Raw genomic sequence first — 136,398 nt, forward strand, 5'->3', positions numbered from 1 at the left:
CACTCACCATCTACCTGTCTTACCCCTTCGATTCACCCTTAATTACACACTTTGCCATTCCCACCAAATTTTGTTCGTTACAACGATAAATTAATCAATTATCACCATAACCCCTTTTATCATCATCAGATTCCCTTAAACCCCTTTTAAATGAAACGTCTGTGAATCCACGTTATACACAAAAACAAGAAAACCATAGTGCTTTCCGGGGCATATAAAAACCACCTTTTTTTTTTTTCTCTTTCTCTTTCTATTGCTTCGGCTTTATATATATTTATCTTCTCCAATTTCTGGTTTGTATGAGTTTACATGTTGGTTTGGATTACCAACCATAACCAACGTGCCTAAGGCTCTCAGATACTCTTCACTCACCATCTTCGAACAACCCATTGCAAACAACCATTGCCCTTTTTCTTGTTCTTGCCTCTAACTTTTTTATTTTGTAAAAGAAGTAGGGTTTTTGCCTTTGGATAATCTTGCTCTTGGGTTTTTTTTTTTTGGTTATTGTTGGAGAAATGGGTAGTGCAGAGAAAAGTTTGAGGAATTTTCATTTACACCTACCACACCTTCATCATCATCATCATGGGAAGAAACATGCAAGGGATGTACCAAAAGGGTGTTTGGCCATCAAGGTTGGATCACTAGGGGAGGAGCAACAGAGATTTGTGGTGCCTGTTATGTACTTTAATCACCCGTTGTTCATGCAGCTGTTGAAAGAAGCTGAGGAAGAGTACGGGTTCGATCAGAAGGGTACGATCACCATCCCTTGTCATGTAGAGGAGTTTAGGAATGTCCGGGGCTTGATTGATAGGGAAAAGTCGCTTCATCATCACCATCATATCGGATGTTTTAGGGTTTGAATTCTTGTTATTAACCAATCAAAAGACCAAAAAAGAAAAAAATGAGTTATGGTTTTGTAAGTGCCAAACAAGGGCGGCCTAAAACCATGAAGAACAAGATTTGATTGTTAATTAGTAGTATAATCTTTTTTCTTGAATTTGTAAATTCGGGTGTGCTTTGCTTTTTCCTGTTTGTTGGTAGACCTTAGACGGTTGGTTGAAGAGGATGATGATAAAAGATGATGCGATAATGACGACAATTGTTGCTTGCAATTGTAGTGACTTGGTTATTTTGTTAGGAATCGTAACGGGAAAGAAGTAAATGCCTTTTTTCCTTAATTTCCTTTCTTTTCAATCTTAAAGAGGAATATATTGAAGAATTGAATGGCGTTTGGCATCTTTAGAATAGACAAGGGCTCTTGGTAGGGTCATTGCTCTTGCTTTAAGTCTGAAATATTGGGCACGATAACTGTGGAAATCAATCTCATTAATCTCGAAATTAATTTAATCTTGGAATTAATTTCTAAATATTTACATTTAGATTGTGAATCATGAAATATTTAGAATTTCTTTTTTCTTCTATACCAACTCTTTGAAATTTTTTTTCTAGGCCAAAATCATTTTATTAATAGGATGATAGTCAAGAGACTCAAGTAAAACATCAAATATGCCATACAAAGTATATGATCCAAAAGCAGCAAAACACAAATTAACATTTGACAGTAAGAATGAAACCACTATTAACCACTGCACACACAAAAAAGATTTACCCCTTGAAACTCCAGATTCTATCACAAATCAACCATTTCATATACTTCCAACAAGTAAAGGAGAGCCAAGATGAGTCTGATCCATCCTCCACAGCAAGATAAAACCATAAACACTACTCAATTAAGAAACATACGCCAAGAGATATCAAGCCCAATAAACAGAGCTATACTATAGCAGAATAGCCACAAAAACATCTATACTATAGAAGAATAGTCACCAAAACATTAGAGTGGGCTAGATAACACCAATCCATCCATGAAAAGCACTTCTTTGTTCACACCACCCTTAGTGAAAGCATCACCAAACGAAGCAAATTCTGTACAATTATCCACACCTGCCTTAACAAATCTTCAAATAGGTTCCTTGAAAGGAAAGACTAGTCATAAATCCTTTCATCCTAGGTACACTAACTGCACTGACAAATTTATGAGTGTTTCGGATCTCTAGTCATCATATCTATCATTGAAAATTGATAGTATTGATATCTATGATGATTTACATTTCAAAAATTGATACAAGCAACTAAAAATAAAAAAAAAATATTAATCAAGATCTAGCAATTTGACCCTTTTTTTTTTTTAGAAAAACACTATATATGTAGTCTAGGATTAAACATCTGTTTAATAATGTTAATATGTTGCTGTTGTTTGTGTGCAAATTGCAACAATGGATATGAGTATATCGGAAATTATTTTATCTTTATCTAAACAGGTTTTGTGTTAAGCTCTGATTATCCTATCCCTTAGTCAAAGGGATAAATGTAAGTCAACAAAATTTGACTGCTTTTTTTTTTTTTCTACCGATGAAAAATCAGTTTTCATAGTTGTCAAGAACTGATCATTAGCTACGATGAAAGCTGTAGAAATTAGAGTACGGACCACAGCTCCTAGATTCACGAAATCTGAAGTCACTGAGAATTCTTCGAAATGGGTGAAAGACTGTATCCTACATGCAAACATATGAGACTTGAGATATTGAACTTAACTGAGTTTTTAAAAGTGAAAAACTGATTGAAACATGAACATGTGTGTGTTTAACTATTCTTTTGTTGTCTGAACCGCAATGGAGTGAGAGAGGTGACGGGAGAGAAGAGGAGAGGCAAGGGGGAATTGAGAAAGGTGTTGAGAGGGTCAAGCAAGTCAGTAGTGGAGGGTTGGGTTCAATTCAATACCCTGTTTGGTTAAGTAAGACCAAGGTTTTGATGTTTTTGTAGGGCACGTATCTTCTGCCCTTAACTCCAGATACAAACAAAGGGCAGTTTGTACCTTTTTTTCACACTGTATTTATTGAGGTTTATATGGGTCAGGAATAAAGAGCTTCTCTGGCATCCTTTGGAGCCATTTATGTTACGGAAATTGAGAGTTTAAAGCCAAACAAACGGCAGATAAGAAAACATTGTGGCCTTCGAGTTGGTGGTGGGGTTTCAATGTTGTACACTAAATTTTTAATGACTTGTAAATGAAAAAGAGTTGATGACAATGGCACTATCCATTTAAATAGCTTTTCTTTGTTTCAAGTGATTAATTTTTCTGTTCATGTTAAGCTTTTGGGGTTTTAAAAAAGCATTTTTAAAATTTTAATATTGTTAAAAAAAAAAAAAAAAAAAACTCTTGGTTTCATTGATTGTGACAGTGGAATAAATAAATATCACTTGGAACTATTTTATTTCATAAAAAAAAATTAGTTAGGAATTTCCAAGGAAAAAAATCCAAGACATTATTCTAGCTATATAGTTGACCAAATGTATCAAGTAACACCAAAATTAACCTAGGTTCTTAATTAAATTAATTTTTAAAAAATCGTTAAAATTAATAAAAATTATTATGAGGTATGAACTCAATTCAAAAGTCAATGTGAGTAAATTTAGGTAAACAAACCATTCTTGAGAAGCTATGTCATTTGGGAGTACTAAATGGTGCATATATATGGAATGCTTTATATATTTTTTTTAATTATAAGTTACAATAATTATCAAATTTTTTTAGAACAAATTTTTGTATGAAGCATGCATTCACTCTAGGTCAGACAATATTCTAGATAGGCTTCACATAATAAATATGAATATGATGCATTCAGAGATAAACTTTGATTTGACATTTGGTTTTCTTTTTTTCGTTGGTTAAACACTGAGCCTATAGTCATTGTATTCAAAGTATGGATGATGAGTTCATAAATTCATGCCATTGGATGTTGAAGTTAATAGAACAGTACTACTGACTTTGTCCAACTTGTTAGACAAAAAATAAAAGGATTGGAACAAATCCAAATCTTATCTCAAAGATCTCCAATGATTTCTTCTTTTGATGCACAAAAGTAACTATAGATATGATTTTTTTTACATACCATAGATTAATTTTTTATACAAATAAATTTGTTGAATGTTAACTCTTAAAAATAACTGCAATTAAATTATGTATCACATTTATTATAACTATAAATTTAATTATGTAGAATTGAAAATTCCATTTGCATGCTCCTAATGAAACACGCCTAGTGGCTACATCTTAAGCAAGTTGGGTTTAACGATTGATAGGATACCTCCGCCGGTCTTGACAATGTGAATAAATCATGTATCTCTGCCTAAAACACTTTCGTTATTCCCAAAATGATTGGTTTGGACAAGCCACTCTTGCCCTGAGAGCATTTCCTAGTCAAGTTCGTCGTGGTTGGCTTTGAAGACATCAGCATTAGAAGTATAAAACCCGACAACAAATCCTGCAGAATTATTAGTAGGAGGTTTAATGGAAGCACTGAATAAGGCATTCGATGATCTGAATCCACAGCCTGAAATGATATTTGGACAGACGTCCCTTTTGCATCAAAGAAATGAAGATTTTGATCTCCAAAAGGGTAGAAAATGACTCATTGAATGATAAAAATTTTACATTGCGGGGTACCACAGATGCAGAAATGAAGGGCAGCATGCATACAAAGAAAAATCCTAGTAAATTTTGAAATTCATTAATTCATGAAATTGAGCATTCAAGATTCCCTGATTTTTCTCTTTACTCTTTCTAAAATCTTGGAATGACTGAAGATGAGTATCAAGAATTTTGCTTTTCTTTTTTTTTTTTTTTGGGGGGGGGGGGGTGCTGTGGACGGTTGTGTTTAAAATTGTTAATTACCTAATTCAATACAAAATATTTTTGGAGCTTTCTACGCTATAGTTGACCAAATCAAGAACAATAATAAAAAAGGAAATAAGTAGTTTAATTAATTTGATTAGAAAGAAGGGTTTTTTTTTTTTTTTGGCCAATAGGAAGAAGTTTCAGACTTGAGGAAAATGCATATACATATAAAAATTTAAGACAGGCCTTGCAATCTCACAATACTTGGGTGGAATTATATTACTCTTTCTGACATTAAAATATTGAAGTTATATTATAATCTTGTGACATATCCCATTCTATTCAGACGTTTAATGTATCATCATCATCATTCATCATGTATTTGTTTCTTGGTTTTTTTTTTTTTTTAATGGTTAATCAGTCGAAAATTTCCTATTTTATTTATTGATTAATGAATTATTAAATAGATTAAATAAAATTTCTACATATATGTCGTTTCCCTTATTCACATCACACGATTGAGTATCCAATGATCGCGATACGGGCACGGAAAAGCTACTCGAAGGTGCTGTACCGCGTCTATTCACGCTTCACATTTTTTATTAATCCAATTTTATAATGATATATATATATATATAGTTTACTGCATTTCCTGCAGTTTTTTTTTTTTTAATGAAAGTCTCCTCTCCTCCGCTTATTTTTTAACCACTATATTGGATAATCTATAACATCTATAATAATAATAATAATAATAATAATAATAATAATAATAACTATATTGGATAACCTACAACATCTATAATAATATATATATATATATATATAAAAGTAATGCTTTAAGAGGATTATTCTTCGGCCCTGGATCAGGGTGTTCAAGAACAACATGTGTTAACAGCTTAATTGGTTGTCATTTGTCAGGAAATAATCCCACCAAAATCTTCAACAGGGAAATGAATTTTGTTGTTTGATAGCTGGCCTCGCCTGGATGCAAGTATTTTTACAAGGGTAATATAGACTAATTATTAAGGTAGCATGTGGTGCAAGAAAAATTAGAAGAAGCCCATTGACTTATGCAAACCATTTAAAAAAGAAAAAATCATTCCAATTTGTGGTGGTGGAACCTTTCAGCATCAATGAATTTAGCTAGCGTCTTCGACTCAAACGCACATACACGCACCATGAAGCAAAGGTGGGACATAAGCGAGAACAAATTCTCACTGTAAATTTTCCTCATCAATCTCACTAACATATTCACTTATGCACATTTTTCTGTAACCAACCTTCAAGGATAAATAATTTTTGATAAAAAAAAAATCACAAGTCTTTCAAAATGCCATGAATTTTAACAACTATATAATATCAATGGCTAAAAACTAATGATGTCTTGTATTGGAGCTACGAAGCGTCACACCATGTAAAAATTTTGTATATCCAAGTAAACTAAGCTTTCCATCCAATATTCTGATCCAGTCTTTGAGGAATGCACAAGCTGAAGGCCCAACATTCAACTCCTGTACATCAAATCAAAAGGAATCATATAAAAATTAGCTCAAGATGAGGTTGTGAGATGTTTGTAAGCAACAATTCAACATACCCGTGCCAATTCTTCAATTGAAATTACTCGATTGCCCTCTCGCTCGAAATGCTCAAAAGCAGTGGAGGCAATCTGCTCCCAGCCTTCAACTGCTTCCAATTGATGTGTGCTAATTGCAGCTGCACAGAACTCTTCAAAGTACATCTTCCTATATGCAAGGGATCCCATCTGAGCAAACAATAATGCAATGGTGAATAAGGAACTGAAATTCAAATGACAAATCAAAATGAGAACAGGAAGGGGGGAGATGTCTTGTGGTATTTCCAAGAAAACAGAAACCTACACAACACAGAATAAGGCGATAGAGGCAGGTAAAAATCATGAATGCTGATTAAGATGCCTAAACATCTTGGAAAGTAAAAGCATAGACAGGCACCAAACTCCACAGATCTTTTGATAATAATACGCAATTTTAAATCAAAACCAATTTCTTCTTGGCATGAAGACTCTTATATGCTAAAAATGTCTTAAGCATGACTAAATTGTGAGAAGAAAGCTTAATAAAAATTGCTACCAAGGAGAACTTCTAGTTAAGAGCCTTACAGAATTAAGAATGTCAGGTACCCTTGATTCACCCATTGCTTCAGTAGCATTTCGAGCAAGTGCCTGCAAAATTGATACGCCAATATAAGGTAAATAAAATACTTTAAGAGAGAGAGAGAGAAAGACAAAGATCAAAGATAAGGTCCACAAAATGGAGGAAGGACAGATTATTGAGATACATTATTAAAGACTAATTAAGTCAACATGGCATGCCAACAAACAGAATAGAAATCAACTTCAACTTATTAACCATTTTAGTCTAAAAACTTGAATTGATAGCGATTATAAAGATAGTCAATAACCATTTTAAAATTTTCAAGAGAGACACTCCCATCTCTATTCGGTTCCAACAGCCTGAACTGTGCCCTGAGATAAACCAGCTCATCTTCAGTCAATGCTTTAGAAAGAGCCTACAGTTGTAACAATTACGAAACACAAGTTAAAGCATGACAGAAAGCAAAACACATGTTCATGCAACTGCACACTCACATATTTCTACATGCTCTAGCCAGTCAAAATAATATGTTTATATGGATATCATGGTTAATTGCTACAAAGAACAGTTCTCTAAATTCCTTTAGCAGTCACACATGCAGCAAAATTAATGAAAGAAAGACTTGTAAACTAAAAGAAATGCATGAGGAATTTAAATTTTACATAAAAATGCCAAAAAAGAATAAAGCTTATGAGTCATACTACGCAACATTGAGAGAGAGTAATTGAATGTAGGTTGCGTTATGAAGTCACTATTTTCAAAAACCAATTTTGGTTTGTGCCAGAACACTTGACAACAGAGGTAATTCACCTATTAAGGCTTTCGTCGTAGAGTTTTCGAGCGAGAAACAAGTTTTAACATATAATATTTATGGACTTGGAGAAAACATATGATAGAATTCCCGAAAGGGGCTTCGGTGAGCCATAATGAAGAAAGAAGTTCTTTTAAAGTACATTAACATAGTTAAAGATATATATGGAGTTGTAACGAATGTGAGGATGTTTGGAGCTTGACAGATAACTTTCTCATTACCTCAGATTTGCATCAAGGCAACTTTCTCGTTACCTTAGATTTGCATCAAGGCTCAGTACTAAGTCCATTTCTTTTTGCATTAGTTATGGACGAGCTCACTAGATATATCTAAATTAAGGTGCCATGGTGTGTTATTTGCCGATGATACAGTCTTAATTGCTAAAATTAGTGATGATCTTAATGCAAAATTAGAATTATGAAGACATAAACTGAAGTCTCGAGACTTTAAATTGAATGGACTAAAACTGAATATACAGAATGTAAGTTTAATAGTAATAGGGAAATGAGTGCTAATATGATTAAGTTGAATTAAGTTGGATGGTGAGATAATACCAAAGAGTAATCATTTTCGATATTTGGGATCAATTATTCTAAACGATGCTAAGATAGGAAGGAATGTAAATCATAGGATTCAAGTAAGATGGGTGAGGTGACAAAGTGAGTTAAAGTGTGTTGTGTGATCAACATGCCTTCAATGTTAAAGGTGAAGTTGTATAAAACAATTGTAAGGCCTGCATTATTATATGAGACTGAGTGTTGGGCTTTTAAGAAACAATGAGAAAAAAATGAGCATAACTGAGATGATGATGCTTAGATGGATGTGTAATAAGACTAGAAGAGACAAAATCATAAATGAAAAGATTCAAGGAAAATTAGAGGTAATCCAAATTGAGGAAAAGATAAAAAGATTATTTGAGATGGTTTTGATACATGAAACGTAGGTCTATCTATGCACCAATTAGGAGAAATGAGTTTCAAGATTTCAGAAAAACCAAAACTTTTAGTGGTAGACCACGAATAACGTGGATGCAAATAATAAGAAAAGAGATAAGGGTTAAAAAAGTAGATGAAAAAGTTGGTTCTGATAGAAATGAGTGACACAAGAAAATTCAAAATTACGACCTAAAATGATTTTTTTTTTTTGGCCTTTTATATAGCCAACCCCAGAGTTATGAGATATAAGATTTAATTTGTTGTCGCTGTTGTATAAAAATGCCAAAAACTTAACTTCAATTGAAAACGATACCAATACGATATAACATGAATCTTAAATAAGCTAACATGCACACCTGAAAATACCAATCAGAATTTAGAATTATCATTACCATGTCACTACTTTTCACAAAAATTTGCAGATGCAAAGGATGTTACACAGTTTTAACTTATTTGGATGGTTGAAAATCAAAATATAAATTCAAGTGTTCTATTTTCTGTAACAATTTTAACTTTTCACTTGGATTTTTGCAATTTGTCACAAAGCATTTTGGCAAATTAGCGCAAGAAATACACTTAAGGACATCTTCAGAGGGACAGGAGAGGGGAGGAGGAAAAAGAGAGAAAAGGTTCACAAAGTTTCTGCACACATTTCTGTAATGAAAGAAGAGAAAAATCGTACCTTTAGTGCAGCACGTTTCAATGGTGTAGCATGAAGGTATAACTTGACTAACTTATATATCAATCTATCAAGAGGGATTGGACGACTGTCATCCCGCAACCAAGGGTGAGCTGAAATGACATAAAAGTGTATTATAATTCATCTGATCTGTGCCAATCCTACCATCACAAGTGACTGGCTTGTCAGACAAATGCAATTAATCATGTTCACAATGGGGTAAAATTCATGTGTTCACCAGTTTAGCCCAAAGTCCCAACTTACTTAGAGCTTGAACAGAAGTCATTCTTTTTCTGTAATCCTTGTTTAGGAGTCTTTTAACAAAGTCTTTGGCCTCTGGAGTGACAGATGGCCAGGGCAAATCATCAAAGTTGGGATCGGATCTTAGCACAGAACGAAAAATTCCAGATTCTGTACGTGCCCAGAATGGCCGGCTTCCACATAACAAGATGTAGGTGATTACTCCAATGCTCCATATATCTGCTTCCAGACTATAAGATCTATGCAGAACTTCAGGTGCAACATAATAAGCACTTCCAACAATATCATTGAGTCTTTCATCTGTTGCAAACATACATGGCACAAAAGTTTATAAAAAATGAAACAGTCTATCAGCTGTGACTTGACATCCAGCCTCCTGATATAGTGACCATCATATAATGTAGCAAATGGAAATTGATAAACATCCAATATAAATTTATCCATTTCATATTACATTATTTGCTTAATTAGTAACCCATTCAAACATGTGCAGACCTATTTAATTACCAATGTTAATACCCTGCAACATTTTGCTTCACAGGGTTTTAGGGTTTATACATATGAAAGCAACTTAATTTCCTCTCCAACTTACAGTAGAGGAGAGGTGCTAGAACATTTCTGCAAATTTGTATGTTATACTCAATTATCCTGTAAAAATATAAGAAATTTACTAGTCTAGAAAGGAACCAAACAAAAAAATAGCTGGTAGATTATCATCACTGATTACAGTCTTTTATTTGATAGCTTTACAAAAGCTATGAAGGGAGGTATGTTCATTGGCAAACCAAGCTAAAGTTGATGGGTTACAATCAGTCATTACCTGGTCTAATAAAGTCAGAAAGACCAAAATCAATTAGTTTCATGTCAGCATCGTCACCACCAGAAGTGAAAAGAAAGTTCTGTATCTCAAGCAATAAAAAGTAGCATCAGAGATATGTTAATATGCCAGAACATACACTTTTCAGTTTCACAATCCATTTAAATCAAATACAAAAGTATAAACACCTCTGGCTTTAAGTCACGGTGCACAACTCCCTGAAGATGACAAAATGAAACCACACTTAAAATTTGTACAACTATAGCTTTTGCATCTTCCTCAGTGTACCTTCCTCCCCTGGAATAGAGAAATTCTCATCTTAGTGTCACCATATAACAAACTAATCACATTTAGAGACCATTTAACCTTCTGTATAATCACGTCAAATCTACGGGCAAAAAAGGTTGCGAATAAAAATGGGGTATAAAACCCAAGTAACAGCCATTAACATGACAAATCTGAGGGTATAACAAAAGATGACATCTATCTAACCCTCTGGTTTCTATAAAGATAATGATATTCAAACACTGCTGAATAACTAGGCCTAGAAACAAAGACATTAAAAAAACAAGTTACCTCGCCAAAATTCTGTCTAATAGCTCTCCACCTTCGCACAATCTGATAAGCAACAGATTTCCACAAATGTCAGACCCAACATTTTAGAAATGCAATACAAAATTTTATGAAGCTACAGTTGGAATATTACCTGAATTTCCACAGAGAAAATCAGGCCGATTATTATTATTATTTTAAAACCAGAATCAAGAAAGGTTCAAAAAGTTACAAAAGAAACATACTAAAATAAAGGAATTGAATCTACTTTAAAACCAAAAATAAAATGATCTGCAAGTAGAAAGGATAATGCAAGGACATAGCTTTAACAAAGATAAACCATTTTTCCAAACTAAATTTTAACAGAAACAAGAAAAGACATACTCCATGACTATGTACACGTTGTTGGCGTCCTCGCATGCATCATAAAATTTGACCAAATGCTTATGTCCTGATAGTGCTTTTAATATTTTCACCTCCCTTCGAACATCCTCAATTGATATTGCTGTTGTCATCTGTCAAATAAATCTGGTTAAAAAATTCAGCAGGTGGAATCAACACTTCATTCTTCTATATTTTTTCCCCATGGGGCTTAAGAGCCTAACCCCTTAGAGATACAGGACCTGGGATTGATCCTAGTCCTGGGGAAGACCACACCCCACTAAAGGGAGGGGGCAACCACCAGGTCAAGCCCTGTGGCCAATCAACAAATTTAGTAACAAAATTTGAGAACTTGGCAGTGAAAAGGATACCAGAAAGGGAAAATTAAAAAGATTAAATTGGAAAAATTAACTGCAAGCATAATGCAGACAAGATAGCAGCTCTCTGCTTAAATTATGAGGGAAAAAAAAAACCCTAGAATGATCCTAAGTCCAAAATTTAGATAAAATCGCTTTGACAGAAAATAAGGTAGAACATAGTTGTCAAACGCAAGCTCATTCACCCACAATGCCATTTAAGTCGGCAGAGAGATGGCCTAAGGGATGTATCTTTCTTGCTTAGATAAGAAAAGCAGACACACATGCTCACATAGGGGCAACTCATTAAAAGAAATGACAACTATGTAACAAATCTCTAACAATTAGATGATTGTAAATTTAACATGACCTCACGGTCTGAATTGCAACTGAATGAAGCTTCAAATTCCTCCCTATAGATTCCTTGGAAAATGTAAATAGCCAGCTGCATATTTTCCTACGTGGCTGGCCATAACTGGTAGAAACGATTTGTAAATCTCATATTGTAATCAATTGGAGGATAATTAATCTTTTAAGTTTTTTTATGTGAAGTCCTACACCACCTTCACAGCAATTTATACATCTTTTGTGCTACCCTTATCATCACATTTGATCATAATCAAGAAAAATCCAAAGAAAACAGAACCACCCTTTTTGTGCGGTAATATACATCAGAAAGTATCTCACTATCTCCAATGAAGCAACAAAATAATGACCCAGAAAATATTACTGCATGATTTTGGCTTGTCTCATCCCTAAACCAATACCACACCGGGGAAACCTTCTAATTTCAAGCAGTAGAGACAGCTAAATATCATTTTGGCTGAGCTCACTTCATTAGGGAAACTCATTATGGCATTACCAAAGAGTTTTGTTTATTATGGGTCTTTTAATACTTTCTGTTGCATAGATCCATCCATATTGCATGCATGTTTCCCATACAACAACATAATTAAAGACTTTACCACTGCATATCTTGGTTATTCAAGGTTTTTCAGTTAAATACCTCACATTTCCATCATATAACAAAATTGTAGTAGCATTAAACAATTAAAAGTTTTCTAATTAAATACTTGACCATTCTAATGCGATACTAAACCACATGCAGGGATCTCTTTCTTTTTTTCTACAATAATCCCTCGATTCTTAGTAAAGTTTTTTTCCTTATCAGCAATTCAAATTAAAAAATAACATATCAAACAAGGTAGCAGAGACTGGTAGTGTTAATAAGGTAATCACACAACCCTGTCTTGTCTTATCGTATACCTATCTCCTTTAAAAACCATGACAGCCACAATGCCACGGCAAAGTCCCCACAATATACAGCATCAAAATTTGTCCATTTCGTAGGTCTGGACACTAAAGTCATACTTGGTAACACGTGGATAAGACACCAAAAACCTCTCATTGTATAAACAAGGTTACCATTCCAACCTAATTCTATTGTACTTTGTAGCTACGGTTACATTTCCATTTATGCAAAAGATCTCAACTCAAATACCCTGTATTATTGCTAGATACCCTACATGATCATCAAATAAAGACAAATACACCTTCATATTCTTTCTTTTTTCTAGAATTACAATCACAATCACGCTTCCCCCTAACCGACAAAAAAGATACGGCTAATCAAAGCAAGAGGTATCCCTGTAACTCACATATGTCCCAAATAGCTCATGTAATTGCCAAACATCAATGACCATGAGAGGTTGGCGGTGCCAAAGTCGTTAACATGATTGTTCTATAATTAGTCTAGCTTATGTAACTTATCTTCTTCAACTAAGAAATATGCCTGCCGAGTTTACTTGAATTAAAAAAAAAAAAATCTATCTATTGTTTGGAATATATAACATTACCATCGATAACTAAAAGGACCTTCCCTAAAGAACATTCTGATGAAATCCAATTTTGAGACTAATACCTCAAAAAAAAAAAAAAAACCCACAAATTAATCCATTTTGGCCAAAAAAAGAAAGAAATCAATCCATAAATCTCAATAATTTCTTAAATTAACTAAAATTACTAAGCACAAATAATGTACGAATGGGGGAAAATGATTAGAGAGAGCATTGTACCTTAGCTTTTGAGATGATCTTAACAGCGACGGGTTGATCCTTGAGCTCACCCTTTTTAACTCTAGCAGAGCAAGTGTGACCAAAATGTCCTCGTCCTACTTCTTTCCCAAGCTCATACTTAGCTCCAAAATTCTTGCCATAACCAAAGCTCTTATCTAGCGCTTGCTCCGGCTCAGTTCCGCGATCCTCGGGGATCGGTCCTTCCTTTGGTTTCCCGCCAAGGCGCTTCACCAGCGACGCTTTTATGTGTTTCGCAGGCGAAGGCGGCGGAAACGGCCGCCTGAAGAACCTCCTCGGGGTCGAACCCCTTGAAGCCCTTGCCGGAGAAGGCGATACTCCCGGAGGAAGCGGACTGGCAGACACCCCGTGCGGGTATGGGCTGGGCCATGGACTGTGGTTTGAAGATCTAGCTGGAGTATTCTTCACTGACGGAACATTAACAGCGCCGTTACCCGACTGTACCGGCGTTTGTTCCGGATCGGCTGAAACCACCACTGTCCTAGTGGTAGCATTTGACGTCGTCGTTTCATTTACTCCCGTTTGATTAACTTTGCCGTAACACTGCCCCATCCTAAATTCCCCCCGATGACAACAAAGTCAAAAGTCTACACATCGGAGGGTTCCAGCTATCTTCCTCCCCTCCCCACCTGATCTGATAATAAAAGAGATCTGCGGCTAGAAAACGATAAAAGAAAAGAATGAAATAGAATTTCGAGTCAGAGAAGAAAAAAAAAACAAAGCAGAGATTCAGACAGAGACAGAGACACGGAGAGAGAGAAGGGTTGAGGAAGCAAATTATAAAGAGTTTTTATTATTTAATGTTATACCGAAGAAAAAAAAAAAAGGAAATCTTCAGCATTAAATTGGAGACGTTGGATTTGTACAATCTTGTTTATATAAGGAAAATAAAAATCACGATGTCTTGTATTTTTATTTTTTTTTCACAATGGCTCCAAAATTGGGAAGAAAATTTGTTTTCTTCCCCTTCTGTCTTTTTTCTACTTTTCTTTGCCTTATTTTATCTTTTTTTTTTAATCAATACTGGGATTTTTGGAAAACAGTGACAGTTTGGATTCAGTGCTTCTCAAAGGGTGTTTTCGACTTTTAGTGAAAATGAGTTTAGGTTATTTAAAATCCTTTTGACGGTGAAATTAAAAATAACAGTGACGATTAAATTAATTATTATAATAAAAAATTAATTATTAAATATATATTTGAATTTAAATATAATGATGATAATGAGATGAAAATAAAAATAATCATTAGAGATATTAATCAAAAAATAAATTAAGATTTCATTTTAATATATATTTTAATTTTATTTAATATTTAAAATATTAAAAAATTAATTATTTGAGGATATAAATATATTAAAAAATAATGAATGGAAATAAAATATTACTTTTAAATTCACTCATAATTATTTTAATCTTAATAAAATTATATATATGAATAAAATTGAATTAAAAAATATTAATAAAGGCAAAAATGTCCAAAGTGAGCTGCGTTAGCTTACTGCCACTTTCCCCGCCAGTAAAAATTTTTCACCTCACTGGTGGTACATAAGCACGATTACAATTCAGTTATATTATAATCCAAACAATCAATTAAGGTGCAATTGAACTAAAAAGTTACTCCATCGCACTGTAATGCGGGTGTAATTGAATTCAAGTGAGCCATTAGATGAATACCTCTACTTGAATCCCAAAAATTACTCAATGTATCTCAAATTTTTTATTACAAAATAATCTTTAATGAAATTATTTAAATATTTATTAATCAATTATTTTTTATTTTTTATATTATTTTTTCTTAATATATTTCAAATTTTTATTTTCAAAAAAGCTTTTTTTCATTGAAAATTTATTTTCTAAATTAAACAAAAATTATCAAAAATTATTTTCGAAAACTTTTTAATGTACCGAAAAATATTTTCTTAAAGTAATAAAATTATTCAAAACTATTTTTACGAAAGTAATTTTTTATTTCAATTTTTTTGTTGCATTAAGTACAAATAATTAAATTTCATTATCTCAATCAGTGTGTGACGCATAATATTATATATCACTTATTAAAATCTCTAAATGAGTCTCCAATAATTTTTTTGATATATATATTGTTAAAATTTAGTAACAAAGACATTTAATCTTTCGAATAGACATTATCCGTTTAATAAGATAGCTAAAAGATTAATAGTCCTTATCCGTTTAATAAGATGGCTAAAAGATTAATAGTCCCTACTATTGAATTTACCGATTTGTTTCTAATATTGTTGGCACAATGCTTGTTCTAGTACCAAGTTATTGTGCTAGGAGTAATGACTTTCATAAACATTTTTAATATGTCGTAAATCAATTTTCAAAAGTTTTTTAAGGTTTTTAAAAATAAATATCTAAAATTCATTAAAATTTTTTGAAAATTCTCTTATAAAAGCTCTTAAAAATGTTCAAAAATAAATATCCAAAAGCTTATAGGGGATTTTGAAAATAAAATTTTGAAAACTTTTAAATGATTTTGAATATTTATTTTTGAAAATTTATTTTTAAAATTATTTGAATTATACCTCAAAATTTCAATCTTACTAAATCAAATGAAAAAATTAAAAAAAAAGTTATCTAACTTTAAATAGGTGATTGAGGTTTAATATTTTAAGGTTTTTAAGATTTGAGATCGGAAGAGATAAAGATAGAAGATGAGATGTGAGAAGATGAATGTTTGAGTTTTTAATAAATTAATATTTTGAGTTTAAAGTGCATCTAGTAAAAAATTAAATATTAATAATAAAAGAGTAAATTGAAAAGAAGTTGAGATGCAAACAACAAACATTTACGTAGATTACTAAAACACCCTCAAATGGACAGATGGCATGACAGGCATGTATCGGATGATAGGGGAGTCGTTAATAAAAGTGGCGGGATTTGATGAATCAGAGCTGACAAAACAGGCACTGGTCCGAAAGTTCCAAATACGCGAGATTTCAGTGAGTAGTCAGATGAAAATTTTATTCCGACGTAATACTAATCTAAACCCTTGAAACCAAACTAATATTTTTTAAAGAAGTACTTACCATTCAATTAGAAACTAATAGGGTAACATAATTTCTAGCAATTTGGTAGGTCGCTGCCTTTATGGGCTAGGGCATCGGCACACTCGTTCACTTGTATAATGACCAATGATTATGTGGGAGGCTATAACCCACCTTTGTGATCTCCGATGGTTGCACCACCACCTGCTCTAACGGGATTGAGCTTTTCGCTAAGACTTACAGTTCAAGTATGCAAACGTTGTTTAGTTTAAACATCGACAAAAATGTAATTAATAAATATTAATATTAAATGAATTCAAAATTTTAATTTAATTAATTTACATTGTTATTATTAAAAATTAATATTTAATAATTTTAAATTTTAATAACCTACGGTCCCTTTTTTTTTTGAATCAAATCAATCACTAAATTCATTAATATGTGTTTTAACGAAGGTTGGATACATGTGACAATTCGATTTTAAGTTGTTAATTATTGTTGTTTTTATTATACTTTGGCTAAATCAACCAATGATAATAACATTAGGTACGCTCCTGCTATTTGATGGTTACTAATGAATATGTGCTTAGCTTGGATATATATATACACATATATACTCCAAAGGTCAATGCCTGTTTTGATTTGATTAAAAGGTTAATGATTTTGTTTTTAAAATAATGACTACTTTTGCTTAAAAAAATAATAATGACTACTATCAATTCAACTTCAGTCACTATCATTACACATTTTATTTCATAGTAAATGTTAATAAAAATCACGAGGTTTTAATAATTCTTATTATATTTGTTAGAAGGGATTGTTCATAGCATATTTTATTAATTTTTTTTATAAAAAAAAAAAAAAGAAAGTTGCTTAATCTAAACACTATTCTCGGAACAACAAATAATTTGGAAACCATTGATGCTTTTTTTGTTTTCTCGAGCTAATTTTGCTTAATCTTATTTTTCTTTTTTCTATGTTAACGATGCAACACCAGGGGAAAAAAAGGTAAGGGGAGCTGCTGAATTAGAATTAATCAAATAAAACTTAATTATCTTTTAATTTTGAATGATGATTAAGGTGAAATGAGATTAAATTAGTCCAAAACAAATACTCTATATATATATATATATATATATATATTTTCATGGTAGCAGATAAGCTGACTTTTTCCTCAAATTTATTTTATATTTCACCATGTTTATACTCTATTGTTTTTATCTTAAATTAAATGCTCTACTTAAACCCATAAGGGAAAGAACAAAGTAGGACAGCGTAATTGAAGCAACTGCTCTCCCTGGCCGTATTATATGGTAAAATCATTACTACTATAAACTATAAATATTTAGTTATTTACTCCAACATAATTATATCACCTGTAATCCAGCCTGGAATTTTGGAACCTTTTTGCCTTTGAGGATGAATTTTTTTTTTTTTTGTTTTTTATTTGAGAATAGAGATTCGAAACCTAATCTTTTGAATATAAATATGTATGTATCTGTAGTTGAATGAGTATTCATACAAAGTAAAAAAAAAAAAAAATAGAGATTAGATAAACAGTTACAACTCGATGATTCTCATCCTCCTTTTAATTTTTTCAATTATTATTTATTTAATTATTAAAAAGAATATTACATAATCAAATCTTTTCGAATTTGTAATGTTTAAAATTTTATCTAATTTGAATGACATTTGAATTAATGCTCAATTAATCTCATTGTTTATATGATCTATTGAGTGGATTAGGTAAGAAGTTATCACCCACTCCACTCATAGATTTCAAGCTTTTTAATGTATTACATAACCAGGGTCGGATACTCCCTTTAAAGCCAGAAGCTATAATAAAGTATGGTCTTTGTAACCCAAAAAACTTGCCAATTCAAAAACTGCATGAAAAGGCCATAACTTAGCCGCTTATGTCTTATGTAGATGTTTGGACGATAGTAACAAAATTGTAGTATATTTATTTTTCGAACAATAATTACTCCATTTTAGGTAATTTGGGAAACTAAGTTAAACAGAGAAGGGAAAAAAAATGCAAAATCTATAAATTAAGATCAAAAGTCAAAACAAACAATGGTTAACGGTAATGGCTTTAAAGTGTATTTAATCACTTGATTTAGGAACAATCATTCAGGCATGCTTATATCCAAAACAAGTTTCTTGTTTCTTGAAACTCAATCAAACAGGAAATGGATGTTTATCTAATGGCCCTATAGGCTTTTAAAGCAGTAGTATCATTCCTCAGCTAACAGTCTGCCCCTCATTTTGCAATGTGAAACAGGCTGGCCTTTTCATTGTACTAATTCCTAACAGGTAAAGCTGCTACATTAAGATTTCTATAATGAACTGAGCCCCCCCCCACAATGGCTTTAAGATTTTCTTGAACTTCTAGAAATAGATGGTTTATTGCCAATGAAGGAGATGGGGGTTGTCCTGGCATGAGTAAATTTCTTGAAAACTAGCAGTGAGGGAGAACTCAGATGACCCACTATGAAATTTATACCATCGTTTAGGTACATTACTAAAGTTGTTGAATTGGGCCAAGCTTGTATTTATAATTAGCACGTCGAGTCTAGAAGAGACCCATAAGCTTTAAAGTTGGCAGAGTGTATAAGAAAAGTCAATTAACAAGGGCTAGGATCAATGCCAGGGCTTGATTTTTCTTAAACCAAACTGACTGGTTGGAACCCATTTTCCATTTTCCTGGTCACAGAAAATTTGATGAATGTTGAAAATGTTAACAAGCACCCATTGATGGGAAAACTACTTGACTGCAGCGGCAGATAGGTAAATCATTTAAACAGAACCAGCCACTGAACTAGTTGGGCCTCAAGACAGAACCCTTTACCAAAGGGTCACCAAACCGACAATTTACTAGCTGGATTTTCCCAATACTTCACGTATTAACTTCTTTTTCTTAACATTAAAGTCTATGAATATGCAAGTATGCACTAATGTACATCCACATATTGCTTTTCATTTCTACACGATCGATAAGAAAAAAAAAAAAAGAAACTGTTTATTGTGGTGGAACTTATAACTGGTCATAACTTCAAGGGTCCCAAATCAGAATAAGTAATGCATTAAGTTGAATAATTCCAGGAAGATAAGGTCGGGACACCTTTTTTTTCCTCGGGTGAATAGAGGTGTGGCTGGCCCTGGGACACCTCTGTTCTGTAAAAATTTTATCACATTTTGTCAAACCTAAATGACAATCCACCTTGGGCCATGGAATACTGTATTCTTCAAAGTAATGATACGGCCCGGTGTAATCGGCTCCTTAAGGCTACACACTCTCAAGGATGAACTCTCGAGGCACACAATTGGGCCTCTTAAGTGAGTTCTCTTTCTCGGTCTGATAGACATGTCAAGAATTATTTCATTGGAATTAAAGATTTAGTATTTTATTAATTTCTAACAGATCACACGATTAAAGTTGATTAAAGTTTAATGTTAACGTTATGAGATTATGAGTGCAGGCGTACTGCTATTAAGAGAGGTTGGTCTCATCTCATATTCTAGTTAGACCACAATCATGTTTCTGCCAAGTAGCTTATTCTAGTTGGTGGTTTAGTTAAGCCGCCGACTACAAGATTTCACCTAATATCGTATATATAATATTATTGTCCACCTCCTTGGGTGTGCTTGACCAATTCTCTGGAGTAGCTTGAAAGATACTCGTAGCAAATCGTGCATACATAAAATCTTCTTTGATCTTCCGTATCCTATCCTTCCTGATATTTCTAACTATAACCATTTTTGCATGAAATTACGGTGCATGAACTGTAACGTTTCCACCACAACTATTGAGTCATTGAGACGTTAAGATCATTACCAAAAATAAATGGCAAGCGACAACCCCCATGCAGATAACAGAATATAACGTCGAACAGTTTTCTGTATCCATCGCAGTAGGTCTAGAACCGCAGTATTCTACATGTCTTATTCATGTTTTTAGAGTTCTGGACTCCTTTTTCCGTCAAAGTTTGAATTATTACAGCTATGGTAAATACACACAGTAAAACAAACAAATTTTTTTCTTAGATCCATCAAGATAACAGTTATTCCAATATTTAATATAAGGAAGCGGATAATCTTGTTTATAAAGTAAAGTTGCTTTATCGATAGTAGGAACAAGTCATAATTATTAAGTTAATTAATTGTTATATAATAATACTAATATAATACAATATGCTTTTATGATGTATAATTGGTCACCAAAATTGTTGTACCGTTGTTCTCAGCTGCTGCTAATTTGATCACTAAAATCGAAATGATCAAAGTTAGAACTTAGAACCCAGAAAATCTGACTGAACCGCGCCAGTGCATGCGACAGTACACATGTGAAACTTTCTGCTTATAAGGTAGCAGTGCGACCAGAATAGCTGCATTTTGCATGATTTGCATGGTAGATGTTAACTGTTCACGTGCCTCGTCCTGTTTACAAGTCTCCTGGTACCCCATCTCAATATCCGATCGATGCCTTTCAATTTCCGCCATTGCCCTCGCTTTCAAAAAATTTAAGTATTAATATTTAAGATTATATAAGATGCTTTTGCATGCCCTTTAAATTAAAGGAATTTGGGATATATATAAACTAAATGATGTTTCTGAAATTAATTGTACCATACATAGATTAAATTAAAGGTTCTTTTTTCGGTTTTTTGTAAAATAATTTGTTTCTGATACTCTCTAAACTCTGTCTTCCGCAATGACAGCTAAATTAGTAGGTTAGAAAGAACCCACAAAAGTTTAAGATTGGGGACAAGAAAGCAACAATTGGCATGTTCCCATGTGAATATATATATTTGTGGGGATTATTGGCATGCAAGCTTACAAAAAACATCGAACACACAAGAAAATTTCAGATCCTAATTTACATCCAATATTTCTCTCATTTCCGAAGCCAGTTATACTGTCCCTACAGGATAAGAAAAAGAATGGATTAACTTTCTTTGTCTTCAAATTGTTGAGACATAAATTAAGATCTTTATCTCAATGTCATAAAATTAATATATTTTTTTATATTAAATTATATTTGATACACTGTTAATGTATACTTCCTATATACTATCAATCAACCGCAAATTGATATCTCATTAACAAATAAGTTGAAAATTTAAAAATTTTAAAAAATAAATGTCAACAAACTAGCATTTAATTACTTAAAGATTTTTGAAAATTTTTTTAACTCTCTCTCTTGAATCTTTTAACAAACAAAGAAAAGAAACAAAATCAATTGAATTTTCTAATGAAATAAGGATTTATATGTTAGGCTTCGTGGATAGTTAAGAAACTCTATTATTAGATGCAAGCAATTTCGGGAGTATTTTAAATTAAGTGATCATTCATTTCCTTTTTGGTTTTGACATTTTGGGGTTTGAGTTTTTCTGGCAAAACTTTTACACATTTGAACCATTGATTTCTAATTTTTTTTTTTTAACTACTGAGTCATGAATTTCTAAAATTGCTTAGTCAGATTAATGTTTTGCTCTCTTCATTGGCCAAAAAATATCAAAATATAAATTTGAAACTTTGTGAAGTTAATGGTGATATATATTTCAACAAAAAAATTACTGGTATTAGAAGATTTTTGTTAAAGCATGAAAGACATGTAACGTTTTTCAATCATATTTTAAGTTTTTTGAAAATTCTTACGAAATCCCACAATATTTAACGTAAAAATCTCATTGATATTAATATATTTTATTCTTCAATTTTCTCTGTAGTTGAAAGATTAAAAAAAAAAAAGTTCAACCTAAAAATTCCTTAATTCCTCATATAATTTTTTGTCTAACTAAATACATAATTTTATTGATATTTATTTTTAAAGATTTTTAAATTTTAATTTTTACTTGTTAATGAAATGTTAATTTATAATTGATTGATAATATATAAAATATATATACTCTCAATGTATCAAATATAAATGCTTTTATATATTAAGTATAACCATGCATATTAGTAGGACATCGATAGGGTTCCAAAAAAAAAAAATGTTTTGCAGATTTGCTAATACTCATAATTCTTTTGTGCAATTAAAGTATTAAAGAGAGATAATTAATCCAATTACCAAATGAAGAAATAAGTTGATCTTAAAATAAATTTCTTTATTTCAAGACAATTGTTAAACGATTTATAAATTTAAAAAATTTTAAAATATTCAAAATATTTTTATAAATTGACGATCTGTTCTAATTTTGAAGATGAGGTATCATTCCCTACACCAAAAATTTTATAAATAAAAAAAATCTTTATAAAAATCATATATAAAATGTATATAATACTATTAATTAGAAAGAGAAAATGCATTAGTATTACTATAGTACACAAAAAAAAAAAAAGAGAAAAGGGAAACCTTCGTTCCTATTATTTGCCACTTTCTCTTCGATCACATTGGAATTAAGTGCGTGCAAAAAAAAAAAGGTAATTTATCCGACCGTAAAAGATATTAAGCCCCGCAAACATTCAAAACAAGACCCCCGCAGGCCTTGGCCTTGGCCCGTGGCCCTTGGTTGTCGACTAACGCTTCACGCTCACGAGCCGTCCAGCACATCCAAGTCAACCTTTTCTGTTTTCGTTTTCCCGTTGTTCTCCTCCCTCCCATCAACCAAATAAAACACAAACAACAAAAAGGAAACCGAATGTCCTTATCAACTCCCTTACCATTTTATCCACAATCTCCATTCCCAAGCAACCTATGCACCCCCCCCCCCCCTCTCATTTTCTTTTCAACCTAACTAACTCTTTTATTTCTTAATTTCTTGATAATTATATGTTATTTTCTTCTCTTTGTGACTTTGTCTCCTAAGTCCCTTCCCCCTTTTAAATTAGAAAGAGAAAGAGAGAGAGAGAGAGAGATGACTGGGTTGTTTCGATCCAAATCTCGCGGACTCGTCGGAATCACTGAGTTCAACCATGCTCCTCCGAGTCCTTTCTTTCACCAAACCAAAGCCAACAACATTGAAGCCAATGACGAAGAAGAGCAAGAGTTTGAAGAAGACGAAGATGAAGATGAAGAAAATGGCTCTGATGGAAACCCCATTGCTACGACGCCATTCACGTCGAGATTTGGTCGTTGTCACGGGCAAAACAGTTATTCGATGTCGAAAGATAATAGCCAGTTCCCGTTTCTGGATATTTTGGCGGCGTTGTTAAGGAAGTCTCTGGTCACGTGCAGCGTGGATACTGACGACGTGTCTTCCATGGATATTAGCTTACCAACTGAAGTCAGGCACGTCTCTCACGTGACTTTCGACCGCTTTAATGGTTTCCTCGGCTTACCTACCGACCTCCAGCTTGATCTTCCCATAAGGGTTCCCAGTGCCAGGTTTGGTTCTTCAACTCTGTTCAATTTGGGGAGAGTTTTATTCATTTTTTGGGTTTATTATGCATTGCTAATTTTGGAATTTATTTTAATGTTGCATTTATTAAGCAAGATAAATCTTCTGAATTTATTGATATTGGAATTTTCCAATGTTATCTTTAAAATTATAGTTTTTATTTTTATGAACAAATTTAACGTCTTGAATGGGCGGATATGTATTCTTCTATAACATTAAATTAATAATCTTTTTACTATTGCTTATACTAATGGTATTAATTGGCAAAAAAATTATTAATTTTTCTTTAATTTCAACTATTCTTGAATGTGTATTTGTATGTTTGATTATTATGTCTGACTTAATTGAGTCCATCAATTGTTTGTCAAAAGTGAGATTTTGGTTATGGACGTCTTTGATTAAAGCTGTACAAGAAAGGGACATGCCAACTACTTTTGCTATGTTTGATGAGGAAGTTATTGTTCTGCAATAAAAGTTTCTATGGTTACTTTTACAGAAAAGTTGAGGGGTTGATTAAGTTGGAAATCCGAGGATAGTGCTTTCGCCCATTAGGATGTGTCTTGTAGTCTGCATGCTTCGTTGTTATTCGTCACAGTCAAATGGTAAACAATTTTTATTAAAATGATCCTTCAAATATGGATTCTGGGTTTGTATCCTTCTGACATGCACATGCCTTGGGTCCAAAGGATTATTTGCTGGAGTAGTGGTTGGCATGGATCCACCGCTAAAGATCTTGTTATGGGTCCTAAAGGAATCAATTGATCATTTGCTATGGATAAAGTTGCATGGTATAGCATGGATATTGGCCATTGTTTTCTTTTGATTTTAGCATGTTATTCATGATTTTGCTTTTTATCATGCAAGCAACTTGTTGAGCAGAGTTGATTGCTAGTGGCTTTCCCTTTGTTTAAAGTATGGAAAACCAAAAGCACTCTGTTGTGAAAGGAATCTGCTGGAAACTGTTTTCCAGAATTTTTGTAATATTTTTCTTCCAAGATTTTGTATCCTTGTTTGATATTTCTTTTCATTATATTAAACATACAAGATGAATCTTTTGCATTGTATAGTGCAAGCGTTTTTGGAGTTTCTGCCAAGTCAATGCAGTGTTCTTATGATGACAGAGGGAACAGTGTGCCAACGATTCTTCTTATGATGCAGAAGCGTTTGTATGCAGAAGGAGGCCTTAAGGTAAGTCTAAGCCTATGCTGGATTAATGACTAAATAGTATTCTGAATGCTTAAGGTTTTGACCAAGCTTGATTGTGTTGGTTGAAGGCTGAAGGAATATTCCGGATTAATGCTGAGAATAGTCAGGAAGAGCATGTCCGAGACAAGTTAAACAAAGGTGTAGTACCACGTGGAATTGATGTCCATTGTTTGGCAGGTCTGATTAAGGTATTCAAACTATATATTATCTGGGTTTTGTTTCCAATACTGATTTTGGAGTTTGTCCTATGTATATGTGATTTTCTCTTATTTATGGTTTACTTTTTAGTGGTTCCTCCCTGTGATTTTGACTAGACTTGATACTAAATAGTTTTATTGGAACTTTTTTTTTTGCATTCACCTGAGTACACCCACTGGCATATCGTTTCAATTTTGAATTTGGAGGATTCGTGAATAAATCACGAGTTCTGATTTTTTCTTTTTCTAAATTGAGATGACACTTCAAAATTTTTTGTTGTTCATTTTATATTTAACAGAAAAACAGGATTATAAAAGTGGTTTTGGACCTTGCAGATAGTTGAATTTGTGCCTTGCAAATCCATTCAACCCATATCCCTTGATAGTAGTGTCTAGTAACTCATCGTTGTCATGAGCTTTTTAAATTTATTTCCTACATTTTGTTTTCATGCATGAGAGCTTTACTAGTATCTCTCAATTGGTGGCTGTACTCGAATTGCTTTTGTAGGCATGGCTTAGAGAACTTCCTAGTGGAGTACTTGATTCCCTCACACCAGAGCAGTTGATGCACTGCAATACGGAAGATGACTGCACTGAACTTGTGAAGTTACTACCTTCAACAGAAGCTGCTCTACTTGGCTGGGCAATCAATTTGATGGCAGATGTTGTGCGGCATGAACAATATAACAAAATGAATGCACGCAACATTGCGATGGTTTTTGCACCAAACATGACTCAGGTTTTTTACTTTTCTTTCTTGCATTTTTTTAGTCTCACCAATCTGATAAAAGTTAGGGGTCTTACTGGTTAATTATGCACCCTGCCTAAGGTTTGAAGATATCATGGTTTTGGGGGAGAGAGGCCCGGTGAGGTGAGTTAACTTCTGGGTTTCACAACAGCCCAATCTGGGATAATAGTAATGGAGGAGATAAACATGTGGATGTGGGAGTACACACAACTGTACCCTTCCCTAGTGTAATAAGTGATAGCTGCAAGTTTCTTTTAAAGAAATTATGGCTCAAATATGTTTGGCCTTTAATGCAATCAGGGCTGAGCACCACTCAGATCACTCTGAATGATTGTTAGGACTGTTAGGACGGTTAGGACTGGAAAGGATCCATCTTAAGCGATTTAACCTTTTTCTTTTCCAATTTTTTTTTTGCTGGATTTTCGAACCATCAACTTTGCAACATTAGCTATTTTTGTAACAATTCACTTGGGAGTTCTCTTTTTAAACACTAGTTATACTCAAAATCTAAATGAGAGGCTATCTCTATCTTTTTCAGATGGCTGATCCTTTGACAGCATTGATTCATGCTGTGCAAGTGATGAACTTCCTCAGAACATTGATCTTAAAGACATTTCGTGAAAGGGAGGAGTCAGCTGCCAAGGACAGGTTGCTGCGATCATGCTCAGTTTCTCCTACCGGTATAACTGACATTCATTCTGCAACCATAAACAGTGGGGTATCCTATGAGCAAGCTCTGGATGCATGTGCATCTAAGGAACCTGCCACTGCTAAGTTCTTGAGGGCTGCCACACTGATTAGACTGGAATGTGGCCCTGAAAAGAAACTATGGAGCTTTCGAAAGAATGATGTAGAAGAGGAATTTGAATCCATTTCAGTTAACTGCACGCCAAATGCGTGTGAAATGGATACTGCTGAAAATGAATGTAAAGGTGGATATGATAACGGGGACCGGCTAAGTTTAAGAAAAGGTGTAAGGCGGTTATGCAGGCACCCCGTATTTCAGTTGAATAAGTCGACTAAGAAGACACGGAATCTTGGAATTGTAAATACTAGAGGAAGTGGAGAAGCTTGGGCGTGATACATCATTGTCACATCCTGAAATGATTATATGTTCCTTGTTGATCATGTGGTGATTGCTGGTTGTGTATGCCGTTATAATGGCGTAGTTCTTAGTGTTTGAGCGAAATTTATAGTTTGTAGGATCTGTTTCGAGGCACTAACTGAAGCTATAGATTATTGATTTCTGAGACAAACAGTTTGTCTACTTGAACTAGCTTTGTGATGTGCAATAAAGCGTTGAAAATTTGATAAAAAATCAGGTTTGAAAGAATGATAAATGTTGAGTATGTAATGCCTGTCTGAATCGAAGTCTTCTTCCACAATGGAAGTAAATAAAAAAGGATAGGGCAAATTTTCTTTTTCTTTTCATTACTGGGAAAGAAAAGAAACGGAGACATGAAATCGTCTCTTTTGTTGATTTATGGCATAACACTCTTATCTTCTTCCACAGCAAAACCTCCGGAGGTTATGGTTTTGTTTCTGGATTATTTTAATAGAAGGCAAACCAGCCAATGCCTTAAGCTCAGGACATTTTTGTAACTTGGCCCAAAAACAAAGTGCACCCACTTCATCTAAGTGGGCCAAAATTTTGAAAGGAAGTTTTTGCAACGGTTCAATTTTGGGCCTTTTTATCTTCTCTGGATAAATGGGCCAGTGGATTTTTATAGCTATGGAAGACAGCAAGAAATCAGCTTCCTCCCAAAATGCAGAAGGAAACCAAAAAAAAAAAGAAAAAAAAAGAAATGTAGGTTTCTTGAAAGCTAAAATCGGTTCATATTAAATGGGAAAAGTGGCTATCACCAACAGTTGGGACGTTATGTTAGTTGAATTTGTTAGATTATTTTATTAAAAAAGAGATATGTGCAGCAGCAACTGAAAATGTAAATTGGTGGAGGGATTACGAGGATTCAACTAATATTAAAATAATTAACAAGTAAATCTTTGTCATCAATTATTATTTTTATTTTTTATGAATTATTAATTTGAAAAAGAAAGGGTCGATCTAATTGGATGGACCGACTCTAAGCAATTATTAGTGATAATAACATATTTTAAATCATGCTTTAAGTTTTATGTATCACTTATAATTAAAAGACATAATACTATGGCAACATACCTTATCTTTAGTTATTAATTATGGCCATACAATTTATCATAAACATATTTAGAACATTTCACATCCCGGGCTACATTAATATATATATATATAGATATATTTATATATATAATTGTTATTTTTTTCCATAAAAAGCTACAATATGAGAATAAAATAAAAAAAGAGGTTACAAGTATTAAAATTCAAAACTTATATTTATTAAATGTCACATCTTAAAAATTATTGTATAAACTAACTGAATTAAAATTAAAATTTATATATATAATTATTTTTTTACATAGAAAGTCACAATATAAGAATAAAATAAAGAAAGAGGTTACAAATATTAAAATTTAAAACTTAGACTTGTTGGATATTATCTTTTAAAAATGATTATAAAAATCAATTGAATTAAAGTTTGAATTTATATATATGTATATATATTTATATAGTTGTTCATTAGTCCTTAGGGAGAATTATATAATTTTGACTTTCTTCAAAGAAGAATTATATATTAGTACTTTTTTTGGATGGAATTAGGCATAAGAAGAAAAGTTAAGCAAAAGCAATGTTGTTGAACTTAAACCAATATCATGATCAATGTTGAAAATGCTTCCTTTTAATTATTTATAAATAAATGAATGAATATTTTAATCATTATTGTACGGTTAGCTCCGTTCATTTTCCAGCTCTAATAAAAAACTATATATGATGCATAAGAAAACCAGATTTAATCATTTTGAAGTTGAAAGGGATAAAGAACAAGTTTCTAATTTTCTAAATTAACTAATTAAGCATTAAAGAGAGGTTTCGCTGCAGATTGTAGGTCATGGTCCTTTTAAAAAAAAAAAAATTTTAATGTGTCATTAATCTTTAAATTCATTGGCAAAAAAATTTTCTTTCCTTAAATTCATCCTATTTGCTTAACTCATCTTAAGGAAAAAAAAAAAAAAAAAACCCATTAAGTGTTTTCATCTTTGAATGCGTAACTTTCAAGAACTGCTTCAGCACTCATACCATCTGAACTAATTCTCGGTTGGCAAATCCACTCATTTTTTGGTTAACATGAAATTGCAATATAAAATGTGCAACTGTTAAATTTTTTAAACTTTGTGTCATATAAACATCAAAGTATATAGTTGATTAAGTGAATGATGTACAATTTTTTTTTTTCAAAACACAAAATTTGAAATTTTTCAATAAAAAAGTAATTATATCATATTCAAAACCTAAATCGAATCTAACTTAAAACTAATTTAAAATAAGCTTAAAAGACTGTATCATATTTTCATATTTAAAATATTCCAAATTTAACCAACACTTTAACAACGACAACACAAATGAAGAGAACAGAAACATTTAAAAAATATATATATTTAAGACCTTTTTGGGTCTGTCTTGCGCGGATAAAATTGGACTATAATAATGAACGGTTAAAAAAGCCAAAAAAAAAAAAAAAAAAAACAAAAGAGTTTTTAACATGTGGACTAGGTGTAGGTCACAAAAATGGAGAAACAGATTTGAGATTTCCTTTATCATAAAGCACATGGTGAAGCTGCAAGAATCATTTAGATCTCAATCATGCGTTTCTCTGTTCATTGTTGCGTTCCCCGACATGGGTCAAATCTTCATTTTTTCGTGTCAAACAAACGTTGAGAGGCATAAATTTTGAAATCCAAACTCTGTACGATTGAAATATTGTCTATCTTGTACTATTTCCTATTATTACAAAGTTGATCGATGAAATGTTTGGCTTCTAACTTTAAACCAAAAAAAAGACTACAATTAAATTCAATCATTAAAGTTTTCTTACCAAGTGGGAGGTGTCTTTATTCGGATTAAAAATTAAGTCAGACTAATGAGAGATCAGCTTATGTCTTTATTCAATAATTTTATGAGCCTACCATAGTGTTTATGTCGTGGTACATGCAAAAAAAAAAAAACGGAAAAACCCTAATTTTTCACCGTCCATGAGATATTCTAAGCATAGACAACGACAACTTTACCCAAATTAATATTAAAAATAATGATTAAATAATTAAGAAGATAAACCAAAATTAAGGGGTCCATTGGAATGGGACGAGTTATTTAATAGTTACAGTAAATGAATATGGTGGCGATTTTTGTCTGCATTGTTACAACTCAAGAGAGACAATGAAGACAATGATGGTATGTATAAGGATCTTACAATTTGCAAAATGATTGTGAAAGATAGCCTCGAGAAAACGAATTGATGTTGAGCTGACGAATTGCAATTAAAACGATGCATTTCCGTTGAGATTTATAATTTATTGCAATTGAACACACCCTGAGGAAGAGAGTGAAAGGGGATGGCCAGTGCGGAATTGTCCTTTTTCCGTGGTTACATGTTTCGTGAATGTTTTGTACATTTTGGTTTGGTGAAGCTTTTGTAAGTTAAATTGAAGAGCATGTTATATTTGTTATTAAATAAATAAAAAAATCAATAGCAGTTAAATATATTATTTTAGTACATATTTTGATGCTTAAGTGCTTATTTAGATTTTGAATTTTTAGAATGATGTGATTAAATTTATTGTATTATCAATTAAATTTAAATATTAATTTTAATAAAATTTATTAAATATAATTTATTATTAAATTTTTTAAAATAATAATTATAATAATTTTTTAATCATAATTATAATAATAATTATTTTATTTTTATTCTCATCATAATTAATCTTATTACACGTATAAATAGAACGTAAGTCAATAACTGATAAATATTGTATGTCGGATTTGATTTTTTTTTTTATAATATTTAATGAGTAATAACATGGTTAAACGGACAAATAATTACCTATCTTATAATTATGTGTGATGTGACCATCGGAATGTTGCTGATGTGGCCAGTACGATAATGAACATGGGGTGTCCACTTTTGTTTGTTTATTTTTCACCTTGCTCCCATAGACACTTGAAGCAAAACTGGACGATAGAAAACAATGTAATAAATACAAATTCTAGTAATCATTTTCATAATTTGTAACAATTATGACTCCTGTTCAATCACGGTTAGAATTAAAATTATGTTAAGATAAAAATCTAGAGGTTTGATGTTGGAATATCTTTGCATGTGTAAGTGGGTGTTTAGTTTGTGAAATTCTTAACTTTGACAAAAAATATAATTTAATAAAAACGTGATATTGAAAAAAAAATGTAATTATTGAATTTTATTGACTTAAGAAATTAAGAATTTTGTATTTGATTTAAGAGAATATAAGATTATTTAATAAAATCTTTTATTATATTATTTTTTATAATATGTGAATAATACGTGAATAATATATTATTTTTATTGAAATTAAGTAACTAGGAAAATTAATTTTTTTATATTTTTAATAAATATAATTTTACAATTATAATTACTACCATAACATCAATTGTTTATAAGCAGAGAAAGCACACAAATTAACCTTCCTGATAAGGTCGATGTGGAGGTTAGAAAGAAGTAGTATTTTAGATTTTATATATAATAATTTTAAGTAAAGATATTTTATATTTTAATTTTTCATATTTTTAACAAATATAGCATCTCAAAAAAGTCATTTTTTTAAAAAATTTATAATTTTATTTTAGAAACATTGTTTTTATTAAATTTTAAAAAATATTTATCATAACATATATATATGAAACTCTATAATTAGACTTAACAAATAAAGTCACCATCAAACTTTTTAAATTAGGTGTGATTAGTCACCTAACGAATCTATCATTTTAAGGAGCTTCTGAGCTTGACTAAAGGTCTCTAAAAGAATAAGTTCTGGTCTATTCATCAAAACAAAGTTTGGGAGTTTGATTACATATGAAAAAAGTTATAGTACCTCCCAGATGCTCATCCAAATGATAATATCATTTTATTTTAAATTATCATAAGGTCATGATTCTAATAGTCTTAAATTTTAATGTTTAAATATTGACAATAATTTTTAAGATTCTTCATCAATCTTATAGAATTCTTAAAAATATTTTCTCACCCCAAGAGTATTCAAGAATCTCATTTGTTCTCTTGAATAGGCTTTGTCGTCAGAAAAAAGTTTAATTACTTTTTCATTTTTGGTTTATTTTTGTTGAAAATATATATAATACATCCACCATTTTGGCCAAAATTAGAAATATCTTCTCACCTAAAAATATCTTAGATAATCAACCATTTACAATTACTAAAAATTTCATCATCAGAATTTAATTTTTATTTAGTATTTTACAAGTTTTTATTTTAAAATTTTTCACAATCTGAAACTATTTAGAAATTCTTTTTTATTTTTTTAAATTTTAAAATTTTCACCATTTGAGTCTATTTAATTTTTTTTTATCTTTGAAAAGAAAATAATATGACAATTATTTTTTTGAAGTTTCATTTAAATTCTTTCACTATTTGAGATAAATTTAAAAAACTTTCTCACCTAGAGATTTTTTAAGAAATTTACAATTTGAAATTTCTAAGAATCTCATCATTGGATAATTATAAAATATTTTTAACCAAAAGTTTTATTTTTTATTTTTCTCTTTTTTTGTTTGAAAATAAATATTAATTATTATTATTGAAATTTTATCTAAATTATTCCACCACTTGGGATAAATTTAGAACAAAATTTTTTACCTAAGAATTTTATAGAAATTTACCATTTAAAATTCTTAAAAATTTCATCATTGGATAATTATTATTTATTCTAAAAAAATTTTAGTTTTGCTTTTATATTTTATATTTTTCTTAAAATTTAATCATGCAAAAATATCTAAAAATATAAATAATAAAAAAACTAAAACAAAAAAACGACTTGGCTCGGCTAAAGAACTCGGTTCGACTGCAAGTAGGGGAAACGGCTGGAATGGTGTAACTTGTGGCTTGGCTCGGCTAGATCCAAGGATAGGGAATCGAGTCGAAAATGGCTCAAGCACGACGGGTCGGGTCAGCTGCTAGAAAACACGCGGATCCTAGGTTTCATAAACGCCTAAAAAGATGTCAGTTAACAGTAGTATAAAAAGTCGAATTCTTTTTTTTTCCTCCCAGATGTTTTTCCTTCTTTCTCTCTCTACCACCCGAAGAACTCCAGTTGAATCTTCATTGGATTTGAAAAACTTATCAAAATCTGGGTTGGTTCGTTGAAAGTTTATCAAAAAATTTAACCTTTGTCAAAATCTTCTTCCGAATTCTGAAAAATCTATCGAAAAATTCAACCATCATAAAAATATTCACCAAAATCTGAAAATTTTGATCGTAATCTGGTAATTTTTCAAAATTTTCAAAAAAAATCTTTTTTTTTCAAACCAAAAATCTCTAAAAAATCTTATATTCTTTGACCTTTTTTGCATGCTTTCTTTTTTGCCTTTTCATGTATCTCTTTGATCTCTCCCTTTTTCTTTTTCTCTTTTGATCTCTCAATTAGGGTTTGTATTTATAGGGTTCTAATCCAAAGAACCTTAATCCAAATAGAAATCCCAATTTCTTTTAAACTTTAACTTCAAACCCCAAATTCAATTTAGACTGACAAATAACTTCAATCAAACTCAACCACCTATTTTCTTAATTTTTTATTTTTTTGTTTTTTATTAACAAATTAAACTGAAGTAGAACCTTAGACAGATTGGGATGTTTATAGCTACCCATTTTATACATTTTCTATGAAATAAGAATTATGCAAAGATATAGATAACCCAAGCAAGAATCAACCTATATTTTTCTTTCTTTTTATTTTTAAGCATACTTAAACTTCTTGAATAACGTAAAAACTTCTCTAAACAGAGGCTCCACATCTTTTGAAAAATAAATACAGCTCCTCTAAGTAGAAGCTTAACAATTTTTTTAAAAAAATAAAGCTCTTCTAAACAGAGGCTCGACGACTTTTGAAAAATAAATAAAGCTCATTTAAACAGAAGCTCAATAACTTTAAAAAATAAATAAAGCTCCTCAAAGCAGAGATTCAATGACTTTTGAAGAATAAATAAGGCTTCTTTACACAAAGACTCAACGATTTTAAAAAATAAATAAAGTTCATTTAAGTAGATGCTCAATAACTTTAAAAAATAAATAAAGCTCCTTTAAGCAGAGGCTTAACAACTTTGAAAAATAAATAAAGCTCCTCTAAACAGAGACTCAACGACTTCAAAAAATAAATAAGGTTCATCTAAGCAGAAACTCAACAGCTTTGAAAAATAAATAAAATTACTCTAAATAGAAGCTCAACGACTTTAAAAAATAAATAAGGCTCCTCTAAATAGAGGTTTAACGATTTTCAAAAAATAAATAAGGCTCTTCTAAACAGAGGCTCAACGACTTTGAAAAATAAAGTTCCTCGATAATTATGTCCAGAAGAGTCATAGATCTTGTTTGAAGAAATTTTAAAAGATTATGCTTAGAGGTCTTACAAATCATTCCTAATATTGAGAAATATCCTTTTCTAATGATCAAAATCTTACCTTAAAGGTTTTTTTTCAAATGAGAAGTTGAAATTCTTTCATTGGAAAACTTTCATATCTATCCTCTCAATATGGGATATTGAAATATCCTTGCTTCCTAAATTCATGCACTAGACATTCTCAAGTGCAATGCATGCTATGCACTAAACATTCATAAATACAATGCATGCAAATGTCAATTTTTCCTCCAAAAGTTCAAAATTTCTTATCATGAAAATTTTCAATCTTTTATCAAAGTCAAAACTTCTTAAAGAATATCATGCAAATGCTTTCTTAATGATGCAAATACAATAGTCTAGATTCTCACAGTATTATAGATGCTATATTCTAAATCATGATTTAAATGTTCACTGCATGATGTAGGTGCATAGCCAAACCAAATTACATATATGTAATGCAGATGTCACCATTATCAATGTCATGAAATTTAATTAATTGTGGTAATATGGTTCTCAAGTCTCCACCATCTTTTTTTTATCTCATTAACACTAGCCATTTCAGAATAAATTCTGTCAACTGATCTACATTATTTTCATTATTTGATTACAACTCACAGGTTCCTTAGCACTAGCAATTTTAGCATAAATTTTATTCATTGATCCACATTATTTCCATTATCTGATCACAACTCATAGCTTCTTACCACTAGCAATTTCAAGATCAATTTCGTTCACTGATCCACATTATTTTTATCATTTGATTATAACTCATAGGCTTCTTAGCACTATCAATTTCAAAAAAAAATTTATCTGTTGATCCATATTATTTTCATCATTTGATCATAGCCCACAAGTTATATCGATCAATCTATTGCCATATTCATCACTTGATCATACCATGTGTCCTTTTAAATTATATTTTCAGGTTTCTACCATCTTTTCATTTTTTTGCCCCCTATCATCTTGGATTTCTTTTCAAAAGAATACAAGAATTTTTTATGAACATTATCATTCATTCATTATCATTTCAAATCACGACAAATATAATGCAATCATACTTTTTTTTCAATTTATTTTGGGGATGTAAGAATAAGAGAGTATAAGGTGAATTGAAAGAAAGGTAATCAATGAGTCTAGTACAAAAATAAATGAACTAAAGAAAAAGTTCCAAGGATGTCACTAATGATGGTATTGAAAGGTACTAATATCCAAATAATGAATACTTAGACAATTCTTAACATTAATCCAAAATTTTTTTTAACACTCATTCCATTGACTTTTGAAATTATTTTGAGCTCATTCAACTTTTTCTCAGCTTTGAGAGATCTTCAGATGTCTTTGATCTTTTATATATTAGCACTGTCCATCTAACTTGTAGCTCAGATATTTTTTCTACTCAAATCGCTTTTTCAGATTTTCAATTTGAGTCTTTATTTTCTTTTTTTTTACCTTTTTATATTTTTTTCATTTCTTATTTTTATATTTTTTTCATTTTTCATTTTTTTTATCCATTATTGATATCTCTCATTCATCAATCTTTAAAATAATATAGCATGATTTTATTGTTTCATCATAAGCATGCTTTAACCTAACATATGATCATTTAATTCGAGCATTCATACTTAATCAAAATAAACTTTTAAAGGTTGTAATGTAAGCTATGGTGAGGAGTCAAGAAAGAAATAGATAAAATAAGCTCAAAATACATGTTCAAAGGGTTCAAAACTAAAGGATCATTTCTCATCATTTGATACAACTTGGTGTTTTACCCCATTTCACATCATTTCACTACTTTTTGTTCTTTCATTCATCTTATTTCTCATAAAAAGATCCCATTACTTTGCCCTAACTCATTTGTGGCATTCATTTTTTTAATTTTTTTTGTAAATGGGTTTTTTTTACTCTATTTTTGAGATATTTGGTGATCTTTTACCTTTTTTTCTTTTTCAAGTATGTTTTCTTCAAAATTTACCCTATAGTATAGAGGGTGATCCTTGGTTAAGGTTCTTTTAGAAAAAAAATCATAATAGGCTCAACAGGGGTAGTAATGGATGGTTTTATGAATGGTAAAAGAAAGATGATAATTTTTCATCTCAAATATGAATGCTTTTTTTGAAAAATCACATATTAAACAAAAACAAGCTTATGGATCTTTATAAAAGATTACATATCTTCAAGACATATCTGTTTCACATCTGTCAGCAGCTTATTTTTTTTTACTCAAATGATCTTCACAAATTACATTTTATCAATGTGAATGAGTTTCCAAAATTAAGTCTCAAAATTATTGTTATTATTGTCTAAACATTCATCATTTGAAATTTGAGAATAGAAATAACAAAGCATGAAATAATGGTTTGGATGAAAGAGAAAATGTAATGAAATGCATTAACTTACCTTTTATTAAAATGATAAAAAAAAATAAAATCTTATTGCATAAAAGAAATTTCAACATTACTCTAGAAGAAATCTCAACATAACAAACAACACCTTTATCATTTTCAAAATTTTACCCTCATATGATCAGGTGGAGGCTTTTATTGACATATGACCTCTTAATTTGTTGAAGCTCACAAAACCTTTTCGAATCAAACTCGTTCTTGACTATTACTTAAAGATTGACATTGTAATTAGGTAATGAATTGACACTAACATTAGGTGTTGTTATCCCTCCTATTTCAAAGTTTATCATTTCATCTTTGATCAATCATTGTATTTTATGTTTTATGACCTTATAATTTTTAGTAGAATGGCCAGTAATTTCATAGTGGTAATCACAGTAAACTATAAGATCATACCATTTAGGATAGAGTGGTTTCAAATGGCTTGAGGTAATCAAATAGTTGTTGTAAAACTCTCGATATAATTTCATATAAGTCATAAAAACTAGATCAAATACAAGTTTTTCTTAGATAGTTCGTAGCTATCGTGAACCACTTGTTGGATTAGCAAGACGAGTCTAACTGTTAGGGCTATACATGACAGCTTAGGGTTTGAAAGTAAGCTGATATGTTAGTGCGTAAGATGATTATAGCGTTGGCTAATATAAGTAGGGTAAGGTATTATTCATTGTAAGGTAGTATGAAGAATAACCTTATAGTGGATAAGATTGATAACCCCTAAACTATTATCTCTAAAAACTCACAACTTGAGTTTCGATATCTTTTTTCTTTACAGTTTTCTTAGTTTTTTCTTCTTTCAACTTGTCATTCTTAATAGCATTCTTAATGATTTTGCCTAAGATCACTATATTGACGAAATTTTTTGTTATATTTCTTATTATCTTTTCATAATAAAAAAATTTTAAAGTGCTGATAAACAGCACTGCAGTTTTTTTCTCAGTTAAAGGAGATTGCATTTGAATAGTTATGTTTTTCCACCTTTGGACACACTCTTTGAGTGATTTGGTTGTCTTTTTCTCTATATTTTGTAAAGATAAACTATCATGAGATAAATCTATGATATGTTGATATTAACTAATGAAGTCACGAGTCATATCACTCTAAGATTGAATGTGAGTCATATCTAACTGAATATACCATCTAGCAGCAGAACTAGTAAGGCTATCTTAGAACATATGCATTAACAGCTTCTTATTATTAGCATGGATAGTCATCTTCTAATAGTACATGGTAACGTGGGTCTTTGGGCACTTTATATCATCATATTTTTTTAACTTCAAAACTTTGAACTTCAAAGGAATAATGACATTTTGGACTAAACAAAGTCTAGCAGCATCTATGAAACCATAAAAACTAATGCCCTTTATTACTCGTAACCTTTTCTCAAGCAGATGCATTTTTCTATCAATTATTGAGTCCCCTAGTGACTCACCCACTTTTGGTTTTAATTTTTTTTCTTTTGAATCATTAGATCAAAAACTTGGATTGGTTTCACTGCTTTTTCAATAAAGATAGGATTTATATATCTCTGGTAATACCCTAGACTTAAAGTAGATGCCATTTTAGGGTATGTATACCTTACAAGATATATGAATTGCTGTGGTGGTGCATCCTGAGCTTGCTGCAAACTAAAACCAGAAGGGTCTAGAGGGTTGACCACTTTTTATGATGAATGATCCTGTTGGCTAGTATTTTTTTTATACCTTTTCTCTTGTTTAACTTTTTCAAGCATCCAAAATCTTACTTAACTCCTCTTTAAGCTTCTCTTAAGCTCTTTCTATCTTTTTGAGATGATAAAAAGTTTCTTATTCCATTTGTCAATCTCAAGTTCTTGTGTAGGGTTAATGAGTTAATTGTGTAGGGTTTTTACTTGGTTGAGCTATCCTTGAACTTTGAGTACCATAATTACACTATTAGAAATGCTACGCTTTATGTTTGGTATGTTAATGCATGAATGAAATGTACTAATTTTGCCACACAACTATTATTGATAAAATAAATCTCAATTTGAAACTTTATTTAATAAAATTTCAAAACTACATCTAACAAAGCCAAAATAATACTATAAAGTCCTAAACATTAACATTACTCTAATGCCTTCTTATAAATTTTTTAGCTTGCAGGTAATGATTTTGTACCTCATCTAAAATGTCAAGTGATCATTACACATGAGCTTTTACTGGTTGCACCATAATGTTTAAATCTTTCACTTTTTTTTCCATCTTTGATGCCTTGTTTGCAACAGTGCATATCTGATCAAATAGGTACCTTAGATGTTTTTATTTTTTCATGCACTTGACTATCCATAGCTCACTCTGTTTAGCATGTTTCTTGCATTCATTAATCAAAGCTTCTACTTGTGTTGTGCGTTGATCCACTATCTTTATAGCATCTGGGTATGTATATGCACCCTAGCAATTGCCTCTTGTCTTTCTTTCACCCTTATTTTTAATAATTCATTTTTTTTAAAAGTCAATCAAGCTCAAAGTGACTAATGAATATGTTTTGTCTAAATCTTTGAATAAGGCTTTCCACTGATCTTTTTACTCGATGAGGCTTTAGATTTTTTATTCTTGGTGCATTAAATTTTCTTCCATTTCTACTTTTAGTCACTTATTTTCTTGTTCTAGCTCATCTTTCTCAATTTGGAGTTTTTTTTTTTTTTTTGCCATTTCCACTTTGAGCAAAAGATCTTAAAGAATCAACTTTGAGAAATGGTCCACTATTTATTTTCTAGGAAGCATAATATTCTTGCCTCTTTTTACATGCCACACAATATATTTTGAAGTCACATCATAAGTCCTCCCTTGATTAACTCTAATGGTTTTGTTTTCATGTCTTTTTTATCTTTACAATCATTTTGTATGTCTCTTTTTCAGTAAAAAAAATTTCATTAGTTAAGTCCATAGATTTCTAAATTAAATTGCTCGCTTCTAAATTATCTTTTTACCAAAATTGAGATATAAGTAATAGCATCCTATAGGCCTAACAAGAACACTCAAGATTTATTTTCACAACTATATAACACTGTATTATGTCATATCTAAGGTGCTCTCTAGATTATCTTTTGGTTATTAAGCGCACAAAAATATGAAAACCCTTCTTCTTTCGACTTTGCTTTAGGCCATGTGTTGTAATAAAACTCCTTGATTGAAACACTGAAATGAAAGTATGGTTTACGAAACTGACTTTTTTCACACTCAATACGACTTTTCATCCATACATAAAGTAGTTGTAAGCACTCATTAAATTGACTTTTACCATTTTTATGATAAAAATTCAAGAAACGAATGGTTTCTGCTAAAATGGTTGGTGCTGCATTGACATTGTATGTTAATTAATTAACAAAGTCTATTACTATGCATCAATATGTCCAATGACTTTTGAAAAGATCACCAATCCATATAGAGCTATAACCATTACCACTAACCCTTGATCATCATCCAAATGCCCCTAGATGAAGTCTCGCAAATAACTTTATGGGATAGCCTTACTTTCACCTTTGGTCTTAACACATGTATCAACTTGAGGTAAGCTAAGTCTAAGCATTTGCACAAGCTTCTTACGATAACCCACTTTATTTGACCAATAAATCTTGTTTGGGTTTGACAAATCAAAGCAAAGTAAGAATATGTCCTCCTTAATTATAGGTACCATATTTGTTTCATTGAAGATGAAACACCTATAAAAATGATCCCAAAACTTAAAGATGGCTCTGATCATATTATTATCCATATATATTTAAAGCATTAAAGCTATGTCTCTATATTTGTTCTCAAATACCTCTTGCCTTGTTCATTCATGCATCATCAATATTACCTAGGTCAGTCAAGTCATTTTTTTTAGATTAAGATGAACTCTCTCAGGCAATGATGAGATAAAACCTTCGAGCAAGCAATTATCCTATTTTCTTTGACCTTTTTCTGACTTAATTTTCAATTGATAAGTAAATCATAATGAACTGATGTAGACTTTGATTGCATTTGACTTTTCATGGATGTAAGTATGAGATCTGATTTATCAATGACTGATATGTGGTAAATATTCCTATATGAGAATAATACAAATGCACAATGTTCAATATGACAATGAAAATGATGCACAAAGTTAAACAAACAAAACGGTTAGATCATAAACTATTCCTTATTGTGTTCTATCTTTGGGTTAGATCTATTAATGGATAGGAATGGTTCTATTTTAAGATTAACCTTTTAAGTGTAAATTATATGCAAAGTTAGGTGACTTTGACTACTAAAGGTTCTTAAATTATTCCTTACATCCTTGTCTATATACTAGTAAGGCATTCTCATCCTTACCCATCATAGGCTACCAATGAAAAAGATTTAATTTGAGTGTGAGTATTTCATTAGTCATTGCAGAGACTATCATCTCACGAGAGTGTAATTACTTTACTCTCTCTTATGAAAGATAGAGCCTAGATGTAGAGCTCATGTAATGCAAATGCATGTGATAATGTGTGTTAAGGAACATATAATTGTTAACCCCAACAAATCAAATGAGAGACAAAAAAAGAAAAACATTAGTAAAAAAATAATTATAATTTAAAACCATTAGATCAAAGGATAGGATAAATTTAAAATGTTATGAGCTAACTCTCTATAGCATCTCTAGTGAAGTCACCAAACTATCATAACATATAGATATGAAAATCTATAACTAAACTTAACAAATGGAATTGTCACTAATCTTTTTTAACTAGGTGTGATTGGCCACCTAATGAATCTATCTTTTTAGGGAGATCCTAAACTTGACTAAGGTTCCCTAAAAGAATAGGTTTCGGTATACTAATTAGAATATGATTCGAGAGTTCGAGTACATATGGGGAAGGTTATAGCACCCCTAACATGCCAATCCAAAGGATGGTACCACTTTATTTTAAATTATCCTAAGATCATGATTCTAGTGGTCTTAAATTTTAATGTTTAAATTTTGAAAATAATTCTTAAAATTCTTTGTCAATTTGGTACAATTCTTAAAAATATTTTTTCATCTCAAGAGTATTTAAAAATCTTATTTGTTTTTTAGAAGAGGTTTCGTCGTTGAAAAAATGTTTAATCATTTTTCCATTTTTTGGTTTGTTTCTAATGAAAATATATCTAATTCATCCACCATTTGGGTCAAATTAGAAATATCTTTTCATCTATAAATATCTTAGATAATTAAACATTTGCGATTACTAAGAATTTCATTATCAAAATTTATTTTTTATTTTTTATTTTACATGTTTTATTTCTAAATTTTTCACAATTTAAGATTATTTTTAAAAAATTTTATTTTTTAAAATTTTTAAAATTTTCACCATTTGGATCTATTTAAATTTTTTGTTTCATCTTTGAAAAGAAAATAATATGACAATTATTTTCTTGAAGTTTCATTTAAATTTTTCTACCATTTAGAATAAATTTAAAGAAAATTTTCACTTAGAGATTTTTTTAAAAAATTTTTATTTAAAATTTTTAAGAATCTCATAATTGGATAATTAGAGTTGGCAATGGGTTGGGTCGGGATAGGGTTTTATTCACCCCTAACCCAACCCGATTTTATATTCATCAAACCTGAACTCAACCTGACCCGAAATTAATAAAATATTTTTTTAAATAAAAAATATTATTTTTTAAATATAAATATTTAACTGTATAATTATATAAATATATAAATAATTAATTAATTAATTTTTTATATAGTATCTGGTCGGGTTGGGTTTGCATAAAACTCGAACCCTACCCAAAATTTGATTTAAAAAAAAATCAACCCTATAAGATCAGGTCAGGTCGGAACCTGTCGAGGGTGGGTTGAGTTGTCGACCCTATGGATAATTGTCAAGTATTTTTTACGAAAAAGTTTTATTTTTTATTTTTTTGTTTGAAAATAAATATTAATTATTGTTATTGAATTTTTATCTAAATTATTTCACAATTTGAGATAAATATAGAAAAAAATTTCTCACATAAAAATTTTATAAAAATTTTTCATTTAAAATTTTTAAAAAGTCTATCATTGGATAATTATTATTTATTCTCAAAAAAATATTTTATTTTTTTATATTTTTTACTTTTTTTTTAAATTTAATCATAAAAAATACTTTAAAATATAAATAAAAAAAATAAAAAATACCAAAATAGAAAAATGGCTTGGCTCGGCTAAAAAACTTGGCTCAGTTACAGGTAAGGGAAGTGATTGGAACGACGCAGCTTGATGCTCGGCTTGGTTGGAGCTAAGGATAGGGAATTGGGTCAAAAATAGGTCAAATGCTATGAGTCAGGTTACCCACTAGAAAACACGTGGATCCTGAATTTCTTAAATATCTAAAACTATGTCATTTAACAGCAGTATAAAAAGTCGAATTCTTTTTTTTTCTTTAGATTTTTCTTTCTTTCTCTCTCTCTCTCTCTTCTCTTTTCTGTTTTTTTCTCTACTCTTCTTTTTTCTCCCTCCCTGCCACCCAAAGAACTCCAATTAAATCTTTATTGGATTTTCAAAAACTCGTTAAAATCTGGGTTAGTTTAGCCGAAATTCACTGAAAAATTTAACATTCGTCAGAATCTTCTAGCAAATTCTGAAAAACCTATTAAAAAATTTAACCGTCGCCAAAAAATTCACCGAAATTTGAAAATTTTTGACAAAATCTAAGAATTTTTTAGATTTTTCTAGAAAAAAATCTTCTTTTTTCAAACCAAAAATCTCTAAAAAATCTTTTATTCTCTGACTTCTTTTACGTGCTTTCTTCTCTACCTTTTTTTGTATCTCTTTGATCTCTCCCTTTTTTTTTCCTTCTGATCTCTTGATTAGGGTATGTTTTTATAGGGTTTTAATCCAAAAAACCATAATCCGAATAGAAATCTCAATTTCTTTTAAACTTTAACTTCAAACCCCAAATTCAACTCAAACTTACACAAACAACTCAATCAAACTCAACCACCTATTTTCTGATTTTTTATTTTTTTATTAACAAAATTAAACTTAAGTAGAACCTAATACAGATTGGGGTGTCTACAATCTTTTTTCATATTTTTAATAAAAATTATATTTTTATTTTGAAAACGTTGTATTTTCAACAAATATTACGTTTTTATTTTAGAAATGCCATATTTATTGAATTATGAAAAATATATTTTTTTATGTTTCCAATAAATATTACTTTTTTATCCCAAAATATAATCTTTGCAACAAAGATTGTGTTTTTTTTTTTAATTTTAGAAATGTTATCTTTGTTAAATCTGAAAAATATATTTTTTCATGTTTTGAACAAATACTGTATTTTTATCTTAGAAATATCATTTTCAATAAAAATTATGTTTTTTATCTTAAAAATATAATCTTTGTTAAATTTTGAAATTTTTTATTTTTATAAAAAAATTACATTTTTATTTCAAAAATATTACCGTTTTAACAAAAACTGCATTTTTTATCTTAAAAACTTTATTTTTATGAAATTTTAAAAAATATTTTTTTCATATTTTTAACAAATATTATGTTTTTTATCTTTAAAATATCATTCTTATTGAATTATGAAAAATAATTTTTTATTTCAACAAAAATCATATTTTTAATTATAAATTTTGTGAGAATTTCAATAGTATTGTATTAAAAAAATGACATTTGTTTAAAATATATTAAGAAAAAATTATTTTTATAATATTTTATAAAAAATTACAATGTTTTTAAGGTAAATAATATTATTTATATAATCTAAAAATTCAATTAAGTGAGTGCAAATAGAAAACAATTTCTTTTTTCCTCTAAAATCTTAAAAAATCTCATAAAAACAAGAGTTTTTATTTTCTTATTTTCTCAAATACTGTTAAAGTCTTAAAAAATCTTAATAATCATATTTTCATGAACTAAATAAAAAAAATCAAATTATCAAAAATAAAATTCCGAAGAAAATATTATTTTCTCGTAAACCAAAAAAGGGTTTTCGTTGGATATTTATTACAACTCGTGTTTTGGTTCACATATACTAAACCTGCCACACTATCTATTTAAGAGTTCGCCACCCTCCTTGTATACTAAAAGCACCAGAGCAAAAAGAAGCTTTGATCGTTATTTCTTTTCATGCTTCGTAATCATCGATTCATCTTTGCGCCTGCTGCTCTTTCTCTTACAACATTATATTAAAACTGTTGGGGACAGCACAGCCAGAAAAGTACGTCCACCCTTCTGCCCAGCACAGGTTTAAGGACGGGACCTACTACCTTGTCGCATTTGTAATATCGTGACAAAAAATAGTACTATGAGTTTTTACGATGATAATTACTTTTTTGTTGGTATGTTGAAATTTTTTGCGGAATCTGCGTCGCGATTTATTTTTTTCGTACAGATGTTTATTAATTGATTTTACGTAAATATGACAACGAATCCGGTTGGAGTAAATTTTTATTTGTTTTAAATTTATTTAATTTTATATTTATAATATTTAAAAATGATTTGATTTTATATTACATAAATTATATTTAATTTAATTTAAAGTTAATAAAATATTATTTTAAAAATAAAATATTATTTTTTAAATATAAATATAAAATTAAATAATTAATTAAAAATAATTTTTTTATAATATCAAATGTAATCGGATTAAATTTATTTAAAATTTAGTTTTAATCTCGATTTTTTTTTGTTATCCAACCCAAAATTTAATTTAAAAAAAAAAAAAACTCAACCCTTGGAGGCCAAGTTGAGTTGATACCTACCGAGAATGGATTGTACTATCATCTCTAATTGTACGTAGATAGTAATGGCAAGGTTCTTAAATGATTCAAGCAGCATCTTAATTGATCAAATTAAACAAAAAGTACCTTGAAAGGAACAGTTTTGTGTTAAATAGATAAATATGGACATTTCGTATTAATTTGTTGAAAATAGAGAAGGAAAATGTAGGTAACATCGCACGAGGTTGTCTTATTTATAGACCGTTTTAAGAGCCGACAAGTGGATCTTATTTGATTCGAGTTATGGATACAAGTTTAAATTTTTTTATTTTATTTGATTTTGAAAATTTATTTTAGTTAATTTTAATTATAAATATTTTTAAAAATATTAATATATAATTTAATAAAGTTAAAATTTTGATGAATTAAGTTGAATTTTGAATAAATTTTTGAAAAATCAAATAAATCTGATCTAATCAGGTCCTATGAATATACTTACTCATCTATTAAATGCAAACAATTGTTCAAATGCAAAGTTGCCATGTTAAGAGTCAAATCAATTTGCAAATGCCAATTGAATATATACAGTGATCATGAAGCATCGAACGTATTAAACTTTTCATTGTACATGTTTATTGTATGATAAATGATGAGATGGGGCAATGAAATCAATGATATACATTATCATAATGAAGATGATCATGAATTTTGGAATTACATATGAATTTGGATTGGATTAATTACATATATTAAAAGAGGAAATGAGGGTAACAGTTAATATTTAGTGAGAAATGCCTCATCTTCTTAGACGCAAAATTACTGACATGTCTTGCTGTTGAATCAAATCGACAAGCAGAACTTTAGATATTTTGCTGTTTTATTGTCCATATAATAATGTGGTTGATTTTATTGAGCCATCTATGGACAAACAATATGGAACCTTGCTCAGAAAAATTCGTTTGAAAGAAACTCTTCTTACATATATATAAACCCAGAAAAGCAAGCATATTTCCAGGAATCATATTTTCAGGAACTGTGTGTACCTTCTTAAATGTTGGTAGGGTCGTGAGTCGTGACATTATCTGCTTTGGAGGACAGCTCACAGGAAAAAACACCATTTTTAAATTAGTGCAAACTCAATTGATTTACTTTATGCTATAAGAGAACGAACAAATAAGAAAACAGATAGGTATTATGAATTGTTGGGGATGGACCCGTTAAGCTGTGATCACGAATAAAAAGAAGAGAATACTTATATCGGTGCAAAAATTTTCAATTTATCCGTTGGAAAAAAGACAAATCTATTTCGAGGAGGTTTCCAAGCAGCTTCCTCTTTAAGCAGTGATCTCTTTCATTCCACATCAAACAAAAACTTAGGATATATATATATATATATCGCATGCATGGGGGATAATTTATTTATTTTTTTATGAAGAGGCTGTGAGCTCATAATTTTAGAATATAAATAATTATAAGCATTAAAATTAAAATTTTAAATTTATTAAATATTATTTTTTAAAAATAATTACATAAAATAATTTAATTAAGTATCAAATTCGCATGAACGATAATTTAATATAATATTATTACCTCCTAACCCATCTAGTTTAGATGTTGCAAAATTAATAACTTAAAAATCAAGCGAGCGCCATCGATAATGCTAAGCATTATTTGGAAGATTTTCTCGATTTCCTTGAATAGGACTGCAATATTTCCTGCTGTGTCCACAATTCCCACATGATAGAAATTTCTGGAGGTTGGTTTTGTTTTGATACTGAACCGAGGAGAAACAATTATAGCTTTAGCAACAGCAGCTGCCCCCTTAACCAACTTGATGAAAGGATGTGATGTATGGTAATGGACATTACCGACATTTAGCCATCTGTCACAATCAAAATATGCGTGAAATATTATGTCCTTGTACATTAAAATCATGCCCAGCTGGGAGAGATTGAACGAAGAGAATGATTTACAGATAAATTATTAGTTTTATTACAAATGTTTATTTTATTTATATTTAATGAAATTTAAAATTTTATTCGAATAAAAATAAAAGTAAATATTAAATTTGATAATAAAATGTTATATGCTTTTAAAATTTTTTTTATACGAAAATAAAGACGAATAATATAATATTCATTTCGTATTTATATTTTATATATAATTATATATATTTTATATATAATTGTATATATTTAATAAATAAAATTTTTATTAAATAATATAAGTTATTATTTAGAATTAGTTATAACTAATATATTGTTATTTAAAAAATATATATTAATATATTTTAAAAATTTTCATAAATATAAAAAACTAAAATAAAAAAACTAAAAAATAAATCTTTATTTTTATTTTTTTAAAACTACATGGAGATTATTTATATATATATATATATGAATGAAAATGAAAATAAATTTAAAATACTTATTAAATATAAATATAAAAATTCAAAAAAAAAATTTTATTTATCACATATCATATCCATTAATATCTCTAAATTTTATCCGTTATTCCATGGTACTTTGACGAGTAAAAGAACTAAAAAAAAAAAAAATGCCAGAACAATAAGTCCGTCTTCGGCTGGTTCAATGCTTCTCCTTACGTCTAAATTAAGTAATCTTTGATTAATTCACCAATAACTCTGGTTCGTACGTGGCTCTAGCTAATTAAATGTTCTGAAACGCATCATCAAGTGTAATCAAAAACCATTGCTTTAATTGCCTTTGGATCGGCAAGTTTTTCTTTTATTCGTTGCTCCATCGAATCTGACTTTTTTTTTCTTTTTATAATATTTTTGAGATATTAAAAAATTCATAGCGTCATAAAATCCTTGCTAATTTTTTAGATATAATAAATATATATATATTCTTTTAACATGAAAGCAACATTAATGCATGCTATGCTATCACATGGCAAATGGATCGTTGAAATTGGTTTATCTCTGAGTAATGCTATGGTGATCCATTCATATTTGATCCTTTTTTATGTGATGCATGTAACATCATCACTATAATTCATTGCACGCAAAAATGCAACTGGGCCCAACTATTGCACGGAGCCGTTTTGTCATGATAAATACAAATTATAGAGTATGACGTTTATATTTTAATTCTGCCTTAAAAAATAAAATCAACAGGGATCTAATCGACTAGAATGTTTGTGGAATAATTTTATGAAGATATTTGATTTTTATTTATTTATTAATTTAATAAATGATTATGAATAATATTTTAAATTTATTAATTAAATAAATAAAATATAAATATAAAAAATTTAATAAAATATTTAATTAAAGTTGACAACGAATCGAATTGAGACAGATTTTTATACGTTTCAAACTCGACTCGACTTTATATTCATCAAATCTAAATCCGACTTGATCTAAATTTTTTTTTTATTTTTTATATTTGAACCCGACCTGATCAAATATTATATAAATCGTACCCGATTCGACTTAACTCGAAATTAATAAAATATTATTTTAATATGAAATATTATTTTTTAAAATATTAATATTTAAATATATATATATAAATAATTAATTAAAAAATAATTTTTATATAATATAGAGTCGGATTGGATAAGATTTACCTAAAATTCGAACTCGACCATCCCCGAAATACAATTTTTTTTAAAAAAAAAAATCGACCTTATAATGTTAGATCAAATCGGAACCCGTCGGGAATGAATTGGGTTACCAACCCTATGTTTAATCAACAATTTGTAAATATACTTAATTTTTATTCATTTATAAAACATAATAAATAATCACAAATAATATTTTATAACTTATTAAATAAATAAATAAATCATAGATATAACTATATTCGTTCATATTTAGTTTATTTACACCCTTATATTTCAACAAAATGACTTAATAGTAGTATAAATATATTCCATATATTATAACAAGTACAATATTATTAGCTGTGACACCTACACCAATTTATGTTTTGTTGTAAAATATCTTTTTGCAACATAATTGGTGTTATAAAATGTATGCACTGCAAGTAAATATTTTTACAACATAATTATTTATAGTATTTTTCAACATTACACAAAATTTTCCTCGTCAAGCGATCACATTTCTTGTACTAACATAAAAAAAAAAATTTTTTGGAACTTTTCAATGACCCTAAGCCCTTCTAAAATAAATTTTTCACTGTTACTAAATGAAAAAAGCATCGTGCCAAAGTTGGATTCTCCATTTTATTTTTTTAATCTTCACAACAGTTCGATTCTTATTGAACCGACTACATATATCCTTTGACATGAAACCCATCTCCCCTTCTTTCAGAAAAAGGTTTAGTCACTTTGATAAGATCATTTGAAAAAAAAAAAAAAAAACTTGCTGTTTGTCATTTCACTAACAAATGAAAACTTGGAGAATCTATTAATTCCAACAAAGTAGGGTTTAGAATTTCGATAATCATTATGCAAAGAATAATTAGATACATATATATATATATGTATGTATATACAGGATGTTTCTATTTGTTTCCCATCATCATTTGGAAATTATATGGATGTCGATGATTAATTTTGGCATGGCCGCAAGCAATGAGCTGAGAGGATAACTATATATACTGCTACCTCAATATTGCAGCAGTGGCAGAAAAAAATTATCATGGTGAGTCGGTATATATGTCGTGATTGGCCTTTTTCCATTTAGGCAAAAAAGGACGGGCATGTGAGTAGTCTGAAACAAAATAATGTATAGGAGAAGCTGCGAAGTTAAAAAAATGTTTAGGGCTATTTTCTATAACGATAATTATTAAAGATTCAACACATTTTTTTTTCAATCAACATGTATGAGAAAATGTAAATTTTTATCATTTAAAAAAATATATCTTCATCAGTCCCATTTGTAGACATCAAATTTGTCAGAATTTCGATTTAAAATTTTTAATTCTAATAAGTTCGTGGGCTGAAACTCTATTTCCTATGTGAGCCTGATCTCACTGTTTTTATTTCATTTTATACTTTTATTTTAATATTAAGATAATATTAATAATGATGATAATATTAATTAATTAATAAAAAAAGAGAAAAAGACAGAGGTGGTAGTAGTGCCTTACACGGTATCACTGACCACCCACCCTATTAGCCACCCATACCCTGTTTCACCTGCTACCTTATCCTGTGCACCTATCACTGCATCATAATTACTCCAACACATTCCTCTGTGCACTAATCTCCCTTTTATCAATACCAATAGAGCCTTGGCAACGGGAGGCAAAAAAAAAAAAAGGATCTTGCAGCCAGAATTCTTGACCCCCTTCTGTCTCCACACACACCTGTCTTTTCCCTAAACATCGAAACACTTTAAACCCTAAAATCTAAACGTTAAACCCTTTAAACTTTAAAATTTAAAATCCAAAATCCCTCAAACCATAAAACCTTCAAACTTTAAAACTGTCAAAAACCTTAAAACCTTAAAACTCAAAACTCTAAAGTCTAAATTCAAAGACAAAACCCTAAATCAAAATTCATCAAAATCCTAAATTTTAACCTAAACCCCAAAATTGACACTCAATCCTGAATCATCATTCAAAAGTCATTCAAATTTTAAAACCTTAGCCCATACTTATGTTCAAAACTATTCAAAAACTTTAAGGATATGTACGAAAATTCAAGTAGAGTAATTTATTCTCGAATGATGCCTAAACGATGAGATATTAAGAAAATTTTATTCCATTAAGTTTTTTATGCGAGTCCTAAATTCGATTTAACAATGGGATTAAAAATAATAAAAAATATGTATAAAATGAGATCTTAAATATAAATAGTCACACATAAACTTTGCGTAGATGTTAAAGAGTCAGGGTGATCTTGTTATATTTAAGAACCTAATTTCAAAATTACATTTCATCATCACACATAATATCTATTATTGCATATATTTATTATTGATTACACCCAATTGGCATGTTTATATCTTTAATTATTGTTTGTTGTTTTATAATACCATTGTTGACAGTTTTCGCATAAAAAAATGCGTTTAATTTAAAAATGTGGAATAAAACAAAAATAGCATTTCAAGGGGAATAATTTTTTGTACTCTACCTAAATGTTAGAGAGTCACCAATAATTATTTTTTTCAAATAATGTTATTTTCATTTTCGAGGAATATTGTAATAAATATCAGTTAAAAGATTTAACTTTAAAGTTCTGTCTAGATGTTAGAGAATTTTAAAATAATTTTTTAACTTAAAGATTTTTTCGATACTCCTAAATAAAAAATTTTGATAAAATTAATTTTTTTAAATAATAAAAAAGAATTATTGTTAAGTTTTAAATCGAAACCATTTTATCCAATGTAAAAAATAATACATAATTAATTGGTACTAATTTATGGACGTTATGAGGTACTAATTTTTTTCTATATGTAATCGATTCTTGAATCTAATTTGATTTTCGTAGATTAAAATTTATCTTTTTTATGAACTTTAAACTCATTTTTATAGTTTTATTAAAAAAATAAACTTTTGAATAATCAATCACACCTTAAAAAATATTGATAATGATTTCTCTTATTTTTTTATTTTAAAATTTATTCCATCTAACGGTTTCAAAACTTTTATAACACCATTTTATGTGTGTTTTATTTTATTTTTTAATAAAAAAATATAATTTAACATTTATTTATTAAAATATATAATATATTAAATTAAAATTTCAAAAAATATGTTTTAAAAAATTTTATTTCTCTTTCATTAAAACAATAACATTTTAATAAATTTATTAATTTAGCCTAAAATTAAATTAATTTAATCAAAAAATTAATAAGAGACAGTTGTTTTAAGATTGAGGGAGTACGTAATTCTTCTAATAAAAATGTTTTTGTGCAATATTGTCCCTTTTCACATGAGATTCACCTTTCTCGTAAAAAATAATTGTTTTTCGTATCTCATACATTATTAGATTCCGAGCGATATGTAGTACAATATATTATTAGATTTGAAGGCGTACTTTTTTATGTCTAGTCATTTGAAGTAAGATATGATCATTAATAATATATAATAAATTTTTTTAAAAATTGATTAGTGATTAGACACTCTCTTTCGGGGGATGCACACGTAATATAAGCTGAACAATACTTTTTTTTTTATTGGAAACATATATATTGGATTATAATAAATCTTTTATTTACTAAAAAAAAAAAAGCTTAGAGTGCGGGCAACTAGAATTATGAAATTGGGACTAAATTTATAAAGCACAAAACTGCAGATCTCCACATTCTGAGTTTACCTGAAAAACATGTTTCTAAATGTGTTAGAACCATCATCCACGAATGTTAGCCTATAGTTTAAGAGGTTGATTACAAGCGTTTTCAATGATGAAATTTTTAAATTTTTAAATAATTTATAAATTTACACAAAAATTTTTAAAATGCTTTATATATAATAATTAAGAAATAAAAGAACTTTAAAAACAAAAAAAGTAGAGTAGTGTTATAGTAAAATATATGGAGTAGTAGTGATTTATTTTGTATTTGATGTTTAAGAGAAAAGGAACAGGAATTTTATTCACGGGGGACCCCCGCACCCATCAGTTGTCACTGCGACTGGGCCTCTCGCTATCAATTCACGTGGTAGAGGTGCCCGATAGTGACACGTCTAATAGGCCAATTTGGACAGATTGGCCTGGCCCCGCCTACGCCAAACTAAGTAACCGGATTTTGCTCTTGTAAACCCCCACCGCCTCCCTGTATTTGTCTTCTATTCCTTCGTACTCTCTTTCCTTATGAGAAAAAACTTTCAATCCCTTTTCTTTCTTTTTCATTTTAAATTTCCTTTGTTTGCTCATTGTCGAAAACCTTCTCTCATATTTATGTGCTCTCACTCTCTCTCTCTCTCTCTCTATATATATATATATATTACAGAAGCCTAAATAGCAAATATATAACTCAACTTCTTCCATCCATTTATTGTAAAATTTAATCTTTTTTACAAGCTCTCCTGGTAAAAAACCGGTAATAAAAAGAAGGAAAAAAAAAAAAAACTCTGCCGGGCTCTCAACTTTTTAGATTCCCTCGTATTATTTTCTTTGTCCTCGTTTCTCTCCCTTTTCTTACATCAATCTCTTGCCAATCCAGCCCACAAGTTTTTCTTCTTCATTCTGTTAGCCATGGAAGAGCTAATAATCTCTCCATCTTCATCTTCTTCACTGGTCCCTTTTTCCCAGGAAACTCCACCAACAACTCTCCAGCAGAGGCTCCAATTTGTAATCCAAAGCCAGCAAGACTGGTGGGCATATGCTATATTTTGGCAGACATCAAACGATGACCACGGTCGTCTGCTCTTGGCTTGGGGAGATGGTCATTTTCAAGGCGCCAATGATACGTCTCCAAAATCATTAAGTGCCAATATTTACAACATGCAGTGCTTACATAATGAACGAAGAAAGGTGATGAAAGGAATCCAAGCCCTCATTGGAGACAACCATAGCTTCGACATGTCGATGATCGACGGCACTGATATCACCGATGCTGAATGGTTCTACGTGATGTCATTGACTCGATCTTTCTCTGCTGGAGATGGGATTCTAGGCAAGGCTCTTAGTACTGGCTCTTTGGTTTGGTTAACTGGTGCTCATGAGTTGCAATTTTACAATTGTGAAAGAGCAAGAGAAGCACAAATGCATGGCATTGAAACGCTGGTTTGTATTCCAACTTCTTGTGGTGTTCTTGAACTAGGATCCTCAGAAATGATCAGGGAAAATTGGGGTTTAGTCCAACAAGTGAAGTCCCTATTCGAGTCCGAACTCATTGGCCTGGTACCAAAACAATCAAATCCAAATCCAAATCTTACCCCAGGTCCAATCCAGTTCCTTGATAGAAACATCTCTTTTGCAGACATTGGCATAATCGCCGGTGTTCAAGAGGAAGATGCAACCCTTGATGATAAAACCAAGCAAGAAGACCACAATAACCAAACCAAGAAAAATTCCACAAAACCTGGGCAATCTTCTTTTGTGGACTCAGAGCATTCGGATTCTGATTGTCCATTACTTTCCATGAACAATATAGAGAAGATAACCCCAAAGAAACGTGGAAGAAAACCCGGGCTCGGACGAGAGACACCGTTGAACCACGTGGAAGCTGAAAGGCAACGCCGTGAGAAGCTGAACCACAGGTTCTACGCGCTCCGAGCTGTAGTCCCGAACGTGTCGCGCATGGACAAAGCATCGCTCTTATCTGACGCTGTTTCATACATCAATGAGCTAAAGGCGAAAATAGAAGAATTGGAATCACAGCTTCAGAGAGAGTGTAAGAAAGTGAAGGTAGAAATGGTTGATGCTATGGATAACCAAAGCACCACCACTTCCGTGGACCAGGCAGTCAGGCCTAGTAATTCATCATCTGGAACTGCTGGGTTTGGTGGCCTTGAGCTTGATATCAAGATTATGGGAAGTGATACAATGATTAGGGTCCAATCGGAGAATGTGAACTATCCGGCTGCTAGGTTAATGGGCGTCCTTCGTGATCTGGAGTTTCAAGTCCATCATGCAAGCATGTCGTGTGTTAACGAGCTCATGCTCCAGGATATTCTCGTCAAGGTTCCTGATGGATTGAAAACTGAAGAAGGCCTCAAATCTGCTCTTCTCAGGAGGCTAGAGCAGTAAGGTTATTTAATAAGGGTATGGAATAGCTGCTTGTAATGCTTTATTTTCTTTGTGTTGTCCTTTTTATTTTTTTCTCTCCCAGATCTTTTCGGTTAATTTTGTGTTTTTGCTTCATCGTATTTCCCTTTGAGCTTTATTTTCTGCTTGTCATGTAATTTAAGGAGATAAAATAAAGCAGCTGTTTTTTTTTTTTTTTTCAGTTTCAGTAGTACTTTCTTTTATCTAAATTTTCTACATATTTTTCTTCTGGTTGTTCCCCAAGTCTATGACAAGCTTGAGCTTGAAGGAAACCGTACCTTACCGACCAAGCCTACAACAAAAATATATATAAATAAAAAGGGACAATAATGCATGTATTATATATACCTGCACGTTTATGAACTACATATATAACATATACTGTCAAAGGGCAGTTCAATTTTTTTAAAAAAAAGATTGGGTCCCTTAATTTTTCACGCGTAAAAAATCCAATAATAATGTCCCAACTTTTGTTGATGAAAAAAAAAAAGAAGAATTAAAAGAAGGGTTGGTTTTACCCAAAGAAAAAAAAAAAAAGGGTGGGACGTTCACCAGCTATCAAAGTTGCCCCCCCCCCCCCCCCTCTTTGTAATATGTGGTACCTCTGCATTTAAGTTAAGGTTCTTGAGCGTATAGCCTTTAAATTTTAAAATGGTTGGACAGATACAGTGAAAAAAAACAAACACAAAAACGTTCGAGTACTACTTCTTGTACGCTTAGCTATACTTTGTGGCTTTTTTTGGGGTGACAAATAAAGAAATTGAAGCTTGTGGCCGGCTTGGACCAGTAAAAGTAGCAGCTACAATTTGGGACGTCAGCAAAGCCCAATCTAAATTGTTGACAAGAAAAAACTCCCGAGTTTGCCTTTACGTCTTGGTTAACATTCCCATAGTTTTGAGAGAGGACTGATCAGAGGATGCCATAGTTGCATGCATGCATGCATTCAAAGGGGAAAATAATCGGTGTCAAGAGAAGGGTACATTAAATCTGTGCATGAATTCTGTATGGTTATGATGATCTATCAAAATCGTCATCAACGGTTTGATTACTGGTATTAAGAACTCCATGTTTAGTGGTATTTTGTGGTGGCCTGTACGTAGCTGGACTTGGCTGTAATTAAAAGACCTACGTCCAACTTCAATAGTATCAGATGGGGGTAGTAATTCATATAGTTTAAAAAAAAATTTTCAAGATAGATAAATTATTTAATTTTTTATGTTAAAATAAGATATGTTATATAATAACTTAAGACAGATGATTATAGATAGTGCATTTAAAATAATATCAATAAATGATCACTGATAAAATTTGAACTCAAAATTTTTTTTATTAAAAATAATAATTTTGATTAATTGAACTAATTATTTATTGGTGTAATTCATATAGTTTAAGCTTGGATATATCCTTCTAGATTTGCTGGTGGCCAATGCTATGGCCTGTGGGCACCCACCAGGGCTATAGTACCTGTGCCCGCCACCCATGCTTAACCCGTTATCACCAAAAAAAAAAAAAAAAACATATAATTTTCCTACTTGGTTCTTTCCACATGGTAGGTATAAGAATTTTAATTATGCTCCCCATATGGGTTGGTATATATATATATATATAACCCATACCACCGAATGGAAAGCGGCTAGGAAAATGAGTGCTTTATTTAAAAAGAAATATATGTATCAGAACAGTGATTAATTTATTCGTACTGAAAACAGAGAATTTTTCTTCATTATTCAAAAAAAGCCGGAAACAAATCCCAATGGCAGGGCTTAATAATATTCAAGGATGGAAATATTCAATCTTACTGTAAATGACGTCACTCTGGCAAAATTCCATAGGGGAAAAACTAACAGCTCATCATCCGACATGAAAAACCCAAATAAAAAACTGTCATTTGATAATTGGAAAAACAAAAAAAAAAAGTTGAAAAAAATTAAATGAAATTTATAAATAGATAGAAACGAGCCACGCGCCTCCTAGGACTAGGAGGAAAGAAATTGAATATCACGGAGTCCGGACTTTGAGATTGCAGCATGTTTATTTCGTGGGGCGGTGGGGCAAAGCTTTTCCTAGTCATGGAAAATGGAATATGTTTTTTTTTTTTTAGGTTTTTTTTTTCGTACATTGAAATGTTTATTTAATAGTCTTCAACGGAGTTTAAAAAACGGGCTTCAGACTTTCAGTTCAGTGCATGAACGACATTTTAAACACGTGGCTCATACTTTTTATGGACAAAAATTTTGCTACTTGAAATAAATTGGCATTTTGCGCAATGCAAAATAAAGTAATAGCAGCTAAATCAACATTAATTATAATAAATATTTTAATATAAAATAACCTAAAATCGAAGTATTTTTTTTCTCCATCTCTTTATAAAATTAAAAAAAAAAAGTGAATATTTAATTTTGATATATAGAGGGAGTGAGGATGCATTTTTCATATTTATTGTTTATAAATGATACGAAAGCGAAAGGAGAAAAAAAAAGGGTTTAATATCGAATGTGACACATAGTTATTCATCTCTCCGTGCTACTATGAATTACACAAATGTAGACAATTACTTCAATGATGCAAGTCGCCGTAACATTTTAAAACAACATTAAAAAATAATTGGCTTTGTGAAAATTGTAAGATAAAACCAATAAGTAAAAGTCCACAATATATATAGTCATGTAAAAACCAAAATAACCAAGATTAGGTAAATACTTTTTTGAAGTAATAAACAAGGATAAATTTTTAATAAGTTGCAATAGCTTTGGTATTTTTATTTCATTGTTTTCCCAATTTCCATTCCTCAGGTTCTTATTTGTTTTTATTTTACACTTTCTTTTACCTTTTACCCGTTATTATTTGTTCATAAAGGTTACAATATTTATTGTTTGCTCATGTATGTTAATGTTAATTATTAGGTTTACTAATTGATTTGTTTGCCTTTTTTTTTTTAGTGGTTTCTAGAGATTTGCTTAATATATGCCTTCGGACCGATCCCAATAGGGTTATCAATTAAATACTTTACAAATCAGTGAGTAAATTTAACGAGTCTATAATATTTTTATGGTCCATCCTTTCCATTGTACTCTTAATTAAGCATTCAAATATATTAATGGCTAATTATTAGTTAGGCAGGCTAGAAATTTATTTATCTTTTTATTTATTGAGATAACTAAAACTTTATTTCTAGCATATATTAAATAAAAAAGACTTATTGAACAACCAAATTAAATTAGTCATCCTCTATTTCATAAATCTCACATTTTACCCAATATTTTAATTTAAGACCTTCAGTGTTTACTTTTCAATTTAGAAATACCACATAATAATCTTTTTCTGACAAAAGTGATAGTTTTCATAGCGGGATACGAGCCCAGTGGACTAGGTTAAAGTGAATCACTTCTCCTTGTCTGCTCCAGGGCCAAGCCCAAAACATCCTACAACTCATTGGCATTGTTATCTGCGAAATGAGCAAAAGCTTCATGGATGAACCACATTCAGGCACATGCATGCCTGCATAAATACATACTTATTTACATATATACATATGAATTATAAGTTAAAAATGGGTGAATAAGTGGATATATTGATGTATGTATGTAGGTATATGATCTTTTAAATTGGAATACTGCTTGGGTCAACAAGGTGGAGCAAACCACACAATCTTACTTGATACTCTAATTTGCATCGTCGTAGAATTTAGGGTTCTAAGGATATACTAAATTATTCTTATTTTCTGTATACTTGTTTGTAGCCTGAGAATCAGTAGTTGTTCAAGAGGCAAATGCCAAATTGTATAGCCGACGGACGCGAGTAATTTAATATCGGTGTGAGCCCATGGGTGAAGCCCCTTCAAATGCATGTATGGGCTTTAAGCATAGTTGGGCCTAGCCCTAACAGCCAAAAGTAGGAATTAGGAAAAGGAATGTGAAAGACAATGGAACCATAGATTTGAGTTTGTTTTTGGTGAATAAAAGTTTAGGCTGAGATCAGACTATGCCATTTCAGGAGGGTTAGGGAAGATTTTAGGTTTAAAAAGAATTTATATTGGATTTATAGAGGGATTGTTATAGTTCAAAATTTACCGATTTAATCAATTTCATTAGAATAAATTTGAATTTCAAGGTCAAGGCCTTTGGCTAAGACAATTAAGAGAAATCAAAAGAGACTAGCTATGGTTCTTAATCAAACAATAATATGTGCAAGACTTGGGACAAAAATTAAAGTTCCAAGGATGATCCAACAACCAATGTAAAAACAAAAAAGTCTGTCCAAAATCATTTCTTTTTCTTCCGTTAATGTTTGTTTGATTACCATCAACTCTGGATAATGCCATTATTATAGAATCAACTCTGGAAATTTTGTTACATTTTTCCATGGATAAACCCAAGAAAATTATTTCCCCCCTAAGAAAAAAGAACTATATTTGCTATCAAATCTGTATTGCTAGAGCAGTATCAATGACCCAATGTTGACCATCAGTTTTGATCTTGAGATTATTTATTTGTGCAAACAAATTTACTGCTCTTCTTACCCCACGATTATCCGCCGCGGTAAAATAATCGTGTCCAAAAATTACCCCACCGGGTCTCAAGATCCGATACGCCCGGTTTATATCTCCCCAAGCGGATATGAAATCATGGCCCGCATCGATCTCTATTAAATCAGCGGTTATTCCCCACTCACATAACTTCTGTAGACCCGACGCTGTTGAGAATGGAACGGGTAAAACCGACCTGGTAGCGTTGAAATAAACCACATTTTGCATGAACTGTTGAAGCAACAAAACGTCGCCGTTTATCGTGTTAATGTCCTTGAAACGGTCTCTGAAACCTGGCCATCCACGAAAGTCATCGAGGCAGAGTATCTGAGTTTGGAGGCCGATTTTGCGAGTAAGGTTGACCATGTGGAGAGCTGAAGCACCCAAGAAAGTGCCTACTTCGATGATAACTCGGGGCTTCACTCGTTTGATCAAGTTTTCGAAAACGGCACCATCGGAGCCCCAGCCTTTGATTCTTTTTTGCTTGAGAAAGGAGCGAAGGTAGGGAGGCGGGAAATTGGTGTAAGGAGAGGAGCCGTTAAAGACGCGGTCAAGAACCGTTGGGAAGACGAGGTGAGGAGGGAGAGGCGAGTTGGAGCAGTGAGTTGTGACCCGGAAGTTGTCGAGTTGGCTTGGTAAGTTAGCGAGTTGGAAAACTGAAGGAGGATTTAGTTGAGAAAGCTGTAGTAGTTGTTGTTGTTGTTGTTGGGGAGGAGAGGAATGGGAGAGGTAACCCAAGGTGTAGCTGAGCAAGACGATTATAACGTACGCAGTGGTATGAGTGAAGAGTTTGGTGATGGAAAGCTTGTTTCTTTGGGGGTTATGGAGGTGAAGAGGGCGTTGGTCTTCTTTCATGGCGATTTTGGTTTTTCTTTTCTTGGTTGAGTCTTGAATAGCAAAAAGAGAGAGTGATGACTGACAATAAATGGGCAATTGTCGTTTGTTTAAGAAAGAACGGGAATACAACAACCAAAGATTAAACTTTTCTATTTTTTTTTGGCCAACAATCACCTTTCCTTTTAGGAAACTGCAAGATGAATTACTAATGTATTCATCCGAGAAAAGAAGAAAAAAAGGAAGGAATTCTTTGATCAAATTGTGAGACAAAAAGGAAGGTCTTTGCTAAAGGATGAGATAAGTTGCGTGTTTACTACTCGAATTTTATGTTCGAAAAAGACCGGAAAAAATCGTGCGTTTGAAGGATCAAAGTTCAAAGCATTGAAGAGTGAAAAAAGTGTTCAAAGAAAAAAAACAGAAGGTTTTAATACGGTGAACGAAAAGGCCTTGGGCTGGGAGGGAGGTCTGGCTCTGGCCTTTTCTTTTCTTACTTTCTTTGGTGCCAAACATTTAGAGAGATTGTATTTTTTTTTTTTTTTTTTGAAATGAGAGAGATATTGTAATGTTTTTTTTAAGTATTTTAACAACTTTTAATTACTGAAATTATGTTTTCAACAATTGAGGGCTGACATCTAAAGAATATGTTTAAATTTTCTCAAATCATTTCGTTTCGTTTTTAAATTTTGATTCGAATCTTAAAGGTTAAAATGACAACATCCATAGCATTGCAATTTACTGGTTGAAGAAATGTCAAAACTTTCTTTCAATTACATTAAAGATTGAATTTAAGGAGTTGAAAAGTGATAACCGATCATGGCTTGGTGTGGTTGGGTTTGAATGAGTTTGGACTATCCCCATATCAACTAGCTTGTAAATGCAGCATTTAGAAGATGAATCAGATTTGTCAACATCTTAAAACAGATTCAATTTTATTTTTTTTTTATGAAACTTTTTAGTAATTAAAATAGCTTTAGATTGGTCTCCAAACTTCACAGTTCGTACAGGACTCTCACCAATGACTCGGAAAAGGTTCCAGGAAAATCATGATTATGGTCATGGATATTTGCGTTTTCTTTCTTTTCCTCTCCTTCTACCTTTCCTCCTTTCCTTCCTCAAAGTTCGGCGCCATTTATTTCATCTGGTATAGAAATTTAATACTCTCCCAACTTAGATGATTAGGAGGCAAGTAAAGGTACACAGTTCTTGCACATGTCCTTTACTTTGAAACAATAGGGATTGGTATCATCTTCGCCCAACCATAGCCAGATAGCCTAAGCCTCATCTCATGGACCCCTGTTGTAAATGAGAAGCCAACTGCTTCCAGCTCCCTTAACATGGGTCCAGGAGCTTGACCAGTCATTTTAATATGCGGAGCTCTCATGGTAGGTTCCACTTCGACAACCACGACCTGATTTTACACGATCATTACCAATAACAAACCAAGAAACTTTGGTTGGATCACAATTCAGATGCATGATGCAAGCCTTTATAGGTTATTACAAAATGACAAACCCGGAGGCAGTGACCACAGGCTTTAAGCCTCCTTTTACAACTAAACTATCGTCGTCTAACCCCCTGTTCTTTAATTCATAGGCATACCAAAAACCTCAACAAAAGTTAACTTCCTGAATTGTTAAATTAAAGAGAAACCATAAATTTTAATTCTAACACCGTCTACAGCAATACAACTCCTATTGTAAGAGGCACCTACAATCAACAGCCACAAGTATCCCTTCAAAACAACTGATTAGGGCAGTCACTTTGCCTCCTCCGCTCCATCACCACCACCATGCCCATCAGCACCGGCTTCAGAACCCTCTTGCTTGTTTCCACCACGTCCATCATTTGGGCCTGAAGCTGGAGGGGGACCACCACCGCTGCCACCTCCAAGTGTAGCCTCAGCATGCATGGGATGCATGCCATTATTTGGCCCTCCAGCTCTGATTCCCATTTGACCTTGCATGGTTTGTAGATGCTGCTGTGGATCCTGCATTTGATGTGGGTTATTGAATTGCAATGGCATCTTTTGGGGGAAAATACCTGGTTGCTGTGCCATTGCAGCAGCCTGAGGATGTTGCATGAAATATCCTCCTGGTTGCATTGCAGGATGTGGTGCCATCTGCAATTGTTCCTAAACATGTGAGCAAGCACCATAACAGCAGATAGACTAGAAGGAACCATTTATTTTTAACACTTGCCTGAGGAGGAATTGTTGGTGTTGTTTGTGGTTGTGCATCCGCAATTGCAGCTAAGTACATCAAATTCTTTTGCAGCAGAGCTTGATACCTAAATCATCAAAATGTTACATGTATGCTGCCCAAATGTCATACATGTAAGCATGTGTGCATGTGTGAATGTGCAAAACCAAAACTAACGTATAGGAATAAAAACTAAAAGTAATTTTACGGGGAAAAAAAAGAAATTGCAACAATTCAATATTAACATCCAAATATTTCTATTGTATCAATTTGCAAGCTTCATAGGTTGATAAGTGATAACCTCCTCTGTGGCTACTAAAATTCACCTCCTTGTACAATCTTGATTGAATACCCACTAAGATCACTTGGAAGAGGGGGGAGGGTGGGGAGTCGGGAAGGAAAACCCAACTGCATTATCAGTGATACCATACCATATGCTAATTATCAACAAACAGTAGACATGCTGATATAGTTTCTATCATGAATCCTTGATAGCACATTATAAAGAAAAACCAAGATAAAACAACAGAAAGTTGTAGATTCTGCTAACCAAAAGAATAAATTAATCCTGCCTTCTCCAGATATTCAATGTTTTAATTATGCAACAACCAATAATAGACAAGTAAACCACAAGACCCATTATCACAAGCATATCATATTGATGATGATAAATGATAAATAATAAATCATTGTTAGCTATCTATGCCTCCGAAGCCAGCAAGAACAATGGGAATGAAGCACTAAATTAGTTTTGGAGTAGAGATTGTGCCATTATCTGTATATGCATTCAAAAGGAAAGAATTATCTCACTTTGGATCTAGAGATTCCTCAATTCGGATCCCAGTTTTAACTAGAAAGACATACAATTATCTAGGACGAAAGAACTATTTATAATTAATTGGCAGGAACATGAGATACTTCAATTTGAGGTATATGAACTACCATCTCACAATAGCAACAGCTGTTTCTGATACAAATATCTGGCAACAGTTCTGACATGCTAACACATGTAGCAGTTTAGACAAGCCACTTCCTACTTAAAGCAAACATGCTTTAAGCCTCGAATGTTAATTTAAAATGCTGCACACACCACTAAGGTAGATAAAAGAGAAAGAGAAATTTATAAATTACATACTGGGCGCATTCATGAAGTTTTCCAAGATTCTGATTGTCCAAAATTGCCAAAATCAACTTCTTGTTCTCATCAAGGTACTGCAATAAGAATGAAAAAGAAAAAGAAAATAACAACTTAATGCCTTTATTATCATATACTCCATTCTTTGGCATTAAGTGACAAATACTGTGACTATACACAACAGATAGAGACGGGCAGAGATTTATACACAATTCTTTTAAAGCATGTCTCCTACAATCAGGAGCAAAAGCAGCACTAGAGCCATAAATAACAAAATCTAAGGTACACAGTATAACCCAAAATCCATCAAAAGCTTTTGCATTTAAGCACTTCTTAAATTCTTCTCAAGTTTTTCTCAATCTTGGGTTCCCAAAAAAGACTTTGACCTGGGTAATGATAGCCCATTCAATAGGAAGTTGCTGGATAAAAAGGATAGTAGGATTTTAAGGATATAGAGTCAATTCAAAAATCCTTCAAATGCATTCCCTTCAATTGAACAAACAAGAGCTATTAAGCTTTCGGCTTAGTCAAAACAAAAGTAGTGATCATCAATGAGAATTAATATATAAAGCCCACAGTTTTAATAAATCAACTACAGCTCTGGCATCTCACACCTATTAAGACTTTCTGGCAACAGGATGCAATATCATTAAATTCCTTATTTAAATTGATGTTTCATATTAAGAGCATATGCTAACTAATGCTTTACCTTTAAAAGGATTATTACTCTTTCAAAGAAAAGAACAAATGATCTAAAGCAAAAAAGGAAGATCTCATCTATCACCCTGTATCTAACAGAAAGAATTTCTATAAGCAAGGGAAAAATAAATCATAATTGGTGAGGCATATGAGGACTTTCTTTTTTACTTGCTTTTAATTAATTTAACTCAAGCAATGACCTGATAGAGAGCCACTTGGACAGCTTTAGGAAATCAGTCTCATAGGCCCTTTATTAGGAAACCACTATTCAAGACTTCTGCTGCAATGGCCATACATTTCCATTGTTTGGAAACATGTATACAGCTTAAACCACTCTTGTTAATCCAATTGGAAGCCATTTCAAGACAAGGTATCCAAAAGGAAATTTATAAGAATTAAATGATTATATATAATCTCATATGTTATGAAAATCTATCTGCTATCACATAGAACAATATGTTTTTATAAAATCTGCAACACCTCAACATGGATCTATAATACATATGCTAGAAAATTTTCAAACAGGTCTATCAATTTTTATTTCACCATCAATATTCCAAAGAAGATATTTCATTGCATTAATGAATTAGAACCCAGAAAAAAAAAATCTAATTTGAGGTTCCCTGGTGGCGCCCAGAAAAATAATAGCAGCAAATCACTAGTTTAATTAACAAAATGAAAGGAAATCTCATTCAGTGTAACCATGTAGAAAAGAAAATAATGTTGAACTCAAAAATTGACATGCGGATTACTTTATCCTGACATCATTAGCCTTAAAACTCAAAATTAAAAAAAAAAAAAAAAGAAGGCAAGATAGAGGTGGAAATCATAGATTGATTCTAAAAGATGCTAGAAGACTTCCAAGAAACTCATTCACACACTCTGTAAAAGACAAACCAAAATTAGAAACAAGAAAACCTATGAAACACGGACATGGACATGTAGCACGGGTACGACAGGATACGGACATAGCAACACGGCAATTTATAAAAATGAGGACACAGATATGGTAGGACACAACAATAAAAAATATTCTTTATATATTACAATCATCAGTTAAAAATATATGCTAGTTATTGGGCTCATTTTTAAAAGATATTTACTTTTATAAAAAAAAAAAAAACTGGTGATAGATACAACAATAAAATAACATATGGTATCATTATCCACATGAAGATTGTCTTTTTCATCTTTTTTGTTGCATCCGGCCAAGTTTGACATGAATTTTGGTGTGTTGCATGCGTTAGAGTGTCAGACACGGATACGACCCGAGTAAACGAAAGATTCAGAAGTGTCCATGCTTCATATATAGAGATAAAACACAGACAATCAAATTGACATGAGTAATCAGACTGTTAATTCTCCCCGATATCAAGCACAACCACTAGATGTGCCAGATGTATCTCACTATTCAAGATGGCACAAGTCTCTTTCTTTCGACAGCAGATACCAAAATAACCAATAAAAGAGAACAATTTAATCAACCGCATCGCATCTAACAAAAAGAATAATTAGATCCCCCTGCATTACCAATAACTTTCATTCATCTCTCTATTTTAGCCATTGCTGTTATCATAACTGCTTAAAACCAACATCAACCGACCATTACCTTTTCAGCATCATTGTTCTATTCCAAATAACTATCAATACAGGTGAAATCAATTCACAGAAAAGCACAACTCTTCCATCTCATAAACGTTATGTTCATAAACATCCCTAAAAGGACTGCTTCTTGTTCTTTTTCTTTTTCTTTTTTTTTTTTGGTTTGGAACAAATAAAATGTGCTTCTTATATCTCATGAAAAAGAAAAAAAAAAAAAAGAAAAGAGAAAAGGTTTCAGCCATAACTAAAAATTACCATAAAAATGAAAAGTTCCAGGTCAGCATCTCCCTCTCAGTAACCCCATGACTTCAAACTACTAACATTAATCGCAATATATAAGGATATTAAATGAAAATAAAAGGAAAAAAATTAATCTAAATATACATACCTTTTGAATCTGCTCGGTAGTGATATTAGTTGGTGGAAACGAAGACATCACAGGAATCATTTGCGGTGGCTGCTGCATCTTGTGTGAGTTTTTGCTTTACTTTACTCCAAAAAGAAACCCTAGCCCTGATCACCGTCGAGAACTTTCCCCAAAAATTTAAAAAAAAAAAACCCTAGATCAAATATCCGCAAATGCTAAAAAATTATGAAAAAGAAGTAAAGGGTATGTACTATTTTTACCTTGTTTGCGCAGGTAAGTGTGGAGGAATTTTTTTTTTCAATTTTCTTAATCTTTGAAGTGGGGTTTTTTAGACAGTGACGATGATTCTGGAATTTACGACAAGGGAAGTAAACATAATAATAAACTGAGAAAAAGGGTATTCATAAAATAAAATTAAAGAATAAAAAAAAAACAAACAAACAAAAGAGGTTAGATTTGGTTTGTCCTGTAATGTTGTTAAGACAAAACTCACGCGAAAAAAGATTATTTAGTTTATTGGTTTTTTGCACGGTTGCTTACGTCAGTTTGGTTTTTGTTCCTTTGTTTGGGCTTTTGCTCTGCTTTGGGTTGGAACTGTTGATTCTTTTATGAGTTTAGATTTGATTTTTTTTTTAATTGCAGGAAAAAATAAAAATAAAATAATCGTTTTTTTTGCAAATAAAGGGAAAATTTTGCAGATATTTGATTTAATTATTTGCAATTTTTCTTGTTTGTATTTTTTTGTTTTCTCTCTCTATCCACTATTTATTTTTTATTTTAATATTAAGAAAATAATTTAAATATTAAATATTAAAAATAAAAATTTTAACCTTAAAAAATAAAAAATAACTATTAAAAACTAATTATTGTGAGATTTAAAAATTAAAATTTATCCCATTAAAAAGTAATTTATTATCACGTAACAACTAATTATCTTCTCATAAAGATAATTTTCATATAATGTATAGATATTTGATTGCTTAATCAAAAGAAAGTATCCTATCAAAAATATGATGGTGAGATTGTAATTTTTTAAATTATAATTTAATGAATATATGTAATATCTTTTTAAATTTATTTATAAACTTTAAAAAAGTTTACCCTTAATAAATAAAAAATAATTTAAATCACAACAATATTGTCCATGCTTAAAATGTTTCACATGTAGGAAAAAGGATTAAAAAAAATTAACACTAAATTTAGTAGAAAATATTCAAAAGAAGGGAAAATAAAGAAAAACAGGAAAATTGTTTTTTTCCTTTGATATGACGGTCACAAAAGATTAAAAAAACATGAATAAAATTATAAATAAATATTTAATTTAAATAAATTAAATTTGAAAAATAATGTATAGTCATTTTTTTTTATTCTCTATTTTCTTCCTATCAAAATAAAAAATGAAATGAGGAAAAAAAACTTTTTTTATTCTCATTTTTTTTATTGAACATTAATAAAAAAAATTTTCACATAAGGAATATACCTTTTACCCTATGATGATTTAAATTTACATGGTTTTTTCATCCTTTGAATCTGTATCATAATCGTAATATAATGAAAATTAAATTGTCAATCTCTAATTTTTTTATAACATTTTAAATTGATTAATAATTAATTTAATAAAAATGTAACACTACAAAATGAGCGTCCATTTGGCGTGTTTTTTCGATATAGGACTCGCATCGAGCCAAGCCAAGTTACCGATTCGAGTTCAAGGCAACCACCAACCATGCAACGACCTAATTCCGCTTCCCAATCAATACCTTTCCCGCCACTAAAATTCCCATCCCCAAACACCAACAAACCCAAACCTGAACCCTGGCTCTGGACATCCACAAACCGGGATAACCCGCCGGTTCAGTCCCTGAATGGAAGTAAACCAATTCAAGCTTTGTTCTGAACTCAGAGTCCTCGGCTACTTCATGATCCTCCTCGTCGCCGTAATTATCGGCTTCTCTTACTACGCCGTTGTTTTGCTCACCCGTGTCCCACAGTTACTCCACGGCGGATTCCACTCCTTCTTGTCCTTCACCATCATCATTATATTCCATGTTCTGGTAAATTTGTTTGTTAGTTAGGCAGTTAGTTAACTTTACCGTTTGCTAAGGAACTTAATTTTTTTTTTTTTTTTGGAACTTATGCTTTTATTATGGAGTTATTTTAAAGTAGTGTTTAAGGACCCTGGCTCTGTACCTGAAAATTGGAGAGCGGTTTCCGCGGAGGAGAATTTGGAGGTTGGTAGTTCTTGGCAGCTGAGGATGATGGATTTCGGACAAGATCACTTGGTGCTGGTGGCTGTTGCATCCATTGCCAGAATGGGAAGCTGCCGCGGTGCCATCATTGTTCTGTTTGTAAGTCAAATTTAAATCTCTTTCAGTTTGCTTTTGGATTTATTATATCCATTTATCCTAAAGAAACATAATTTTGTACCATGGAATTTTAACAAAAGAATAAAAATGGTAGAAAGGAGTTATCTCGAGGACGATTTAGATTGAAAAAAGGCTAATCCCTAACTGTTAATGAAGAATGAGTTTTAGAAATTAGGGAGTAGTTAGGGTCAGGAATATGAAGCAAAGAAATGCGGACTGTGGTTGAACTTGGTTGACATTGGAAAAGAATTGCTCTTTACTTAATCCAAGGAGAAGAATGAGGATTTTAACATATTGAGGGGAGTGGTGATTCTACTTTCCTTGGCCATCTTTCTCTTGTAGAGCCTCAAAACCATCCTTTACTTTTTACATCTCTGATACCATTTGCATCTCTAGTATATTGCTATTGATTTTAGTTGGCATAAGTGAAGTATAACAATGAGTCAAGTTGATAGTATGAAACATGACTTCTTTTACATTGTGTTTCTGTAAGTCAAAGATGTGTTCTCAAGATGGACCACTATTGTGTCTGGGTGGTGAATTGTGTAGGAGCATGCAACTACAAGTTTTTTCTTCTTTTCTTGGTAACATGCCATTTCTCTTAGTGAATTTGTAGTTATATGGAATAAGACTTTAAGAAGTATGTCCATCTTCCTTTTTCTATTCTTGTTTTTCAATTTATGGCTAGAATGGAGTTGAGCTTCGAAGTAGGCAAGTCATTTTAAATTAGTCTGGAGGTCTTGTCAGGGTGTCTTTTGACATAAGAGTGCTTTGGTTGCATTCACCTTAACTGGATTTTATCTGGTAAAGATCTGTTAGACTCCATCGGTTATTTCTTATTGATTTTGTGTTTGAAAAAAATGCCTCATCATTTGCAAATATGACTAATTAAATATATAACTTTCTCATTTAACTCCTAGTAAGCCTAAGGAGGAATCGTTTGTAATGGTTGTTTGAAGTTTGGATCAATGTTTTGCATTCTCCTTGACATGTCTAGGAAAGAACTCAGCCAGCCTATGATTTTGCAACTCTTTAACCCTTTGAACTTTTGAAAATCATCTTAAGAAGTTAACATAATTTTTTGTTGGTATATTGAGTAAGTAATTTCTGCTACTAATTTATAAAAATTTTGAATATTTCCTCATGGCTTGAGCTTTCTTGAATCTTTGACTTGTACTTCATAACAATTAATTTATAGTTTGGGTTTGCTGCTGCTTCATGTCATCCTTCTTGGGCAAAAGTAAGTACATTTACATAGACTTACTTGCATATTTCAGAATAAGCATGTAAGATGTTCATCAGCGTCCTTAAAGATTTAACTGCCTCATTCCTTTCTTTTTCTCTCACCTTTTTTTTTAGAAGCCTCATACTTCTCAAGCCAAAGGTGGCTGGACTGAATGTTGGCTTCATATCTTTAAACTTGCTTCGAAAGTATGATCTTTCTCCGCCCCTTACCCCTTCTTTTGAACCAAAAAAGGGGGCGGGAGTGATCAGGTCACTTCATCTTTCCTATATTTTGTGACATTTATTTCTCCTAATAAAAGCTATATACATTTTTGGAGACAGCAATATTGGACACCATAGTGTTGCTGCCTAGTTTTATCAATTTATTTGATGAAGCCAAGAATCATTCCTCCAGTCCTGCCAAGTTTGCAATAATCTCTGTGGCCTTTGGTAAGTTGTCAACTCAAGTTGATAGATAATTTTTCAGCTCAACATATTTGTTCTGCATTCTCGTTGTTTTCATGTTTCTTACAGATTCTGTACCTTGATGGAGTTCTTAATTTGGCTTTTGCTCTGAGTCTTCTTTGTTTCATAGTCATGCACGCATTTCTTCTATCAAGCAACACGTATAGCTTACAACTAATATCTTTACGGCCATTTTCAATCTGTTAAGGTGTTTTTGCTACTGCTGCTTGGAGATTTGGTAGAGTGGTGGATGTTGATTCTATGTGATATCTTCTTTTTGTCGAGAATCCATATGAAGCTCATACTTTTATTTTAATTAACCACCGTTGAGTAATGATATTATCATTGGGATGGACTACGTTTTCTATTTTTGGTGAAGGCTTTATTTGATTGTTAATTTATTATATGTTACCTTTCTGAAGCAATATTTTCAGGTTCGTGAGAAAAAAGGAGCAGTCAGGTGGAAATATGACTTGCGCAGGAAAAAGAATTTCGAGCAGGTGTACTTGCTTAGCATACTCTTGTAGCTTTTTGTTTTATTTATCTATGGACATAAATATGAGGACAGACTACTTATAACATTTGAGATGTATCTCGGGCTCACAGTATGGTATAATCAACAGCCTAAGCGATTAACGAAAGTCATAATGCAAGAGGAAGACGCTCCTTGTGTGGGCTTTTGTGGCCATCGAATGAGTCATATTAATAGTTAGTGCTGTATCATGCAATAAAACGATCATATAGATTTTGATATAAATGGATGGCAAAAGGATTCTTTCCTCCCTCTTAAGGGACAGCATATTCCAACTTTTCTCATAATCCATTTTCCCTGTTTAAGGTGCTTGGCACGAAAAAAAGTTTTTGGTTCTTCCCATTTCTCTCAGAAGACAATTTAGACAACATAACAGACGATTTTCCAACACGTTCAGATGTTGAGGCTTGAGGTTTACTGAGGCTACAATGCCTCTATTATGTTAGTCAAAGTGACTTTCTGTGTATCATATTTCATTTTTATTAATTTATGTTTAAATGTTGAGTCTGAAAGGTACACCTCACTTTATGTTTTATTCTATATTGTCGTTATACTGCCTTAAAGCGAATGTAAATAAATGTCTTCTCGATCATGCTTCTTTGTTACTTAAGTTCTCCTTCAAGGAGAGGCATCCTGTCAACTGCGGGAGGATATTACTTATACTTAATTATAATATAATTAATCAATTATAAATATTATGTAGTGTTAGTAAAATAATTATATAAAATTCACATTTTACGTAGTGAGTCGTTATATGTTTTTTTATTATGATAGATTAATTGCAGGATTCTAATAAAAAATTTTGGGGGTGAAATATTTTCATCAATGTCGTGATAATTTAAAGTAATTCAAACAAAAGTATATATTCGATAAAGAGAATTGTGGGTGGAATGCCTCCATGATGATGTGATAATTTAGAGTAATTTAAATATTATTGTATCGTCTATTTCCGAAAATTCATTTGTCAAGACGCATTTCATTAGAACCATTTTCCCGGTGATGTTAAGATCTTTGAAATGGGATGCTAAAAGATGCTAAAAGCTAGGTAAGAAAATAATGAAGCGAATTTCTTAGTTCCTATGGAATGGAAATAAAGTTTTCCATGAAAACTTTATTATCCCTGCCATCTCTTATCCCTCAACGCCATGCATTTTCATGTTTGAAGGCTATGTTGTTGTTATTGGTTGAACGAACTTGATATTTTGAAGTCATATGGTGGCCGGCGGAAAATGATGGGAAATAAATATAGATGGCTTCGATAGGATAGTACATAAGGGCTAAATATCAACCGTTCCAGGAAACATTCGACCGTGTTGTTTCTTTAAATAAAAATAGAAACGGCTGGCGTGACTCGTTTGACATGGTACGGGCGTGGCCGTTTGAGGTCTATAATTTTTTTTTTCAGGGTCTGAAATTGTTAAATGTTTATGCTTTTTCTTAAAGCTTGGAAATTATTTTATTGAAATCTCGCTTCCATTGAGAAGAATTATAATCCTGAATGAAACGAGTGGCTTGCACACACCGGCAGGCGTACACATTTTCCCTGTATTTTATTATTATTATTATTATTATTATTATTATTATTATTATTATTATTACAACATGTTGGGTATCCAATGCCACGTTTGGTAATGAGTAATTAATAATTCATAGTGATAGGTAAATGGATGGAAGATTATGGGAATAGAACAAACAGATAGGAGCAGACCATTGAAGTTTACAAACACTGGGGAAGGCAACATTCTCGCCTTAGTCTGCCTTTGGTTACCTCATCATATTATATATATATATATATATATATATATATTATATTCTTGATTCTCATTGATTTCTTCTACCTCACTCATTATTATTTTGTGGCCAATACATCACTCACTATTTAATCATATAAAACCCCACCAAGTTGACACCTATCATTACCTCATGCTTTAGATTTTTAATCTGTTCTCATAAGAAAGGAAGTTGTCCTTAGCCTGGAATATCACCATTTAATCTATATATAATTTGCTTTAGCCAATCCAAAAAGCCTACTCAAACAAATGCACTACCAACCAATTAATCCAAACTCTTTGACTATGCAATCTGATTGCCAAGGAACTATACCTCTGCCAATCATAGTCAGTAATATTAGCATAAAAAATTTGAAAACAATTAACATGAAGCAATTATAAAAAGTAATGATATAAAACTGTAAAAAAGACAAGGCATAAGGGTGATGTGATACTATAGCCTGCAATTCTTGTTCTTGTAAAGTTTATCCCCGGAAAAAAATTATGTAAAGCTTGATAGAAACAATCAATAGGAAGTTGAAATAACTTGCTTGATCATCTTTTCCGGGTCATGAACTGAGCCATCTGATGGCCTTACATCATCTTTAGAGCTGCAGATATCAGAAACGAAAATGGCGAACCAAATGATTAGTGGAGTAGCAAACAGAATAAGACCTAAGGGCACCATCCACAGCTGCCTATTTGTTGGATGATATTCATATTCCCACCAGGCCAACATCAGACCTCCGGTTAAACTCACCAAAAACGACCATAAGCAAGCTATGTATGTCTTCACAATCTTCATTAGTTCCTTCATCTTGGTCTCAGATCTCTCTTCTTGATCAGAATCCATAGCAACAAAACAACCTACAAACAGAACCTCTCTCTCTTTTGGCCCTGAATTTCCACAAAACACAACGAATTAGCCTTATATATATGTCTTAGCTAATTACACGAGGACAAGCAAACCTGTTAGTTTAACATACCAAAGTTAAATCGATGATAGAAGCAGAAGAAGAAGACGTAGAGCCTTTGGAAAGTTAGTTGTTGTGTGCTGAAAACAAGCTGAGAAGGTATGGCAGAGGGGAAGAATAAAAAGCTAGGAACGCAAGATTCTCATGACTTCGGGCCTGAATGTGGGCGATATACTCATCCAAGTAAGACTGATGGAAGTACCAATCAGGCGTGGCTTTTTATCAAAGTCGTTCTTTGATAGTAATAGAAAATAAAAAGAATTGTGAAGAAGAAAACGATTGCGTCTCAGCTTTTATCACTAGTAGTGATGCATGGATGTATCTAGGGCGGATTCTTTTGCATTTTTTTTAAATGGGTTCCCTGTTAGTTTGACAGGTGCGTTGTTTGCTTACAACGAAATTGTATCGTATTTAAACAGTTCGAGGGCCAGCAAAGGAAACACGTATAAAATAAACGTGAATTAAATTAAAAGCAGCTACATACGGTTCAGTAATGTATTGCGGAAACTTTTTTTTTTTTAATTGTAATACGAAAATAAAGAAAATAGATTGCTTATAAAGATTGGAATTGAATATCAAATATGTTGAATATTATATACATTTAACTATATAAAAAATGTCAGATTTATTGCGAAAATTAATTTTATTTCTTGGATTCTATGGATCTAGGTATTGAAAATGAGTTTCATTACAGGCTTTGACTCTAGGAAACTTGGGACAGAGAAATTTTTTCAGATACGAGGCACCATGACAAAATTAGTTTCATCGTGGGGACATATCCAATCCAAATTTAGTAATATTTTACGTTCAGTGACAAAGTGGGCGTTCACTTTCTGATAGTTATCAACTAAACAATTTAAACAGCAAAGGAAGTATTTTAGCGGGGCAAGAAAATGGTTGAGTGGCTTTGGTTCTTCCCAGTGTCTTGCCTCCATAACTACAATTCGTTATTCTTCCAAACTGAAAGGGATGGGGATGTAATCCTGAAACAGGACTGCGATTTCTCAGCCACAAAAAATAAATAAATTCTCTTCATTGTAATGAACTTTTTAGTTTATTACTGTGTGTTCAAAATTTAGACCTGTGACCAAGGATGACTTAAAAGCCCATCTCTTTGGCTTGGGCTCAACCATGACCCATGATAAAGCTGTTGTATTTTGAATGTTCGTACATCCGATCCACTTATATACCAGTAATGAATGAGTGCCCAGAAGCCGAACACTACAATCTTGTCTCTCAGGCCCATTTCATCTAGGATTTTGGATTTACGCTTCACTATAATCTGGACTGAAGTTGAATGAAGCCCAATGTCTTAAAGTCTAGCTATGTTTTTTATTTACATAAAATAGACATTGCTTATTAAAAAACGAGAATTTTAGGTAGTGTTTGGTTAAAAAAAAATATAGATGTTTTTTATTTTTATTTTTATTTTTATATAAAATAAAAAATGTAATAGAAAACATGTTTGGTTCAAAAAATTAAAAAAAAATTTAGGAAAATGAAAATAAAAATAGGTCAAAAGTAGAGAATAAAAAAAAGATGTTTTTGAGCATTTTCAAATAAAACGTAAAGAGCAATTGATAAATGAGAAAACACGGGTTTTGTAAACCATTTTTAATTGTTCAATGCAAACTTATTAAACACCCAAGATGGAATCATAATAGACGCAAAGGTTCACTGCAAACACTTCAGTGGAAAACTTGTTCTAATGTCCCTTTAAACAAAAGTTCAAGAAGCGTGAACTCTCCGTCCACCCAGTTTGTACCTTCAGGAATATTGGTATTTGTGAGCCCATTCAACAGATTAGAGGGTTTTGCCAAAATAGAACTTCTTAAGGTGCTCATGCCTCAGCTTGACTCATTGGCAGAACATCAATTCTTGGAAGTTTGTAACCTGAAACAATCACGTCAGCAAGTTGAAGATGTGCTTTCACAAGGTATGAAGAAACTCCAGGAAACTGTGCCTGCGACTGTCGTAACAGGTCAATTGGGCGAAGGTAGTTTCATTCCTCATGTGGCTACTGCAATGGAAAAGTAAGAAGCTCTAGTCAACTTTATGAACCAGGCGGACCACGTTTAGCAGTAAACACTACATCATATGTCTGGTAAAATTTAAATGGAAAATTACATAAAACCAGACGAATTTAAAGTGGTATCTGAGACTTAAAATTTGATACTTAACTCTCTTATAATTTGTTTTATTACTTCTTTACTCAAAAGCGTAACTTTTTTCGTTGCTTCTTAAACGATTCACCATTTTTTTCTTTGACTTTCTCTCTCTAACATTCAAACTCTCTCATTTCTTTTTACTTTTTTTGTTAAAACCCATAATTCTTTCTCTCTCTGTTCTGCATTTCCTGCTTCATGGAGATAGAAGAAAACCTAAAGGAAAAAAATAAAGTTTGAGTCTTTAAGTTTAAAATTACTATCTTTTCTGTTATTTCAAAAGATAAAAATGGTGGAAGCGTAAACATGGACAAGAAGGATGCGCAACCCAAGACTAGACTCAATAGCCACTGCCCACCACCAGGTTTTAGGTATTCTAGTAACCCCAATTGGTGACGTTAGAAATTGAATCCCCATGTTAGAGTTGTTGCTGGAAAGGATTTATCATTGGCAATCTTTGTTGGCTTATTACTTTCAGTTCTAATCTTTGTTGCTGACGTTATTGTTCATGCAAATTGACTAGCCTTGACCCTCGAATCCCGATGAAATCAAGGGTTGTCATATAACTTCCTCTACGGCTCGCTCCCAATATTGCTGGTCCTGACGGGTTCCTTTCCATCGCCTGAATTCTCCCTTGTAACAAGCTAAAACGGCCAGTATCGTCATGTTCTATGTTCTTCATTAAGCCTTGGCTTCGGTCAGCTTCGTTAATGAACATGTTAGTGAAAATTCCTATATCATTCATTCCTAAGCTTCATGTGACAGCATTAAAAAGTTGGATCATTTCATTGTGGCTTTTTTGGATGAGCAGGTTAGAGAATCCTCCTTCGTTGATCTCAACCATGCTTGAATGATCAGTTTGTGTTGGGAAGTGATTATAAGACGTGTTCTGCTGCGGCATTCCTCCAAAAGATATCGGTCTAATGGATTGGTCAGAACTTGCCCTGCTACTAGCAAAGCTTTTTTGCATCATGGGAGAGTTTATACTATTACTTACAATTGCACCCATTTGTGCCACTTTTTACAGCAACGTTGTTGCAGACATGTGGGGCAACCCAGCAATATGACAATAATTTTTGTTGTCTTGTAAGTTATTGAAGCCAAATGGGATATTTAAATTAATTTGTAAACTAGAGGAAGTTGAGGAAACAACTTTTGCCGTCAAATAAAGTGCTAGAGCTACTTGAAAACATGCCTCCACCCATGTTCTTTTTTCACGTCAGATTCAAAACCAAGAACCTAAAATCCGTCAGAACGTCGTTGGATTATGAGAAATTTGAAGAACATGGTGGCTAGTGTTCTTACTTCTTAAGTTTTCTAGGTTTTAGCTGGAAAATTAGAGAGAAGTGAGAGAGTTTGAATGTTAGAAAGAGAAAGTTGGAGAAAAAAGAGTGAATTGTTAGAGAAGAAAAAGGAAAAAAAATTAAGGAAAAAACTAAAAATAAAGAAGAAGTCACAATTTTGGGCAAAAAAAATAAAAAAATAAATTATAAGATAATTAAATGTCACATTTTAAATATTAAAAATCACTTTAAATTCGTGTCAAACTACAAGGTGATTTTATGTAATTTGCTTAAATTTAAATATTCTTCTTAATACTATTTGGCTTAATTTTTGATACTTTATTTAATTGTTGGTTTTAATTATTTAATTATTATTTTTATTTTTTTGAAAATGCAAATACCAAGCGCATTTTCATAAATTTTATTTTTAAAAATAATTTTCATTTTCATGTACCAAATATGTTTTTTAAAATTCAAAAATTACAAAACAAAAATTGTTTATAAAAAATAAAAATAAAATATGAAAACAAAAAAAAATTTCTACAACTAAACACAACCTTATATCCTCATAAGAGTTCATTAACTACTTAAATCAAAGAGTTGAGGACTATATTTTTTATATTTTATTTTCATGTTCAATGAATTGTTTTAATAAAAAATAATTTTGGGTGAGGAATGAGTTTTTCTTTATAGAGCTCAAAAGACCTAAACTTTTTCCCAATATAAATTGAAGGCCACTTTTCCTAAAATTTGGTTTAAAAACATGATTTCGTTCTTTAGAAAGTTGTTCTTTGGTAACCCCAAATGATTGTAACGCCATTTTGTCTTAAAGTGGTCGAATCCAATCTTTGTTCTAAAGTTGATGATGGGAGGTTAATATTCCCAAAACTGAACCGGTAGAACAAGACCTTAAATTTGTCTCTTACCTCATAATTTTTGGCCAAAACGAGCTGACCTAACGTAGGATACGATTTCATTACAAATAGTGTTAAAAAATCAAAATCGTTAAATTTTAATTTTAATTCAATTATTTCAATCACTTTTAAAAAAATAATTTCAACTGTGATTTTTTTCATTATTTGTCAAGTACAGTCTCTTTAAAAAAAAATAGAAATTGATCAATTAGACCCCTCCAAAAATAAAATTACCTATTTAGGTCAAATATGGGAGCAGAATATGCCCAAAAATCCCCACCAATAGATTTGTTTGTGGCGAGAGATCCATCGCTTTGCTCCACGTCGACAGAAAGTTAAAGATAGGGCTTTCAGGCTAACACTATTAAGGCGGCCCAGGAAGCCACCTAGCAACCGCTACTCATCTCTCAATATTTATTATATCCTTTTCATCCCAATAGTAGACTTCATATTTGTGGTTTTGGATTTTTGGACTTTCTCAATTATTGATCCATTTTTTCTTATTTCAGTCATTGTACCAAGAATATGGATGATTCTGTCCCATCGTCACTCTGTCCTTTCTCGTTCAATTACTACGTTACCCTTTCAATATCTAAGTAAAATTTTATCACCAGATCACTTAGGACCACCGATCATTGCTTTTGATAGGAAAAATATCTAGGGACGTGATTCTCTACTTGAACTTCTTTTATTTTTATTTGGGATTAATTTTTTTATGTATCAATTATTATAGGGTAAAAATAGTTTTATTAGATAATCTAAGCTTTTTTTTTAACAAGTAAAAAAATTTCAAATACAATAATACTTATTTCATTTAAAGTACTGAAAATATTTCCTTTCAACATTAACTCTAAAATTTTTATGTATTTCAAATATAAAGAATTTACGATATGTATACACTATTATAGAAATTTTTTTTTTTTAATTTGGGAGAGAGGATTCTTGTCTGGTCCTCGAAAACACTTTTTGAGAAAGGTTTTTGATAAATTTCATTCATAATCTTAATTTTTTTATTTCATTTTAATGTTCAATTTTTGAATTATTTATTTGAATCTCTAATCTTATAAAATGGTTTTATATTAGGTTTTTATTAAAATAATTTGTTAATATTAGATATAATTTTCATGTTATAGTTTATGTAGCAAATCATGTGTTTCTCTAATATGTCATATAAATATTTTTCTCAAGTATTTATAAAAAAAGATAAAATGATTAAAATATAAAAATAAAAAAATTAGAGATTACGGATAGAATTTAACCGCCAATATACTGCTACTCTCTTTGATTTGAATATTTATCTTTTTCTTCTTTAAAAAGAAAAGAAACCGAAATAGGAGGGAGAGATTGGTAAATTCATCGGCAGCCACGGAAGTAACACGGAATATGTCAACTGAAGAAAAACGGGTCCACATCATCATCTTATGGGCCCCACCCACACCCCTACACAATAATAAATATGCTATTTCAGTCAAAATCCTTCTCCGCTCCTTCCATTCCGACCTCCTACTTCCTCTCTCCCATTGTCCCTTCTTTATCCCTCTTAGTTTCTCTCGCCAATTTTGCCACACTTGAAATTTCAATTTACTGCCAACAAGGAAAAAAAAAAAAACCTGAAGTCAACAACCAAGAAAAATCGAAATCTGGTAATCTGATCGGACGGTTTAAGGGGGAGGATGAGCACGAAGAAGAAAACGACGCAGGTTCAGAGGACGAGGACGAGGACTCGTGTAGGGAAGTACGAACTCGAAAGAACCTTGGGTGAGGGGAGTTTTGCAAAGGTTAAGTTGGCCAAGAATGTTGAGACCGGCGAGTATGTGGCCATTAAAATCCTGGACCGTGACCAAGTTCTCCGCCATCGAATGGTTGAACAGGTAAAACTTCCCTTCCCTTTCAATCTGCTCCATGCACATAAACATGAAAAAAGATTGCATCGAAGCTATCTCGGCCGTCATTAAACGTGCGACTCACGTAAACTCATTACAAAAAGTGGGACCACCTAAGACCCACGTTTAATGTGGGGTCCTCTGGTGAAAAGGCTGGGACTTGGGATTAATCGAATCTAGTTTTATGATTGTTGCAAAGTCTTTTAGTTAACTTGTTATGACCGTTTAACAAACTATTCAAGCATTAACATTTTTGGGTTTTTTCTTCTCATTAATGGTGATTTCATGTGGGGCAGATAAAAAGAGAAATATCAACAATGAAGCTTATCAAGCATCCCAATGTCATTAAAATATTTGAGGTAAATAAACTATTCCCCGGCGTTATGATGTATTATTTATTCATTTTAGCACGCGGCTAGCATTGCTGATTACAGTATTTAATTTAAGTTTCTTTGTTTTGAATGCATAGGTTATGGCAAGCAAGACGAAGATTTATATAGTGATCGAGTTTGTTGATGGAGGCGAGCTTTTCGACAAAATTGTAAGGAATCGTCGGTAATTTAGTTATGGGTATTTTATGGTTAAATGAATGTCTAACCGGACATGGAGTTTTTGTTCAACGTCTAAAAAACAATATTAGGTAGTTTATTGTTTATGGGACTAAATCTGTATTTGCAGGCCAAGCGCGGGAGACTCAAAGAGGATGAAGCTAGAAGCTATTTCCATCAGCTTATTAACGCTGTTGATTACTGCCACAGTAGAGGCGTCTACCATAGAGATTTGAAGGTTCAAACCTTCCCTTTTAATTAACTGATTGATGAGTGTGCTTAAAAGTTTTGGACTTTGGAGCTTGGGTTCTACTTCTAATTCGTAATAATTATGCATATTCCCGTTTTGCAGCCTGAGAATCTTCTTCTGGACTCTTATGGTGTACTTAAAATTTCGGATTTTGGATTGAGTGCTTTATCACAGCAAGTTCGGGTAAGCATGTTCTGCTTTCTTATTGACTAGAATGGTTTTATGATATTGAAATCTGGACCTGTAATGGTTTTTGGATACCCTAAGGTATAGATGTGATAGCGTATAATGCCCATTCTAAGGATAGCTAGGAAATAGGAAGGGCATGTGGGATTTTAAGCCACTTTTATATGGCATTGCATTCATAACATAAATCATTGATGCTGTGTGACGATACGTTTACCCTTGACCATTTAATTCAAAAAAAAAAAAAGTCTTTAGATAAATGGTGTTATACTTTTACAGAGATACTGTATAATCCTTTGCTTTTAAGAAAAAAATTAGTCTCTTATAGCAAAGTTGTAATTTTCCATTTTTTCATTTGCTTGGAAGGAAAGAAAGGAAAATTTTTCTAATATGATGGTTGAGATTCATAGCATGCGTTATTTTTTAGCTCAGCCATTAGATTAAAACATTTTCCTTTCTTTCCCTTCTTTCCCTCCTACCAAACAGAGTGTTAATGGAAAATGTCCAAGTCAAAGGGGGGGGGGGGGGGGGGAAGACTGAAGAAGACATGATGGAAATTATATATCCACTTAGTTAACAACATGTACTGGGAAAATGCTTGAAACAGTTGGTCAAGGCTTTTAGTTTTCAATTAAGATTCTATAAACTATCAATAATGGAGGAATAACCCATGTCTAGTAGTGTAATCTTTCTTTTCCTTTCTAATATGAATGCAACATTTTCTAAAATTCTTCCAAATGTAGGAGGATGGTTTGCTTCATACAGCCTGTGGGACTCCCAATTATGTTGCTCCAGAGGTATTCAGCCCTGACTTTATGAGTTGCAATGCTGCAACTTTTTCTTCACTCTGGTGTGTGACATTTTTCTTATCAGGTGCTCAAAGATCAAGGTTATGATGGTACATCATCTGATATTTGGTCTTGCGGAGTAATTCTCTTTGTACTTATGGCTGGTTATTTGCCTTTTGATGAGCCAAACCTTATAGCCTTGTATAAAAAAGTGAGTAATCCCAGATTTGGCTTCTCTTTTTAGATGAGAACTTCATTAAAACTGTTGGTACATCTTTATGTAATTCAGATATGGAAGGCTGATTTCACTTGCCCATCATGGTTTTCATCTGGTGCTAGGAAATTGATAAAGCATATTCTTGATCCAAACCCTCTTACTGTAAGTTCTAAAATCTATTCATGCTTTGAAACTTACTGATTAATTGCTATCTTTGTCCTCGGCATAGGTTCTATTCTTAAATGATAATAAGCATATTGAAAAATTAACTTCTTTTTTTTTCTTTTTGTTTTTATAAACATTAAACTTATTATGATAACATGCATTTCTGTTAAAACTCTGCCCTTTATTTGTCACAGCGTATAACTATTCCTGAAATCTTACAAGATGAATGGTTCAAGAAAGGGTACAAGCCACCACAATTTGAGCATGAGGAGGATGTAAATCTTGATGACGTAGATGCTGTTTTTAATGACTCAATGGTAAGACATTTTGTATTGGGTCTGTTTTGTTTCTCTGGGAAAAGGTTTATTATAAGCAAAATCTCTTGCAAGCATTTTACAATGCGGGCTGATACTGTTTTTTGTTGTCCAAAACTTTTGACCATTGACCCTGTTTGTGTCCGTTTCTTTGTGGACTATCTACTCAAAATGAAAGAATAATATGAGAATGAATTTCATTTGATGCTACTTCTCATTTGTTTATTTTGCAGGAACATCTTGTTACAGAAAGGAAGGAGAAACCCGTGTCAATGAATGCTTTTGAGCTTATCTCTAGGTCGCAAAGCTTTAGGCTAGACAATTTGTTTGAGAAGCAGAAGGTATCTGATTAAGATCCCTTTAGCTTTCCCTGTATTAAATATAGTGTTAATTAAAGAGTTTGAACAATTCCCTGTATTAAATGTTTTTAGCCTGTATCTCCACTTTCCATCTTATGAGAATTTTTTACGGCCTGCAATTCTGAGAAATCCTTTCTTAGCTAAGTGTATCATTTTTGTTTTGTCGGTTTGAAATGAAATTATAGGGCATTGTGAAGCGAGAAACCAGTTTTGCCTCCCAATGTCCTCCTAATGAAATTCTCTCAAAAATTGAGGAAGCTGCAAAGCCTCTGGGCTTTAATGTTCACAAGCGAAACTACAAGGTTTGGATTATCTATATTTATGTTGCACAAGCTAAGTTGCTTGCTCAGATTCTCTGTGATATGATTTGGGTTTTGCTTATTCAAAACTGCTAGTTCGTATGTTTATAAATTTTGTTTCAACTCTCACGTGTTTATTATATTCATATCATCACAGATGAAGTTGAAAGGTGACAAAAGTGGGAGAAAGGGACAGCTTTCTGTAGCTACGGAGGTACTGAATTGTTTGTTAACCGGTCAAGCACCTTTTTTAAGTTCTTTTGAATATGATGAAATTTACTGTTGATTGAATGAAGGCACATTAGTTATTCTCATTTGGAGTCTATATGATTTTGAATAATTTAAAGATGGGACAGGCAATGCAGGGTTATGATTACTCAAATATGTTTGTTGTCTCAAGCCTGGTTTTGCTCCAGGCTTGGCCTAAGTAACATTTTCTAACTTCACCTGAAAGGATTTAAGATCTAAGCTTGAGGGCTGATCCCCTCAAATGTATCCTGTTTTATTAAAATATTAGGACATGGTTTTTAATCTTTAATAATAATCCCTCTGTCCAAAAGGTAAGAAATCCAAGGGCTCAAAATCAATATTCTAGATATAGCGGAGCATTGCAAAAAATTTTCACTCAGCATCTACTCTTAAGATTATTCCTTATCAGAGAAACATGGAAAACTCATTGCTCTTTGACCTCAGGTGTTTGAGGTGGCTCCCTGCTTGCATGTGGTGGAGCTCCGGAAAACTGGCGGTGACACATTGGAGTTTCACAAGGTATACTTGCATAGTAGTTGCATTTAATTTTAGGTTTGTTGTTGGTGAAAAAATGTTTTGAATCCTATTACTTTAGTAACCCACATTAACTGGGATCCTTCTTGTCTGAGCCAAATATCCATTTGAATTTGTCCAATTAATAAGACGTCCAATCGTTTCTTTTCCTTCTCCGGTTTTATTGAAATATAAATGGATTGTTGAATGATTTCTTATCTGGTAATCCTTAGGCTTTTATAGGCTAATGCATTAATTCCTCTTTTAATGACAGTTCTACAAAAATTTTTCTTGTGGATTGAAAGATATAGTCTGGAAATCTGAAGAAATTGCTGAAGAGGAAAGGTGATCTCTCTCTCCTCATTTGATGTTACTGTTGTAATGAGCAAAGGTTTTATCGACTTTTGTAATTTGCTTTTTCAGGCCATAACTAAAACTACCTTGTTTTGGTTCATCCTTGCTTTAGCCTCATGCACGTATTTCTTGGAGTCGTTAGTACATACTGTTGGTTGCGCGGTAGGGGAAGATGAATGAATTAGATACCTCAAACGTGAGGCATGGTTCATTGCCCGGGTTCTTATATAAAGGGGGTTCAGCTTTGTTTACTTGGGAAGTAGTCAAATCCATTGAAAATTTGCAATTAGGTTACTGTTCATCAGATGGAGAAATGCTGTTCTTAATGCTATATTTTGAGAATATATATATTAATTAAATTATTATGTTGTAAAATGAATAAGCTAACGACAATTTGTGATATGTATCTCAATTTAATAACCACATCGTAAAAGAATAAAAAAGTAAACTCAACTTGATAGAAAATAGAAAATTAAAAAAATAATTGAACAAGGCCTTAAACCCTGTGAAGGAGAAGTAGCTGGTTGAATGCCGAGCCCCAAAAGGATAAAAAAGGCATATCCGGCTTAGTAAGTTGTAGCCCAAAAGGTCCATTACACATCTTGAGAAAGCCTGGTCATTTCACTTATTCAGTTCCTTAACTTCAAATATATCAATTTGAAATTTCAATGGTTAGAGTAAGTATTTTTCATCTCTAATTTTTTATTTTTATATTATATTCATTTTTGTGTTTATATTTAATGAATATTTTAAATTTATTTTTTTTTCATGAGTATTTAATAGGTATAAATAATTTTTAAACTCTTAACTTTAAAGATAATAAAAACTAAAATTTATTTTTTAACTTTTTTTTAATTTTTATTTTGTATATTTTGGTAATTTATTTATAAATACATATTAATATATATCTTTAATAAAAATATATTAATTTTAATTAATCTAAAATAATAATTTATATTATTTAATAAAAATTTTATTTATTAAATATATATAAATATATATAGGGTATGAGATGTGTATTATATTATCTGTTTTTATTTTTATACTAAATAAAAATTTAAAATTATATCCATTCTTATCTTTATATCAACAATATAATATCTATATTTATCTCTATTCGAATAAAAAATCAAAATTTTAATATCAATTCCTTCATCATCAGTTTCTTGTTCATTTTTCGCATTCATGACATACAATTAAGTCTATGTAGACATTTTTTTTCCCTAATATTTGGAACTACTTCCATTTAATTACTTTTATTTGATCCAAGCTATATTTTCTTTCGAGATGTGCTAAATGGTCTGAATTTAAAACGTGTTCACTATGCTCAATGATTTTGACCAAGGTACAATTAATCACTGAAACATTGTTATGGATATAACTTGAGTTTTATTTAATTTTGCAGTATAGTTTGATAAAAAGGTAGGGAGGATTAATCATGAATGTAATGTTGTTTAATGCAGAGAAAGAAACAAGACTCAACACTGCTAATTAAAAAATTAGGCATCAAATTATACCAAAAAGAAAAATTAGGTTTGGAGTTTCCATAAGTGCCATAAAACGCAGTAAAAAAAAAATAAATAATAGCTATAAATTGGCTCAACCCTAGTTTCAACCAAACCCTTACTACTAGAGTTGAGATTTGGATTAAATTGTACATAGTTGGACTGACAACAATTGCTGCAGCAGCCGTCTGCATATATTAGGCCTTTTTTTTTCAATTGAATGAAAACCGAAATCTAGAAGTAGCAAAAGGGAGGCCTTCGACGAGGAATGTGTGCCTATATACAATTTTGTCTTTTCATTATTTTGGCGGCTGGATTTTTTTTTTCTTCAAATTTTACTTTTAATTTCTTCATTTTCCTTTGTTTACCATCTTTCATACAAAACGTAGTAATTTTCTTTTTGTTTTTCCTCTCTCCTGTCAAAAATAGTGTAAAGTCAAAGACCAAGACCAGATCGTCTGTTTCTATACCGGAATTTGGACAAGTTAGAGGCAACCTTCTTTGACCCTCTGTTTATTCTGTTCTGATTGCCAGTCACCTACAATCCACCGGCCCATTTTACTACTTTCCCTTTAGTACCATTCTCTCTCTGTTGACCTTTTATGGTTGCTTCCCTTGCTTTGAAGGCCACGGGATCCCATTTACGTAAAACACCAGCGTTAATGATTTCTTGGCAATAACCAAAACACCATGCAATGGAAAACGAAAAGACTCTTTAAGCTTTCTTGAAAGAAACCTCGCAATCTCACATGGTGGCATATGCCTTAGGCCCCCACAATCCCATCAACAAAAATATAACTCCCAAACCCTGATTTTTTTTTTTTTTTAACTTTTTGACTCAAAGCGATGGGGCTTTAGTCCTTCATTATTTTATACGAATCCCATACTATATTCCTACGGTGGTTGAGCTATCTTTCCTTTCTCGGAACTACCCTCCATTAATTCAAGACTCTCTCCCCCTTCTTTTCTTGCAGTCATTGTTATATTAACTCTAGCTAGTGGTCTAGCTTCCCCATTGGTCAGGTTTCAGAGCTAATTTTCTCTAGCTTTATCCCACTCCTCCTACCCAACCAACTCTTTCTAGTTTCTAGGCCTTCTGCTCTTATTTAAGCAAATTTCCTTTTAGGAGATTTTATAGTTCAGCTTCTTATAGACAAGACAACGATCCCATATTCTTTAAGACCCCAAAAAGTGAGTAATTAGAGAGACGATATGGATAGGGATAGCATACAGATGGATAAGGAGAGGCTGACGGCGGAAATGGCATTCAAAGACTCCTCCTCCGCCGTTATCAAAATCAGGAAAAGATTGCCTGATTTCCTGCAATCTGTGAAGCTTAAATATGTAAAGTTAGGCTATGGTTATTCATGTAACCCCGCCACCATACTCATGTTTGCTTTAATCCTACCACTTTTCATCGCTACGTTGGTTCAGTTCACTAGTCTAAGATTGGACCTGGTTCCCGAGTTATGGACCAAACAAACCCTTCGACTTGAGAGCATTGATGCTGCTACAAGACTAGCTGGTTCACTAATCCTATTCTTCCTTTTTGGTCTCTACTATGCGAAGCGGTCTAGGCCGGTTTATCTCATCGACTTCGCTTGTTACAAACCTGAAGATGATCGTAAAGTGTCAATTGAATCGTTCCTGAAGATGAGTGAAGATAGCGGAGCTTTCACGGAGGACACGCTTCAATTTCAAAGAAGGATATCAACCCGGTCTGGTTTAGGCGATGAGACGTATTTCCCAAGAGGGATAACATCTAGACCACCAAATCTGTGCATGGAAGAGGCTCGATCTGAAGCTGAAGCTGTCATGTTCGGAGCACTCGACTCACTTTTTGAGAAAACCGGTGTCAAACCAGAGGATATTGGCATCCTTATCGTGAATTGCAGCTTATTTAATCCAACCCCATCTCTCTCAGCCATGATAGTCAACCATTACAAGTTACGTACAGATATCAAGAGCTACAATCTTGGAGGAATGGGCTGCAGCGCAGGCCTTATTTCAATCGAGCTCGCTAAAAACCTCCTTCAAGCCAATCCTAACACGTATGCCGTAGTGGTAAGCACTGAAAACATTACTCTGAATTGGTATTTCGGGAATGACCGGTCGATGTTGCTATGCAATTGCATATTCCGCATGGGTGGAGCCGCTGTGCTCTTGTCAAACAAGTCACGAGACAGGACTCGTTCAAAGTACGAGCTCGTTCACTTGGTTCGAACACATAAAGGCGCGGATGATAAACATTACAACTGCGTTTACCAAAGAGAGGATGACAAAGGAACTATTGGGGTTTCATTGGCTCGTGAATTAATGGCTGGGGCTGGAGACGCATTGAAAACCAATATCACCACTCTGGGTCCCCTTGTTTTACCATTCAGGGAGCAGTTCATGTTCTTTGTTACACTTGTTCGAAAGAAGATTTTTAAAGACAAAGTTAAGCCTTATATACCTGATTTCAAGCTTGCTTTTGAGCATTTTTGTATCCATGCTGGTGGAAGGGCGGTTTTGGATGAATTACAGAAGAATTTGCAGCTAACAGATTGGCATATGGAACCTTCAAGGATGACTCTACATAGATTTGGAAACACTTCAAGTAGTTCCCTTTGGTATGAGTTGGCTTATACGGAGGCTAAGGGTAGGATCGCGGATGGAGACCGGGTTTGGCAGATTGCATTCGGTTCGGGTTTCAAGTGTAACAGTGCTGTTTGGAGAGCTCTTAGGTCGACTCCCCTGAGCGAGTCAAGGGGTAACCCGTGGAAGGATGAAATTGACAAGTACCCGGTGAAGGTTCCTCTTGCTTGATATCTCCAATCGGTTGTTACATGTGAACTGTGATTAAGCAGATTAATGGTGACGGCCTGGCTGTGGCCTGTAGGGTTCATTCGTTTCTGTTCCTATAATCTCTGTGTCTGCCTCTTTCTTTCTCTTTTTTGTAATTTCGTATTTTTCGACAATCATGATGTCCTCAGTAATTAATCGGTAGTTGAAAGGGGAAAAAAAAAATTAACCCCACACCATTTGCTGCTGTAAGAAAATATTTCTCGTTAATGGAAATATAATTATTCTAATGTATAAAAAAAACAAAAACAAATTGAAATGATACTTATATAATTTATTTAGAATGAATATTCCTGTCGTTATAAAAAAAATACAAATGATAGATTTTGTGTGGTGATATGCAATTTGCAAATAAATATGGCGATGATATTTGATAAACACCTTTGATTCAAATTGGTTGGAAGTTCGGGAATTCTTTGTCAAATGTAACAACATGTGATCAATTAAGCTAATTTCCCTATCAAACCCTATATCTTTAATTAAGACAACATTATGAATATTTTAATATACATCAATATATAACAATTATTGTTATTTTTATTCCCACAAAAACACTTGAGATAACAGGTAAATCTTCTCAATTTGAAGTTTTGACAGGTTTAAAGGTGAATGGTTTCAATCATGTAATTTATTAATAAAATATTATACTTTAATTTTTGATAATTTTAAATAAAAAAATTAATGGGTTGACAAATGAATAAGTTATTTAATGTGTTTTTTTACCATAAATATCTTGAATAATTTTATTTAATTTTTTATAAAATATTATTTAAAGCGTTTTTTAAGCAAAAATATTTTGAATAATTCTAAAAAAAATGAAGAAAATTATTTAAGATAATTTTTATCAAAAACGTCTTGAATAATTTCCTAATTAAAATTGAAATAGATTATTTAATGTATTTTTTGCTAGAAAAGTTTTAAATAACCCCATTTAATTTTTTGTATGAAATTATTCAAGATGTTTTCTAATAAAAAAATACTTTAAATAATCTCCTCTCATTAAATAATCCCCTTATAAAAATTGAATAGGATTATTCAATACATTTTTCGTTAAAAATGTTTTGAATAACTTCATTCAATTTTTTATAATAGATTATTCAAAACGTTTTTTATCAAAATCGCCTCGAAAAATCTCATCTAATTTTTTATAAAGTATTATTCAAGAGGTTTTCTAGGCAAAAACGTATTGAATTATCTTTAATAAAAAATTAGAGGGATTCCTTTCATAAAAATTGAAATGAATTATTGAAAACATTTTTTATTAGAAAACACATTTAATAAACCTAATCAATTTTTTATAAAAGATTATTCAATACGATTTTTGACAAAAATATTTTGAATAATAAAAAAAAAGAAGTGATTATTCAAGATATTTATGCCTAAAAATGCATTGATTAATCCTCTCATAAAATTGAAAAAGATTATTCAAAACATTAAAGGCAAAAAAATACCTTAAATAATTTTTTTTTAATTTTTATAAGAGATTATTCAATGTATTTTTTATTAGATAATGCTTTGAATAATTTCATTCAATTAATTGAATAAGGTTATTTAAATTATTTTCATATATACTAAGAAGATTATAATAATTATATAAAATTTAATATATGTGAATTTTTTTTAACTAAACGAATAAATTTAAATATAAAATACCTTAAAATTATACTTTTTTATATATCACATTTTAAAAAAAATTATAATTTCACGAATTAAACATCTCTTAAGATTATCATTATCTTTTTTATTATTTAATTTTTTATTAATAATCTGTTTGTCATGTTCTACAACACTTCAATAATTTGTCACCCAACTTTATTTACGTAATAAAAAAATATTAAAGTTTAGTTTGATAAATATTTATCTTTTTTTATTTTTTTGGATAATTGAAAATTTATTCCAACTTCCAAAGAGAAAGAGGTCCGGTCACCTAAATTAATTAGAGAAGGCAAAACAAGCACGTGGGCTATCTGTCTGTAACTCAGGTCGGACCCTATTTCCCAGCCGGCTAACATATCCAAACCCACCAAAAATCAGCAACTCTCACCCACTTTCCCATCAACGTCTCAGCCAATTCCCGTTTACCTCGTCAACCAGCCGCCTCCAACGGAGGCAACAACCCCAAGCAAGAAGAGAGAAAGGAGGTAAGCGGATCAGACGTGTTTGAGCTTTGCAGAGAGCAGCCGCCCAGAAGAAGAAAGCCCAGAGAAAGAAGAAGGGATTGGTAACATCTGATGCCGGTCATGGAGAAAAGGATGGCATTAATTACACTAATGCTAGGCCCTTGGAAATAAAGAGTGCGTGGAGTCTTGAGTTGGATGAGCTGGAAGAGACCACATGAATCACGCTTCTTTTTTCTTTTTCTTTTTTTTTTTTTTTAATCTTTGCATAATTCAATAGTTATATGCAAGCTGTCATTACCGTTTAAACATTCAAAATATCTATTCCTAAAATTTTGGCCTGAAACTTGAAATTCAAGTTGCAGAATGTCCTTTTCTTTGTTAGCTGTGCTTGACTCACTTAGAGGGTTTTGTGATTTGGAACATGTTTTTGTTTGGCCATTGAACATGATTTCCTTTTGCTGGATTCTCGGAGTTCGACTTGATTGGAGGAAAATAAGTCTAGCACAGATGACAATCTTTCTTAGCAATAATAATTGAAGTTTGTTTTCATTTTCAGTTGGTCCTGTTTGCTCATTGTTTGCTGCACTTTCAATGTTTCCAAAGTCAGTCTCTTTTATCTAACAAGCAGGCTAGATCGTGAGTCACTGATGGAATTTAGCTACAGAAATAACTTTTTTAGGCCTGACCTCTTTCCTTTAAGATCTAAAAGAGAAGACAAGCCAGCAAAAAGCGAAAAAGGTGAAGCAGAAGGAAAAAGAAAACAAAGATGAAGCAGCCTGCACTAAAATAATTAGTTGAAATTTACCCAAAACCAACCCGGCCATCCATGAAACCGAGAAAATTACAAGGAATCGATTTTAACTTGGATTATGGACTGGAGCCAGTACAGCCCTTGGAACAAAGGCCAACTTTTGTTTCCTGCTATATGACCATAAAACAAAACCACGAATAACAGCTAAAACTTGTCAATCAATACTTCAACTGCCTCTCCTAAAGGCATTTAAGTTCTATATGATGCTCCAATTTCCCGATTCCAACTTTTTTTTTTTTAATTGTTTCAAATTTTCTTGTTCTTGATTTTGGGTGGGGATGAACTGGGGGAGAGGGTGAAAGAGAGACGCAGGGTGGCCAAGGAGTTTGTTATTTTTTGTCCAATAAACAGTCACCCAACTACAATGTCTCCTGTTTTCAAAAAACTACAACATGTCTCTACACTTCTACAAACTAGTAGGGTCGATACCTTCTACTGCGGTTGCCATCATCACCAGCACTACTTCCACCTCGCCCTGCTGGTCCACCTAGACCATTGCTCCGATCAACTCTTCGAGGACGAGGGGTTGGCATCTGCACTCCAGGCTGCTGGCTGCACCAATTCCAGAAGAGCAAAGGCAATTGTTAAAAGTGTGTTGTCATCCAAGTAAAAAATTACAATTTTAACAAGAGTAAACTTACAGGACATATCCTATTCGGCCATCTGGTAGAACCATGGGTACCATAGCCATCCCTGCTGGCATTGGCCCTCTTCCATATATTACTGGCTGTACATGTGCAAGATTATGCATTACTTTTACCAACTAAGGAAATGTATCTAAGAAGAAAAATAAAAATCAACCAAAGTACCTGCTGAAAACTAGTAGCAACACCAAATCCGGCACTTATAGAACCATATGAAGCTCCGGTAAAACCACCATACCCAGGATGCGGAAGATGGTTTGGATGAAGCCCAGCACTGTAAGGGTATGCTGCATCAGTTTTCTTATCAGTCTGAGGTTTGGCAAGGACAACCTCCAAGACTTGGCCTACAGTAAAGTCAGTCAAACATTTTTAGGGGAAAGGCAATCATTATAGCATATAAAATAAACTTCAAAGCTAAATCTCATAGACAACCAAACTAGGGGGTGCCTTTATATGTCAAAAGTAGAGTTACGTTTATTTAAGAAACCAATTCTAAACAAATCCTGATATCAATGGAAAGTAGTTTTTCCAGATATATTTCTTAAGGCAATATATTTACAAGGACCTTCCTCTGATGTTATTAGATCATTTAATTTATTATCTTAATTTCTTTTGGTCAACAATTTCTAATCTTAATTAGAATCCTCAATTTTCCAAACTGATGGCTATCTCCTCAGTCTCAAAATCAGTACACCCGAAGTTGATCACATGCAGTAAAGAGAGTATATCAGTAAGTGTGCTGCACCCTGTTTTTCCTTAAATAATTTTTGAAGATAGCCAGAATGATTTAAGCAGCCGCCAGACCAATCAAAACTATAATTTTTCTTCAAAAGAGTATGAAGTAATGCAGAGAAAAATTACCATCTATTTCATACTTCTCTGTATCTTTGACAGCCTTTAAAGCACTTGACCGTTCAGCATAATGTATAAACCCAAAATCCCGCTTCCCAGCCTTGCCAGGTGGCATAACCACTTTTGTAACTTCTCCATGGTGCTGAAATACTTCCTTTAGTTTCTCAGTAGAAGTGTTATCAGGAATGTTTTTGACATACAGAGCCTTCACCTGGTAATTCCAAAACATGCAACATAGTTAGCCCAAGAGGTTACAACATGAAAATCAGATCTTTGCTTTAGCGATGTACTTATAAAAGGAGGTTACATAAAACCAATTATTATCATTTGGAAATTAATAATCCAAACGAGGAGCTCATGAAGATTTCCTCCCTGTTTAAAGAAAAAAAAGGGGGGGGGGGCGCAGGTAGAGAGGGATACAGAAGAAACTCAATGGGGGTTCCTCAAGACGGCAATTAAAAGTATATCTCAAGTTCTAAGTTGTTCTAATTCCATTAGACTCTACCTGCGAAGCAGCAGAATGATCAGGTGTACTCTTTGGATCAGCCCAGGTGACAGTAGGGGTATTGCCATCAAGCTTAAAATTTGCACTTGACATTTTCTGCCTAGAATAATCAGCGCAGGCATTGTTGTAGTACAAGATAAAAGCAAAACCACGATTTCGGCTTGTATTTTGAGGATCCTGTAATTCACAAATTGAAACGGTAAAGGGATTTTTCAATATTCACCCTTATTATAATCTAAAAGTATCATCTAGTTCAAAATTCCACCTTTATGAGTTCAATATTTTCAACTCCAGGACCAACACCATCAATGACATTTCTGAACTCATCCTCAGTCCAGCTCTTCGGAACATTACCAATAAATAATCTGTTCTTAGTTTCAGAGAGAGAACACCTTATGGTTTTACCCTGTGGAAATTATCATGCATATTAAAAAGAAATACCAAACTGCATTGTTAAAAAAAGCAATGGAGGTGACTATGTTGCATCAGCAAGATATCTAAAGCAAATACAAGAGGCACCAAAATTACCCTGATCTCTTTACTGTGCAACTCTTCAATTGCCTTTTGTGCAACTTGTTTCGATTTGAATGCCAAAAAAGCATAACCCTTGTTTTCACCAGATTCCTTGTCTTTCATTAACCGTATCTGCAAAATAATTTACTGTTAACAATGAAAATCCTAAATTACTAAAAGAAAAAAGCTTGAAGATCACAAGCACAAAGTTGCAACCTCAAAAATTTCTCCTATTGATTCACAAATTTCTCTCATGTCTTCTTCTGAGGCATCCTTTGGAAGCCCTCCAATGAAAACCTCAGAACCATGCGGAGGCAGGGCAAGAAGTTGAGCATGCTTCTCTTTTTCTTCTTCACTAACAGAAGCCTCGGGCTTTTCTTCATATTCCACGTGCTCTATTTCAATGTGGCTTCTTTCTACTTCTGATGATTGATCTTTTCCATCCCCCCCAGATTTGGAGTCCCCATACTCTTCTTCATCATTTTCTTCCCCATTTCCATCACCACCATCATCCACTCCGTCCTCATCTAGATGTTCTTCAACATCATCATCCTCTTCCTCCATGTAATTGTCGTCAAGATCCACCCTCTCATCAACTTCTGCATTCTCCGCCATTTCTGCTTCTTTTCCCAGTTCAGCTCATCAAATAACTACAAAAGAAACCACATTATATGTTTATACAAAAACATGTTCCAGTGTGCAGTAACAAATGAAAATTCATAACGTTTAAAATATTTCAGTCCACAAAATCAAAAGAAAGCAAAAAAAGATGAACCTCTGAAGAGGTGAAAACAGCCCGAAAGAAAGAATGAATAAAAAAAGAGGTGAAATTTCTTTTCTTTGATTTCTCAGCAACCAAACAGAGCTGTACTGACATTAATATAAAACTGAAGGGTAAAAAGGAACAAATTGCCCTCACAAAATTCAAACAGCGAAAAGAAAATCAAATTCTAAAAATTTGAAATAAAAAGAAATAAATTAAAATAAAGTAGCAAACCAGGAATCAATTTCTCTCAAAATGAACTGAGATTGAAACAAGGGCTAGAAAGCGCGTCAACAGAAAAAAGAATCCCCAATTCAATGAACCCTAAAAACCCAGTAACAAATTGAAGAAAGTTGAAAACTTTTCAATGCCAGAAACATAAAACCTTTTTAGACAAAAGCTTACGACTTTAAATTTTCTATTAAATTCCGATGCAAAATATAAAAAATTGTAACAGCGAACTATAAGCAAACAGATAACAGTTAAAAAAAGATGTAAAAGTGACAAAATCCAATCAAAATGAGGCAAAAAAAAAAGATTTAAGGCAGTTTAAAACAAAAATACTAGAAAAATAAAAGAAATAAAAGAGGGTGAAATTTGAGCTTACCGATTGATAATTTATTGGCTTTGTGAGATTAGATTTGATGGCTTTAAGAAATTTCTTGGAGTGGTGTTTGAAAAATATATTTGGATTGAAATTTTTTGGTACTTTATTTTTTCTCCGGTGCTTCTTCTTATGATGTTTATTATCCGACCAGCCGAATGAGCGTGATCGTTCGTTCCAGAACCACCCTAACTGGGAAGTGCAAGGATACGGTTTGAGGTTTGCTGGTATAATGGGAGTGACAAATCAAACGGAGCCACGTATTTGACATGTGGGTATTTGTTAATTGGTCCAATGAATATAGTCGTTATTGATTTTTTCGACGTGTATTTTAAAATGGAGTATAGGTAAATTTGTTTTTCATATATATTGTCTTGTATAAGTTAACAAAAAATCAAAGCCTAATCAGGAAACTTTTGGGTCTCATGGTCGGGTCCTGTCGTGTCATGACTAATTCAATTCCTAATTTTTACACGAGTACAAACTCTTGCATTTTGAAAAGTTTTTCCTGGTCTACACAAATAGCCTTTGCTTGGAGCACAATGAATGTCTTGTGAGCAAATGCACAATCCTTCTAAAGCACACCCTTCCTTCATTGTTGTGATCCCATTTCTCAATCCAAGAATCTGGTCAGTCCACTCACTGGAAAAAAGCTCTGATGGATCGTACATATTCTTAACCTTTAAGAATTCTCCACCATTTTTGTATTTCTTGATCACCCCATCGAATGCCAGGTTCCGATTCTTCCCCCAATGTGGCAAAGCTCCATATTTGAACAGCGCCATTTGTTCAATTTCTTCTAAAATATCTTGGTAAAGCCTTGGAGCCATGGGATCTTTGCTCCTATAATAGGTGATGTCGAAATCTATTGCGTCTTCTTGTTTGCCTAAGTAAGCACTTGAAGCCTTAACGTAACGCATGAGGATTCCATTGTAAAGGTCTAGCCCACATAATGCTTTAGGCTCCAGTGCTACTAGTTTCTGGACGTCTTCGATGAAGCTTTTCGCTACTGACAAACCAATGCTGAATGTAGTTTGGTGAAAGAACTCACCCTTGATTCTTGGGTCCCAAGCGCATGCGGTGATCAGCGAATCATCAATACTATCCAGGCAAGTCCCCGATGATTGAAGACGGTCGTGAAATCCAATTACTGGATAGCCAGTAAAAATTATACCTGCAATCTCACAAACAAAATAGAAAGAAAAAAGAAAAGAAATTTTAACGAAATGATCCAAAATAAATTGATGTTAATCATATATATACCCTGCAATTTTTATTTAACGGAGTCAAACAAATAGGCTAACGCCATCAAATTTGCCCATAATTACTAGTAAGATTTTAATACCGTTGTTTGTCAATCCATAGGCAGCCGTTCGCAGTGTAGATGTAACTAGCTTTGCACTGAGGCACTTCCCATCAGCGTCTCTCAAGGATTCTTGGGTTTCCTCTGATTCATTGAAGTAATTATAAACAACTGAATTAGTTTGAATGTCTGGTAAAGGAGCTACAGGAGAGTTAATTTTATAGTAATAGTCAAGTGCATGCTGATCATCAACCAACCTGTACTTCTGAGAAGTGCCAAAGCAAGTGAAAGAATGGGACGAAATGGAGTAAAATCATAGAGACCATTTCCGGATGCATTAGAGGAGACCCGATCGTCGATTCTGTAAACAGCCTTGCGTTGGCTAGGATACCAAAATATGTCTGCAAACTCGTGCAGTTTGCCAAAGGTCATTGCTTCATCTCCCAAATCTGTATCATTCTTTGTTACATAAGTAACGGAACGTTTGAACAGGGGTTGAAGTTTGAACGTCACCTATATCAAAGAGGGAGAAAAATGAAGATTTTTTTAAAAAGAAGAACGAAATTTATGTACTTATATTCATGGTTATTGGTTAAGACTGCATTTAGAACCATAATCCCCCACATTCCTAGCCAAATTTGTTTTTGTTTTTTTCTAGTATCGTCTTATTTTGTTTATGGCATTTTTTACATTTTAGGCTTCTAAGTTATCAAGTCATGACAATTAAATAAAAGTACCACCAAAGTTCTTTCAAGAAGCTTATCCATGTATTTTCTCCGCAAGGAAAACATTTTCACCTGTAGAGCAATTATAATGGTGCTCCTGCTCCAAGCAGGCTTTTATTCCATTATTTCCATCAAGGCCCTAACTTCAAGATATTGTAACCTGTCCATTTTAAAAGCCTTTTTCCTAGAGAATAACCATAATTTAATTAAATATTCCCATCTTGCTCATGATTATTCATAAATAACTTTATGTAATGTAATAAAAAATCAAGGGATTAAATTGATCCTATGGAGATACTTATATAATTTGAAATTTTAAGTTGAAAAACAAATTTCATTACTTGAATGAGAGTGGTATAATATTATATGGGAGAAGACATAACTCTTATTTTTCAATTCAAAATTACATGTAAAAGAAAAAACATGTATTAAGTGATAGGATTGAGGAGATTAAAATTTATAGATAAGCTTTTTATATGTATGATATGATATTACATATTACATAATTTGTCTCTTTATGAACATATATCATGCTTGATTTGTTTGTTTCTAGGTCTAATTATAAAATTCAGAATTTTTTTTTTTTTTTGCTGGAGTTGGACACGACCTTGCGGCAATGCAGGTAATTACTATCATGTTGATAGGGTTTGCATTTTGTGCACTCATTTTTGGTAAAGCCTCCTTACAACAGCAGATTAAGCTAGAAAGGAAAAGATGCGATGGCCTTTTAACTGTATATAATATTAATAGAAAATTTTTGTTCAGAATATTTAAAATCTAACCTAGCATTGAGCGTCTGAACCTAAAATTTCTATTAATAGGGTTTATCGTGTATTTATCTTTTTATTGAAAACATGGAGTCAAGTTGTTCATTCGTAAATTTAAGAGTTAAATTTTAATATTTATAATTTTTTATTTTTAAATTATAATTTTTATTAAAAAAAAAAAGAAGAAGGCTTCTCATTAAGCTTTGGTTAAAACGTGGAAAACTTTAAGAAAATGGAAAAGCGGGGTGTTTATTGGGCAACTAAATTTTTAGTAGCTTATAAAGGATTAAAAGAAATTAAGATTAAGTAATTTTGATTGGGATTAATTTGAGCGAAATGGGACATGATCCTTAAGGAATCTTAGTTCAACATTGCTCCAAAGAAGATCCTTTTTAACTTGAACTGATAAAGACATAAAAGAATTGCCTATTATTAATATTATTAAAACTATTTCTATCATATTTATGTTTGTCGTAATAAGATAGATAGGTGACATCTAACTAGACTGATTAGTTTTAAAAAATCCTGAATTTTCTGTCCTAAATGCGTGGTACAAAGTGAGTGATGGAATCGAAAACTTTTCAAAAAACAATTTGCAAACAAAATTTTATTTTCTTATTGACAGAATGAATAGCATAATCACTTGATGAAATTACTAATTCATATAATCCAAAAGAGAAAATGACTAGATTTGATAACCAGAAACGCTGTTCGATCAGATTATTTTTCTTATGTGGTGTCAACCAATGCGGGAGAAAGCACCAGCAGCGTGAAGCCAAAACGATCATCAAAAAGAACAAAAACAATAGGGATCCAAGAAGTAATTACCTGCGAAATTACCCCAAGGACTCCGAGTGAAACCTTAGCTGCATCAAGATCTTTGTCCCTCTCATTCAGGACCCTGACCTTAGCGTACCCTTCTTTAGGTCCTGCCGGGCTTACAATTCTCATATCCATGACATAATCATGAACTGAACCTCCTTTCCCCCACAACGAGCTCCCATGAGCCCCCGTGCCTATAAGGCCTCCAATGGTCAGCCCCCACCAATACGGTGCATACGGTAATGCTAGGCCAGCCTTGGCGGCATCATTAATGAGTTGCCTCAACGTGACACCGCTCTCCACTGTCATTGCCATTGCCTCCGCATCGACTTTTAATACATGGTTAAGGTATTTCGTGCTAATAAGCAACCCGTCTTGGCCGTCGGGGCAAACCAACTTGGGAATGCTATGGGAGAAACGTGTTACCACTTTCATTTTTCTTTTGGCTTCGGTTGCTGCTGATACAATCGAAACAAGCTCTTGTTCCGTGGTTGGGAAAGCCACATTCCCCGCTCGGCAAACTGCTCGATCGGCGAAAGTGCCATAAGAATTTGTGATTGTGCAGTTCGAATTTTTAGTGGAACATTTGACAGGCTCCTCTGGAGGGCTGCAACTCACCATAACAACCAATAGGAAAAGACATTTCGATCGGAGAAACTCGGGAAACTTGTTTGTCTTTTTAGAATACGACATCGGTATGGTTGGAAAGGTTGGAATTTTGCTTGGTTATATAATTAATCTGTCAACTGTAGAATAGTTGATATGAAACTGCAAATTCACACCTTCTATATCTAGTTGTGTAGCGTAGAAGGGGCTTATGGCAGGCGAGAAACACAACAAATAGGTGCTTTGAAGTTAAGGACTTTTGATAACGTTAGTTCTTTATTAGTTACTTCTTCTAGCCTTTTGTAATAGTTTTAATACTGCTATTAAAAAGTAGAAATTGTATTAATTCCTTTATTGGGGTATCCTTTTCTAATTACTTGTTCGGTCTAGTTAATTTGTAACAGTGAAACTCATGTGATTGGTATAGTAATTTGTTTTGCTTGTAAAAAAGTCCATTGGATGAGAAGCTCGATCCAATACTAAAAACTGATAGTTGGGACTAGAAAGCTTCATGACAAGTAGTAGTATTAGTAGTTGGTCACGGTTATTTAAACTTAAAATCATCGGGTTTCGTTGCTTTGTAAACATGGAGCTTTGAACTATAAGTTGGCTCGCCCATGCGTGGAAAACAAAGAAAGAACAGTTTACGTTCTCTCTCTCTCTCTCTCTCTTGCAACTTTGCAAACTTTCTGTCAAAGCATATGATACGAGAGATATATAAATAGTGGAGGAAGTGATGACTGATCATGAGCACTGAAATGTGCTTGAGATTATTTCACCATGATCAGTGCGTACCAGTTGGGGATGTTGGAGCCGACACGCTTAATCTCACAACTCAGAAAACCAAAAATTTCCCAACAGGATGAGTCCTGGCCATTATGCCACATCAAAAGAATTCAAGTCAGTGGAGACGACATTATGTGGTTGTTGTGGCAACTTTGGTGGGTTCCGACTTCATTTTAGTTCGCCGGTTTTTTTCATTTATCCTACACACTTTTCTGCTCGTTTTAAAAATTAACATCCTGCTCTGACATGATTATTTGACTGACATTTTGTTAGGTGAGATGCAATAACCTTAGATCTGTTCCATTCGTAACAACTCTTTGAATTCCTTAAAAACAGCTCTTCAATTTTCCCATTCCCAAGTATAGACAAATATTTCTTTACAGTGACGCAAAGTAATTATTAAACATAACTTCTTTGTAACATACTTGCATCCCTTAAATTCTAAAGTTCCACACTTACAAACTTTTAGACAACTTAATTGAACAATGAAATGCTTCTCACCCATATCCCAAACTTGAATTTTAATTTGTTTCATTACAATATTTTCCAAGTGGGAATATTATATTTCCAAAGCCACTATTTGATGAATCATTATTTCCACTCTAATCGCCTATTAACTTTCAATATCAAAGTTTGTAGCAAAAAAAAAAAATTTTGTATATCATACTCCCAAGTCAACTAGAATTCATTTCCAATATTTGTCACATTAATTATTTCATCTTAAACATAAATTGGTGGTCCAGAATTATTTGTGGTTGTGGGGGTCCTTTAAGGCTTGTATAAAATTTTGTTGAACTTCAATGAATTCATAGTTGAGAATGAATTAATTTGTAATAAGACTGTAGTTTATATATTGTTACTCCAGAAAAAAAAAAAAAAAAAAAAAAAAAAGAATAGACATTGCTTATTTGCTTTTTCCATGGCGTGGTTTTATTTAAAGTAAATCAACGTCATAAACGAGCCATAGTTTTTGGTGTTTTAATTCTTAAGTGAAAAAAATATATATATTTTGTCTGAATCAAGTGCATTGAGATACTGAAGTTCCGAAGAAACAGAAACTCGGAAAAATTCCCTTAAAGGGATCTTGGATCTTAGCTACGCTTAGTCAAAATACGCATTAATCTTCCCCAACGTTCCAAAGTCAAGCTTTTGGATCATTACTTGAAGAAATAAATTAAGCAGGGTTTTAACACCACAAGTATTAACCTTATATACAGCATTCGTATTATGGAGCGAAGAAAAAGTAATTTCATTGGCTACTAGTGGAAAATGTAAAAGAAACCACACGGCTTGGAGGTGAAGGAGGTTGGCACTACTGCACAAGACACGGGCTATCAAGAATCCAAACTGGAAAGATTTGACTTGTTACAGATAAAGGAGGTGAAGGTAGATTCTTGCCTTGGTTAATCGTGGAAAAACTTTTGAATCCAAGAGAGTGGAGGGTTGAGGGATTCATGAATCCTTGAGCTACAAGAGTATTGGTTTCAGTTAAAATCAAGTTCTGATGAAGCTGCTGCATACATTTTGATTAGTGAAACAAAGATCATTAGAATCAAAGCTTCAGTTGGTTCAGTCTCCTTTAATTGGTGACGTTCAACAAATTTTGAGTTCAAATCAATATATCTACATTTGCTTTCTCTATATCCATGTTATGCGGCTTCCTATATACCACAAAAAAACAAATATCATTATTGGAGTTAATTAAATTTGATTATGCGTCAATTAGCCACTTGATACAGTTATTCATTAGGCCAATGCAATTTGATTCTAGGTTAATACGTACGTAAATTAATGGAGGTTGCAGCCAGCCATTGGCCATGGACCTACGTAGTTAATTTATGTTGTCTTAGTCTTGATGCCTGATCTAATTTTTTTTTTTTTTTTACCTTTTGTCAATTTAGTCATGCAATAATTAAAAAAATTCATATCTAGCTTTCAAAGAAAAAAAAATGTATAAAGCCAAACACTTGATATAGTTATAACTTAATTGTGATTTTAATAAATTAATAAATGATGATGACTGGAGTTGATATCAATTACTAACAATTCATTGGATAATTAAGATTTAGGTTAACTTTTATGTCAAGTTTGTTAGGTTTTGGTAAGAAGGGTTTAATTAACATTTGCTTGTAAGTACTTTTTAAACTTAATTTTTTATTTTTTATTTAATGCATTATTTCACTATATTTTAAGTAAAAATGAAATATTAATTGCAAAAAAAAAAATTGTAAATATCATCTTAACAAATTTTCATGTGCACTCTCTAACATTTTAATAGGAAAAGTAAAACACAATATGTTCTAAAAAATAAAAATCGTTGACATTTATGATTGTCTTGACTCCTTGAGTCAAGAAGTAGCCTGCGGTTTATTTTATTTAATCTTTGCCTCATTGAGCCTGCAATGATCCTATAGCGAATCCGATGATCACAATTAAACCTGAAAAGAGGGCTAAACATGGGCTGGCCCATCTTCACTTGCAAGTTGGAAGTATTCGACTTGAAGACACAACCGAACAAACTATAGATGGCAAGCTCATTGAGCTAAATTGATTGCCTGGCTAAGGGTAATTGGAACTACTGTACTAGTATAATTATAAATGTAAATAGCTTGTTTTTATCTATACATTAAATTTTTTACTGAATTAATATCACGAGTCTAAGTACTCAGGTTCTTCAACTCGAAATTAATTAAAAAAAGCAAATTATACAATAAAAGATTAATAACATTCATAATCTCTAAATTTGTACTCAAATTTTATTTTTATTTTTTATTTATAAAAATTTTTAATTGGATCTTAAATTATCTAAAATTATTCAATTTTGGTCATTTCCTTTATAAAATCATCTAAATTGATGGTAAATATCAACTGACGTCACATAATGATGTTAGCTAATATCTTATATAGTAAATGAAGGATTAAAATAAAATATTTTTTCAAAGTTTAAAGATTAAAGGTGAAATTATATAAAAATATATATATATTTCATATATATATGTATATATTATAAAATATAAAATTACATCTTTATATTTTTGTTGTAATATAATTTATTAGTTTTATTTTTATTTTTAATAAAAAATATATTTTTTAAAATTAAAATTAAGTTGAAAATTAAATTCTTTTTTAATTCAATATCATTTTAAAAAATTATTTTCTATTAAAATTATTATTTTACTCATAAATTATAATAAAATATTATTATCTATCAAATATATATATTTAAAATATTTTATATTCCTTTATCAAATATATTTTATAAAAAATAAAAAAAGAAAAATATAAAAATAATTAAAGAAAATTTTATTTTTTATATATTTCAAATATATTTTGAGATATTTATAATTTTAAATATTTTAAAATTTTATTATGATATGATTTATTAAAAAAATAATATTGTTAATAGAAAATATATTTTTTTTAAATTCAAATTAAGTTAAAATTTTTAAAATTACATATCATTTTAAAAATTTAAGTAAAAATTTTCTATACTAGTTTAATAAATTAAATAAAAACTCCGTATCGTTTAAAATATTATGTAAAAATTTTATATCATTTAAAAAAATAAATTTATTAATCTATTCAAAATTTTTTTTTCTATAAAAAATTTAATTTGAATATATTTTTTTGTTAAAAACTTTATATTCATATAAAATATTATAATTTAAATTTTTTTTTATTTTTATAAGACATATTTCATAAAATATATTTAAAATTAAAAAATAAAATTTATTTATTTAAAAAATAACATTTTTGGATATAAAATATATTTTTTATTATGATTTATGATAAAATAATATTTTTAGTAGAAAAAAAAACTTTGTTTTTAAAATGTAAAAATATATTTTTTATTATGATTTACGAGTAAAATAATATTTTTAGTATAATTTTTTTTTTGTTTTTAAAATGTATCGATTTTTTTAAAATGGAATTCAAATTTTTTAACTTAATTTTAAGTTTTGGATATCTATTTTATATTTAAAATAAAAAATCTAACTTATAAGTTATGTTACAACAAAAAATATAAAAATATAATTTTAAACTAATATTTTGATAAAATATATATAAAATGTATAAAATTTTAAGATAATTTCATCATTAGTATCTAAACTTTGATAAAATTTTATTTTAGTCCTCCTTTGCTACCATGAGTACCAACTAATGTTATCATATGGTATCAACTTGCATTTATCATCAATTTATACTATCTCATAGACAGAAAGGCCAAAGTGGAATAACTTTGACAATTAAGAATCTAATTAAAACTTTTAAAGATTAAGGACCTAGATAAAATTTAAGTAAAAAATTATAAACTACAAATGCTATTAACACTACAATAAAATGTTATATTAATGAGATTAAATGACAATTTTTTTTCTTAAAAATATAGTGTGAATCCATATTTTAAAATTCAATTATTTTTTTTTATTTTAAAATCTTGTACCTATAGATATTTTACTCTTTTTTTTTTTACTTTTCAAAGGTTTATATTTTATATATTGTTAATGTATAGATTGTATATACTGTTAGTGAATCAAATGATTTAATCTCATTAATAAAATTAATCAGATAATGTTACCTCATTAATAATTAAATTTTAAAAAAATTAATTTTTTACGTATTTATTTTAAAAATTGATATTTACTTATTAATAAAATAATATCATATGATTTACTAATAATATATAAAATTTATATATTAATAATATATCACATATAAATTTTTTAATATTTATTTAAATAATCAAATTATATCGATTTCACTCGCATGTATAAGAGGTATGTATAAAGCTTGAATTTTTAAAAATGGTTGGCTATGAACACTAAAAATACAGTTTTTTATTTTTTATTAAATTGTGAATTTTACTTGATTTTTTTTTTTTTTTGTTTTTTGTATAATCAACGATAATATAGAAACAAACAAGGAGGAATTCAAGTAAAATAGGCCGTTTGGCCAAAATATATCGAGCTGCTGGGGTTTGGCCCAGCGGATCATGTTCCCCTTTAGGGGGTTGATTTGCAGGGTTGAAATCTTGACTCCGTTTGGGGTTATATCCCTATTGCATAGCAATAAAATAAACTAGGTGTGAATTTCCTTTCTTATTATTCAAAAACAAAAATCAAATACCCAGTTCAAAAAATAAAGAATTGTAATAGGATTCTAAGACGTGGGATAGCTGGAACTGGCAAAAGCATTTTAGGCTTTTAGCTACCACAGACTGTGGGGTCTGATAGAGCTTGGTGTCTGTTAAATGATGTGCCAGTGCTGCTGTCAATGCTTTCCCCAATCAGATGTGTCTCATCAATGATTTTGAGTCCTTGAGATAAAATCTAACGCTTTTATACTCACGGCTACAGAAGTTAACGGATCGGATCAAATCGAATTTTTATTTATTTTAAATTTAATTTAATTTTATATTTATTAAATTTAAATTTGATTTGATTTAAATTTTTGTTTAATATTTGAATCTAAATTCGATTAGATATTTTGTATAAATTATATTTAATTTGATTCGAAATTAATAAAATATTATTTTATAAATATATAATTATATAAATATATAAATAAAAAAATAATTTTATATAATATTAAATCGGATCAAATTTAATTCAAATTCGATTCGATCTTTATTTTTTTTAACATTATTCGATTTGATTTAATTTAAAATTTAATTTTTTTAAAAAAAATTGATCTTACAATATCAAATCGAATCGAAATTTATTAGACAAATTGGATTGTTCACCTTACTCATGGGAGATATCAATATCTGAATCCTATGGGATTTTGGGTTCTATTTGTGTTGGTGAAATAATGTACCGTTGGCAAGGGGAAAAAAAAAAACTATAAATGTCTAACAATTAAGCAAATAAGCACCAAAAAAATAGTAGATAAGCACGTTTCAGATAACCAACATGTGAAATGAGAAAAGTAGATCGCCAAGTTTCACTGTCATCATAAATTAGAACGAAGAAAATAGAATAAGAAATTGTCATCATGAAATTCTCAATTTTCAATGAATGCTTCTTTGCCCTTCACTCTACCTCCCAACGTGCAATGAACGAGCACAAAACATCCAGAGGCCGGGGTATCTTTTCTTCAAACCCAAAACCCCGTGATCATTATGAATTTCTGTGAAAGATAAGACTGGCAATGGGCAGTGGCATAAATCATAGCACATGCTCTGTTTCAGCTCGTCCTCATTATTGTGATCAGGCTGCTCCTTTTTGTGGACACGATAAAAGGTCCTTTTTTTTTTGTGATAACAGGTCAGGAAAGGACGTTATCTATCCCACCAAAAGCATCACTATTGGCTGCTGTGGTAACATGCTGATTTATAAAGCGATGTTGACGAGAAAGATAACTCATACTTCTAATAATGGAATGCTGGGGGTCCCATTCACTACATGAAAGCTGGATTTTACTGTTGCTGTGGATCCATATATGATTTTTCCACTGGTTGGGATGAAAAGAAATTTGAAAACTCTCCTAGGATTAGCATAGTTGTTAAGTGGACATAATTTTGGCCCTACTTTCATGATTTTGAAGCCAAATTAGGTTCCTGAGTTAGTGATAGTTCAACTGTTCAAGAATTCTAAAGTTATCCCCACAAAATGGTTTCCTCCAATAAAAATAGTAAGGAAGGCGTGGGGTTTGTGAAGAAACAGAACTGAAAAGTTTACCAGTCACTTCAAATTGATTTAATCTACAATTTCTACTCAAGAGGGAGACGGTGGATTGGAGCCTTGACTAAACTTGAATACTGTACACGGAAAGATAAGAAGGTTTTTATGTAAGTAGAGGCAACAGAAGAACAGAATTACGGAGTTACTTAATAGTATTAGACAGTCAAAAGAGTCACTCAATTTGGTTATGAATCTCATGAAATAAGATTCCAGTGAGGAGGGTCATCACATTTGCCTCACTTATAGCGTCACTTTTAAACAAAAATTGGTGAAAAATAAAATCAACAACGAACACACTTTGATCATCCAATTACCTAAACGAATAGCCACCCACTACCCTCTCCAAAACAGATAAAAGCAAACTAGGCAAAGAAGCTACATAATTACCAAACTGTTTTTCAACTTTCAACCAAGGATCACCTCAACCACCTTCTAAGATCACTAGTTGAAGATGGGGAGATCTCACCGCCAAGGCTCTCAGTACAGCAAGAAGAATAGTTAGACTGTTGTTCCAAACCAAAATGTGATCCACTTACACTCTTGAAACTTGGACTCCTCAAATCATGACCATAACATCCATATCTCATCCCAACACCATAAGGTTCTGGGACCGGAAATGATAGCCGTTTCCTTGCTGAACCGATTCGGTCCCTCTCTGGTGTAGATGGCCTCTGCCTTGGTGCACTTTGAGACCTGATTCTAGCCTTTGCAGACTCAGTTGCTGCCATGTAATTAGGCAATGTAGCAGCATTATTGCCACTACCACTAGTATGAGAACCAACCCTGCCAATGTAATAGTAATTGGACCTTAAGCTCGGTGTTTGAGATGAAATTGAGCTTCTATCTTCTCTGAGACAACGAGGGCTCGCAGACCGAACTTGAATAGGTCGGGTTTTGGATGGAGAGGGTGTAACCAGGGGGTGGTGGTGGGGTGCATTCTGTTGAGATCTATGCAGGGGTGAACTAGGCCTTTGGGTTTGGGTTTGATGTTGGTGATATTGGTTTGAATTTGTTCTTCGGTAATTAGGTGCTAAATTTGAGTAAGGCTCGGAGGTGTCAATTTCTACAGTTTTGACAGGATCTCTTTGATCAGTTGAAGCTCTTCCTCTGTTATCCCATGGCTTAGCAGGCATCCAACGATCAAGCCATTTTGGTCTACCTTCGAGCTCGTCTTCATCACCCATTGATGGGCTCCTACGAGCTCTCCACATCTATTTAGGAAAGTTGGACTAATTATCTTATGGGAATCAGTAGAATGAAACAGAGGAGGTAGGTCTTTAAGATATGGGTTAAGACTTAAGAGCAAAAGAATGAACCTGTTGAGACAATGCCTGTGAAAAGTTCTTTTCACGCTTCAAAGCAGCTTCTTTTCTGTGCTGCAACATAGCTTTAACTTCCTCAACTGTGTGCGGCCTTTCATCCCAATCATCTGCAATGCTAATTCCTTCTCTTGACTGAAACACACACATGCCATGGAAAGACAATAAGAATCTGAATCTTTGAAGCAAAAAAATTAGAGTTAAACTTGCTTAACTTACAAACAGTTGCTTTCCAAATCCATGATTTATTTTCTTTCCTTTTAATTATTAATTTCCAAAACATATGCTCCTTCCTTTTCAATATCATTATTGCTTACAAAATAACGAACAAAATTACTTTCAGTAACTGACCAAAACAACTTACTAGTGATTTTCTGTCAGTATTGTCTTGAAGATATCGTGATTCCCATACGCTATTTGTATCGCTAAATGCGGATTTTCTGCTTCCATCATGCGAGAGCCTCATTCTTTGATCACGAACCCGAGCCTGCACTCTAACCAGAGCTTGCATGCACCGCAGTGTCATCTTGGCTTGCTTTCTCACATTGTGACCTCTTACTAAAGCTTGCAACTTCACCAATCCTTTTAGTGCACGAAGAGCTCTCCTTGCCTTCACAATCACCGCACAAAAATAATTCCATTCTTCCAATGAGTGCAAAAAACAATTGATGAAATCCTAATAATTCTACAAATTTTCTGCATCTAATTTTGGAGGGACAAAATTTTCTTACCAGGTAGCCTCTAAAAGCGGTCTGAATAACAATGGCAGCATAGTGGTGTTCTCTAGCATAATTAGAAGGTCTAGTCAACCGAGCCCCACGTACAGCCGCCTTAGCCGTGGCCACAGCAGTCTCAGCTGCCGCTGCCTTAGTCACAGCCACAGCAATAGCATACCTTTGCTCTGCTGCCGCAGTTGCACTATCTATTGCTGCACCTGCACCACCACTACCTGTAGCCTTCACTGGGGCTTGTTTCGTTCCCGTTTCTTGACTTGTGGGTTTCCTAAATATCCACCTTCTCTTATCTCCCTTCTATCAAAACCAGATCAAGAATTTTATTTATTTTAGAGCCATTAAATTAAAAAGATTCAACTTCATTTACTTTGTTTATTCTATTTTCCTGCCACATAATTTAATGAAGAATTAATACAACTACAAACCTTTTCTTCATCTTCTTCTAGCTGGTCAGGTTCCTCCCTTCTACTACTTCTATTGTCATGACTCTCTTTAGTAGGAGATCTAAAAGCCCTTTTCACAGCAGTCAACCATGAAGTCCCTCCTTTCTTCCCCATCTAAAAGAAATAGTTAAACTAGGCTGCATTTACAGCAAATACAGCTAAAAAAGATAAGTAGAAAGAGCCAGAGCTGTAAGATAGAGATATGATGGGAATATGGATTCTTGTTTGTTTTAATGACAGTGCCCACCTCTTTTATCTGCCAGAGGAAGACGGTGATGTACAGATAATTTAATGGTTTTTTTTCCAAGAGAGAGAGGGAAAGAACCAAACCGAATAGCTTAGATTCAATATATTTACAGTGATATCTATCTGATCTAAGCTTGGTGTATGTCCTTTTTTTTTTTTGGGTGGCATGGGCAGACATCAAGCGTGGTGGTGTCAGAATGTGGTACGTCAACAACTTTTGCATGCAAGTGAGTCTATAAAAACAAGTAAGAACACAGGGTGTTTTGAGAGATTTTGTGTAATCAAAATGAAAATAATTTAAAGAGAACGTGAGAAACAGGGTGTAGTGGACGTGGTTCGATATAGAAACGTTGAAAGCGACGAAAAGAAAAAATAGAAAGGAAAGCAAGTTGAGTTTGCACTTTGCACATCAACCAATGCCTTATTTTCTTCTTACTTATCTTTTATTTATTATTTACTATTTAAAAAGAGAAAACTTTTTGTGGAATTTTATTCCGTAAAAAACTTTTGAGTTTCCAACTTTTTTATTTGTCTTAAAATTTGATACCTCTCGTGGTGTCACGTGGTAGGAGCAGTTGAGCAAGCAGTGTAAAATCAGGTGGATGATGGAGCACGATGGTCCTTTTTTTTTTTTTCCTTTGATTGATTCGACCAAAACGAGGAATCAGGTGGTCCAAAGACTATGATTACGATAGTTACGAGTCTTGAATCTATTATGTATCTACCTGTGGCTTTCGTTTCTTACGGTCGGTGATACTCTTACAGATTCCTTACAGAAACCAGCAGAAATAATAAAATCAAAGAGAACGAAGAACGATATTGCCCATGCAATACCAAAACAGATTCATACAGCTAATGTGAAAAAAAAAAACAATTTGACAGGCGATTTCATGCAAATTGGCTGGAACTGGTACTGGGACTAGTAAAATTGAAACTCAAAAACGGTAAACTGATTCATTATCCATGAAGGGAAAATAGTTGCACCAAGGTAGCAAGCATATTAAAAGGATTCAAGTGAAATCGATTTTTGGACCATGGGCTCATCGAATCTCGAATGGGAGGGAGAGCTGGCTCTAGCAATACTCTTGACTTTTATGATTAGCACAACTAGTTACGTTGTGAGTTTGTCTTCCTTAACCGTGCAGCTTAATTTGGTTTTTACTTTTTACATTTACATGCTGTGTGGGCTTGTATTGGGTTTGATCATGACAATTTTTAAGAATGAGATGTCAAGCTTAAAATTATTTACCAGCACTTACGTACCATTACTTAGTGTCCATACTGTCAAGGCTCAAATTATTGGGCTTTCAGGGGGAACTCAGCCTCAAACAGGCCAAGGTCTAATTAAACATTATTGCCAAGTGGAAACCCAACTTGGCCCAATGACTGACCTTGTGGAAAGGCCCCTTCTCTTCCCTTCTCTTCTCTTCTCACTGAGCGGGAAGTACTTTATTACTTTACTGCCTTCTCTTGTGACACGATCTGTCCATAAAGGTTTTTTTTTTTGGTCAAAGAAATTAAAAAAAAAGGTCCATTAAGATTTTAATTATGGCAAATGAAAATTTTTCCTTTTGGAAAGACAGTGTAGGCGGGGCTCGATATAGAAAAGAAAAAGAAAAGTCCCACAAAACAAAAGGCATACCTTTTATTTATAATAATTAGATGAATTATACAAAAGAAATTATTAGTAATTTAAAACGTTTTGGTGGGATGAATGAGAACAAAAATAATAATAATAATAATAATAATAATAATAAAAGATAAAAATTATGTATGATAAACTAGTCAAGTGATCTTAATTTGATATAGTATATGAAATTTTATCATAAGATTTACGATCTACAATCAATTGATTTTTTTTATGCATATACAATTTAAAATCAATTTATGATAATATTCAAAAGGAAATCAATATAAAATTTGTTGAAAAATTACAGTATTGTTTATCGTTATATACAATCTTAATCCTTATATAGTTTCAAATAAGAGGCATTTTTAATTAGTTAATTTTGATAATTGAAATTTCATTTTGAATTAATTTTCTTTATTTCTAAAAAAGAGAGTAAATTAAGGGTTTAATAATAAAATACTCCGTTACATATTCACTATTCCAGTTTCCTGAGAGGTTGTCGACACAAATTGCATTAGATCGATGGCTACCAAGTTAAACCATCCAAAACAAGCGAAAAAAATAAAGGATGTAAGAGAAATGGAGGAATCCAGCAATGGGTAAGTACTCCATGCCCATGTGATGATCAAGTAACAACAAGCAGTACTAAAGATACTTACCTTTTGGATCTTATAATTTGGTCCATTTTTACCTCTCAGGAGTCACTCACGCCTAAAATGCTTCGATGCAGTAAACACTAATTTCCATTTCACTAATTTGTTTTATTCTGCTGTCTGCTTCATAGGGTACAATTTGGTGCTCTAGTCTACTCCTAACCCCTTGATTTGTGATAATGATAATTATTATTATATAGTATTACTCACGTGGCTTCAAAGAAACCACGTCCACGTATATATAAAAACAGAAGTTATTGAAGTTGGTTATGCCCTTGTGAATATATATCCCTCACTAAAGTCCAAGGATATTGGATATGTTGGATACATATAGAACCAAGATTTAAAGACTAATAATCCCATTCAAAAGGTATAAATTAAGAAACATGCAGTGCTTGAAAATCCAGTTGCGTGCACATTTGAATATTGACTGTTGTTCATTTGTAAGCATTCGCTTGTCCTCATGTGACTGCATGCAAAGAAAAAAAAAAAAAGAAACCAAAGTACTTTTAACGATCCCACATCAGAATGTTTGTTGAAACAAGCAGTGTTTGTTGAAACAAGCAGTGGTTGTTGAACTCGTACATTGATAACAGATTAAGAAGAGTCACAGTTGCCTGCAGTCCTGCATGTATTTTACTTTCAAAGAAGAATCTGGCACCAATCACATGTGCAATGTAGGGCAGAGTATAACACCTGTTTGAATTAAGCCTCATGTTTTCTTGCTGCCTGGAAGTTAGCGAAAGAGAATAAATTGTGTGATAAAGATTAAGTATTTTAGAGAAAAAAAATAACTGTCGTAAAATTTAAAGAAAGGTATTAGTCTCTCCCACCTTTTAATCACATCACATATCCTTCGAGATTTGATTCTCCGGCCCTGTTTTTCAAAAGAGATGGTCTTCCAAAGCTAACACTTTAATCCATCAACAAATTAAAATTATTCTATGTGCCCCCATTTTGATCCAAGATGTAACACCTTGCCCGCAAGGTCCGACCCCACCCGTACCTAACATGATTAACTCTCTAATATTCATTTCTAAATGAGAATTAGCTGTCCCAACTATGATTATACCTATCAGAAGAAGAATTATGACCGATCGATGGCGATCCAGGCTTTCCAATTTCCTTTACCAACAACCAATTTTTGCCTGGAAAGCGTATTGGCTTCTATGCCGACTAGCAAAAACGGTTGTTGTTAAGAACTTGTCGGCAAATCCCTTGTCACCGTTAGTCTCCACTTTCAGTTTTGGCTTTGTGACGTAAAGGTTAATGTTTTTTCTATGACTTGTAATTGCATGTAAATTGATTCATAATCAAAATACGCTTTGCTTAATTGACAAATCAAATTTATTTTTAAGTGTAATGACAGTTTTGATCCTTTTTTTTCCTTGTCATATTTGATGAAAAACAAGTGATTGACTTGGTAAGAAATTAGAAGGGAATACGAACACAAATTTCTTTTATCATTTTGACGATGGACACAATATAAGTGTCGGTTATGTATGAAATGTCCAAGACATATTGGTTTAAAGAGTTGATGGGAGGATGCCAACCAAATTCTCACCATCTTCAGTAGAAAAAACCATTTGGAGGAGTCGCAGGCGACAAAGAACCTGTAAAATTTTTATCAGGCTCTCTCCTTTATCCTACGCCTTACTTTCCTTGTTCTTTTGATTCATTAAAATGAATCGGAATATGCTTTCATTGCCGCGTAGGGAAAAGGCTTTGTAATCAAAGCGAGAAGAATCTTTTAAAGAACTTGTTGGATATTGACTTTAACTAGTATGTCGTCTGAACTGTTGATTAAACTCAACAGGTTAGAGGTGTAGGCACTGGCTTTATTTCTATCCTTGCTTTATGCACCGAATTGGCATTCTTGATTTCAGTGCCAGCTGTTGGGATTGTACCATACAATGAAAAGAATCAATTGTTAAAACAATGAGAGAATTTCATAAAGGTACAATTGAAGTTTGACTTAAACTAGTTTTTCACTGATAATTAAATAGTTTCATATAGAATAACGCAACAGTTAAAGGCGATAGAAAGTATTACACGGTTTGGCACTATGATGATTAAGATAAAAAAAAAAAGAAAGAAAGAAAGATTAAGATGTTACTTCATGTTTAGATATAATATGGCTACTTGAAATTTAAGATTTAATTTAATTAATTTATATAATCATTTTAAAAAGATAATACATTTAACAAGAATAAAGTTCAAAATATTTTTTCAGACTACGTCCTCCTTTGTGAAAAACAAATAAAGCTACTTGATTGAAATTATAATAGGCAATTGATCCTTAAATCAATAGTGTAGCTTAAATGATCAATATCTCCTATTTTTTAAACTTATTATTGCAAAGTCAATAATACAACCAATTAATCAAAACCTAGTCATTCAATATACCAAATTTGAGAAACCTAGCTAGCTAGTTACTCAACCAGCTGTATTGTTGATAAGTTCCTTGCTTCTTAATATTATCTTCAAATTAATTTTTTTAAAGTAATAACAATTGTCAGGGAATTCGAACAATCCACTCTTATCTCATCTTAGGCAATGAGTTCCATAGTTGAATGACAATTATATTTAATAAAGTTGGCCTGCCATCCACACCCAACCCTACTTAATAAAAAAATATAGGGTTGGGGACTTCGGGTGTTTATAAATTGGTGTAGAAGGCAACATGACAAAATTAACACTGGTTTTAGTTAAGGATGTATTGTTAATATATAAATTTTATATACTATAAGTAAATCATATAATATTATTTCATTAATGAATGAATATCAATTCTTAAAATAAATATATAAAATTTTAATTTAAAAAATTATTTATTAATAAAATATTATCATTTAATTCACTTCGTTAATAAAATGACAGTATCTAATTTATTGATAATATATAAAATTTACTTATTAATATATATCAAATAAAAATATTTTTACGTTAAAATACGAGAGCTTAAAATTAATCTTTTTTGCAGGAATATAATTTGGCTAGTATTTTCACCATTTAGCTAATAATTGCAAGTAACAAATTATGAACAGTAACAATGAATCATGTAAGTAGGACGACAGGGGACGCCACAAACGGTTAGACACCATACTAGCAGAAAAGTGTAACGTCTTTTCTAATGCAAAAGTCGGGCAAAAAGTAGTATTCGTTGTTTTAAAAAATGTCGAGATATAAGCATGGGGGAAACAATTTGGAGAGGCCCGAGGCCTAATGCATGATTAAGGAATACTGTCTTTTCCTTTTCTCTTCTCGTGCTTCTCTCTTCATCTTCTTCAAAATGTTTGAGAGAAATTCTTTCTGAAAAAAAAAAAAGTGATAAGACTTTTTTGAGACTCCGCACGATCAATTGGACTTTGTCGGGTCGGATATGTAGCGGGAAAAAAGTACGTAGTTAAGCTTTTTTCGTATCCATTGGTTGGTGGCATGGCATAGAATCCCGCTTGTTGTTTGCATTCAGCTGTTTAATTTCCTTTTTGTTTGCCTTTCGTTCGATTTTAATCATGCAACCATTTTGAAAGATCATTGATTCATTGGATGAATTCAAATGGCAACCCTTGTTTTACCAATTAATCATGAGGGACCCCATTCTACGAGCGCCAATGGTGGTCTGGGAATGATGAATCAGTTTTCCTTTTTTCAACTTTCAACAAGATCATTAGAACATTCTCCCTTCCTCAACCACAAACATGTGATCAAACTCAAATACACTGATCAAGGTTGACGACTCGACGGTATTGAGCCAACCAAAAATATAAGAAAGTGAATTCACATATGTTGCTTAATGAATGGATTGGTTTTGTTGTATAAGAAAATGATAATTACAACCCTTTTTGTCGGTTAAGATCAAATTTAATTGGTTGATAAACATCTTTTGAATGTTAGAAACAGCTCATGTCGTACACTATCTGAGAAAATGCATGGACAAGTACTCGAACCAATTTCCTTAAACACCCAAAACAATCCGACAAACCATGTGGCTTAAGAGATAATTAGGAACATGACCACAATGATTATTTTGAAGGGAGAAAAAGTGAATTATTATTATTATTATTGTTATTGTTGCGTTTAGAAAGAAATATTATCAAATCACCTAGAGTTTGCTAGACTTCTGGAGAGAAGAGTTATGAAAATGGTAGACATCTTGATTAAGTAAAGATAATGGTTGACAATGCCACCCCATCTAAGAATAAATTTCACTTTTATTTATATTAATATGATTTATATATTCATCAACATAACCGATGTAATAATAACCTTCTGACTTCAGGCACTAAGGTATGATTATATATTAGGGTAATTCTGTTATACACTAGCATTCACCACGTGGCACAGTGGGTCGGATGATGACGATAGTCTAGTGAAACCCCAGAGGTCAATTTCGCTGTTATAATCCTGAGCTCCATGGTAAGACCTGTTGTAGGGTATTGATGATGACCGAAGGGCTGGTAATTGGAGATCATGGTGATCAGTACTGGGGCAGCAATAGGCCATGGTATGGTCATTGAAGTAGGGTAATTGCCTATAGGTCTCTGTTTGGGCGCCATTGAGTTGAGAGGCTACAAGCCGGTCAAGTACTGCCCAGTTTGTGAGCCCTGAGCCGTTGTGATAAACTGAGTTCGGATCTCCAATCACCTGGTTGGTGATTGAACCTTCATTGTCTGTCATCATGGGTTGGTTACAGTTTTGGCAGCTGCTGGAGTTTGGGCTATCTAGGCTTGGGAGTTTCATGAATGATTCCCGGTAGCCATCGCTGATGGCTGTCTCGATAGGCCTGAGGAATCTCGTATTGTTGTTTCCTTTACTGTCTTCCTTGCAATTCCTTCCCACGTACTCAAATATCTGCTCCAAGGCTCCTTCATTGCACGCCTCGAACATATGGTTCCTGGTTTCTGCTGTGACAGATGAGATAATAGGGCTGTCCAGGGTTTTGTGGTGGTTTTTCTTCTTGAAGATACGACATACCACCCATCCCTCTTCTTGTGTCCCCTCCCCCATAGCATTGGAGACCTTGATTAAAAAAGAAAAAAAAAGTACTATTACTATTAATTTAATGACAAAAAAAATTACTATGAAAGTTATATATATGTGGGTATATTATTTCTTTTCAGAACCTATCATTATCTTTTTTTTTTGTCCTCTCATGTTAAAGATACATACAATAAGACGTAACACAAGTTGAAAGTCTAAAGTTAAGACAAATTTTTTTTCCTACTACGAAGATGTTATATCTGACTGCTGAAAAATACTAGTGGACGTATGAAGGAGAAGAAGATTTTAGTCTAAAGGCTTACATTGGTTTCAACGACGTTATCGTCTAGTCTGTATTCATGCATGATCCAATCAGATTTTTTACCATGAGGGGCTCGCCCTTTGTAAAACACCAAAGTCTTCCTCATTCCGATCCGCTGGCAGTTGCTGTATATCACCTTGTCTCGCCCGGTCGCTTTCCAAAAACCAGCAGCCGTGGCACGGTTCGTGCGAGTACCAGTGGGGTACTTCTTGTCTTTGTGGCTAAAAAAGTACCAATCATTCTGAGGAGTGGTTCCAATTTTGCACGTCTCTGCAAGAGCCCCGGAGAACATAGAGTTAAAATCTTGAAAACGTAAATGGCAATGGAACATAAAATTACGGAACTAAATAAGAATACTATATACATATATATATATATATATATATATATATAGACACCTTGAATATCCCAGGGCTCGAGCTTATTGAGATCAACATCCCGAATTACATCTAAATCGATCTTCTCATACGAAACCTTCTTTCTCAGATAGTATTGCAAAAGCTCCTCTTCGGTGGGATGAAATCGGAATCCGGGGGGCACTTGAGAGTGTCCATTTACAGATATGCTCATGTTTTCCGGCATTTAAAAAGAAGAAAGAGTGTGGGAGGATTGATGAGATCAAAGGAGACCCAAAAAGAAAATAGAAAGGGAGATGAGAGAAATAACTGATGACAAAGCTGGTGTACCAAATGGAGTATGTAGAGAAGTCTATATATATGTGCTGCAGGACACAAAAGGGCCAAAGATACAATGAAAAGAAAAAAAAAAAAGCAAAAGAAAAAACTTTGTGTTTTTTATGGGCACTGGCGCTGGCCAAAGGCATGATGAGGTGGGGTCTAGTTTTGTTTTACTATGCTTCGAGAAGAGCCGGCCACCTAGATAGATAGAGAAACGACACTGTTTTGGGAAAAATGTTGAAATGGGGTCCAAAATCGTGGGTATTAAAAGGATGATTAGGACCCAGATGGACGTTGTGAGCAACTATATTGCGGGGGGCATGCCTCCATCAAAACTGTGACCTTGGACCTTAAAATCTCCACAGAAAAACACCTCTCAAACTGCCCATCCATCGGCTGATTCATTCCACCCTCCTCCATCTGATCTCTTCTCCCCTTGGGCTCGTACAACCACGTCCCCCAACAAGAAAGAGATGATGGAGCAGGCATTAAATTTGAATGGGGGAAAGGAAAGAGTAAAAATAATGATGAGTGGTGGGCATACTACATGCATATAGTCGCAGTAGTAGTAGTAGTTAGCTTTTTTCTTGAAAAACTCCAAGAGGCAGGATTATTTTATGGCTGATTTGCAAGTTCAGCTGCATTTACTTCCCCTTCATGATCATTATGCCTTCACTTCACCTTTTGTTTTCATCCTTTTAGGTTTTTTTTTTTTTTTTTTTAACTTCAAGCTAGATGCGAAAGGCCGAAGCTTGGCTCTAGCTATTTCCATTTTGGACCAACCAGCCAGTAAATAGTAATCCTGGCAATCTCTCTCTCTCTTTCTCTCTGAGATTTTTTCGACTTTTTCTTCTGATCTGTAAGCTGTACTTTTTGACGATCAATATGATGCATGATGGCACTTACGGCAGGACACTTTTTGGATGTTATAAGTGAATTATCCTTTTTAACAGAACAAGCCGAATTAATTATTTCCTTTTGGTGATTAATGCTTATATATATATATATATATATGAATATGAGAAGGAATTTATTTATATTAGTATAATTTATATATTTTTAAAATTTTTAAATCAAAATTAATAAATTTAAAATATTATTTTGATTTAAATGAATCATAAATTTAATACTGATTTAAAAAATTTTTAAATATAAAAATTACATTAATATAAGTAAATTCTTACTATATATATCTCCCAATAAAAATAATTATGGGCATCAAATTGATCAAACTGTAGAAAATTAATCATCTCCTTAATTATTTGTGACAAGCAAGCGGTAGCACATATTTGTATTTTAGTTAAAGAAACTTTTAAAGGTCGCCATTCAAATAATTTTATTTATGCTCTGAATTCCTTACCTCTAATCATGTATTTTTGGTTGATAAAATGACGGAGCAACCACTTTATACTTTGCTTACTAACCGCCATTGTTTTTCATACCTTACCTTTCTTTAATATTCAATTTTATCTATACATGTTTAAAATGTGGCACTTGTATTTGATAAGGTATTTATTTACTTGTACATTAACATTATGTATATTATTATGGTTGCTAGGACATTCATAAGAGGAATGATTTAGATGAAATTTTTTAGGTGAAGTTCGTGAAGTTTTCAACTAGAAACGATTAAATAAAAATTAAAATAAAAAATCAAAATTAAAAAATCCCATTACATAGATCAAGTGTGTAAATTTTGAAAAAAATTTAGTATATATTTTTAGATAAACATTTTTAGTAAAAATATTGATAAAATTTTTATGGTTAAATAAGTATCAATTAAATTTAAATTATAAATAATATTTTAAATATTTTTTATATATTATTAATTTTCACATTGAACTTTATATATCTGTCGATTTAAATTTTTTATTAAAATTTTTATTATATCATTTTTTTAAAAAAAACTTTACAAACTTTATCTAAAGAACTCTATGTAAATTTTATCCATTTATAAGATAATTATCTAATTGAATAAGATTTTTTTCATTGAGATTTTCTTTTTTTGGAGAATTATCAAACACATTGTTAGTGGAGTTTTTTTAACTCCACAAGTAAAATCCTTTAGGTTATATTTAAAAAAATAAAAAATTAATTATAAAAATAATAGAACATATGTCACTCTATTAATTTCATTTATGGAATTAAAAACTCTACTGACAGTGTATTATTGATATTACTATAGAAAAGGATCAAATCCTATTGTCTTTTTTTAGCTATTCGAGAATTATTTTTGTTAACAATCTAATGTCGAATCATTAATAAACTTGAATCAGGGTCTCGAGTGCAAATTAAGTGACAATATGTCGTCAATTATATTGAATTATGTTGTCAATTATTTGTGCTCGTGTTTCTTATGTGCATATCAATTATTCGAATTGAATTATATCTAGACATCTAGCATGATATTGATAATGTCGGACATGTACAACTCGTTGTACTATTTCTCATGGAATAGTCAAAGCATGATGATAGCAAAACTTGTCATTTGTTCCAATGATCGAATTACAAAATGAGAATTGGCTGTTTGATTCATAATTTTCAGAGCAAACAAATTTAATTTCTGAATCCTTGATATACCAACCATTTAAAAGATCTGAATCCTTGTTGCAAAGATCTCAATCAATGGGGCTTTTATATAAGACTGAGAGTTTGGCACAAACTCATGCTGAAACGCTTCTACAGACGTCCGAATATTGCAATCAATTGCTACAAGCTAAATCACAACTTCATGGCATGTGGTAAGCATCATAATTTTTATATTTTACAAGCCTTGGCAAAACATTCCAGATTCCAGTACCCTAAAAATTGCATAAAGCGACACTGTACACATGACCATCGATCGCCAGGGTACTAATTAGTAGCATATAACATACCCTGAAGATATTTTGAAAAGAAATAGATTTGACATGATTGAGTTGTAGGAAGGGGATCTGTCATTCTTGTCGACTGAAAATTCGTAGAGTACTGCAAATCGCCTACATTAAATGAATCTTTGAATTAATGTTATGATATTAGTGGGAATGGTACGTACTATATAAAAGACAGACTACTAATTACTTCCTACGATGTTGAAAAAATTAACCAATTATCTTGTTTCTTTTTGTAGTTTTCTTAATTTCGCTGTTACCTGTTTCAGACTTCTAGCCATTAACCCAAAATCATGAAAGGGATACGATAACCAAAATATTCCCACCCACCTTTCAATGCCAATGGAACTCACCTATTTTTTTCCCTTTTCATCAATTTGAGTTTGAAACTAATTGTTTTTGAGTTAGACAATCTGTAAAAAAAAAGTTTATGTTATATACTTTAAGTTGTCAGTACCGGAAACAGCCAAAACATTTCGTCGTAATTGATTGCGACCACCATAATTTTTCTATTGCATGGCTGCTACTAAATTATAGAAACCAATATGCCAAACGTGGGCCAATGTTGGCGAATATCTCAAGACAATGACTCAATCGGTGGTTGCTGTTCTGGGATTCTTGGAGTTCCTATTAAGACCAATGAAAGAATTCTTCATAATGTTTATTTAATGCCAAGCTTTTTCTTTCTTTTTTTTGCCGAGCTCTTCAGAAACAGAGAAAGAATTCCTAATTGCAGTTTTTTTTTTTTATTTAATTTTAATTTACTCTTGAATGCTTTTATCTTTATCCTTATTTTAAAAAATATATATTATGTGTATAAATTTTTTGAATTATATAATCTTCAAACGTCAATTTCAATATCACATCAGTTAACTCAAAAGTTAATAAATCCAAATTGTAGTTTCTTAAAACCCAAAAAAGTGAACTTTGATTATCATTTTTACCAAATTTTATTTGAAGAACGGCTTTCAATAATTGAGTTGGAAAATTAAAAAAAGAGGCACAATGCTAAACATAATCAGTGCCACGTTTAGGAGATGGAACTGCAACGGCCGTCTGATAAAATGACTATAATATAAAGACAAAACAGTTTACTAGTTATACCAAAATCTTAAAATCATAACGAGCTCCCACACTGTAATCGTCTCATTATCTTATTTTTCAGGCAGTAAATATAGCTACCACACTGATCACCCACTCTCTCTAACCCTTGCACGTGCTCTAATGATCCAACAAAACACCCCCACAAGAAGCCGTAATCTGAAAGTGAAAAAGAAATAAAAAAACCCAAACAGATAAATGATTGGTTTAATACAAATGAAAGCAGAGAATTAATTGAGATGACAAATCATTTTTTGGGTAAAATTTTTGTTTCCCAAGGATTATGGATGGCACCTACTCTCGCCGTCATATATTGCTCTATGAATTATATAATATCATCACAGCAAAATATATGGGTAGAGTCATTGCAACAATTAACTAAAAATTTTAATTATTGAATTTAATAAAATTCTCATCTTTATTTCATTTTATCTTTCTTACCAAGCAAAGTATAAGAGAGTTGCGGATACAGAAAGCAAGCAGATCCAAAAGGTCAAGGACTGAATAGTTAACCATGTGTTTCATTGGCTAAATATAGATTGTAAATTGTAGCAATCAAATTGTCAATATCAAAGCTCCAAAAGTCTGCACCAGCAGTGACATTTTGATACTTTCATGAATATATCTCGTCTATATCTGACGATTTAGAAACGAGTATTATTTAAGAGCTTCGAACACGAGGTGCTTTTCTATAGGAATTATAAGACAAACCCATGATTTTAATGAGGCGGCTTCAGCTTCTTGATATTATCCTATATTCTGTTGTTTTCTTCATGTTTGATGTACTTTTATTATATAAAAAACTGGTAAAGAACTCTGTCTTAACTTTTGCAAGAAAAGCCACTGATGCTGGAATCTTTTAAGGGATTATTAGTTCAATTATTAAGTTAGATAATTGTGAATGATGCAATTAAGGGATATTGATGGAGCGATTCTGGGTGTTGGTCGATTCCATGACAAACGCTCCCCAGTTATATTCTAAATTTTTATATCTAAGAAAAATTAAGCAGATTTATTTTGTTTTTGAGATCAATCGATATACCAGAGAGAGGACCCTCAGAAATTATGTTTTTCAAGTCTTAACTTTTTACTGTTCATAAAATTCCAAGAGAATATTGTCAAAGCATCTTTCAAAAAAACAAAGCGATAATCAGTCGACCCGACAATCGTTTAAAACTAATTTAGAAAAACAAGCAAGTGGAGAATATTTCTCGATTTAAGGGACCACTGGAGAAAAAAAGATGAAATGAGAGAAGATGCCTTCGGGGTTGGCAATAAAGTTTGCCCTGGCCTCCATTTTATTTTATTTTTTTCTCTCAAAACTGGAAAAATGGAAAATATTAGGCACATTCAAGAAGTTCAAAACCTATACACGAGCATATATAGATCATATTTCCACCTTTTTTTGCCCTTTTGGGTGAAAATCAAAGCTCTTTTTCAATGCATTTAGAACACAATAATCAAATTTGATTTCTCAGATTGACAAATTAATAACTACGCTAATTATAAACAAATTAAAAGTTTATTGAGTTTTGTCTTTTCCCTATGCAAATCTTCTAGCCAAAAGATTAGATTACTATCTTATATTATATATTCTATCCCTTTGTTGGGCATACAGAAAAACTTTGTTTAATGTAATGCCTTTTTATTTTATTATATTAGGTGATTCATATGTTGAATTGTAATCTAATCATTTGCTAATTAATTAGGGAGCAAAAATGACTGAATAGAGGAAAAGCGAGAATCACGATCTCTCTTTCTTCAGGAGTTTTAAGGGAGTGCAGCATACTTTTTACATTAAAGCTGGTTGTGAGTTGTGACACTGTCTTTTTCTTTGATATTGAAATGTTGTTTCTTCTAAAACAATTCTATTGTCGTTATCGTTCCATTAAAAGGTGTTTAACAGTTTCTTTCTGACTATTATATTCGAGGCTGTGATCAAGTGAACTTTGTTTAATTTGGTACCAGGGTCGAATCATAGTACAAATCTCTGTCATACCATGTAACCTAATTGGAAGAATAAGTCTAGGTGAGAACAATAAGTTAAGTATTTCGAGTTTTGAACGTCTTTTCGAGGAAAGACTTAATGATCTTTAAGTCTGAATTTTATATTATAATATATGAATTGTTAGATATACTTAACGTAATATTTAAGCATTTGGTTCAATTGATTAATGCATGATCTATTTGCATTTTTTATTACAGCACAAACAAAAATATAACTAATTATATAAAAACTTTGCTGAGCAAAAAAAATATGAGTACTGTATCTTTTTCTTTTTTTTTTAAGCTCTAATTTCCTCCACAAAGCAAGGGGAAAATCAGGTCATGTTTCCTTGTTCCATTAATTATCTTGTCATCTTAAAATCTTTTAATTCATTGTCACCATTTAGGAAGGAATATAGCTGCCTTAGTATGAATAAGAGGGGCTTCAAATTAAGGTGTGTTCAACCCTATTGATACAAAGATTGTTAAATTGCATTTGTTATTAAATATTATTTCCTTTGAGAGTCCGGAAGCCTGTCTTCATGTTTTTTTCTCTTTTTTTTTTTTTTTTTTTTGCATTGGGTTATATACTTTTTTTGGAATTAATAATGGATAAACTTTGCTTTTTTTAAAATGAATTAAAATTTTTGGCCTGTCCTGATTTTTTTCTCTTCCGGGGGTCCATTCATTTTTTGCAAAGCAACCAAACGTCCCCAGATGACATATTTTAGCTAGCTATAAACATCATTTCATGATTCCAATCATGTTTTTGGATCAATTATGAGAAATTTTGCATTACTGCTAAGAAAGCAGTAGCAGGAGATTCCCAAACTTTTTAGAATATGAATTGTGTCTGATGATAATTGGTATAGATTCTTACGGATGGGGTCACTCAACTTGTCATTCAATCAACAATTTTCCATTTTCATTTCACAGTTCACACTTACCACTTCTACTTTGTTCCTTGGAAATTAACCTGGAAAGACTGAACATCCTGCACGTAATTGTAGCCACTAATATATCTTTCTCCACTGTTATCTTGAAAACGCCATGATACCTACAAAATTTCAGGGAAAAAAACCCATTAAAACTTTATGTTTATCAAAGAAATATTAGGGGAAAAATAAAGTTGAATTTCAGGAAAAAAAAAAAAAAAAAAAAGGTCAATCAAACAAGTTACAAAGAGCTACCCCGAAAATAATATTAGATTGTTGAGATGAACCGATTGGATCATATTGTCTTAGCTAATAAATTATAGCATTTTTTTTATATTTTTTGTTTTTAATTTAAGACATTAGTATTAAGCCTCAAATTTAAAATTTGTTCACCTAAATCGCAATCACCCCTACGTAATTATAACTGCTAAAAATCAACTATGAAATTAAAAATTTTTCGCTAATTAATTAGGATCCAGAATCCTTGATAACATTCGCAGTTTTCACCATCTACACAATAATGTTCTCGAAAGAATCATGTTTCACAGACCGTTTTGCATTTCTTACATCTTTTTCGTCCTTGCTGGTAGCACTTACGTAAATGGTTGAGCTAACTAGCTGGCCCAGCTGGTTCCTTCTGCAACGCATGCATTTGCACCACTGCTATATAATTTTGATGTTAGATTTAGATGTGATTATCATCAAATCGGATTGGATTAAAGGCCTAATTAATATTTTCAATGTCTTATTCGGGGCCCAGATGTGTTACTTGATTTAGGCCTACGTAGAAAGCCGCCCCTCAATTATTTTCCCCGTTTTGCTTCTCACTTTCTACAAAAACAAAGCCATCTTTTTCAATAGGCCCTTTGAGACTTGAGGTGTCGACGTACTTTATATTCGTTTCTATGAAATTAAAGCTATTCCCAAGCAAATGTTGGGAGCAGCTTTTCTCCAAACGTATTCTTCGACCCCCAAACCGTTAACCACATGTGGAGAAATCAATAATAACCATTGGATCGGGTCTGATCTTGGTCAGGGCCCGCTTTATGAAAGGGACGTGTTGCTATTTGGGCTTTCTTTGGATCGGGTGACAGTAGGGTGGGTCGTTATCAGATTAGATTAATGGGCCCAAGTTCTGTTGATTTGGAACAGGATTCCTCTCCCGCGCGCCTATCTTCACTTAAAAACAGGAGTAAACTACAGGAAAATTTTATTCAAATTTGGGTGATTTTTATTTTAGTCATTCGATTATAAGAATTTACGATTTAATCATTAGTGTTTAATTAATATGTAATTAAATGATGATAGAACACGTTATACATATGATATCAGTGGACAAATGACATGTCTATATCATAAAAAATGCCACATGATTGAAATGATGAGACTTTAGAAAATAAAAACAAAATATTCTTTCATTTCTTCTTTTCATTGTCTCTTTATTTTTTTTTCTAAGAAAAAGTAAGACTAACTTAATCTATAAACTCCTTGGGTCAAAATCACAATAATACAGTAATAATTATCGCGTGTTTCATACCTCTAGAATCAATGTCCCATCCAAAGTATTAATATCTTTTATTCTTTTATTTTTCAGAAATGTTATTATAAAATAATTATATATTCATTTGTATTTTTTTATAACATTGTTCTCTTAATAATTTGAGTGCTTGTATTTAATATTTATAGGTAATTTTAAGTGTATAAAATGATAGATAATATAGTATGTTAATTATTTTATATTTAATTAAAAAGAATAAAATTATAAAAAATATTATCATATTTTTTGTATATAATTATTCAATTATCTTAAAGTGAAAAGAATTATTTTTAATTTATGAAATTAAATTTATAAATCTTATTGTACTATTAAACATTACATTAATAATTTAAATTATATAAATTTTGAAAAAAAATTTGATCAATAAATAAATTATCTTATTTTAATAATTACATATATCAAACATAAGATAAAATAATATTATTTAATTTAATTCTATTTATAATATTATTTTATTCTATCATATCATAATTTTATATACCAACATGACTATAAAATCTTATAATTAGGAAGCATGTTGTATTTTTTTATGATAATCATTTAAGATAATAAAAATTTTAATACTTATCAATAAAATATTATTTATTATTATTATTATTATTATTATTATTATTATTATTATTTTACTCTAAGTTCATTTGGCTTGTAAGCTGCAAGAAAAGTAATATTGTCGTTGTTTTCACAAAATTTAAAGTAAGCACGGGAGAAGCACTGTGGTTAGTAAATATTTTTTATATGAAAGAAAGCGCAAGACGACAATTTAATTATACTGTTGAGCCTTTTATAGGATGCCTAACATCGGCAGCTCCATCAAACCTTGGATTTGTAGTTGAACTAAATTTGTTCATGTAATTTTATTCTTGAAAATAAAAAGCTAACACTAGTAATTATCCATACACGTGAATCCACAAGAGACCATCAGAAAATCAACATCCTTAATATAATATAATATCACAAAATTATGGAATTAACCAAGAAAAATCATGTTTCTCAGCCATTTAAACTTGTCACGTTCAGGATAAAATACCAGTAATAACACACCACTAGATATTCTACAATCTAAAACAAATACTTGCTAAAGAAACATCAAATATCAGAATCCAAATATTACTATCTTTTTCTACACTAACAATGAAGTCACCATCTATCTTCAGCATATGTTTCCGAGGATCCTTTCCAACTACTAGAAACTGTACTCCATTGATCAGAATTAGCCACCGATGACACCCCATTTCCACACTTAGCCACCGTCCTCACGCTCTCTATCAACGCCTCCGTTCGAGCCTCCTGCGCCAGGATTTCTGCCAACTGGTCTGGGCTTATCACAAGCTTCACCTTCCACAGTCCACTGCTATTATACCTCGGTAAAACCTCTGAGTCGCTTCTCTTCAACACCCTCTGCTGATCAAACGACATGCGATATAGAGTATTCGTGGATGAAGAAGTAGATTTTTTATTGTTACTTTTGCCGTCGACGTGTTCAACATTGTTGTTTTGATCGTTTTGTTTTGCGAAGCTGTCGGTGCAAGGGAGGAGATAGTAGAGCTCGCCTGCATGGAGCTCTTCGTTGTGAAGGAGAGGTTGAGAGAACAAGTGACGTGTGCGGTAAATGGCATGGCCTGGAAACTCGTTGGTTATGCACTCTGCGGTGATGGGTGCGAATAGCTCCATGATGCCGCCACTGGATGTTACCACTCTTACCATTTCTTCAACTTCTCTAAATCCTCTGAACACGCAATTGCCCATATCAGGTGTTCAGTCTTGGATGCTATTAATCTTCTTCTTGCTGTCGCTTTTAGATAGGGAAAGGCTGTATGGTTTGATGTGATGGAATTTTGAAAACTCTGGCGGTGAAATATAAGCCGAGAAATATGATTAAGGGGTGAGAGAGAAAAGGAGTTTCTTGAGGGTTTCCTTCCGTCGGTGTGTAGTGCAGCCGACACAATTATTATCGTTTATTAGACAAGACTACAATGGAGTTTGTGAAATTTTATCATATAAAAATTATAATCTAAATTTTAAATTGATAGATTAAAATTTTTTTACATATACAAAGCGTATAAAATTTTAAAGTAATAAATTTAATATGTTTTCCTAAATAAATATTTTTTATTAAAAATTTGATAAAATTTGTATTATTAAATAAATATTGATTAAATTTTAATTATAAATTATATTTTATATATTGATAAAATCTTTTAATTTATAATTTTTTATTTAATTATTTGTAATTAAAAAAAAAACTTTATGAACTACATTTAAAAAAATTATCTAAATTTTACCTTTTCCTTTTATCATCCCAAACTATAAGATCTTGCGGCCTTTATAGTGGAATGGCCCCCTTGTGTAATAAGAGAAAGATCCACCGTTGATATAAGAAAATAGCCAAAAAACAGAATATAAGAAATTGGGTATGGCATATGTATTAGAATATAATCTATTCTTTTAAAATGTATCTCCCACTTTTTTTTCTTTTTCTTTATCTGTTTTTTTTTTTTTTAATTATAGTATTAAGTCAACGTTTGGTTCCTCAATACTATAATATTCGTATGAGATCATGATCGTCAAGGGATTCATGGTCAATTGAACCATCAAGTGTGTGAATTTCTTTTACCTTGTGCTTTTAACAAGTGGAGCCCAGTTTTCGGCGACTACGACATGAAAAGAAGAGAAGTGTTGGATTGCTCAAGTTAAATTTGAGCACGATCAATGCCAGGCTGGTTTATGTTCAAGAGTAAAACAAAGCCGGGATAATGGTTTCATCGACTTCCACCATGGAAATTAACCATCGTTTGATGTAGGCTTAAACGCAGTTAATTTTCAGTTTGGAGATGTTGAAATTCCCCCAATAAAAAATATAGGGTAGGTCAAGGACAGGAGGGGACCAGCTGGAAAGATTCTGATTGATCAAGATGAAAATGAAAGCTCATCTATTAATCATTAAAATTTCGTTTCTAATTTATAATAACACCTAGTTAATATTGGCACAAGGTCCTATATATAGCCTTGATGAATCATTAAGGAATGCAGAGCATTTTTTACGGCTTTCGGTAATTTAGTGGTAATGGCACTCGTTGAACTAATTTCATTCAAAATATTCTTCCGTGCAATGGTTATGATTGAATACCCCTTTAAGAAGGAAGATTCTTTACAATGGTTTAGAATTATTTAATATTTAGGAAACGTCTTTTGGTGTTTAGAAATTATAACCAAAAAAAAAAAAAAATTGCCAAAGTTTCTTTAATTTCTTTGGTGCGTTTATAGTGTACGTACAACTTAAAAAGCTTTAATTACCGATTCACGTCAGACAAAAAGGAGAATATTATCACCGTCAGTAAAATCATTGTCTGAGGACATCGTTTTCTTACTAAGACACAGCTTAATTAAGGAATGCAAGGATGTTTTAAATTTATCAAAAATATTAAATTTTTAATTTTTATAATAAGAGAAACACGGACAACTTCAACACTAAACAAATTAAACTTAAGCTATGTACATTAACAAAATTAAGCAACTAGCTCATCTCCAACTTGGTGAAAGGCGTGAGATTAATTATAGAGTAATCCGATTTCAACAAGTTTGGCTTACAGTTTAATAATAATTAAGGGTTTAAATGTGGTAAAATCACTCAAAATTTGAAGCTAGCTAGGTAAATAGAGGTGATAACACAGCTGCAGGGATCGGGTCATGAACTTTAATCATTATTATTTATGCATCAAGTCAACTAGAATAATTATAACGATTCAAACTTTATATTGACTACTTTTCACATATTTAATTAACCAATGGCTTTGGTATGTTGATGTTCAAAACTGTAATAAAGTTTTCATTCTTCAAGAAATCAAAATTAAAGCCCATTTACTTAGTGCAGTTGACATTACCCACAACAATGAACTATTCTCATATATGTATACAATCGAATGTTTAAATCGAATCACTTGATTGGAGTTAGGCAGATAGAGGAGCTAAAATATGACTATCTACAAATTACCCTCTTCAATTTGAGTATTTGATTGATGGTATGCTTTTTTTTTTTTTTTTTTTAACAGATGAATTTTTTTATTGTTGTCTTAAAAAAACATGTCTCCCCTTCTCCCAACATGGTCCGATCTTTTGAATCCAAAAAATATGTTTTTAATTGTTATGATTTTTAAAAAAAGAATGTTTGGGTTGGTTTGGGTGACACGGGGTCCTATGGCTGTGGATTTAGGGTGGGCTTAGACTTCACCAGTTTGGCATTTCTTGGGTTGTTAACCGGCAATGGTATCCAAATCAATCAAATAGCTTTGATGAACAATGTCTTGGGCCGAAACAATGATAGCTGGGTTCCTCACTGAGTTTTTTTTTTTTAAATATTAATTTATACGGGATTGTTATAAAAGGGTTTTTTTTTTTTTAAAGCATCTCAGTTATAATTTTTTTATTGTAATTATTCAATCATAATAAAAATTATGTAGAGATATGTTATTTATAAGTAAAAATTTTATATAAAATTTTAATAGACCTCATATTTATTTAAATTAAATTAATTAATTATATTATCATTATTATAGGTGATAACCGTGAAATGCATTTTTTTTTATTTTTTCTTTTTGAAGAAATGAAAAAAGTGTTTGAGACTTTCAATGACTTACACGAAATTTGTTAAATAAAATTCGTGAAGTTATTTATTAAAATATATTAAATAAAAATTAAAATTAAAAATTAAAATAGATAAATTGAAATTTTTTATTATATAGATATAAGTATGTAAAATTTAAAACAATTTTAATAAATTTTGATATTTTTTATATAAATATTTTTAGTAATAATTTTGATAGAATTTTTATCATTAAATGAACATTGATCAAATTTAATTATAAATAATTTTTTTTTACATATTATCAATTTTTTCATTAAACTCTATCAATCAATCAAGTTTAATTTTTTATTAAATTAATTATAATAAAAAATTTCACAAATTTCATCTAAAATGTTTTATATAAATTATTCTTATTTGTGACTTATCTCTAACATATGCCAGCAACCAACTATGTGGCCGTCCCAAAAGCAAACTAATTCAATAAAATATTTCAAAAACAAATAAAATTATATTTGATACATTATTAATATATAAATTTTATACACTATTAATAAATTTAATGATGTCATCTCATTATTATGCATATATCAACTTTTAAAATAAATATAAAAAAATTAATATATTTTATAAAACTTACTCATTAATAATGGTATCATCTGATTCATCTTATTAATAATATATTATTATCAAATTTATTAAGAATATATATAATTTATATACTAATAGTAGATCAAATATAGATTCAATAACAAATCAATTTTTGAAGGAAAACAGGGTATAAATGAACAATTCTAGCTGGTTTTGATAGGTCCCAGTTTGGTAGAAATGCCGTGCTCCATTTTGGGTTGGTTTCAGCCGTAAGGGTTGGCAGGCTAGGCACGTAAATTTAGCTCAGAAGTCTTCAGCTTCTTATATTAATTACATATTTTCTTCTATAAATATTTACTTTAACAGATATCATCGTACACATGAATAAGGGTTAAAATTTTGCACTTACAGTTTAAATTATAACATTTCAATAATGGAAGTGCAATATTTGGAGATAGTAAAATAATGTTTGGATTCAACTAGTAGATAAAAAAATTATTAAGTTCGAGTTACCTTATATGCTGTCCATGGAGGAAAAAGACTTTGGATTAACGCAATATGGTTGCACCAAAAAAAAAAAACGAAAAATTAAGGATTTGCTACGTGTCAAGAAATTAACAGCAGAATCACAGTGATGTACAACCCTGATAGGAACAGTGACGTAATTTAAAAGAGAAAGAAAATATTTGTTAGAAAGGACGGATAATACAAAAGTAGTCATACGAAAGAAACATATCTCCCCCACCTTACAGTCTCTCGCACTCCCACTCATCACATGCAGGGGCCGACCACCCCTAATAGAAAAAAAATAAAAAAAATGATCTAAAATATAATATTTGATATTTGATATTTAAATTTAAATTTAAATTTATTTAATTTGATTTAAATTTAAATATTAAATATATATTAAATTTGAATCAAAATTTTAAATTAAAAAACTTAAATTGAATTATATATTTTTAATAATTTTTAGATTTTTCAAATTTTTATAAAATAAAATAAATATTTATATCTAAATTTATTTAAATATATTAAAAAATAAAAATTAATAAACAAAATCAAATCAAATCAATAAAATTTTATAATTTTATAATATTATATATTATTTAAATTAAATTAAATCAAATACAATTTAATTCGAATTATTATCATCCTTTTCTCTTCAGACATTTACCTTACGCGATATCTCACTTTCAGCGTTGCATTGTTCTTTCTCTATTAACCTCCAATTTCCCTTCAAAAATATCCTCAGCCACCATGCAACAGCCTAAAATAATCTGATGAAGCAAAAGCCGAAGATAATAACGTAAAGCACTGGCGAGTGGCATGTGCGAGCTCTGACGCTAGACTACCTGTCTGTCATTTTTTTTTTTGCAGCCTTGATGTGGATGATGGTACGACAGTCTCCACATTTTTTCTCACGCTTTTCTTTTTCTGTTCTTAGACTTTTCCATTGTCTCAGCTCGGCTTGCTTGTCTCCAAGCCATCCTCCTATAACAACTTTCTTACCCTTTTTCTAAGACTCGAATTTTCATGCAAATTTTTTTTTCTGTTTATGTTTTGTTTTCCCACTTTATTCCCTTCAAAATTTATTAAAAAAAAAAGTTTGGTTCTTTTGCGTTAGTTTTTCGAAGATGTTTCTCTTTCTCGCATTACCAACCATTATGAAAAAAATTTTGCATTTTTCCTCATGTCATGATTTAATATCCACGCACCTTTCTATCTGTAATTAATTAATTAATTAATTAATTAATGTGATTTAAATTAAATTAAATTCAAGTCTTTTTTATGTTTTACCAATTGATTGAGAAGAATTCAAGTGGGGGCATTCACAACAAGTTGAATTGAGTGAAAGCATATAAAGCAAACTGCACCATTAGAATATGGTCCTCCAATCAAATTTTCTTAATCTTTACAAAATTGGGGACTAAATTTGAAATGTGGCAATCATGAGTCAAATCTGTTCTTTATCTTTACCTTATGCGTTTTCAAAACAAGAAAAAAAAAAGTTGCATCATTTATGCATAAACAGTAGCATCCCCACCGCACCAAATTCAAAGATTGAAGGGCACATGGATGGTCAATTAACATATATCGTTGATTGGAAAATGAGCAGGTCCCTTAATTAAGTCCTTAACTTTCTTTTTCCATTATAAAAATATCAATTAAGTTGGCTACAACTGGTGGACATCTTAGAATCAGAATAATAACCCCCACATGCATGCAACATTAGAAAAAGTTTTATGTAATTATATAAAGTTTATATTTGATATATTGTTACTGTATATAATTTATATACTATCAATAAATCAAATAATATAACATCATTAAAGAGAAAATATAAGTTTTTAAAATAAATATATAAAATTTTAATATATTTTTTAAAAATTTTATTTATTAATAAAATAATATAATTCAATTTACTAATAACGTATAAAATTTATACATTGTTAATGTATAAAATATAAACTTAAATATATATGTTGTATGCAGTTAGACGTTTTCACTCTATTGGTGTGTGTTGTAAATTTTGTAATAACTAGCCATTTACTTATCAATTACCTTAGTACGAAATAAAGAATAATTAAATTAAATTAAAATTTATTTATTGGTAATGCAATTAAGTTTTACAAATGGATTAAAATGTTATCAAATATATATTTTTAAGTATAATTTTATTGAGTTAAATGGTAATTTTTTTCATATCATTTTTAAAATCTAACAATTTTCAACGGTAAAAAATTTATGAGAAAATAATAGTATGATAAGAAAATAAACAACTTGCAAAATGTAAGTAATTAACTAATAGTTGGCTCAAGTGATGCTCTTCTCTCTCTTGTTGTTTGGGTTTGGATACATTGAAAACTATAAAAAAAAAAAAAAACTTTCTGGTTAAATTTTTAGACTTTATATAATTTGGATAGAAAAAATATATATATTAAATAAAGTTCAATAATCTAGATTGCTTAGAAAAAAACATGCAGAGTAAAATTCAATAATCTCTTACCAATTAAAAAAAATAGTATGATAGTTACAAGGGAATCATTGTGCTATGACTGTGAATTAGATTAGTCTTTAATAAATTAAGATTTAACGAGATTTTGGATTTAAAGGATTTACGAACTCATCCAAATATGGTCCAATAAAATTAAGTTGGGATCTGCTGTCATTATCAACTCCTTTGGAACAGGTGAAGACAAGTTTCCATACATTCCCGTTCTCCTAGGCTTAGCCTCAGTGTACTAGGCTAGTAGCCGCCAAGAGAGTCGACAAACCCCAGAGCTAAAATAAAATATAGATCAAACAAACAAAAAAAATCTAAGAGAAAAGAGCTGAATAAATTTGAAAAATGTTTAAAAAAAGAAGAGGTTTGACCGAATTCTACGACAGTCCAAATCCGTTGGTGTGGTAGCGACAGTCATGATTTAGGTTCCAGAGATTTGTTTTTTTTAATTACTGGCATATGGTAAAAATATAGTTACCCTTTTATTTCTCTTTCCACCTCTAATTATTTATTCATCTTTTTACCATTATAAACGCCGCTTACCACGCTTGGACGCTCACTATTAAATTTATCCTCATGTCTATTTTTTTAATTATTATAATGATGCTTAAAAATGAGGAAGGAAAAGACAAATTTAACCCTTTGAGGCTTGCTACATTACAAACTCTAATTCACGCCTTTATTTTCTTTTATGTACAAAAATTTTAGCTTTTCTTTATTAATGGAGAAAACACTAATAATGTGAGCTTCTATTTTAATTTTTTAAAATTTTATTTTTTTAATTCATCGCAAAAAAAAAATTTATGCATATAAGTTCTCTGAACTCTCAATTTAAAAAAAATCTAATGAACATGCATATCAATATGCGGCAGAGCAAAGCACAGGGTGATAACTGATCACTATTCAAGGGCAATTTGCGGGTTCCAAATTGGAGAACTTGCCCTGTTTATATCCAAGTAAAACAAGAGGTAGCCAAGGTGGTTAGTTGTTAACTGTTACCCTCCTTAATTTAGTACTGTTAATCAAACTAATTTAAAGAAAAAAGAGGAGAATTTAGAAGGTTGTGCCAGAAAGTTTTGGCCCACCAAACATAACCCCAATATCTGTACTTTTTTTGGTTAAGGGAATGGCTGTAGCAGCAGAGGAAGGGAGTTGAACGGAGCCAAACAGGCAGGACATTTACAAAGGGGGAAAGGGAAAGAAAGAAAGATAGTGTACGAATGAATATCATAGTAAGAGGGAGAAGAGAGAGGAAAATGGAAGGTTGAATACAGCGAA

General features: G+C 31.7%; 12 protein-coding genes, 1 long non-coding RNA gene and 3 pseudogenes across 20 annotated transcripts in view; 7 read left to right on the forward strand and 9 right to left on the reverse strand.

Annotated features, from left to right (window-relative positions):
* Positions 1 to 138: 138 nt before the first annotated feature.
* Positions 139 to 1,370, forward strand: LOC111313352 (auxin-responsive protein SAUR32 pseudogene; annotated as a pseudogene).
* Positions 1,371 to 5,868: 4,498 nt separating this feature from the next.
* LOC111313972 (CDPK-related kinase 3-like) lies at positions 5,869 to 14,444 on the reverse strand. 2 transcript variants are annotated; one of them, XM_022914894.2, is made up of 11 exons: positions 13,678 to 14,444; positions 11,250 to 11,380; positions 10,890 to 10,931; positions 10,502 to 10,610; positions 10,317 to 10,395; positions 9,500 to 9,796; positions 9,239 to 9,348; positions 7,118 to 7,225; positions 6,816 to 6,878; positions 6,273 to 6,440; positions 5,869 to 6,189 (listed from the first exon to the last, which is right to left on the reverse strand). In XM_022914894.2, the coding sequence occupies exons 1-11, from the start codon at positions 14,245 to 14,247 to the stop codon at positions 6,052 to 6,054; spliced, it is 1,815 nt and encodes a 604-aa protein (XP_022770629.2). In that variant the 5' UTR covers positions 14,248 to 14,444; the 3' UTR covers positions 5,869 to 6,051. The 2 variants fall into 2 exon arrangements, with proteins under 2 accessions (XP_022770629.2, XP_022770630.2); XM_022914895.2 differs by lacking the exon at positions 7,118 to 7,225.
* Positions 14,445 to 23,351: 8,907 nt separating this feature from the next.
* LOC111313353 (rho GTPase-activating protein 3-like) lies at positions 23,352 to 27,630 on the forward strand. Of its 2 annotated transcripts, none has more exons than XM_022914017.2 (5): positions 23,352 to 24,035; positions 25,116 to 25,236; positions 25,323 to 25,442; positions 25,960 to 26,190; positions 26,738 to 27,630. In XM_022914017.2, exons 1-5 carry the CDS (start codon positions 23,566 to 23,568, stop codon positions 27,278 to 27,280), a joined length of 1,485 nt encoding a protein of 494 aa, XP_022769752.1. In that variant the 5' UTR covers positions 23,352 to 23,565; the 3' UTR covers positions 27,281 to 27,630. The 2 variants fall into 2 exon arrangements, with proteins under 2 accessions (XP_022769752.1, XP_022769753.1); XM_022914018.2 differs by having other exon boundaries at positions 23,424 to 24,035; positions 25,170 to 25,236; positions 26,738 to 27,539.
* A 26,107-nt stretch (positions 27,631 to 53,737) lies between these two features.
* On the forward strand, positions 53,738 to 55,980 carry LOC111313354 (transcription factor bHLH14 pseudogene; annotated as a pseudogene). Its single transcript, XR_016332750.1, has one exon. The product of XR_016332750.1 is annotated as a transcription factor bHLH14 pseudogene (transcript).
* A 3,729-nt stretch (positions 55,981 to 59,709) lies between these two features.
* LOC111313973 (uncharacterized) lies at positions 59,710 to 61,144 on the reverse strand. Its single transcript, XM_022914896.2, has one exon. It carries the CDS (start codon positions 60,834 to 60,836, stop codon positions 59,874 to 59,876), a length of 963 nt encoding a protein of 320 aa, XP_022770631.1. The 5' UTR covers positions 60,837 to 61,144; the 3' UTR covers positions 59,710 to 59,873.
* A 1,099-nt stretch (positions 61,145 to 62,243) lies between these two features.
* On the reverse strand, positions 62,244 to 67,221 carry LOC111313974 (GRF1-interacting factor 3-like). Its single transcript, XM_022914897.2, has 5 exons — positions 67,080 to 67,221; positions 66,841 to 66,982; positions 64,152 to 64,228; positions 63,017 to 63,104; positions 62,244 to 62,937 (listed from the first exon to the last, which is right to left on the reverse strand). The coding sequence occupies exons 2-5, from the start codon at positions 66,916 to 66,918 to the stop codon at positions 62,575 to 62,577; spliced, it is 606 nt and encodes a 201-aa protein (XP_022770632.2). The 5' UTR covers positions 66,919 to 66,982; positions 67,080 to 67,221; the 3' UTR covers positions 62,244 to 62,574.
* A 1,223-nt stretch (positions 67,222 to 68,444) lies between these two features.
* On the forward strand, positions 68,445 to 72,474 carry LOC111313355 (putative protein S-acyltransferase 12). Of its 3 annotated transcripts, none has more exons than XM_089752635.1 (3): positions 68,445 to 69,167; positions 70,748 to 70,859; positions 71,309 to 72,474. In XM_089752635.1, exons 1-3 carry the CDS (start codon positions 68,955 to 68,957, stop codon positions 71,314 to 71,316), a joined length of 333 nt encoding a protein of 110 aa, XP_089608761.1. In that variant the 5' UTR covers positions 68,445 to 68,954; the 3' UTR covers positions 71,317 to 72,474. The 3 variants fall into 3 exon arrangements, with proteins under 3 accessions (XP_089608761.1, XP_022769756.2, XP_089608760.1); XM_089752634.1 differs by lacking the exon at positions 71,309 to 72,474 and adding an exon at positions 70,944 to 71,271 and having other exon boundaries at positions 68,461 to 69,167; XM_022914021.2 differs by lacking the exon at positions 70,748 to 70,859 and having other exon boundaries at positions 68,446 to 69,167.
* A 1,089-nt stretch (positions 72,475 to 73,563) lies between these two features.
* LOC111313976 (uncharacterized) lies at positions 73,564 to 75,223 on the reverse strand. The gene is made up of 2 exons (XR_016332601.1): positions 74,162 to 75,223; positions 73,564 to 74,072 (listed from the first exon to the last, which is right to left on the reverse strand). It is a non-coding gene; the product is annotated as an uncharacterized LOC111313976 (long non-coding RNA).
* Positions 75,224 to 79,994: 4,771 nt separating this feature from the next.
* On the forward strand, positions 79,995 to 85,011 carry LOC111313980 (CBL-interacting serine/threonine-protein kinase 9-like). 2 transcript variants are annotated; one of them, XM_022914906.2, is made up of 15 exons: positions 79,995 to 80,382; positions 80,691 to 80,753; positions 80,864 to 80,935; positions 81,073 to 81,180; positions 81,295 to 81,375; positions 82,122 to 82,175; positions 82,252 to 82,377; positions 82,456 to 82,545; positions 82,743 to 82,865; positions 83,096 to 83,203; positions 83,407 to 83,523; positions 83,678 to 83,734; positions 84,214 to 84,288; positions 84,557 to 84,627; positions 84,706 to 85,011. In XM_022914906.2, the coding sequence occupies exons 1-15, from the start codon at positions 80,185 to 80,187 to the stop codon at positions 84,710 to 84,712; spliced, it is 1,350 nt and encodes a 449-aa protein (XP_022770641.1). In that variant the 5' UTR covers positions 79,995 to 80,184; the 3' UTR covers positions 84,713 to 85,011. The 2 variants fall into 2 exon arrangements, with proteins under 2 accessions (XP_022770641.1, XP_089608889.1); XM_089752763.1 differs by having other exon boundaries at positions 84,557 to 84,736.
* Positions 85,012 to 86,982: 1,971 nt separating this feature from the next.
* On the forward strand, positions 86,983 to 89,211 carry LOC111313978 (3-ketoacyl-CoA synthase 1 pseudogene; annotated as a pseudogene). Its single transcript, XR_016332648.1, has one exon. The product of XR_016332648.1 is annotated as a 3-ketoacyl-CoA synthase 1 pseudogene (transcript).
* Positions 89,212 to 91,882: 2,671 nt separating this feature from the next.
* Positions 91,883 to 96,000, reverse strand: LOC111313979 (heterogeneous nuclear ribonucleoprotein Q-like). Its single transcript, XM_022914903.2, has 9 exons — positions 95,801 to 96,000; positions 94,647 to 95,080; positions 94,446 to 94,562; positions 94,183 to 94,323; positions 93,918 to 94,094; positions 93,422 to 93,623; positions 92,726 to 92,904; positions 92,558 to 92,643; positions 91,883 to 92,468 (listed from the first exon to the last, which is right to left on the reverse strand). The coding sequence occupies exons 2-9, from the start codon at positions 95,043 to 95,045 to the stop codon at positions 92,330 to 92,332; spliced, it is 1,440 nt and encodes a 479-aa protein (XP_022770638.1). The 5' UTR covers positions 95,046 to 95,080; positions 95,801 to 96,000; the 3' UTR covers positions 91,883 to 92,329.
* Positions 96,001 to 96,139: 139 nt separating this feature from the next.
* LOC111313977 (putative L-gulonolactone oxidase 6) lies at positions 96,140 to 100,221 on the reverse strand. Its single transcript, XM_022914900.2, has 4 exons — positions 99,421 to 100,221; positions 97,358 to 97,613; positions 97,143 to 97,244; positions 96,140 to 96,971 (listed from the first exon to the last, which is right to left on the reverse strand). Exons 1-4 carry the CDS (start codon positions 100,105 to 100,107, stop codon positions 96,253 to 96,255), a joined length of 1,764 nt encoding a protein of 587 aa, XP_022770635.1. The 5' UTR covers positions 100,108 to 100,221; the 3' UTR covers positions 96,140 to 96,252.
* Positions 100,222 to 107,612: 7,391 nt separating this feature from the next.
* Positions 107,613 to 110,352, reverse strand: LOC111313356 (protein IQ-DOMAIN 17-like). Its single transcript, XM_022914023.2, has 5 exons — positions 109,968 to 110,352; positions 109,540 to 109,839; positions 109,173 to 109,418; positions 108,806 to 108,943; positions 107,613 to 108,700 (listed from the first exon to the last, which is right to left on the reverse strand). Exons 1-5 carry the CDS (start codon positions 110,097 to 110,099, stop codon positions 107,906 to 107,908), a joined length of 1,611 nt encoding a protein of 536 aa, XP_022769758.2. The 5' UTR covers positions 110,100 to 110,352; the 3' UTR covers positions 107,613 to 107,905.
* A 6,356-nt stretch (positions 110,353 to 116,708) lies between these two features.
* LOC111313357 (NAC domain-containing protein 43-like) lies at positions 116,709 to 118,610 on the reverse strand. The gene is made up of 3 exons (XM_022914024.2): positions 118,218 to 118,610; positions 117,821 to 118,089; positions 116,709 to 117,536 (listed from the first exon to the last, which is right to left on the reverse strand). The coding sequence occupies exons 1-3, from the start codon at positions 118,399 to 118,401 to the stop codon at positions 116,832 to 116,834; spliced, it is 1,158 nt and encodes a 385-aa protein (XP_022769759.1). The 5' UTR covers positions 118,402 to 118,610; the 3' UTR covers positions 116,709 to 116,831.
* Positions 118,611 to 127,867: 9,257 nt separating this feature from the next.
* Positions 127,868 to 128,932, reverse strand: LOC111313358 (uncharacterized). Its single transcript, XM_022914025.2, has one exon. The coding sequence runs from the start codon at positions 128,690 to 128,692 to the stop codon at positions 128,084 to 128,086; it is 609 nt and encodes a 202-aa protein (XP_022769760.2). The 5' UTR covers positions 128,693 to 128,932; the 3' UTR covers positions 127,868 to 128,083.
* Positions 128,933 to 135,963: 7,031 nt separating this feature from the next.
* Positions 135,964 to 136,398, forward strand: part of LOC111313359 (uncharacterized) — a 3,706-nt gene continuing 3,271 nt past the window's right edge. Inside the window, exon 1 of the mRNA XM_089752975.1 lies at positions 135,964 to 136,398. This exon is cut by the window's right edge and continues 986 nt beyond it. The gene's annotated coding sequence lies outside the window, so the exon portion shown is untranslated.

Source organism: Durio zibethinus, chromosome 23, assembly GCF_047325235.1.
Source record: "Durio zibethinus cultivar Kanyao isolate XHJ-2024 chromosome 23, ASM4732523v1, whole genome shotgun sequence".
Classification (NCBI taxonomy): domain Eukaryota; kingdom Viridiplantae; phylum Streptophyta; class Magnoliopsida; order Malvales; family Malvaceae; genus Durio; species Durio zibethinus.

Excerpts from the sequence above, each read along its gene's own strand:
- LOC111313972 (XM_022914894.2), bottom strand. The coding sequence starts at position 14,247 with ATGGGGCAGTGTTACGGCAAAGTTAATCAAACGGGAGTAAATGAAACG. Across the intron at positions 10,611-10,889 it reads TTAGACAGAATTTTGGCGAG|GGGAGGAAGGTACACTGAGG; the intron begins GTAACTTGTTTT and ends TCTCTATTCCAG. Across the intron at positions 7,226-9,238 it reads TGAAACGTGCTGCACTAAAG|GCTCTTTCTAAAGCATTGAC; the intron begins GTACGATTTTTC and ends TTACAACTGTAG.
- LOC111313353 (XM_022914017.2), top strand. The coding sequence starts at position 23,566 with ATGACTGGGTTGTTTCGATCCAAATCTCGCGGACTCGTCGGAATCACT. Across the intron at positions 24,036-25,115 it reads ATAAGGGTTCCCAGTGCCAG|TGCAAGCGTTTTTGGAGTTT; the intron begins GTTTGGTTCTTC and ends TGCATTGTATAG. Across the intron at positions 25,237-25,322 it reads ATGCAGAAGGAGGCCTTAAG|GCTGAAGGAATATTCCGGAT; the intron begins GTAAGTCTAAGC and ends TGTTGGTTGAAG.
- LOC111313973 (XM_022914896.2), bottom strand. The coding sequence starts at position 60,836 with ATGAAAGAAGACCAACGCCCTCTTCACCTCCATAACCCCCAAAGAAAC.
- LOC111313974 (XM_022914897.2), bottom strand. The coding sequence starts at position 66,918 with ATGCAGCAGCCACCGCAAATGATTCCTGTGATGTCTTCGTTTCCACCA. Across the intron at positions 64,229-66,840 it reads CTACCGAGCAGATTCAAAAG|TACCTTGATGAGAACAAGAA; the intron begins GTATGTATATTT and ends TTCTTATTGCAG. Across the intron at positions 62,938-63,016 it reads CACCAACAATTCCTCCTCAG|ATGGCACCACATCCTGCAAT; the intron begins GCAAGTGTTAAA and ends GAACAATTGCAG.
- LOC111313355 (XM_089752634.1), top strand. The coding sequence starts at position 68,955 with ATGCTTTTATTATGGAGTTATTTTAAAGTAGTGTTTAAGGACCCTGGC. Across the intron at positions 69,168-70,747 it reads GTGCCATCATTGTTCTGTTT|ACAGCAATATTGGACACCAT; the intron begins GTAAGTCAAATT and ends ACATTTTTGGAG.
- LOC111313980 (XM_022914906.2), top strand. The coding sequence starts at position 80,185 with ATGAGCACGAAGAAGAAAACGACGCAGGTTCAGAGGACGAGGACGAGG. Across the intron at positions 80,936-81,072 it reads GCGAGCTTTTCGACAAAATT|GCCAAGCGCGGGAGACTCAA; the intron begins GTAAGGAATCGT and ends CTGTATTTGCAG. Across the intron at positions 82,378-82,455 it reads TTATAGCCTTGTATAAAAAA|ATATGGAAGGCTGATTTCAC; the intron begins GTGAGTAATCCC and ends TATGTAATTCAG.
- LOC111313979 (XM_022914903.2), bottom strand. The coding sequence starts at position 95,045 with ATGGCGGAGAATGCAGAAGTTGATGAGAGGGTGGATCTTGACGACAAT. Across the intron at positions 94,095-94,182 it reads AAAATATTGAACTCATAAAG|GATCCTCAAAATACAAGCCG; the intron begins GTGGAATTTTGA and ends TGTGAATTACAG. Across the intron at positions 93,624-93,917 it reads ATCATTCTGCTGCTTCGCAG|GTGAAGGCTCTGTATGTCAA; the intron begins GTAGAGTCTAAT and ends TGGAATTACCAG.
- LOC111313977 (XM_022914900.2), bottom strand. The coding sequence starts at position 100,107 with ATGTCGTATTCTAAAAAGACAAACAAGTTTCCCGAGTTTCTCCGATCG. Across the intron at positions 97,614-99,420 it reads TCCTTGGGGTAATTTCGCAG|GTGACGTTCAAACTTCAACC; the intron begins GTAATTACTTCT and ends TCTTTGATATAG. Across the intron at positions 96,972-97,142 it reads CTATGGATTGACAAACAACG|GTATAATTTTTACTGGCTAT; the intron begins GTATTAAAATCT and ends GTGAGATTGCAG.
- LOC111313356 (XM_022914023.2), bottom strand. The coding sequence starts at position 110,099 with ATGGGGAAGAAAGGAGGGACTTCATGGTTGACTGCTGTGAAAAGGGCT. Across the intron at positions 109,419-109,539 it reads CCGCTTTTAGAGGCTACCTG|GCAAGGAGAGCTCTTCGTGC; the intron begins GTAAGAAAATTT and ends GTGATTGTGAAG. Across the intron at positions 108,944-109,172 it reads ATACTGACAGAAAATCACTA|TCAAGAGAAGGAATTAGCAT; the intron begins GTAAGTTGTTTT and ends TGTGTGTTTCAG.
- LOC111313357 (XM_022914024.2), bottom strand. The coding sequence starts at position 118,401 with ATGCCGGAAAACATGAGCATATCTGTAAATGGACACTCTCAAGTGCCC. Across the intron at positions 118,090-118,217 it reads CGAGCCCTGGGATATTCAAG|AGACGTGCAAAATTGGAACC; the intron begins GTGTCTATATAT and ends GGGCTCTTGCAG. Across the intron at positions 117,537-117,820 it reads ATAACGTCGTTGAAACCAAT|GTCTCCAATGCTATGGGGGA; the intron begins GTAAGCCTTTAG and ends TTTTTAATCAAG.
- LOC111313358 (XM_022914025.2), bottom strand. The coding sequence starts at position 128,692 with ATGGGCAATTGCGTGTTCAGAGGATTTAGAGAAGTTGAAGAAATGGTA.